This window comes from Doryrhamphus excisus, linkage group LG10 (assembly GCF_037039965.1).
Source record: "Doryrhamphus excisus strain RoL-2023G ecotype Guam linkage group LG10, RoL_Dexc_Guam_v1.1, whole genome shotgun sequence".
NCBI lineage: Eukaryota > Metazoa > Chordata > Actinopteri > Syngnathiformes > Syngnathidae > Doryrhamphus > Doryrhamphus excisus.
In genome coordinates this window covers 9,928,220-10,071,997 of record NC_136366.1, presented here as the reverse complement: position 1 = coordinate 10,071,997, position 143,778 = coordinate 9,928,220, and the positions used below count along the sequence as shown (strand labels likewise).

The 143,778-nt window shown below is 42.6% G+C and overlaps 1 protein-coding gene across 3 annotated transcripts; it reads right to left on the bottom strand.

Annotated features, from left to right (window-relative positions):
- Window positions 1-34,334: 34,334 nt before the first annotated feature.
- fibcd1b (fibrinogen C domain containing 1b) lies at window positions 34,335-132,211 on the bottom strand. 3 transcript variants are annotated; one of them, XM_058054082.2, is made up of 8 exons: window positions 131,717-132,211; window positions 104,483-104,566; window positions 98,704-99,183; window positions 88,752-88,911; window positions 83,914-84,050; window positions 68,293-68,389; window positions 38,338-38,517; window positions 34,335-36,804 (listed from the first exon to the last, which is right to left on the bottom strand). In XM_058054082.2, the coding sequence occupies exons 1-8, from the start codon at window positions 131,762-131,764 to the stop codon at window positions 36,539-36,541; spliced, it is 1,452 nt and encodes a 483-aa protein (XP_057910065.2). In that variant the 5' UTR covers window positions 131,765-132,211; the 3' UTR covers window positions 34,335-36,538. The 3 variants fall into 3 exon arrangements, with proteins under 3 accessions (XP_057910065.2, XP_057910066.2, XP_078650167.1); XM_058054083.2 differs by lacking the exon at window positions 104,483-104,566 and having other exon boundaries at window positions 131,717-132,210; XM_078794041.1 differs by lacking the exon at window positions 131,717-132,211 and having other exon boundaries at window positions 104,483-106,083.
- Window positions 132,212-143,778: the final 11,567 nt, after the last annotated feature.

Here is a 143,778-nt window from a genome sequence, read left to right as displayed (position 1 = left end):
AAAACGTGATTAGCAGGGCATCTTTTTTCCTGACTCAATGCGCCAACCAAGCCATCCTCATGTCTGTGGTGATTACGCATTAACACAAACGCTAATCCACCGCTTGACTCCCCTCCCCATTCATCTTGGTTTCCATGGTAACCCCAGGTACTGCAGGCTATAATGACATGTTTGTCTGTCAGCGAAGGAATGAGCGGTGAGCTTAGTTACGTCATGGGATTCAAACCCATGACGCGGATGATGGATTGACCTTGTCTCCTTGTGTTCTATGGTTACCATCACACTTTTCCAGTCTGTTGTATCACAGAAAAAGACTCAAAACAAAGCACATATAGATTCTGAAAAAAACTATAAATGTGTCTTTATTACATTTTCACAAATAGAATCAAGGGATCACAAATTAGAATCATGGTTTTAATGAACCTCCAGGGTTTGTGGCATAACCGAGTCTAGGTTTTCGAACTGAACCAGGTTTAATGTCGTGTAGATACTGAAAAACATATGAATGTACCTTTATTGCATTTTCACAAAGGTGGCACAAATCAGAAAACATGTTTTCTGAACCTTTAGGGTCTGTAGATTCATCCAGTCCAGATTTAAGTAGTCTTGGTTGAGTGGGTTCTGAACCTGACTAGGTCCAATGCGGTCTAGAGGCTGAAAACATATATCAATGTGTCCTTATTGCATTTTTATAAATAGAATAAAGTTTTCACACAAACAACAGTGGGTATCAGGCAAAGTTAATATATTACCTAAAATGTTTTCACATCGATAAGTGTAAAAAAAACAGCCAGTCGCTCTGGATATTAATTTAATTCCAACTTCCGCAATCAGTTGTCCTTCTCAGAACGTCCACAAGGGGGAGCTGTGGCTCCATGTCTCTTTTCGATGCTCCTTGAGGTTTTTCAATGGAGGAAAAAAGGTGAATTGTTCATTTAGTAGGTGGAGAAAAAAGTACAATAAAACGCATCGACTGAAATGAAATGTAAATGATCCAACGCTTCGAAATGCATGACTCATCCTGCTCTCTCCTTCATTCCTTTGCTTCGACCTAAGTCTTGCACCCTGTGAACCAGCAGGGGGGCAGAGAGTCGGCAGTAGGGGGGCGCCACATGCATCCCAGCCTCCGCAAAAGACCGAGTTAGATCACATTAGCACTTGTGAGAGGCCATTGGAGGTCTGACAACTCTCATTTCATCTGAAGGAACTCCTGTTTGTTAGATGTGAGAAACATTTTCAAGTCGTGCATAATGAGGCGATACAGTCCACCAAGGCAACGAGCAACAGGTGGCCTCTTCTCCAATATTCAGAAGCTAATTTATCTCCTCCTGATTTTCATTTGCTAGCTTGGCCAGAAGACTCGGGAAGAAGATGTCATTAATCTCAGTTAGGGCGTTTAATCCGAGACTGGGTTCGTGCGAACGACGACCAAAAAGGTTCTCATAAGAGTCGACTTCAAACCAGAACTGCTTGGCTCCACGGGCGACTTTTGGAGGTAATATTTTCACAACAAGAGTCTGGTTGTGCCGTGATGCTTGAAATGGGAGAATCTGAAATCAATCCTGACACCGGGTAGTCACTCAGCAAGTATGATTGATGTGTTTAAACGTATCACGATGTGGGAACTAGCCTCTATGACAGTTTTAGTTACCTTCCATGCCTTAGTTCCTGTTTCCATGCCCTTATTTTGTAGCCGCTTCCTTTGTTGTTCCGTTCTGTTTGTTCCCGCCTTTACTTGTTTCACGCACCTGCCACTAATTTTCTGTTGCCTATTTAATTCAGGTGCGCTTCTCTCCTTCTTGATTCATTGTGATTTGTTTGTTTGGTGTGGCTGGTTGCTGTTTTCCTGCTGTTTATCTGTCTGCAATTATTATTCAAAAGAAAGACGTTTACTTTCTACTTTAGCTAACCTTCACTGAATGCTTTTTTTCCTTCATAAGTTGTCAACAAACATGAATTCCCAACCGACTAGAGGTTTTACAAATCAACATGGAACTGTGCACATCAAAAAATTTGCAGCTGTTAAAGGGACCACCCGTTAATGTGTCATTAACGCGTTAACTTTGACAGCCCAATTTATTATCAACTCCTATGCCGACAAAATTAGAAAGTGGGGTTCGGCAGTAGTCTGGAAGTCTTCGGGGACCAATCACAGCGGATTGGCTGCCCGCCTCCTAGCCTGTGGGTGAAAGAAACTTAAAACAGACCGTTATGGAAATCCAAGGAAATACATCTGGAATAGGTGCAGATTCTGGAAGATCTAGAAAGTTTTCTGTGAGGGTTATTGTGTGTAGCTGCTCTATAGGAATCCACAACTCAATACGCTGAAAATGAGCACAATAGGTCCCTTTTAAGGAATCCTACTTTGTGGAAATTCACATATCGCAGTCTGGTCTTGAACCGATTAACCTAAATAAATGAACCAACAATAACCGCAACGTACACGGTTTTGCAGTCTTCAGTCAACACGCTACCAACGGAGCATACGTGTTTCTGTATCGTGGGAGAAAGTGAAAGTAGCTCAAGCATGCAGACTCCATTCACAGCAGGACAAACGCTGGGAACGCATTTCAGCGAATTGGAACTCCGCCCTTCCATCAGTATGCTTTGCCCCCGCTCTTGGCATGTAATTTCCAAACATCCCAGCAGCCCATAATGCAGCGCTTAGAGGTCGCACTTAAGACTTGAGTGATGCACACGAGCCGGCAAACAGAGGTCAGGCAGAGTGGAAGCACCCAGGGGCTCGCTCCGCTTGCATGGTCTCGAGGAGCTCACTTTGAAGGCAAGACGGAAGGAAAGCTGGGAAGGAAAGTTGGGACAATCCAAGTCACTCTCGGGTCACATAAAGTCTTGAAGACGACGCTTCTGAGGATGTGATTACCTTTAAAGAGAGAGAATGGGCCTCCCAAAGAGGTTCATTAAAGAAGTCATGGTGCTGGATGGAACATCTGATGACCCCCACTCTGTCCTCCTGGACATACACTTCACTCCATCACAGCTGGTGCCGCCGACATCTCACAGAGTCCTGACAAGAAGAAATGAGAGCAGGAAAAAAAAAAGCCAAGACCTGCCTGCCAAAGTCCCTGGAGTAATGAAACCTCTCCCCTCTCAGGGATCAGACAAACACCATATCTTGTCATCTTCCCTGCGTCTCCACCTCCTTTTTTCTTTGTTTTGCCCTCAAAGTCACAACAAGAGCAGCACACGAGGCCATTTATCACAAAACTGACTCGCTGTTTATTCCTCCCTGGGAAAAAAAAAAAAAAAGTATTTACGTTGGCTTAGCAACCACAGTCGCAGTGTTCATATCCAAAAACCGCGGGTAAGCGTTTAAGCCTTTCTCCTGCCAGGAGGGAAAGAAAAAAAAAAAAAACCTAGAGGAGCATCGCCTTCCTGACAACAGCTTGAAAGAGAAAGAAAAAAATCCTCCAGCAATCCTCACGGACAAAAAGATGGGGTTTCATCCCCTTTGCTTAAGAGTTCCTGGAAGCCAGCGGAAAAGGCGTGATGGCGTGGAACATGCAAACAAAAACATAGACGTCACACTCTGCTCTTTTTTCCTCCCTTAACACTTTTGATGTTTCTCTTAAAAATGTCCCCAAATCTTTACACTTTCTTCTGAAATAATTATTTTTCGGAAATTTTCTTCTGATGATTCCAGTTTCACCGACTCCCGGGTACTCGACAATATCCACGTATACATGGACCCAAATATTCCAGCTGCATTCGGTTTATTTGCTGAAACGGAAAGAATGTAACCTTTGTATTCACCTCATTCCCAAAGAAAAGGGCCAATCCGAATGAACATATAATCGGATTCACAGGGGTGGAATATTCCTTTCCCCAATCCGATTGAGGTATCTTGTACCCGCTCAAACGGAAAGTTGTCAGGGTGCATTCTTCTTCTTCTTCTGTTGTTTATTGGCGGTTGGCAAGCAGCTTTCGGTGTGCATTAGCGCCATCTGCGGAACAGAATCTAAACTCTTCTATACGCCATTCACAAGTCCAGTTTTTATTAAAAAAAGAAAATATATATCTATATAAAACATATCCCGACTTTAATTGTAAATTATTAGCACGATTGAATTAGATTTTTTCCTGTTTAAATTCATCCTGGGTGCGTTCTTTCAGCGCATGCTCAGATATGACGTAACATAACGTAAAAATGGAGGTGAGCAATCAGCACTGGACTGCTGCGAAAAGTTAGTTTTTGATCCAAATTAAATTTCAAGGCTGGACGGACGAAAAACTCGCAATACGGAATTGTTCCAACAAGTGAAAGAAAAACTCGGGGAAAAGTTGGTATCACGTGATGTTGATGTTTACGTTTTACTGCACATGCCACATTGACTATTCCGTTTGATTATAATCCTATTTGATTATAGCGGCGCATGTAGACAAGAGATTGGAATATTCCTTCCCCCGTGTATGCAATTGTTTTCGGAAATGTCATTCGGAAAGATTCCATTCGGAAAGAGGAAAAACTCCTCATGTAAACATGGCTAATGACTCAAGTTACGCTAACTTACGGGTGCTTGTTTCTGCGCAGGCGTTTCATGATGACGGACTCGAATGGACTTCCTGATCCACTTCAGTGACTGATCAGAACTCAGTAAATGGAATCGATTTTCACTACAGCACACAACTACTGTGTGGGGCGTTCAAGGACAGCGTTAAAGTTGATGAAAAACATTATCAGTGACAAAACGGCATCAAATTCAAAATGGTATTATCCCGTTTTTATGATTTATGAATGAGAAAGAGATGTGATTTTGGCAGGGAAGTAAAAATTCCAGCCAAAAATCCTTCAGTTTGCGAGGACAGTGGACGCTGAATCACATATTTTTAAGCTTGTTTTATCGATTCAACGTCCAATAAAAATTGTTATTCTTGTTCAGGTGCGAAACCCTGTCACTTTTTTTCAGGTGCGATCGAGAAGAGCGTTATGTGTTTGTTGCTGGAACGTGGGGAAACTGGCAAGGATTGTGCTAAAAACAGTCCGCCGGGGGGGGTGCTGGAGGCATTGAGCACCTCCGCTGTTTACTTGATATCATCCCTTCTACTTTCCTCCATGAATGAATAGTTTCCCACCCGGGCCTGCTGGAGATGCCCTTATTATTCCCATCTTCACTGCCAAGGCAGCTGATAACCTCCAGCTGCTGCCAACAATTAACAAGAGCTTAACCACCAAGAAGTCCTTTCAAAGCCGAGGAGGAAGGACGGCGATGGAGAGAACAAGAGGGAATATATATATTTTTAAAAAAAAACAGTTTTTGATCCATAATGCGCAGCAATAAGAACCACCTAGAGAGATTTAGGTCTGCTTGTGTGCTATAGGCGGACCTGATAAGAACGCTAGTCAATATCCAGAGTGGCGCAATGATCAGGCCGCTTAGGTGACTCACATGTAGCCAATATGGATTATACGATAATCTATAATGGGATGGAACTTCATGTAAACACGAGTGCTTATTGATGGGAAAAAAAAAACAGCTTTAGATCCAACAAGTTTAAAATCACTTCTGTCCTTTAGGGTGCGTTCAATTCAAATTCACATACAATAGTTTCCTGTTGTATGCATCAGAGCAGTCGTACACATGAGCACCGTTTTTTTTTTTTTTCTAGAACCATCCATAGGTGCCATAAAAGGGAAGTTTTTTTTAAGCAAATGTTGCAGGAATTTCCCTGAAGAATTGTAGTGGGAAGGTGTGTTAAAATGCTACAAATGAACAGTACCCCCCCCCCCCCCCCCCCACAGGTTTTGCAGGTTGCACAATTAAACATATTTGCTCTATCCTGTGCGGGTATCTTTTGGCCTCCGCTCCACAGTAAGCCCAGTCGGTGGGGGTGGGGGGGGGGGGGGGGTTACTCGGGATAACAATAGAACCAGGAGTCTCCGAGATCAAACGATTTTATTTCGGTTGTAACCAGAAGAAGAGAGGGGGAGGAGGGATGCGAGCGTTTCTCTTCTGGGACCGCTGCTCCAGATTCCTGATATCCTCTTTTGTTTTCTCTCTTGGCCCTTCGAAATATTTAGTACGGATTCTCGACTAACGCGTTTGCGCTCGCCATGTTCCCCGCAGGCATCCGTCAGCCGTCATACACTTAGCATCTGGACGAGGACATCCGCTCCCCATGGACGCTTCCATTCACGGCGTAGTAGCAAGCCCCTTCCCCAGTGGCTGCTGTCTTTCTTCGCTGCCCCTACTTTTGTGCACCCTCCCTGGTGCCTCACAATACCTGACATCCCTTGCTAGCATTGCTTTGGCTAGCGTGAGTGCACTAATTCGCACCCTTAAAGCATAGTAAATCTATTTAAATACAGTTTTTAACATTATTAGAGCTGTCTTGACATGAAAATACACCTCAATAATCACCTTTACCCTCCTATTACCCAATATAGTAAACAATAAGACCCAACATAGACTCATATGTACTTCCTGCAGTGGCTAGTGCCTCATTACTGACACCTAGTGACCACCGGTGAATATTCTGATTGTCTTATGTTTGTATTTTATTTCATTAAGCCATTTTCATGCTCAAAGATGCTTAATTTAATTAATAATTTTAACATGATTTTGCAGTTTTGCATGTAAATTTGAAACTTATACACAAAATGATGATAGTTTGAACTTGGACTTTTTGATCATATTCTTCCAAAAAATGTATGTCAAGTACGGCATACATTATGGGATATGTTATGCCTGCTTTGGCATTTTGAAGGTCCATAATGATAACGGTTTCACCTGCGTTTTTAGACGTGTGCTTGCCATGTAAGACCACCATCACTGAATGGAAACCATGACAAGCACTAAGCTAGCGTGCTGTCGATGCTGTGCTACTGGTGAACACGCATGAAAGTCAAGGTTAAGCCGATGCAAAACGGACATAATACTATGCAACCCAGCCATGACCCTTTACCTCCTGCAGAGGCGAAAAGAATCCGCGCCCCGCATGCGGTGCGCCCCCACCTTGTCAGGGCACCGGCACCATACGAGGCCTGTTGTATTAGCGATGCTAATGTGTGCCCTCTTATCCATGTAGATGAGAGCGGGAATAAGTCCGACAGATGGCCAGGGAACGCCGGAGTCACCTACCACAAAATTAACACCCCCCTCCACAACCGCCCTTTCACATTTCCTTTGGGAAGCGAAGATTCACAACAGTAAAAATGTCACCGATTCTTCTCCGCAACGTGTTGGCAAGGCGCCAGGCGGGGCCGTTGGGTGTAAAAGTTACAAGGAGGGGAATTAATCTCACCTCCCCTTTTCCTGCTGTTTGTGGTTTTTTTTCCAAGCGGGCCCTCGGTTATCTCCAGGTGTGAGAGGCAATCGATAGTCTTTCACAGCGAGGTGTTGGTTTTCTTCACACAAGCACGCAAAACAAACCAACCAATCACATCACAGGAGGCATGTCAGGCGTCACGTTCCCAAAGAGTCGTGAATCTTCATTTGAATACAAAACATTAGATGAGACTCGCTCACTTTTTCATCGATCAGGGAGGAACAGAGTGGAAAAAAATAACCTTAAAAGGTTTTTTTTCCATTTGTCACGCTAACCAAAAAGGGGAAGATAACACAAAACAGACACCTGGAATGTTAGCTTAATTGTCCACAGAAAAGCCGACATTACTGTGTTGAACTGAATTACCGGGGCACTGACTCGGCCAAAACATGCTAACTGTTAGTTTGTGTGTTGCACGATAACGATAACGCCGCTCTTCCACGACCACTTGATGTTTATGTTTCGTAGTTTGGTCCACAAGGCTTTAACGATGCTAACTGTCACACAACCGTTTGTATTGAAATGACCTGTGAGGCCAGTAGAGGTTGGCAAAAATGGCGAGCATACTCCTTGAGTAAAGAAGTACCCGCAGCCCCGCGTACAGCGTTATGATTCATGTGTTTGGCCTACTGCAAAGTCCACAGGGACGGCCGCCAGAAGGCCATTAGTTTGCTTGTCATTGCTAACTGTATTACGTCGGAGACTTTGCAACATCCAGAGATATTGCTCTTTTATTGCTTTTGTTGAATTCCATGCAAGTTTGCGATGCACGATGAGCCCATTGATTTCCACTCCGTGCTGAAAATAAATCAGACTTTAAAGGACAGATTGCAGACGGGATGGAGGGCGGGTTTGTTTTCCTGCCATGGTGTCAGTCAGCGGCTCGTTCTCATCACTTGTCAGAGATGCTTTGCTGACCTTAAGCCTCCTGGTAATAACTGCCGTGGGACTGTATTGTTGATAATAACATGGCACCGCTTCCAAATCAGCTGTGTGAGTGTTAAAATCAATATTTGGACTGATGATAGAAACTGCTGCCACTCCAAGCACTCAAATAACTCTGAGGCCGGATTTACGCTACGTGCTTCCAAATGGCAATATCACTTTTTTTTCTGGGTATCCTTTGACTAGGAAAAAAAAGGCATGGAATCGAAAATGAGATCTGCATCACACACACACACACACACACACAACATTGAGTAGCAGCTACTTGAGGGTCTACTGAAAAACAAATTGCCGTAAAAAACACACATAACATGATGAAACAACCACAATGCTACTTTGAGTGACTGCTATCGAGTCTCCTAGAACAAAAATTACCTTTAAAAAACGCACAACATTGTAGTGCTGCAACATAAGTGTCTACTGGAACACATACAACATTCTCTAGTGATCACATTAGAGTCTACTTGAACACAAATTGCTTTAAAAGACACACAATATTATGGAGCAGCCACGTTAGACTCTACTGGAGTACTGATGTCTCTAGAAGACATTCACATTGTGAAGTGACCAAAATAGAGTCTACTGGCACACAAATTGTTGTGAACACACACACACAACATTGTGGGGCGACCTTAGAGTTTACCAGAACAACAATTGCTGTAAAAAAAAACAACAAACAATCACAACATTGTGGAGTGACAACCGTAGTCTACCAACCGTAGTCTACCAAAACTCTAATTCACAACATTGTGGAGTGACTATAATAGTCTCCTGGAACATGAATTGCCATAACACACACACACACACACAACATTGTGAGGCAGCTACATTAGAGTCTACCAAAACACAAATTGATGTAAAAGACACACACAACAAATTGCCATAACACACACACACACCACACTGTGGGGCGACCTTAGAGTTTACCGGAACAACAATTGCTGTAAAAAAAAAACAATCACAACATTGTGGAGTGACAACCATAGTCTCCTGGAGCATTCATTGCCATAACACACACACACACAACATTGTGAGGCGGCCACATTAGAGTCTACCAAAACTCAAATTCACAACATTGTGGAGTGACTACAATAGTTTCCTGGAGCATGAATTGCCATAACACACACACACACTGCATTGTGAAGCGACCACATTAGAGTCTACCAAATCAGAAATAGCTTTAGCAACCAAAATAGGCTCTACTGGCATGCAAATTGCTGTAAAACACACAACATTGTGGAGTGATGATTTTAGAGTTTACTGGAATAACAATTGCTGTAAAAAACATTCACAACATTGTGGAGTGACTACAATAGTGTCCTAGAACATTAACTGCCATAAAATATATGCACATACACACAACATTGTGGAGTGACTACAATAGTGTCCTAGAGCATTAACTGCCATAACACACATGCATATACACACAACATTGTGGAGTGACTACAATAGTGTCCTAGAGCATTAACTGCCATAACACACATGCATATACACACAACATTGTGGAGTGACTACAATAGTGTCCTAGAGCATTAACTGCCATAAAATATATGCACATACACACAACATTGTGGAGTGACTACAATAGTGTCCTAGAGCATTAACTGCCATAACACACAACATTGTGCAGCGGCCACTTTAGAGTATACCAACATACTAATTGGTATAACAGACAAATCCAAAACACTGTGGAGCGGCCACAAAGTCTCCTTGTCCTTGTTAGGGTCTCCATCGATAATTTAGATGTTTTTGGGGGGGGGGGGTCAATAGTAACCATGACTAGTTACTATATGAAAGTAAATAATTACCCATCGCTACTGGCAAACAGAGAGACAGGAACCTTTAAAGTCGAGAGTCCAAGCAGAAACTAAGGCTGGTACCAGCTACCCCCCCTACCCCCAACCTCCCTAACAAGATTTCGATGTGCCGTGGTGTGGAAAAAAAGAGAACCAAGAGGAGAAATTACAAAGAGCCTTCGAGGAGCTGTCGAGTTATTATTAGTTTTTAGATGGAAAACACAAACGCTACCTGGAAGGCACACGCTTGACATTTGAAGTAGGGGACAAGCCGACAAATTAACTACAACATGAATAAAATACGTTGGCGAGGAGAGACAACGCTTTGCATCATTTGGGATGTACTCTGCTTCTCTCTGCAGGAACCTTATTGATTGCGTGCAATCTCTGCTCCAAGACTTTATAGGTTGAATAATAAAGGCTTGGGTTTGATCCCGGGCTGTCTGGAGTTTGTGTGTACAGGCTGATTGGGAGAGAAAAACGGATCATTACATGTCTTCAGCGGTTAAACATTTCCTCCCATTGCAATTATCCCCACTGCCAATCACCCGCGTCCTCACAGCCGACGTCAGACTGAAGTTTGGTGCTTGTGCACAAGTCCAGAAAAGATACTCAGGAGCTCGGAGGAAGACAGCAGCGCTGATAAATAAACAATAGAGGGTCCTGATATCTGGCCTGAAAACCTGCTTGGTCCTGTCAGCGGAGGAGGCGCTTGCATCAGTCTTGGCTCTACCTGGAATGCTGAGGAGAGGATTAGAGGCCGGCGGGGGGGGGAAAAAAACAACAGCTATTCCTCAGTAATCCACCTCCACATCTTCACGGGGAATTAAAAGAAGCTAAATCCTGTTTGCTTCGGTCAATAATGACTGTAATCTAGGGGTCAAACTGGGTTGATCAGTTTATCCATGCACGGTCTGAAAAACATCAGTTAAACGCTGCTTAGAATGCCAGTCGATAAACTGCACGGCTGTGTTTATGAACAGATCTGATCCCAGAACATACACTAAACAGGGATGCACACGACGTTGTGGAGGAGCTGCATTAGTGGAACACAAATAATTAAAATGCAGTGTCAATAATAATAATAATAATAATAATAATAATGGATTCAATTTATAATGCACTTTCCATTCTTTGGAATCACAAAGTGCTACACAGGAAAAACAAATAAAAAAGAAAAAAAAACACAAGTATAATTTCCCTCTGATGTACTCGTTCCTGATCCTATCCATCCTGGTCACTCCCAATGAAAACCTCAGCATCCTCATCTCTGCTACCTCCAGTTCTGCGTCGTGTCTTTTCTCAGTGGATGTTATGTTATTATGTCATGCCTAATCATGGTTAAAAATTTTATTTAGTAAGTCATAAACAGGTATTCTATGCTCTAACTATGAAAATACTGTAATCCACTATATTAATGCCGAGACAACTCATTGAAATTCAACTAAACTAAACTATGTGTGTAAAAGTTTACAATCAACAAACACTTTTCATGAAAGATGAAAGAACCGACAAAAGCTCCTCAAAATCCTGACTAAAAATCCAGAAATCTGGACTGATAATGTACTTGTGTGAAGTGCGAAGGAAACCATTGTGCAGAAATAAACACTAGCAGCTTTACAAGGTGAGGAAGTTTGTTAATTAACAGATGCTCATGTGGAAACTAAAACAAGATCTTTCCATGCATATGGTCTAGAGGTGTGATGGCACATTTATTTGTAATTGGATTTTTTGGTACCGTAATAGGGAGTGTTAGCGAGGCAGTTTTTTTTTTCCCCTTACTGTATCCAAAACGCACCGAACCGTGACCTTCGCCCTTAATATCACATAGTAACGCTTTCATTTGTTGCTACTGCTTTGAGCTAAGGTATATTTTTAGGCATTCCAGTTAGAAGAATCTTGAAAAATAAACATTTTCAGGGTAGATGTAACATTTCAATATTCTAAAAAGAAAGGTAGCCACTGTACAATAAAACTAGAATAAAGTAAAATTCTTCCCCCTGGAGAGCGATACTGTCACCTGGTGGCCTTTTATATGTATTTCCACAGGCCTTGTATGTGTATTACAGCGTTCGTGCACATTTTTACAGTCACACACACAAATTTCCGGGTCGTAAACCACTTTTGTCTGGCAGCAAAACTTACACGTCCAGGTCGTCGGCGTGACAGTTCGTCACGGCAAAGGCATCAGCGGTCACGCCGAGATCGTGCCTCTTCATTTACATGGCTGTCGACATCGGCGGGAAGACTGAGGGCACTTAAGCGTTTCCTTTGAGCACGCCGCATCCCGGGCCAGGCGGCGTGTAACGTTGCCACCTATGATGGATGTTGCACGGCGGCACATGACACAGAGGAAGGGGATGAGATAGATTGAAAGTGGCGGAAGAAAACAACAGCAGAAAAGTCGAGGACAAGGGATGCTGTTTGGGAGAGATATTGTAACTCGAGAGGCGAGGTCCTATCCCGGCTTATTTACTCTTAGTTTGACTACTCCACTGGGTCAATGGCTAAATGTAAACAAACACAGTAGTGTGGGAGACGGAGGATGTTTACAGTGATTATAGCCAACATTTGAGCCATGTGTATGTACATCTTTGAGAGGGAAGAAACATTTGGAGATGAAATAGACAACATGGACTTAAGCCAGAAAAAAATAGGATGGAGATTGTTTGCCTTGAATAGACAGAATGGTAAATGTAAATTATTCTATAGTTGCTTATCCTTAAATTTTTTGTTTTAAATCAGCTTCTTAATGAGCGTTAAGGGATTTTTATAGCCTGTTAATTTTAATTATTTTAATTGTAGCCACACGTCGAGGATGTATGTTCGCTGTTGTTGCCACCGCTCCCTGCCCCCACAGTAAACATATCGCTGTTTACATAATATGTATAATGCTTTACAGTCTTGTCGCAATCATGGAAAAATGGTCACCCTGTGCTCTGCTTTTATCTTAAACCTTCGTCTTTTGGAACAGGAAACAAACTTACAGTATCAATTGAATACTGTGAACATCCAGCAGCAACACAACGTCATGACGTCACTTATGGAAATGAGGTTAAGTTGTAAGCTAGTTTGTGACAATTTGGAGTGACCAATTAACCTAGCATGTTTTTGGAATGTGGGAGGAAACCGGAGTACCCGGAGAAAACCCACGCATGCACGGGGAGAACATGCAAACTCCACACAGAGATGGCCGAGGGTGGGATTGAACTCGGGTCTCCTACCATGCAGCCCTGTGAAATACGAATCAAAGTAATTCCAAAGTCAACCAGTTAAATTTTATAGCAATGTTTTTGTATAGTATTTCTCAAAGTATACAGTGACGAGATCCTTTTGTTGCCATTCATCCACGACCATCACATTTTGGGGGTTTTGGGACCCCTCGGGTCTGCCAAAAAACCCACTTCCAAAGATGGAAGAATGTCCAAATATCTGTAAAAAAGCAACCGTAATTTCCATATGTCCTATTCTACACTTTCACAGCGATGTATGTTCGCTGATGTTGCCACCGCTCCCTGCCCCCACAGTAAACATATGGCTGTTTACATAACATGTATAATGCTTTACAGTCTTGTCGCAATCATGGAAAAATGGTCACTCTGCGCTCTGTTTTTATCTTCTGTTTTAACCTTCGTCTTTTGGAACAGGAAACAAACTTACAGTATCAATTGAATACTGTGAACATCCAGCAGCAACACGACATCATGACGTCACTTATGGAAATGAGTTGTAAGCTAGTTTGACAGCTGGTGCCATGAAATATTAAGGTTATTTATACGTATAATATATTCATTTATAGTAAAAAAACAAACAAAAAATTGTGCTATGAACCAGTCATTGGCTTTATCATTGATTATTTACTATTTGGAGTAGTTTGCCATGAAAATTCTCACAAGCCACCTGTTGGAGACCCAACATGCTAACCACAAGGCCTCCATAGCAGCCATCTTTCATATCAATTAAAATCTAAAAATATAAAGAGCGTAATTCACTAAGGCCCGACTTTCTACTACTACTTCTGGCCTCTCAGCACGGATATTTGGATGAACACTTCAGCGGTGTAAAGTGGACAGATGAGACAGTGTTTGCAATCTTTTTCAGCCTGGGCGGGCAAAACACTATTGATTTTTTCCCAACTTCTGCAGGTGGATTGAGAAACAAGTTGGACCTGGGGATGGCTAAATATGAAATGGCCGTGTGTGACATTTGGCTGGGTGTTCCTCTGACATTTATTTCCACAGTCCAACAAACACGGGACAATTTGTCAGGAGCCAAAGACACATGACAACATAGAAAACACATCCATCCGTTTGGACCCAATTGGAGAGTGTTAATCTACCAAAATATATACTTCTATACTGTGGTTATAATACAGTGCAACTTCTATTGCTGACAACAAACTGTTCTGGAAGCTCGTAGACGTCTGATACGTCAGGCTCTCAAAGCGATATTTACTGCAAGAAAAAGAGATGCTGCATTTCCTCAAATTCTGCCTGAAACTCTCGACCAGGGAGGGGTGCTCACACTCTTTCAGCCTGCGAGCTACTTTTAAAGTGACCAAGTCCCGAAGATGACCATAGAGAATATTTATACAGTTTATTTTCTATATTTATAGTAAATCTGAGTATTTATGTATGTTTAATGTATGTCAGGGGTGCACAGACTTTTTCAGCATGCAAGTTATAAGTTGACCTGGTTTATCTATTACAATAAAATATACATAAAATTTAACTGGTTGCTTTTTTTTCACATATCTGGACATTCTTCCATCTTTGGAAGTGGCGGTTTTTGGCGGACCCCAGGGGTCCCAAAACCCCCAAAAGGTGATGGTTGTGGATGAATGGTAACACAAGGATCTTGTCATGGTATACTTTGAAAACTGTGACTGTGAAATACTATTCATTCATTCATTTTCTACCACTTATCCTCACAAGGGTCGAGGGCGTTCTGGAGCCTATCCCAGCTGTCTTCGGGCAAGAGGCGGGGTACACCCTGGGCTGGTGGCCAGCCAATCACAGGGCACATATAGACAAACAACCATTCACACTCACATTCATACCTATGGACAATTTGGAGTGGCCAATTAACCTAGCATGTTTTTGGAATGTGGGAGGAAACCGGAGTACCCGGAGAAAACCCACGCATGCACGGGGAGAACATGCAAACTCCACACAGAGATGGCCGAGGGTGGGATTGAACTCGGGTCTCCTACCATGCAGCCCTGTGAAATACGAATCAAAGTAATTCCAAAGTCAACCAGTTAAATTTTATATCAATGTTTTTGTATAGTATTTCTCAAAGTATACAGTGACGAGATCCTTTTGTTGCCATTCATCCACGACCATCACATTTTGGGGGTTTTGGGACCCCTCGGGTCTGCCAAAAAACCCACTTCCAAAGATGGAAGAATGTCCAAATATGTGTAAAAAAGCAAGCATAATTTCCATATGTCCTGTTCTACACATTCACATCCCTCCTATTTTCCCTTCCTTCCTGTATCTGCAACTCTCGGCCAACATGTTATGCGCCTTCACAGGAAGCTGACAGCAGCTCAGTGGGTGCCTCAACGACCCCCTCTAGATGCTGCAACAATCCGTGATAATCTATGTAAGATATTTTAGTCTGACAGAAAAAAATGTTTGTGTTAAGAAACATTCCTCGTGGTGTACCCTGCATGGCCCGGCGGTGACAGTCGAGACAAATCCCGTCTGACTGCTCGTACCCGCCTCTCCAGCGGTGCCGTCTTTTTTTTACCTGCTATGTCGAAGCAAAAGGTAAAGACCCTTTTTTCTTCCCGACGTTCCGATGCTATCAGTTCTGTGCTGATGCTCACATAAACTGACACACGACCTCGCTTTGCGTTGCTCGATAACCGCGAAGGGCAGCGTGAGCAAAAGGGGTCGGAAAAAACACCAAATCACATTCCGCTAATATTTACAGAGTCGACAGCTTCTGTCGTGGTTCCAAATACCATCGCTTCTCCTTCTCGCGGAGGTCTGCGACTTTTTCCTGAAGCATCCAGTTGAGTTTGTGCTCGGGTAAACAAAGGAAATGTCAAGGAAAGCATCTTTCAGAAAAACAAGGCACAGAAAAGCTGAGAGTTGTATGGACGACGTCTGTCAAGGAATGAAGACAGTTCTTGGAGTCTCGCTTCAGGTGGCCACAGAAACTTTAGCTCAGGGGTCTCAAACTCAATTTACTTGGGAGCCACTGGAGCTCGGGTCTGGGTGAGACTGGGCCGCATCAGGTTTTCAAAAAAAAAAAAGAAAAAAATGCATTTATTAAAAACTATTTTAAAAAAAAAACTTTGCTTTGGTTCCAATTTTCTACAAGAAAAGCTCTGATAAAACATTCCACTGTTCTGTTTATTTTTCTACACAAAATAAGGTGAAAAATAAATAAACAAATCAAGAATAAAGAAAATCAATCAATCAGTAATAAATAAATAAATATAATAATAACAATAAAACGGCAAATAATAAAAACTTAAGAAACCACATATAGTTGGTGGGTAGACAAATTATTTTTTTCAGATTAAAATGAACAAAGCATTATTAGAGCCCTGTAGACATGACAAAACACGACTATAGTCACATTTATACTCTTTTTATTTACAACATATTGCACAACTGCAGGGTCTTGAGACACATGCTAACTCGCAAACTTGAGACCTAGCAACCTAAACGGTAGCCTTCAAGTTATTTCCTTTAAACTTAAATAGCCAAAAACTTACCACTTCCACACGGATAGGGAGGATAACTATTAACAGTTATTTAACCTTTAACATGAACATTAATCAAACGTAATAATTTTTTCTGGGTACATGATACCATACAGCATCCATATCAAACTTGCGCACTAACATTAAACTTTCATATCAAGGCGGGGGCCTCAAAGTAGTGTCGCATGTTTGAGACCCCTGCTTTAGCTGGTCTTTGAAACACTTTGATTGGAGGCCGTGGACTAAATGGAGACATAACAATGGTCCGATACCGATCTGGAGCACCCCGAATAAGATATTAGGAGGGATGACTGTTGCCAGAAGCAGAACACATTTAGAAAACAGATTGTTTCCCAACAGTTTATTTGCTGAAAGATAAAACAAATGAACAGAACAACAGATACAGCCATGACAGCTGGCTAGTAGCTTTGAATTGCCACCAAGTATTATCAGGAGGCGGCACTTCCTGCAAAGGGGAAGTCGCCCCTGCCTTCTTTAAACGACTGCCCTCAAAGCTGCGCTCGCCAACAGCGTGCAAACATGCCAAAGCCTCATTCGAGCAACACGCCAACTGTCTCTGATGGCATGTCAGGCTCGTGTTTTTTTGGCAGGCGACACCGGCAGAGTGTTATCAAATCATATGTGCCGCACTGACCCTCGTCTTCTCCGGGTGGGACGCCAGTTTTTTTTTTCTCCCATAGGAAGAGCCCGCGAGGCGTGCGTGTTGAAGCGCAGGTTTACTCTGAGGAGAGCGGCGGGCGTCAGATTGATGGCGTGGGAGGTGACTGGTGTCATGTTTTGTCAAGATAGGAGCGTGCTGGCTGTGGTGGCTCTCACCTTCTGCTCAGTGGGTGTTTTGGATGCCGCTGCCTGACTGGGAGGATGCACACAGGCAGCGTGGCTGCTCACACAGCCAGAACTGTATAATCAGACAATTATTAGCTTCCGTTCTGCTTCAGAGGGCTGGATATGATGTCACCAGCGCGACTAATAGTGCTTCATAATGATGGAGCACTGCTATTATGAAAATGGACACAGGCGGTCTTCGGGTTACTAACAGGTTCCGTTCCTATAATGGACTGAAGTCCCTCACACTGTAAACACAGCAAATGAAGGACATCCAATACAGTAATAGAAACACATGCTGCTTTATCGATTATTATGCCGTATCCCCAATCACTGGGATACAACATTGGTTCTGGTCTTCACTATGCTGCTTTCATAGGAAGATCCTTTGATATGTTCAAGGATACAACCTTTATCCTTACGATGGTGTCATACCGGTGGGAGTTTCTTCTCTCTTTGTTCATTTTCACTTCCAGGGTGATGGCTTTCCTTTTCCTTGGCGCACTGCCACCAGAAGACAAAATGACAAATTTTCCTCATACAATTTTTTCGCTTTTGATGCGATTCCAAAATGTTGCAGCCTTGAATGTGGGCTGATACTGATGTCGACCGGATATCAGTATTACACATACATGCTTTTTTACTTATTTTCTAGTGTGGAATGTTAGAAAATGTTTGGTTAAGGGATGTTCCTCAATCAGAGAGCAATAGCCAGCAACAGTAGGTATGAGAAAAACTGACCCGTTTACTTTTTTATGCACGTGCGATATCATTTTATTGACAATGTAGTGGCAGATAGACATAATACAACAAAGTTTGAATTTTTTATATGGATCTAAGACATACGGGATGAGTGTTATTGCGTATGCGACTCTTTTTGCTTTTGTTCTTTCTGGAACAAGATGCAGTCCAGGTTAACCACAGGTTTTGAGGGCGTCTCTCAGGTGCTTATGCTCTTTCTCTTTGGCCTGTGAGCTGGTGGGAACTGGTGGTCCCACACTATTTTTGTATTTTTCAGATCAAAGTCACAAGTTAAATCCAATAAAATGTGCAGGATGATAGTCTGGTACCGCAGAATTGTGATTGATCTGTAATTGCAAACAGAACAGTTTTCGGCTGATTCGCCACGTTGTTCTGTCCTGACAACAACTTCCCCGGGGGGGTGGGGGGGTTCGCATCCCTGCTTGCATCCTGTGTTGACGTTTTCAGTGAAATGTCACATCTGAGGGACGGGTTGCCATCAAATGTGGCACCGATGTTCCCGTTCCTCTTCGGCTTTTGTCAGTCGGTCTCCCAGCTGACTGCATCATGCACGGATGTCAAAAATCAAAAGACGGAGAAAGGAGGCGGGGCGGGCGGGGCAAAGACATGAAGAAAGCTCAGCAACACGAACATGAGGGCACCTGCTGTTGTCTTCACACAAAGACACGCCACGGCTGATCTCAGGTGCCAACCTCCCGAGACTTTATTGTGCAAAATGTTAATATCGTGTTGGATTTTCACACCAGGCAAAATGTGCCGTGGGTGTCATGCTGAGTTTTTTAGATCTTACATATTACAGGAGGAAAACACACACTCGCACACGCATAGAAATCAACTCTCAGATTGAAGAAGCCTTTCACATGGTTTCAATCACGGAACGTGGCGTGTCTGCTGGTGCTTATGTTCCGCCAGGCTTTCAGCATAACTCATTTATGAAAGCAAACGCCCGATGCCCCGCCGTGCCGTCGATTGGCTTACTTTTGTGTTTGTTTCTTTGACGCATTAATATCACTTCACAGGCTCGCTTGCTCGAGAGCAGCCGGCCTGAATTTACTGCAGCTGTAATGCTGTTTTCCCCCGGAAAGGTGACCTCCACTCCGGGTGTGATGAATCTGTCGCAACTTCTTTCTTGCCACCTCCGCTCCTCCCGGCCCGCTTGCTGTGTGACGGCTTTTTGCTAACTGTGGAAGTGAGTTAATGAAGCCTATAAATAGTGAATGAATGGCAAAGCCAGAGCAAAACATTGGAGTATGAAGTGAGCATACGCGGGCTTTAAAGCGCTCTTCATTCTGGAGGCAAACTTGGAAATATGAAATGCCTGACTTTGACGATGACTTGACTAAACTATGGATTGGACGTGTAACTCATCTGGTCTGAGTTACTGGCGCTGAAGGAGAATTGAAGACGCTAGCCATCGAGCTAAAAGACTGTCAACTCGACATCTCGGCTTTGATATTTTGTCAGAAAAATAGGAACTTTGCGATTTTTTTTCCAAATTTTTGTCTTGTTGCACCCAGTTATGTTCCCAATAATTCAACTTTAAATAATTGTCATCATTTTTCTTCTCATAATATTGTGACTTTATGTCCATAATACTTAATAATAATAATAATAATTAACAATATTTTTCACTAACCTAGGTTCCCAAAAATTTTCAGCAAAAGCTTCCTATCATGTAAATGTCTTTTCACCTCTATGCTACTAAAATTACATTTAATTTTTTTTCCTTATCATGTTAAAAGTTTATGTACAACAGTACATTTATTTCTTGTTGCACCATTTTTCTCTTAATATTGTCTCTTCATTTTTATAAAAATACAACTTTGTTGCATTTCTGCTGTTTAGTTTTTATATTTTTATTTATGTTTTTATTTTCAAACTTTATCACAACTTTATTGCCATATTCTGCCATTTGACATTTTTGATTAACTTTTCAAAAATGTAAATTTTATTCATTGTTTTTTTTTTAATATTACAACTTGTAAAAAAATTACAATAATTAGTATTTTAATTTAGGTATGTTTATGTTTTTCTCTGCAACATTTGCAGCCATAAAAAGTGTCTCGTCACTTGTATGACGAAGGAAGCTAGGATGCTAAAGAGTTAACGGGTCTATTGGTTGGTCAAAGGAAAACATTGCCCCAAGTGTTTTGGCTGGGAATTTTAGACCACGTGCTCCAACTCGATGCCAACCTCAACAGCGATCTACTCGTAAAATCTAGTCTGTCCATTCTTTTCCGGGTGTAGAACTCAAATTATTTTCTCAAAAATACATTCAGTGTTGAGTGGAAATGTTCCTAGAATGAATTTGTGGTGGGACGGACGTGGGGTGGGTGGCGTCGGTAGAGGAGGCCACGCTATGTAAAACTCTGCACTGCATTAATATCACGAGAGTCATAAAGCTGTCACCGCCACTCCACCATCTTCTGGCATAAAGGTGATTTGTGACGGTGGGGGCTTCCATTTCCCTAATGACGGCCAGATCCATCAGCCTCATTTGGTCAAAGCTGAAAGGAAAGCAAAGACGACGGATGAGGCCATTGTGCGTCTCAGCGGTCTCTTCATAAAGTCACCATGCCGCCACCCGTCCTGTTCCCGATGACATGTGGATGATAATCATCATCATCATCAGCTAACCACCTCCATCAAAGTGCTTCTTTTTTAATCAGGAAACTGACTCGTTCTAATCACAATACAACATCATCCATTCTTCAAAAAGCATGAAAATTACAATGAGTCAGACTTTCATCACCTTGGATAAAACAAATACAGACTGAAGTAAAACAAAAAAATTCAAAGTCAGCTACATAGTATACAGTGCGTATAAATATGCTATCTAAGTAGCATCCAGTGTTTTAACGTCTAGGAGCAGCGACAAGAACACGCAGGAGGATTTGAGAGAAACGAGACGGGTCGGTAAATCTCCAAAGCAGACGGCGTTACACATCTACTGTCAAATATCCGTCACAAACGCAAAAAAGACTTTACGGGTCCTCATCAACACTCGCCAAGGACGAGTCATCTTTGGCTTAGCCTCCAAAATGTTGTTTTGTGAAAGCTTTTCAAAAATGAACAGTTTGCAGACTTTTGACGGACAGACGCAATTTTAAAGGCCTTCAGTCAAATCAGGAAACAGTCGATTACTCACGCTCGTGCGTCGGCTCCGCTGCAGTAAGTGCAGAAGGAGCGGTCCAGCCATCAGGTTAAGACCAAGTTGAAGGACGTGTGATCTTAAAGCCTTAGGTTGTTGACGGGAGGAAGTTTGTATTCTTGGTTGGACTATAAATAGCAGGGTTACATTTTATGCATCTATTATTGTACGGTAGTAAAGGCTGTAATTATATCAGGGGTTATGGGATAATGTCCTCCTCCATTACCTCCATACACCTCTTTGGTCTTCCTCTACGCCTCCTACCAGCTCCCTTCTACCAATATATTCACTATCTTTCCTCTCGACATGTCCCAACCATCTCAGCCTCTAACATGTAATGTCCCTATGATGTACTCGTTCCTGATCCTATCCATCCTGGTCACTCCCAGTGAGAACCTCAGCAACCTCTTCTCTGCATCCTCTCCGATATCCAATGTTCGAACCATCTCAGTTTGGCCTCGCTGACTTTATCTCCAAGGCCTATAACATGTAATGTCCCTATGATGTACTCGTTCCTGATCCTATCCATCCTGGTCACTCCCAGTGAGAACCTCAGCATCCTCATCTCTGTTACCTCCAGTTCTTCCCCCATTGAAAATGAGTGGGGAATTTATTTCCATTACTGTAACATTCCCGCTTACAAGACTCAGGTGGTTGTCATCTCCCAAACGAATGGTTGCTGGTTCGATCCTTTTTACTTTTCATAACAATTAGCAAGAAGATTATCTTGACAGATTATTTTGTGGTGAGATTTCTTCCCCTAACCCCACCCCCGGATTTTCTGAATATTTATCAGACTTTTAAAATAGACACTGACTGGGATGGTAAAAAGCAAGCTTCCACCCTGCATTTGCAGCAATAAAGAAATAGATAAATAAATTTCCAAAAAAGCCTCTCTGGGAGCGAGCTGCCCATCAGCCTCCATTCCGCTTCCCTGCAGCCTGACCCAGTTGTTTAGCATCCATCTGAAGCAGAACCGCATCAAAACCTGACACGCCGCGTCTGCGACCGGGCGGCTGATGTCATCAGACGTGAAACCTCATTTGGCGACCCCAGCGAAGCCCGCCCGCTGCTGACAGCTCTTATAAGTGAACGCTGGGAAGAGAAGGAAAGAGTCGAAATTGTGTGGAACGCCAGCAACCCGGAGGTGAAGGGAATGATGCTGGTGTTGCAAACAGCTCAGGTGTGACAGCAAGTAGAAGAAGACTGTCGTGGCACTTGGGGTCACACCATGATTAAAAGGGTCATTAGGGCGGAGCATGCCTATTAGAATGTTGCTCTATCGTAAATATATCACAGGAATTATTGTTTTTAAAAGGATGCTTCATTGATGCTGACTTGGTATTGAATGCTTGTTTGTCTATATGTGCCCTGCGATTGGCTGATCACCAGTCCAGGGTGTACTCCATGACCCTTATGAGGATAAGTGGCATAGAAAATGAATGAATGGGATCATTTCTGCTTTGTGGTAGACTATGGTCTATATTGGAATATGAGCGCCATATGGTATTCAGGTGATAAGATGGTAGTAATGACATTATGTTACTTTACTTTAATACTGCATAGTGTCATGTCCCACATGATGGAGTTAAAAAACGTTCTCCTCCCATTCCGTGTGGAAGTGGAATTTTTTTTTTGCTTCCTTGCTTCTTCACTTGCTTGCTAGTTCGCGCCCGTCTCGAATGTGGTGTAAACAATGAACTATGGAAGTGTAAAAGTGATTGTAGGGGTGCTATATCATGTCTACAGGTCTCCAATAGTGATAAAAACTGTATTTAGAAAGTCATAAACAGGTTTTTATCAACAGGGATTTCCACATTTTTTTTGGACAGGACCAAATCTTGTGCATCGTCTCGTCTTGTGAGAGGGATGTCACATGACATCACTCTATTTGATGTCCTTCACAGTCTAGGAACGGAACTTCAACATAAGGCGAGGACCCCCTGTCCTATGATTTAAATAAATGCAGGCTATACCGTAGATGAATATCCATCCTGAGTAGTACATTGATGCCGATGTACCGTACGTATATGCTGGGCTAGAATTCACTGGCTTACCTCTCTCTCTAGTAGTGTCCATATACGCGTGAAAACACCAGGCAGCAGGGTCTGCGACCTCTCCGCAGTACGAGACTTCATCGTACATTAGCGCCTTGATGGAACTGGTGTACGGAAGGTCCCAGTGGAGCCCGCTGGGAGAGCTGGGTCTGATATTGCCGCTGACAGACACCGGCGGAGGTAATGCGGGAGCCTGATTATTACCGCTGACACTTTGCAAATATGGAGCATACAGGCGAGTGTGCGCCTCCCTGAGAGACACTGGGAGGGGGAAAATGGAGGTTTGGGCAAACAGGGCTTTATTGAAATTACCCCAAAAGGCTGTTCGGCATACAAAAGATGAAGGGCAGCCCCGTGCCTGTCTGTGTTTACACTTGGAAAAAGTACATATTGACATGAGTCACATCATAAGAGAGAGCTGCAGGAGACCTTTTCATTCAGGAGATCATGTGACTGCTAGTCCAAGCCCTGCAGGGACAATGATACCACTTTATAGAACCAAGTTATTCAGAAAAACATTTAAAAATTCAAATAAACGAGATAGACGTCAACTTCATGTCTATTTTTACATCATGGCCTCATCTTCCCGGAGCTTGAAAGTGGTCGTTCCCCAATCCCATTCCCAGCCATGCCTGAATAGGTCGGATATTCCCTATTCTCTCCTGAGTGACCTTTCCCTGCTCCTTTTGTGCTAAATGTGTGGCATCTGATGAGGATGTGTTCCCTAAAGCCTCCCCGTGGAGGTTATTCTGGGCACGTCTGACCAGCAGCAGCCACCCCCGGAAAGAACACTCAGCATAGGCAGTCTGTGCCTGACTGCGCCAGGCAGCTTTGGGATCCCTGGGAGGGATGGTCGGACATCTTAGTTCTGGAGAACGCGAATTATAGCAGGAGGATCGCGACAGTACTCCCCCCATGCAAGTGTATGCAGGGTACTTGTCAATACTCGCTTATTACTCACACTTACTGGGTGCAAAATGATGAGTCAAATGATTTTTACAAGAAAATTGTGTGGCGGCTCACTTATAGTCATTAATTAGACATTTTCAAGCACAAAAATGTCGAAATGATCTAACTAAATGAACTAGAATACCGGGCAGAAAAAGCATTGTAATTGTGAATGAAGTATCTGACACTGGCCACTAGGTTTCACGCTCCTCACCTTTCAAACCTTTTACAGTCGTGTACCCCTTCAGACATTTGATGTAAAGCCATGTACCCCCCTACATAGTAGTAATCATTCTACATATCTTTTGCATATGAATTTAATACCAAAGTGTAGGGGAGGGTTGAACAATCAACGACAGATTCCCAGTTTTCCCGAAATCCAAAGAAATACAGCTGAATAGGTGCAGATTCCGGAAGATCTATAATGCTTTGTGTGCTGGTTATCATGTGGAGCTGCTCTATAGGAGTCCACTCAATACAAAGGGCCGGAAAACGAGCATAATAGGTCCGGTTTAAACACTGTAAATGCAGAAAATCCTAATCAAACCTATTTATTTGTTCCTACGCCTCATGCTGTGTCTCCTTTCTGCTCCGTTCTCCTTGCGTCATGAGGCATTCAGGTGTGAGTGTTAGGCGGTAATTGTTTTTCATTTTTATTTGCGTACCGGCTATATGTATCCCCCTATGACTTTGGGATTCTAGGCCCAATGGACCGGGATATACGGGTAATTACTGTATTTGTTTATCTAAAAAGGAATGGCAGACACCTTAAATCCGGTGTGTGCTGCATTTGTGTACCGTATATGCAAGTATCGGGGGAGCGTTCTGCACACCAGCAGGCGTGCTGCTGGGAAGTAATTACACAACGTTTACTCGGCGCTGGGAATGTTACAAGAAGAAAAGGAGTGATATTAGAATATCATCAGTAAAAATGCCTTCTTTTAAATAAAAAGACTTTCCTCCCACTGAAAGTACACCTGTGGCCTTTTTAAAATGATGAAATTCCAATTTATGTTCCGTCCTGCTCCTGGCTTCCACTCAGGACAAAGCAGAATGGGTCGTGGAGAAATGAGTCAAAAGCAAGAAGTCTTAATACCTCCCTATTGCCCTGCTCTAACGGCGGTGGAGGCTGATGAGGTCTGACCGAGATGGAGACCACGAGTGGACTTTAAATGTAGCACAGAGAATTAAATTACATCAGTTCACTTTCTCCCCATTATGGAATATCAAGTCATTAAGGCTGCCGTTGCACTGGAACTTCATGAATTCTAACACAGCCACTTTTTCAAGCATGAGGGATGACCCGTGCTGTTCCCTCTCCATTACATGTCTCGTCAAAGAAGTACTTTTACTTTATTTTACTTGGATTAGACAAGTGTACTTAATAAACATAACAGTTGGAGGCCAAAACAAACAAAGTGACTTTTCCAAAGTGAAAAGCTGTGTATTTTATGTTCTGCATCTGTTCCTCAATTAGTGTATTTACTCCGGAAAGCATCAGTACAGGCTACGAGGAAATGTGCAAATGTGCTACCTCCAATATGTTTGAATTCCCGGGAATCAAACACTCTCCATTAACGGCACTTTCCAAGTAGAGAGAAAGATTTTTTTTTTTGTTCATTTCTTTTTTTTTCAACCCGCTGAGATACGATCCGTCTCCGCTGCAGATTACTGCTCCCCTCCCTCATCATTTGCATAGCCTTCGCCTGCTCGCGTATGACCGGAATAAATAAAGGGGAGCTCGTCTTTAGCTGCACGCCCCACTCATCATTTATTAATCAAACCAATACTCTGCTGCTGTTGGCGATGATGATGATGATGATGATGAGTCCCAGAATCCCCCCATACACCCCCCCATGTTGAAACTACACACATCCCTGAAGTTAATCCAGTCAATATCGATACATTCATTCATTTTCTACTGCTTATCCTTCACGGGGGTGCTGGAGCCTATCCCAGCTGTCTTGGGGCGAGAGGCGGGGTACACCCTGGACTGGTGGCCAGCCAATCACAGGGCACATATAGACAAACAACCATTCACATTCATACCTAAAACCCACGCATGCACGGGGAGAACATGCAAACTCCACACAGAGATGGCTGAGGGTGGAATTGAACTCGAGTCTCCTAGCTGTGAGGCCTGCGTTCTAGCCACTCGCCACCGTGCAATATTGATACACTCTTGATCAAAATTTGAAGAACATTTGAAAAATTGCACTGCTGGATTTTAAGGAGGTTCAAAGTAAAGCTTCAAAATGGGGAAAAAATGGGACAAAAAAACAATTTATTTCCAAGAAGCATTGAAGTGAAATCAAATGTTGGTAAAAATGTGTATTGGATGTGATTTAGTGTCATGATCTCTGGATGGCAAAGGCAAAAAGAAGCTTGCCCTCTTTGCAGGCGGTGGGATTGTTGAGCTGCATAAGCGAGGTCTCTCGCAGCGTGCCATGGACGCAGTGAGCGGTAATTGGCTGTTTGTCACGACACCATCCTCGGCCCAACTGAATGTTGTTACTGGTGCCCAGTTCAGTCCAGTAACCATCAGACACCAATTGCCAGAGAAGGATCTTCAGAACAAAAAAAAACAACCAAAAACCTTCAACGCCACAAAATGGCCTGTTTAGAATTTGCAGGAGCAAGCCAGTTGAGATTCAGGTTGTGCAGGAGTGTCAAACGGCAGTCTGTACTTCATGAATTCCAGAGGAATAAGCTGACTCTTTTGGACCATCCTGCGTGTCTCCCTCGTCTAAATCCAATTTGGGGATGGATGGCAAGGACGTTTACAAAAATAGACCTCAGTTCCAGACAGCGGATGCCCTCTGTGAAGCCATTTTCACCACCTGGAGCAACATTCCTACTGGTGTCCTGGAAACGCTGGAATCAAGCATGCCTGAAGCCATTTTTCTGATGAACAACAACAGTGCAGCTACTCATCATGACTCCTTTTTTCAACATTTGATTTCTACTTTAGGGGGGGTTCCACCCTTTAGGGGTGGTTCCACCCAGACGTATAGAGAGCGATAAGCGGTGAGTCCTGCTTGGTGTTGTGCTCTAACCTGATTGCCGTCTTTATTGGGGAGCTCCGCTGTAGAAGTAACCTCATTTTGCCTGGTGGAATACAGACTCAGCTATTTGTCAGGCTGCATGCAACACCCCCTCGGCATTTTCCCTTTATATCCGTGTCCCCAATACACACACCTACAGATGATTTAGTGTTGGCTGTGCATGTATGCTGCTATGTTGCTATACCACTTCCTCCTCCGGTAATGGCTGAAGCTTACTGGTGGAAGGAAGTAACCAACATGTGGTAAAGCTCACTTTAATCCACTCAACATTTTACTGGAGTGGATTTCTTCTCTTTTACCATCACGTAGTGTGGCCAGATGCGAGTGGAAGTGCTTTTTTATTAGAGGAATGAGGACCTTTCAGCTGGAAGCGACACATATGTTGCTTTAGTAATATTGGGGAAATATATTTTGAAGAAAAGTCTTTCGTTTTGAAGGATTCTGGAATAATATATGTTGTGAATATGATAAGAAACGATACAAGCAGTTGATGTTTGCTAAATACAAGGATGAAGAGTCTTGAACCAGTCATGATGTGCTATATATATCACTATATTGACACTTACTATGGTACACATTATGGCATTGGATGCTCATATCACCTTGTACTTCGGTACAGGGTACATTATTTAAAAAAAACTAAAAAAAAAAATTAAACTGTATTATGGAAAGCAGGAAGTGAACAAATGTAACAGTTAGTGATCGTAAAAGTACCAGATGGAGGGGTAGGATTTAATAAGCTTTGCTTCTTCCTACTCCTTTTGGACATGTGGAACTGGGAACTTATTATGGGATGCACTCAATTGTAATCTGATGCATGTTCAAATGAAATTAAACCATTACCATTACCATAATGGGAGGAGAACTTTATCCCCCCGATTTCACTTTACTGTTAAAACATAAATAAATGTACATACACACATACAAAATAAATTAAACCATAACCACAAGAACAACAAGAAGGGGCTACTGCGCTAGTCATAATCCAGCTAAAACCCAACTCTGAACCCCTGACGTCACTTCCTGTCCACACATCCGCAAGACATTTATTGCAACACACACGAGAATGAGTTTTATTTATGTTTTAAATGGCTTATTTTGTCTGAACAAAAGTAAAAAAAAATAAAAAACTTAAACCATATTAAGAAAGCGAACAAATGTAACAGTTACTGATTGTAAAAGTACCAGATGGAGGGGTAGGATTTAATAAGCTTTGCTTCTTCCTACTCCTTTTGGACATGTGGAACTGGAAACTGATTATGGGATGCACTCAATTGTAATCTGATGCATGTTTCAAATGAAATTAAACCATTACCATTACCATAATGAAATATTGGTTAGCTTGAGTTTGCATTGAAAGGTTTGCATTTGAGGATACCTGTATGTGTGAATACAAAGCGATTTAAGGCTATGTGTCTATTTTACATATTAAACATGCCGACTTTTGTCGAAAGGCAGCAGAATGAATGAAGCAAAAGGTCATTGCACAGATAGCAACACTGCATCCTTCTTTCTACAAGGATAGCGAGGAGATGAGTACACAGGCCTATAGATGGTAAGATGATGGCTCGGGGAGGGAGATTTCAAATTAAATGTACATTTCTCCGCACTATCAGTAGTTGGACAAAAAAAAAAAAAAAAGAAGAAACTATTCTCCTCCAGATTGGAAGCATAAAGGCGAGGCGCGGAGCACAAAAGGCGGCGTGCATAGATCAATACGCGCGGATCCAATGTGGAAGATTAGCATCAGTACATTTGCAGCTTCAATGTTATCGCGGATAAAGTTACACAAGGCCCCTTTTTTGCTTGACGCCCTGGGAAAAGATACGGCATTGCATCTTTTAGCCTCTTTGCTGTCAAATAGCAACTTGCTGCTAACACACACTGATTTCCTTGCATGGAACAGAAGAAACCATTGATCATGTTCTTTCTTGCTTTTCCGAAGCCATCACGTGGATTAGTGGACCAAAGTGGTACTGCAGGCTGTGATGACCTTGCAGAACTAAATACCTGACAGTAGCTGATAACCGGAGAACCCCAAGGGGGACCAGGGAGGGGGAATGTCAAGTCGACATCTCTCCAGGCTGAAAGTACTTCCTAGCGTTTATAACCTGCAGCCATGTTGACTTTGAACTGGAAAACTCAGACTTTGCTCTTCACTGGCATCCATTGGCCCGGACATCTGGGAAACTGGAAGTTTTGTGGGAAAAAAAATACCTCAAAAGTCCAAGTAATACATAAGTTCCTGTATGACAGATAACACTGTTCAATTCAATTGTGACCTTTTAAAAGTACCCCCCCCCCCCCCCCGACAGGGCTTGTGTCTGTGTTTCTATGCTAACTTTAACATAGGTCAAATTAGGTTTGGAAAATATGAATAATAAAACACAAATACATAAAATAAAGTCATAATATTACAAAAATAAAAATGACAATGATTATTTAAAGTGAAAGTTTGACAGTTCAAAAAACAACACAAAAAATGGAAACATCAGCAATAATTTCCCAAGAATAAAGTGAAATTAGTAAGAGACAAAAGGTAATCCTATGAGAAAGAGTCAGAATTTTACAAGTTTTTTTTTTTTTTTAAAGTTGTAATATTATGCGAAACAAACAAAAAAAGGAATAATATTTTTGGAAAATTAGATTCCAATAAAAATTCTAATGTTAAAATAAATGTAGTGTAAATGAAGTCAATTTACAAGAAAAGAATTTAAATAGTTAGAAAAATTTAATTTTAAGGCAAAAAGAGGGGACAAAGTCACAATTTTCTAAGTATACATATTATTATGATGATATTATTATGAGGCCGTTATCATCAGGCAGGGGAAAAAAGGAGCGTTTGATTTGCTCCCCTGCAAGACAGTTTTTTTTTTATTATTGGTTATTTTTAATGTCATCATATTGATTGGTATGACGTCATAATTCCCTCATGGATCTGAGACTGATGGTGCACCCCTAATATAAACACATCTACAGTAACCATGACTGCAGGTGTTGTTCATTTATGGGTCACTTAAGAGGTCAAACGTTGCCTTTAGGGTCGCAGGTTGACCCTGGGTGAATGACAGCTTAGCTTCCAAATATGAAGGAGGATTGTCCCGAGCTTCTAACTTTGCAACAGCTCTTCTACTATGATGTGTAGTTGGTGTTTAAGCCACACCCCTCCCAGTCACTGCTGCTCAACATCCAATCAAAGACAAGAGGATGATGATTTTTGACTCTCTCTGCCACGCACGCCACTGCAATACCATTTTTACACAGCCCCCCCCCAACACACCATCCATGCTGATAAATACTTAAAGTCCATTCTCCAGCAGGAACGCACTGACAGTGACCAAAAAGCAAACAGTCACATGCGTTTCATTCTCAGCTCTCCGCCAACTGGGCTCCACATCAAACTTTGATGAGAACAAATGTTCTCGCGGTTCCATTTTACATTCCAATCTCTGCTGGAAGCTTCAGGCTGTCGTGTCCGAGTGAAGACGAGGCCAGGCGGGGAGATCGCATCCCATCCCCTCGGGTGTTCACGCGGCACAGCCATGGCAACAACAAGACCGCCGCCACCGCTGCTATCAGCGTCAAAGCCGGCAGGCGAATACACCGTATCAGATCAAGAAACAAAATGGACAGAATTTAATGCTCGGATGCACCGATATGAGGATATAGCAACACCTTCTTGCTGCTCCATCTTAATCCAGCTGGCAACACTGCACAGTCAAGACAGGAATGCTAATGAGGGGCTAAGTCAGGGGTGTCCAAACTTCTATTTATCCATCTATATTATAGTGTATATAATATTACAACGTATAATAATATATTCATTAGCAGGAGATACCGCATTTTACACATATCGGTATCGATATCCAAAGCTTTTTGGGATTATCTTACGACTTTTTTTTCGTAATTTTTTTTACTTTATTCTTGGAAAATTCCAGCAGTTTTTTTTGTTTCGCTATTTTTTTTCATTTTCCAACTGTTTTAACTTTCTTTTTTCCCTATAGTATTTAATATATTAGAAAAAAAAATTAAAAAAAATAAAAAAAAAATATATATATATATATATTGGCCTGGGGTAATTACTTTGTTTTGTTTTCATAGTATTATGACTTGAAAAATGTTTTTTAATATTTTAACTAAAAAAATGACATTTTTTGTCATAATATGACAAGTTATTGTTGTAAAATTACGTTTTTTCATTGTTAGAACAATCCTAATTGTTTACTTAATTGTTTTTTAACAAAAATTTTTGTTTTCATTTTTCAACATTCTTTTTGTAAATTTTCTTCTAGTGATTGTAATATTTTGACTTTATTCTGGTAACATTATATATTTTTCCTCAACCCAACATTTCAACGTTGTGCAACTAAAATGACATTTTTCCTCATGAAATACATTATTCCAAGTTTTTCTTGTAAAACTACCGCTTTTTGACTCGGGAAGGTTTACCACTTCCGCATGGGATAGGAGAATCCTAAAGAACTCACCCTTTTGACACCCCTGCACTAAACTCCTTGTGGTTCATTTCCCAAGTCCAGATCTTATTCCAGTTGGAAGTACGATGCATCATCCATAAATCTTTGGCTGATCTGGAGTCAGGGTGCTCAGGAAAAAAAACAGCACTGTACTTTACGCCTCTCCAGAATAAGGCAATTTATGTCGGCTGCCAATGTTTCTCCTGGACAGAATGAATCGCCCCCCCCCCCCCCCCCCGACACACGGCGGATTATTGGCGGTCCATTTATTGAAGATCACACGTCCTCTTCAATGCACCAGCGCCATTGTGCGCTGACTCACACTCCTTCCATGCAATTAACGCTGGCCCGCTTTTTAGGCCTCGTGCTGACACTCTGGTTGGAACGAGTGGCGCTCTTCGGCGGAAGAGAGCTCTCTCGTGCAGCTGACAAAACAAACAACAGTCAACTTCAGGTGGGATGAGACCAGGAGGGGATAGAAACAAGCACACTCACCAGACTCTTCATTAGGCACACCTGCACAATCTAATGACATGGAACGCAACGCTGCCTTTTAGCCACCTGGAAGTGCAAACACACCTTTAAGTTGCTGACACTGAGCCTGGATGCCAGGTTGGTGGTAGAGTATGGTGTACTACCCAGTCAAGACACATTGAAATACAAGTCGTAGTATTCTGGCCACTAGGGGGCAGTAAAGACATCACATATTCAGACTTGACCTTAACTCTGCAGGAAGTCAGCCATGGAATGTCACATATGATAGAGAGAAAGAAGGTTCTCCTCTCATCCTGTGTGGAAGTGGTTAGGCAGATGTCTTGAGACCCTGCAGCTTAATTTTGACATTTTATCTCATAATTATGACTTTTTAGGTCATGATTTTGACTATTGAGATGATAATTTTGATGTTTTTCTTCAGAATTATGACTTTTTAGCTCATAATTGGGACTTTTATATCAGAATTCCGACGTTTTAGCGTGTCATTTTACCTTACGTTTATGTATAACAATTCAAATTGTTCAAATGTGACATTAAACAGTGCCTGTACACTTTTACAGCTTTAACGATGGCCACAGTTTGAAGCTGGAACAGATAATTTCTTTTTCCATGGTTTTCTAAGGTAGAATCAGAGTAAAAAAAAAAAGTTGGACCTGGAGAGCTTTCAGCTTTGCTATATAAGCAAGACAAAAAAAAAGAGTACCTTGAGTACCTCCGCCATTTATAAAATGTGAACGTTTATTAAATGCTGACAAGAACATTAAAACACAGAATCAGGATTCAGCCAAGTAACAATCTTCACAGGAAACCAAGGGGAAAAAAAAGAAGAGCTAGTTAGCGCCGCGCTGCTCGGACCACTGAAAAAAGCTGAGAGATAGTAACGAGAAGGGAAGGAAGGAAGGGAGAAAGGAAGGAAGGAAGGTTTATGAGTGGAGCAACGAGGCAAGTAAATAAGGGTGCAGAGGAAGAAAGCTACGTGGGGGCTATCATGGCGGCGGTCTGCTTGGTAATGAGCAGGATGAAGGTTATCAATCAGCCAATAACTCAATTCAACAAAAGTGTGTGTGTGTGGGGGGGGTCAGGCTCGAACATTTAGCTAACAAAGCAGCAACAAGAAGCACAACTTGGGGTGGGGGGTGGAGGTCTTGGGGGGGTATCTGGGGTGCAAGCGCAGTTCAACACAGTACCAGTAGGTGGCATCCACTCCATTGGCTTCACGATCACGATAAGTAAAAGCTCGTCTAACTACGGAGAAATCCTTCAACACAAAGAGCGGTGGAGGGGGCGGGGCTAATTGTACGGAAGCATCACATGACTCGGACACGTAACATACGGACTGAGGCCACGCCCACACGTACACGGGTTGGTTTAAAAAACAAATCCTTGCTAGGCTAACAAAATAAAGAAATAATATATTTAATGTATTATGTAACATTCCAATCTGATCCACTTCACTTTGGCGCATTTTATAAACATTCCCGAGGTGTTAAATAATAATAAAAAAGTAAATTTAAATGAATATAATGAAAACTAGTCAATCAAAGGAAATACAACAATGAATAATAAAAATTGGAATGCACCATTAGGATTTTATGCTGCCGATTCTGATACCGATCATCCATTAGTGATATTTTCTGATATCGATCACATGGATTAACTGTACATTTTACACCCGAGTTTAATGTGGTGCATGTTTTGAAGTCATGGAAAAGAAATGATTGATAATATGCTAAGATAACTAATATGGAAAATAAATCATAGTAGGAATCTGTTCTTTTAACTCAACAGAGAATAAACTTTCCTCACTGTTAGAGCTGTCAACTATTTGTCTTTTATTTACGACTGGCAACATTTCAAATGTACACGACTTTATTTATAAAAACAAATCAACAAAAGCAAACAATAAAGGATGCAAAAGGATCACATGGCTTTCTCCGAGGGTTTCGCCCCCTCCTGGTTGAAAATGATAAATGTCATAACTCCCTTACATGTGATCCGATCGTCCCGAATTGTGACTGTGTTTATACATACTCTATAGTGCCACCAACTGGTGGAAAAGTATATCTGCCGTAACTTCCTTCTATGTTGTCCGATCGTCACAAATTTTTTTATGGTTGGTTGGGACATCAGACAGGACATGAACACGTACCCACCGTGGCACCAGTGTCGCCCCCTTCTGGTTGAAAATGATAAATGTCATAAGTCCCTTACATGTGATCCGATCATCACAAATTTTTTCATGCCAGGTTGGGGCGTGACCGCGTACCCGCTTTGGAACCGGTGTCACCCCCTCTTGGTTGAAAATGATAAGTGTCGTAACTTCCTTAAGCCTTATCGGATCACCCCGTTTTTTTTTTTTACGGCGGGTCCGCACGCCCCCCCGACTTGTGATTATTATTACTATTCCAATCCAGGGTGTACCTCACCTCTCGCCCGAAGTCAGCTGGGATAGGCTCCAGCACAGATTATTGCCTGTGCCTATTCTTCCTGCTTCTGATTGGCTAACACCTGACGGGGGGAAATGCTGTAAAAAAAAATAATACCCATGTACGTGTGGAAGAAGCCTTTGTCTTCCTCTGTCACACGTTTGCACACACACACACAAACACGCACAGTCCAGCTGCTGCCTCTCGAGCGGCTTTGTGTTGATGTTTGTTGCATCCTCGCGCCATAAAAACATCAGCCAAGTGGGGGTGTGTTTGTGCGGGGTGGGGGGGGGGCATGTGCGTGTGTTTTCATTTGGGACACACCTCTGTGCTTTGCGAAGGGGTGGGAGTTGGGGGGGTAGGAGGGGAGGTTTACAGCGAAGAAAGACCGCAAGGAATGAGTACAAGTCATTGCTCTGTGCTACACTCCAGCTGGCCACTAGGTGGAGGCTTTGAGCAGGAGTCCAGCCATGCAGAGTCTTTTACGAAAAACGCTTTATTCTTTATTCATAGTCCGGTGTTTGTTCGTTGTCGTTTCGAGGACAAAATCCAGCAAGCTCCAGCAAGTTATTCCTCTTCTCTTTGTCTTCTGTCCTGTCGCTTTATCTGGATAGTTTTTTTTCTTGCATGTGTCGTAGCATTGTAAGAAAACATAGTGACATGCTCTAAAAGTCATACGCTGTACAGGGAAATCTACATTTCTTGTTTTTTTTTTGGTTTTTTTTTTAAATCGTCTGGTACATCCAAAGAAATTATTCACCAACAGAAATAAAAAGACGTAAAAATCTTCAATTTTTGAAGTTTTTTCTATATATAACGTTTTCTTCTTTTTTATATATACATATATATGTATGTATATATATATATATATTTATTTATTCATAGTTTTTTGTCTGTGTGCTTTATGCACACATGGTAGGATTCTACCCGGGGAGACGACTTCATTTGCATTGACAGCCATAAAAGGAAAACAAGATGAGATGTACAGTATACATATTGATAGCATGTAACACACAGAGAAAGGCTGTTTTTTTGTCTGTAAACAAAGTTTTGGTTCACGTGCGCGCACACACACACACACACACACACACAGTGCTGGGTTACCATCTGTGCACACCGCAACGTTTGGCTGCAAGTCAGCTGGCAGGCAGTTCAGACAAAGCGACCAATGTGCTCCCTCGTGGCCCAACTTGGAGCAATGAGATCCTCCATTGTCTCCTCCTCATCATCTTCTCCTTGGCGTCCTCTCACCTCATTCACCTCCACTTCCTGTCATTCTTGTGCTCATTCTCAAAGGCCAAAGCCGCCCCCCGTCGTTGCGACTGAAAGCTCGTCGAGGAGCTCAGCAAAGGAAAACCCGAACTTGCTGGTTAAACTGAAAGTGAGTGTGAGAAGTCAGGGTGAGAATGGTGCCGCTTTCTTTCCCAAAAAACAAACATGAGACTTTTTTTGCTGTGATGATGATGAAGAAGGAACGGAGACGTCAAGAGGCAAAAAAAAAAAAAAGCAGAAAAAAAGTCCTTCAAACTCGCCGGCGTCTTGCAAAATGTCCTCTCCTGCTCGGCCTTCATTTGCTCTCCAGGTCACGCGTGGGGCGGATCTTCATTTCGGAGAACTTGAGCGAGTATTGCCAGCCCGTCCACGAGGACCACTCGATGCCGTCTGCATAGGACGTGTGCTGTCCGCGCAGGTACTGCCCGTTCAGGTTGGACGTGTGGCAGTTGCGGTACCACCAGGCGCCGTGGTAGAAGGAGGCGCAGTTGTTCTCCGAGTGGTCGTTGTCGCGGTCCTTGGTGGTGAACTTCATGCCGTTGTGCTTCAGGAGGGAGTCGCCTGTGGTGATTGGAGATGGAAAGATGAAAAATATACAAGATTCCCTCATTTAAACATACTTTCATAGTTCGAGCATAAAAAACTGGGTTATTAACACAATTAGAGCTCTCTAGACATGAACTAACACCCCTATAGTCACCTTTACACTTCTATTACTCAATAAAGTAGACATAAGAGATCTAATGGGGAGGAGGAGCGGCGAGGAAGTGATGTCAGGGATTCAAAGTTGAGTTCTAGAGTTTATTATAAATTAATTTAGGAATAATTCCACTTTGAAAAAAGTGACTTCTGAGGTTTGTTGGATATTACATATGACATATCTTTGAAAGATACTGGCCATGAAGTTGTCGTGTTCTCTCCTCCACTCCGCTTCTTCCTCACACTCCATCCTTTCTTCTCTTTGGCCGGTGTCACGCTGTGACCTTGAAAGCGGCATGAAGGGCGCCACTGAGCGCTGAATAAAAAGGCAGACTCGCCGGCTGTTGGGTGATGGCTAATAGCTCGCGAGGACATCCGGTGACCTTTAACTCATTCAATCCCCAGACAGCCCCTTTGGTACGGGCCACTTTAGATGATTTTGACAGATCTTTCAAGGCACACAGAATATTGTGTTCTACGGCTTTATAAGGATGGAACCTACCACAGAAAGAAAGATTACACTCCCGTCTTTCAGCAGAAAAAAAAAGTTTGTTTCAAACTTTTTCCGTTCTTTAGTAATCAGCAGTAGAGCATAGGGAAGTTTCAGGAAAATGTCAGTTCCCAACTAAAATGAAGTATATGAAAAAAACGTCATTTATATGATATATGAGGAACAATTAGGTTGTTTTCATTGCATTTAGTTGATTTGGCAGCCATTATTTTTTTACTCCCATATGGTCCTGCATTTCCAAGGATGCGTCTTGTGTGAGTCTTTCACATCCTGTGGAGTGACTTTGATTCCAGGACACTTAAAAAGTAACAACCCCCCCCCCCCCCCCCACGATTTGGAACAAAAACAATGACAACGCTTTGGTTGTTTAACTGCAGGACGCTGACAGTAGATGACACATTTTTCCTTAGCTCATTTGTTTCCTTCTCGTTTCCTTTCATACCTGTCTCTTACTTCCAGTCACCTACTTTCCTCCTGTGGTCCATCCCTCACATCTGCCCCCATTCTCTCCACAAAGACGCCCCCCTCCTCCCCAAAGGTTCTGTAAATTGCTTTTTATCCCCAACCTTCTCCTCATTAGGGTTTGTTTATGTTGCACAGGTCAATTAACTGCAGTAATTTAGTCATGGTGATAAGGAGGTGGGTGGGATGGGGGGTTGGGGGCGGCTCCCAGCTTACATGCATTAAAGATGCTAAACCTAATCCAAAATGCTAAGCCAAACATCAGCATGTTTGTTTTGTGTCGCTGGAGTGGATGCTCCAGATGAACTTTCTTACCCATGTCCGCTTCCCCTAGATTGAAAATGGCCCCACGGCTGAACTTTGGGAACACCCTGCACTACGGGATCCACATCAAGTACAGCAGCCTTTAAGTGTCAAAGTACCTGCATTGCCTGAATAGTCCCCCACGGTCAACGGGTAGCCGTCCTCATCCGGGTCCACCGAGAAAAGCCCCACGCCAAAGGTGGTGTACTGGGCGTACGCCGTGCCGTTCTCAAAGTCCTCCAAATCGATACGCAATTCGTAGTTACCCTGGATGGACAAGGCGTGGATCTGCTTGAGGCCTGCATCGGGTACAAAAGAGATAATTACCAGAAATGTCAGAAATAAGGGTAAAGTAGGAGACTTGGCTCGGTCCCCCTGGGTGCAATCTACACTCAAGTGTCCCAATTGCCAAATTAATGGACTTTAAACTAACTTTTCCAAGGGCCGGGAAGTTGGAGCCTATTAAAGTTAAGCATCAAGGGTAAAAAGGTGCACAAATGTGACAATTATGTACCTTGATCCAAGACTGCGGGGTAGTAGTCTGGCTCTCCTGGTACGATTTAGAATAATGGGCTAATTAACGGACTCCAAGCTAACATTTCCAAAACCAAAATGTACGATACACTACAAGAAGGCCGGAAAACACAATGGGAATTGTATGTGATCTACCAGTTGATCTAGGTTCCTACACTTAACTTGTGGTCATGAGCTTTGGCTACTGACCCCTGGGACAAGATCGCTAGGAAGGTCTAGAAACCCCTGATCCTTCGTACTGATCGAGGATGGTCAGGATGACTCCTGAACGCCTCGGGATCTGCTGGGAGGAACCGGATATAGTAACCGGGGAGGCATAGGCTGCCCCCCCCAGGACCCGACTTGATTGTTTACCGTCCATGAACACGTCTTTAAGGGACAGACAACCTTGAACCATCATCCAAAGGAACACTGTGCTTATTTCGTGTTCTAGGACACTAGATGAATTCGGAATATTTAGGAATATTTTCCTTACATTCCCAAACTTTAAAGTTCAAGCATCACAAGATAGTTTCAAGAACAATTAACCTGTTAATTGGCCACTCCAAATTGTCCATAGGTATGAATGTGAGTGTGAATGGTTGTTTGTCTATATGTGCTCTGTGATTGGCTGGCCACCAGTCCAGGGTGTATCCCGCCTCTCGCCCAAAGACAGCTGGGATAGGCTCCAGCACCCCCTGCCACCCTCGTGAGGATAAGCGATAGAAAATGGATGGATGGATTCACGTTGTATTTAACCAAGCTTCTTGCTTGGTAGCTGACGTGTGTTAGAAGCAAAACAGAAGGCGTTCAAGGTGCTTCCTGCTCTAATTAACGTATGTGATGGTCACGGGGTTTCTAAAGTACCTGTAGTTTTGTGTAGCAAATCACAACTTCACGACTTCAATCACGTCCTTTTTCTCCCCGAAGACTAGAATTAAATCATCATTCAATAAAAAAAAAAAATCCAAACAAGAGGCAAGATTCATTGAATCAGTCTCCATGGTAACTCTTGGTACTTTTTCTCGGGGCAAAAAGTCAAGGTTAGAAAAACAGAAGCTTGGAGGGAATTGATCCAAAGACAAAGCAAAAGCCACACGAGGACACCAAAGTAAGCACACTACCTTTTCTAAAAAAAGGTGACAATCACTAAAGCACAAGTGTCGTTAAGATGGGTTGACGCCCCTGCACCAATTGGTAGAGTTGGTAGGAAAAAAGCATCAACTCGATGCTGATGTTAACATCCCTTGTAGATGGAGGCTGACTGTCTTGCACGTCAAACCATTTTTGTAATCATTTTTCAATCCTAAAAAGACAAAAAAAAAGAGAGGGTTTTTTTTGTGTGCTGCCTCCTCGAGCACCCGCTGTGGCGGAGTCACGCTTCCCAGGGCGGGTTCACTTCTCCTGGGTTGATCAAAGACGTCAGAGGAACTCAACCCCAGGTTCCTCAAACGCAACATCCAAGGCAGGAAGACAAACAACAGAGAACTCAACCCTGAGAGAAAAAAAAACACTTCCTTGTGATAGTGCATCAAGAGTTTGTTTGGTTGCCTCAGCTGCAATCTGACAGCTTCTTGCAAGAGCCGTTTCATGATGATGAGAGCCCCGCTTTACGTTCCAGACCACCTGCGAATAGTGGAACATTTAGTGGAAATGTCTTGTTTTTGACACTATAATAAAACCTGCATTATGCTGCTGCCACCATACACTACGTTGATGGCATTTTCTGCCAATTTTGGTTCAACATTTGCAATTAAAGTGATAATTTTTACTGCTGAGGGACATATTCCTGATATATTCATTCATTCATTTTCTCACGAGGGTCGCGGGGCTGCTGGAGCCTATCCCAGCTGTCCCATCCTGGACTGGTGGCCAGCCAATCACAGGGCACATATAGACAAACAACCATTCACACTCACATTCATACCTATGGACTATTTGGAGTGGCTAATTAACCTAGCATGTTTTTGGAATGTGGGAGGAAACTGGAGTACCTGGAGAAAACCCACGCATGCACGGGGAGAACATGCAAACTCCACACAGAGATGGCCGACGGTGTGTGTGTGGCCTGCACGCTAACCACTCGATATATTATTATTATTATTATTACAATAATATAGTAGGAAAGGATATTTTTTTTGTTTTTTCAAAGGCTGCAAGAAACTTCAGCAACCATAACTCCACAGTGGAGGACTCGCGACAAACCTGCTCGCATTTAAAACGCCACAAATAACAAAAGGAACGGAAATAGTTTTGGTGCCGTTCCCCTTTGAAAGAAAGTCTAAGCAGACTAACACTAACACCTAAGGGAGCGCCACCCCGTGGAGTTATTTGACAAACTTCAAAAGACTTGTGGCGTTTTCAGTTTCAGGAAAAAAAAAAAAAGAAGAAGAAAGATGGAACATAACACACACACACGGCACTATTTATAAAACCGTGCAACTGTATTTACATAACTTTAATTCAGTCTCTAATTAAAGCCCCGGAGAATCTCTACTCCAGTCTAATTTGGAATAATTAAAGAGCAACACAAGTGAAATAAGAGCAGATCAACAATCCTAAACGCTCAGGTGTACCTCCTTGTTAATTAAATGCTATTGTTGAAAAGCGGGCCCTCCCTCCTACAAGGAGGATTTTGAGGTGTTTTGCCAGAGAATTAACACACTGGAAGTTGATTGCTCCGCTGGGGGACGCTCAGGATTTGCTTTTTAGCAACGCCTGGCAGGAAGTGGAATAAACAGCATGTTGTATAGCGTCCTCACACTTCATGGTCCTTATACTAATTAGTTTGGAACGTCCAGAAATATGACTTGTTTGTTTAGACGCACCGTTTTAACATCTTGGATGATCATCTTACTTTCTGATATATATATATATATATATATATATATATATATATATATATATATATATATATATATAATAAGATAAATACTAAAAAGTTTCTTGTGTTGTTGCTCTGCCACTCCTGAGTTCACACCTGAGTTCAATCATCCATTGACGACTTAAGCCTTGCTCACAGCTGTGCTAATTGCCAGATTGTCCCTGACGCTTCCACGGTCCTTGTCTGCTGCTTGTCTTCCTCCATGCGCCTCTTGTTGCCTTGCTTTCTGGCTTATCTGGTCTTTGTACTTGCCTGTCCGTTTATGCCACCATATTTTTTTGTATTGTTTGCATTTTTGCCAGCTGACCTTTTTCCTCTTATTTTTTTTATCGTTATCGTGCTGACCATAGTGCTTAAGAGAATTTGCTGCCTTTATTTTGTACTCTTTCCTGTGCTAGATCTTTTGTTGAATAAACATTTTTTGTTCACGTCTTGCCTCCGCATCTTGGGTTTCGGATCAGTTTACTAGTTCCTGACATTAATATTTCACCACTTTGCAAAAACAAAATGAATTCCAGACAATTCCAGACAAAAAAAATAGGCACTATTATTTGTTTTCTGGTTTGACTTTTTGTGTAAAAACCTCACAATAACTCTCTCGTCTGCGGGGAAATCAGCACAATCATCCATAAAGATATTTGTAATTGATACCCTGCATTTCAATGTTACAGAAGCCTTCATAATGAATGAAACGTCAACTAAAATAACACGCAAACAAATGAATGTGTTGGTGAAATCTCCCTCAGAGTCAAATAAATGCGACGGTAGCAACGTGTGCAATCTGGCAACCAGTCGACGTAAAAAGGTAGAAAATATTAGATTAAAGATGATGAGAAATCGTGCTGATGAGAAGACAAAGACTGTGCCCCGCTATTAAATTTAGCAGCCATCCACGTGGGAGCAAAAGCATTGTTCCATCCATAAAAGATGATATATATCTGCAATTACCTCATTAAACTGGGTCACGCTGATCCATAACTCATTTTCCACAGGTGAGCTTTCACAGGAGGAAGGACAAATTTGCCTTGTGTGAGAGTCATTGTCATTCGTACCTTCATAGTAGATGTGAATGCCGGGAGGCAAAGGTCACGACTGTCTTGAATGATGCTGATTATTAGCTGACATTCCGAGTTAATAAAAAAAAAGCTGATGGACAAGACCACTGACATGAATGGTTTGATCCGAGATGATCACAACGGGAGATTGACATAAAAATGTAATTTCGAAAATGTAAAAATTCAGAATAAAACATTATTTAAAACATAAAAAGCCCGATATATATAATTTAGAAATTATATAGAAATTCTTAAAATAATCAAATGAATAAATAAAGATACAAAAAAAATACAATTTATATCTATATTTTTGAATAATAATAATTGAATAATTTGACTACTTCTAAAGCCACAGTAATATGATATTAATAATAATAATAATAATAATAATAATATATAAATAAAATAATAATAATAAACGCACAATATCATCTTAATATTTGACTAACTTCATTCATTAAAAGTGATTGTTTCCCTTTAATTAAGATTAAAAATAGGCGAGTGGTTAGCGCGCAGACCTCACAGCTAGGAGACCAGGGTTCAATTCCACCCTCTGCCATCTCTGTGTGGAGTTTGCATGTTCTCCCTGTGCATGCGTGGGTTTTCTCCGAGTATTCCGGTTTCCTCCCACATTCCAAAAACATGCTAGGTTAATTGGCCAGTCCAAATTGTCCATAGGTATGAATGTGAGTGTGAATGGTTGTTTGTCTATATGTGCCCTGTGATTGGCTGGTGACCAGTCCAGGGTGTACCCCGCCTCTTGCCCAAAGAGAGCTGGGATAGGCTCCAGCACCCCCCTCCTCCCCCAAAACCCTTGTGAGGAAAAAGCGGTAGAAAATGAATGAATAGCATTAAAAAAATAACCCACTTGAAAAGATCTTTATTTCCTTGTCAGTGGCTGGCAACATAACCACTTAGCCAATCACAAACCAGAGGAAAACAATTTCCGGAATATTCCCGAATGGACAATTAGCGGCGTGAAAAGCATTGCTTGTTGGTGAATGATAATGAATATATCTACATATTGATTTGAGTAAATGTAAAATACATTATTGACAATAAAAGGGAGGTGTTTAAAAGTGAGTGCGCTATTGTGGACACGGACTAAGTAATGGCTAAATATATGTCCATTTTCTAATTACTCTGTGTAATACTACTAATGTCCACAGAGGATGGGCTGACTAGCAATGATTTATTTACCTTTACTGGAGAGTGGGACATGTACAGGAGGTTTTTAGGGTTGCAGCGCTGCAGGCTACAGAGCATCGAGGGACGGGAATAAAAGTTTTTTTTTTTTTGAAAGGAAGATGCCTAAATCCACCGGAGGAATGATTACACTTTTCTATGCCGCTCGTGACATTTCTCAGAGTTAATTATTCATCATGCTTTTCTCCCTCAGTTGCTGGGGGGCAGCTCCTGAGACAGCCCAACAGGAGACAAGAAGCCTCCATAAGTCAACCCCTTCGTCAGTGTTTTCGATCCCCCACCCTCCCTGCTTTCACTTCCATCCTTTTACCACATCTTCCTGTCATACTCTGCAGAGATTGCATAGGGAGGACTTACAAGTAATTCTTTTAGCCACTAGGACAGTCGTCTTATAGCGTTTGGTTCTGGCGTTTGTTGCGGTGGACATCATCGCCTCTTGAGGGGGTTACGGAAAAGGTTTCCCATTGTCGTCGACATCAAAAGACGGAATAAAAAAAAAAAAGGACAGAGGCAGGTGTACTCACAAGTGTGACACCCTACCCTCCCCGCGCTCCCCGCCCTCATCACGCTCCCGGAAAGCGGCGGTGACATTTGGTGGGACAAAGAAGCAAGAAGCTGTCAACTCTTCTTTTATGTTTAAGCTCCTTCTTGCAAAGACCGACCCCGCTCCCCAAGACCGCTATCCCCCTTTTCAGAAGATTTCCTTTAAAATCCTGTCTCGGGGCGTTTCATGTTGACAGGAGGAAGGGTATAAGGCAGTGCTTTGCAAATAGTGAGGCGTAGTCCAGGAAATTTCTCTTCTTTTCGCTCAGCTCTCTTAAAAGAGACAACTCTTTCGGCTCCTCAGATTTTTGTTGTTGTTGGTTAATCATTTCTTATCGAAACACTTGTGTGCATTATTTGTAAACACACATTTTTACTAATCACATACTTTGACCAATTACATGCTTTATTTTAACAGAAAAATAAATCGAGGAATAAGACTCGTCCATTTCAAAGAGCCAGCTCTAAGAGTCTTTTCGTTCACAAATGTCCCATCGCTAGTCTTTCTTCATCTTTGAACAATGCTGGTGCCAGCAACTAATACAGTGGTTTGTACAAATACATACATATCAGGTTGTCATCACTATTTCAAACCGGGGGTTTAGAGGTGTGAGAAATTTCAAGCCAATCCCACTCATGGGTCTCAATGACAGTGCCAGCATACGGTGTATTTGTCAGAAATATACATAAAAGCACCTAAAATTCTATTAACTGAATGCATTCTATTTGCTCAGTCTAATAGCTTAACGATTAGCATGTTAGCTATTTTGCTCATGGAGGAGGAATGTAGGAACGTTAGAGAACTGCCTTGGCACTTTCACTACTTAGTTACATTGTTAGCGTGTTAGCATTTTAACTATATTTCTCCATCTGTCAGCAAATACATACATGGCATGATTTACGGACACCATAGATCAGGGGTCGGGAACCTTTTTGGCGAAGAGAGCCATGAAGGCCAGATATTTTAAAATGTGTATCTGTGAGAGCCATATACATTTTTTTAAAAACATTGAATGCAATAAAATGTGTGCATTTTTATGTAAGACCAACAGTTTTAGATAATGGGCTCTAATTACGTAGACCAGGCACACTACCCCACGCCAATGGGGTGTGGCCAGCACACTTTCGTGAGCAGCGCAGTGTCTAATAATAAATCAAATACTTGTTGCCATTAATACAACTTCTGCTGCTGCATAGTTTTGCACCGTACTCCGTAGACGTATTTCATTCTTTTGGCCATCTTCGTCAGAAGGCTTGGTTCTGCAGCTTTAGCTATTTGACTAAAGGAGGAAAGTTTACATTTACATGTTTTTTGACATCTCAATGACCGAGGTAGACTACAGCATTACCCAGTAATAATCAAGTTTTGGTGTTTGACCTGGAAAATATCAGGAAAGATAGATATGGTCGGCTGTATTGCAGTAGAAAATAGATGGACGAATTAAAATGCACAAGAAAGTTGTTGATTTTTATTATTATTTTTAACAGTCATTTTTGTGATGGTTTACTTTAAAATGTTAACAAAAATCCATTTTTATTGTGGTAAGAAATACTTGAGAGCCAGATACAGTCATCAAAAGAGCCCTACCTGGCTCCCGAGCCATAGGTTCCCTACCTCTGCCATAGAGCCACCTTGGCACTTTTGGTACTTTGGCGTTAGCATGCTAGCATCTGATCTATTTTACATATATCTAAATGCACATACAGATATGACATGATGCTGGGACACTACAATACTTTTGATACTTAGTAGTAGCTTTCTAGGTGCTAAGTATTAGAATGTTAGCATTTTAGGTATTTTACTCATGTCCAAACGTACATATCATGATGTAGCGATACTACAGAACTACTTTGGCACTTTTGGTACTTAGTGCTATCTTGCTACGTCCGAGCATGCTGACTGTTAGCATGTTAGCATTTTAGATGATTTCTCATGTCTACAGCAAATGCATGTACACACAGGGCACGGTGTAGGGACAATATAGAACTACCTTGGCACTTTCAGTACTTACTCATCTTGTTAGGTGCTAGCATGCTAACTGTTAGCATGATAGGTCTTTTCTTATTTTAATGATGTCAAAATGCAAATATAGTATATATGTGGCATAATGTCGAACTGTTAGCTCGTTTACACATAGCAACCTTGTATTTATTTACATTTAAAACTGTGTGATAATTGACTACTTCCAGGAAGAAAGGCTGAAGAGAAGCAATAACCTTTGCTTTTATGTGCAGCGGTTTAGCAGAAAAGTTAGCTTAAACTAATGTCGTCATGTGACTGTCGTATTATTTGTATTGTGCCGCACTGGCATTCTTGTCTGGTCTTGAGTTCAGCAGTGTTACTGTAATACAACTATATTCATATGGCAGTATATAGATATGGAAGTATACACTTGAGGTATACTTTAGATCTACCTACTGGTTTTTTTAGTTTGAATTGTGTGTTTTGGTGGAGTGTGTTTTTATTATTCACACAAACCAGCACCATAAACTTGACTGATAGATGCGCACAAGTGCAAAAACAGCCCGAATGTTCCCATCACGGTGGATGGCGTTTGACGGAGAACGCCGGAGAGACGTGACGCGCCAAACGTCGTCTCTCCCACGTGGAATCTATGCCGACTTCTCCCCCGGCTGCGGGGAATAAAAACATTCCTCTTTATTCATTCAGCGGCGGTGGCAGACGAAGCGGCTCGGTCCCCAGGCTGAGTCTAACTTGGGAATAATTATCATGGGAATGTTTGTTCACTTCGCTAAAAGCGCTCTCATTACGCCTCTCAGGAGCGATATTGCGTTATCTTTGAAGACGCCCGCATTATTAATACATGCTGCTCGTCTGAGGCTGTCACCATTTTTCAGTAAATTAGCACTGAGTTGTTGGTGGGGGGTCGGGGGGTGGTGCACCTCGCTGTGACTGACAATGTCAACATAATGATGGATTGTGTAAATAATGTCACTACCACAGTGATTTTAATTCAACAAAGGGGTCAAAGGTGTGCAAGGGGGCCTTTCAAAGGAGCGGTGACGCTGCTATGTTGGAACCCAAAGAGCAAATTAGTCCCAGATAATCACCCTTTGCTTTGTATTGAGTTATAATGGCGATGCTGCAAGCTGAATAAAAGCATGTCAAATGTTAACCTGCTAATGGTAGCAGGTAGACAATGCACTCCCATCAATTATTAACACTACAAAAAGAACAGGAAGTACTTATTTGTGGACGTAGACGGAAAAATATGTACTGATTTTATATTGAGTTGTAGACTCCTGTAGAGCGGCTGAACACGATTTCTAGATCTTCCAGACTTTACACCTCTTCCTGCAGTGTTTCCATGGATTTCCTGACTCGAAAACGATCTCTTTATTCTACTCCACGCCCCGGCCCTCCTAGGCATGCCTCCTGCTGAACCCACTCCGCTGTGATTGGTCACACTCCCAAGTGCTCCCAAGGACTTCCGGACAGCTGCCGAAACCCTTTTGCTCAATTACTTACACAAAATACACACAGTCAGGACACTAATGAATTGTTACTTACAGCTTGCTTTTCGGACACTTCAAAACGATCAGTAACGTTGGAAAAGCATGATGATGAGAAACTCCAACAATTTCTGCCTGATGCTCGCCAGTGCTAAAAAAAATTAGCTCAGCGTCACACTGGGAAAAAAATATTCCTCGGTAGCCATTACTCAACTGGGCATGCCCATATTAGGACGTCCGGTTTGTAGTCACATCCATTTACTTCGGTTTTTTGTTTTCTTGGTATGGTATGCTGATGTCAAACGTTTGTGTAACTTAAGAGACATTGGTTCAATTCCACATTGTACAACCTCAGGTGAGCGGAGAGACCAGGATGGAGGTTGAGTGTGGCTTTCTAGAGAGAGCGAGTCATGTGGACTGAGGCGCTGAAACCACAACACCCCCCCCCCCCCCCGGCTCCCTCTGACGTGCCAAGGCCGCTTCGTTTAAAGCTGAACTCGACTCGACTCCCTCCCGACGGCGAGCGCTCCACCGACTCCCTCCTCCGCCAGCTGTCACTCCGCTCCGCGTTCCGTCCCAGCACTCATTGGAAATGAATGAACGCCGGCGCGCTCGGCTGCTTGTTGACGCCGTCGGTGTGAGCTCAGAGCGAGCTACAAGCCGTGGAGCAATAGAGGCGGCATGTCGCTTAGGACGACGCTTTAATGGCGAGCTGGAAGCTGAGGCAGCAAAATGGAGTCATCATTCACCAGATTCTCATGTGTTCTCTCGTCTGGGGAGGTGGGAGAGGTGGGTGTAATGCTAATTGTCAGGTGCTGGTGATTTAGCACTAATAGCAAACACACACACACACTGGTGCAGCAGACTTCAACTTCATCACTGACTCGCCCACACAATTATTTCCTCCTCTCGGCGATGATGATGATGTGTCGCCGCCTCCACGTGCACGTTACGATATGTTATGCATAAAACATCACAGCCGCGCCTGCTGGAATAATTCATGCAGACGTCATTTAGCTCAGAAGCGGCAGTAAAAATGTTTGCCGTGATGACGCAGTTCACGCTAAGGACTTACAGGGAGGTCCTCCAGCAACGAGGCTCCGTTATGGTTTTTATGTATAATTCGGAATATACAATAGAACCTCTAAAGCGGTACAAATTCTTGCTGATGGACCAAAATAGTCTTGTCATCGACTAATGCTGTTTGTCTTGCTTGGCCTTCTCCAATCCTTTTTAACGTTACAAAGTGGAAAACATAGAATTAGCGGCATCGAATCCAGATGAGAAAAAACAGAAAGAAGCCAACAAGCCATCACATCCGATTAGCGTCAGGAATGAACCTTGTCTGTGTAAAAAAAGCGAGTCCGGTTCGGAGCCAGGTGAACAAAGAAGAGAGGCGAATTGCTGTGGGAGTTGGCATGAGGATGCATGATGAGGCTGCAATGCCAGTGAGCACGGAGGAGCACATTACTATTTAGGGGGGGGGGGGCCTCACAGGTAGAACAAAACGAGGAGACCAGCAGAGGCAACCTGGCAACAGACGGGACACAACGATCCTCTGAGTGATGCCGCAGCTTGACTCAAGTTTGGCTGGCGTCTGCTGGTATTGGCTCGGAGTCACTTCAGTACCCCCCCCCCATGAGGTATACACTTGGATGCGATCCAAAGCCACCTTGTTGTGGAAGACTTTTTGGTCGGGTTACAAATGAACCATCCCTTGGAGGTGGGAATGTGATGAACTAAGCTGTTAGATCCTATGGTGGCCAAATTGACTTTTCAACGTATGGCAACATACCCGACAGGACCCCCCCACCACTTGCACATGAACCTGGCTGCATTTAAAGCCTCTTTCCCGTGTCGAATCGGAGTGGTCTATCATTGTTTGATGACGCAAAGCAACCGCAGATGTTTAGAGTGCTCCACAAAAAAATAGCGCAGACAGTATATCCACGTCGTAGTTTACAATCATTACGTTTGCCCTTGCAATTAACTGGTACAGTATAAGATGAATGAAACATTTCGAAAAGTTAAACCGTTTGTGTTGCAGCTCAGAGACAGCAACCGCATCAGTCCTTGGAAGCTAGGCGCACAGAGGACACGCGCGTCTATTTTTTCCCTGCGGGCTGACCTTGCTTTCAAGAGTCATGTATGAAAATATTGCAGAAAATGTAGAATACAGATGAGACCCACTGTGGCGGACGGAAGCAACTGAGTGGAGTCCAATGTCGAAATGTCACGTGGACTTTGACAACAGGACAGAAATGAGGCCATTAAGGCCAGCTGGATGTTCTTCCCTTTTAAATTTCATTTCAGATTGCAGTCAGGCTGTAATGAGAGCGTCCAAAGGGAGCGTGCAGCTTCAGACCCTCCAGCAGTGTTTGCTTGTTATGACACTGCTGTGGGTTCATCACTAATTAAGCACCAGCCATCATTAAAATCACGGCATTCTATGATTTTCACTCAGATTTCAACATTACCGGTAAAATTATTTTATTTAGTTTTCATCTCCCAACTGTGTATTTGAATAAAAATCACAACTAATTGGCTGTAATGACACTAAAACAGCAAAAGTAACTGAGGTTAAAGTAGGGCCGTATGAGTGCGAGGCATACACAAGACAACAAGCATGAAGTCATGATTAAGACATGAACATGTCTTAGGAGGAGCTCTGAAAAGGAGTAAAATACTGTATGCAGGGTGTTGGATAAATATTTCATTATACAGGAGAAACATTCACCTTATCCTGCACTTAATCTCCCTTGCAGGGGAAGAACGACCAGTCAGGACGCTAAAGCCTGCACAGAAACATAGCTGAACCTCGGAAAAGAACGATTCCGACCAGCATTACATTTTTATCATCTGTAGGGCGGCTGTCAAAGTGGGGCAAATGCAAGCATTGCAACATATTAGCATTAAAAACTGGAAGTATATATGTATATTATTTTTGACCTTGCAAATATCTCCGTGCACCAAAATGCCAACAAAAAATTCACATTTATTCCCTGTAAAAGAGGTGTGTGGGTAATTTAGCGGGGTAATTTTCGGGAAGGCAGAAGAAAGTCACTCAAGGAAGAGGCAAAATAATAATCAAAATAATTAAACTAGCTTAATTAAATAGCTTAATAATTAAATAGCTTTGGACTCTTGAATATAACCCCAAAATATATACATTTTATGCATATATGCTGTTCTAAAAGATTTTATGAATGTAAAAGAATGAAATAAATTAGAAATAAATGGAAAAAATTACTATAATGAATCAATAATATGGATATATAATATAATAAATGTACTAATACAGTATATAATACATTATAAATAGCGAGTATATTATATCAGGTCACATTTACTATATACTGATCATGACAGTAAAATATAACTATTCCTCCCAAAATTCTGTACATTGACCGTGCAATAAACCATGCAATAAAATGTGCAATAAACTTGTGGCTTTATCAACATGCGCGCACAGAGTTGCCAAAAAGGATAATCGAACCCAAGTCTTTCCGGTCTCCTGACTGTGTGGCCTACATGCTAACCACACATCCACCATGCGGCCGATAATAAAGACATATCACAATAAAATAATAATAATATAAATCCTATAAGTCTAAATGACTAACAATGTTAATCTATTGGAATATGTCATGAATACGACATTGTGACTTTTGATTGACTGTGGAGCTGGCGTCCAGACTTTTTCCCGGATTCTCCCACCGTGTGCTTTTTGTGTCAATAAAAAAGGAATGTACGTAGATTCTCCGCAAATCCCGGACAAAACCGTCATGCCCGTGCTTGTGTTGAAGAAAAACAGTGGCCATGAAATTCCAACGGCTTTATTAGCAAGCAGCAATCACAACAAGTTGGGAACGCAACACTCAAAACAGCCTGAGGCCCCGTCCACAAGGAAACGTTCCTGGCATTTTTACTCGCGTCTCCAGTTACCCTTGGCCATTTTTATGCGGTGATGGCTTAATTTGTGGACATGCGGCCTTTTTCAGGGCAGTAGCTGCACCTGGTGTTCAAACTAAGAAGTAGAAAACATTGAAGTACACGTTTTACACCCCTGGTTTACATGTTTTTCCGTGTTTGCTAAGTAAAAGTACTGTATTTACTGGACTATAAGTCGCTCCCGAGTATAAGTCGCACAAGGCAAAAAATGCATAATTAAGTAGAGTATAAGTAGCATTTTTTGCGGGTAATTTATTTTATAAACTACTTGACCAAAACAGACATTACGTCCTCTTGGAAGGCAAATTCTAACAATGCACACACAATGGTTATTCAGCTACACCATCCAGTGTTTATGTTTTTTCATTTATAAGTCGCAGGAACAGCCAACCTATGAAAAAAAAAATGTGATGGACAATACGGTACTAAAATGCATCATTTGTTGCCATTATGTTGACCTATCTACTAGTAATATCTAATAATGTACCTCATTAATCAATTCATAATATGCCGAGGGCTGATTAAAAAACAAGCCATGGCCCAAACATAGCCCCCGGGCCACACTTTGGGTCTAATAATGAACTGACAAAGTAACCAAACATGAATAAAAAAGCTCTTAGAATTTGACTTAATTGACCGTGAGCCATTTCGGGGTTGAGAGGTTTTGTTTTAGAAGCAGATGAAATGTAAACAATAGACATTGTTTGTTGGTTTGGCCTGCTTTTTGTGTCTATTTGAAGTCAGGGCAGACGCTTGGATGCTGGCGTTAGCTCTCATTAGCAGCCTAATCATCTAATCTTTAATTGCCCATATCAACTCATTCTGTTCGGAGTCGACTCTGCTTTATTTCTTATTTATTTATTTATTTATTCTGTGTCTTTACACGTCTGAATCAAGCCAGGCTTTTACTCCGGTAGCTCCAGTGGAGGTGTGTGTGTTGCGTAGGATTGGGGTGGGGGTGGGGGTGGGGGTGGGGGGGGGGGATGGTGATGAGAGGTATCAAATAAAGCACTCAGGCTTTGTGGAGAGGGGCCGCACATTTCTCTGGTCTTCATACATATCGAAATTACTGGCGAATTGCAGCAAATTGCGGCTATCTCCAGTCCAGCGATGCAATCTCGAGCAGATGGAGTGTCTGCCCGCCGTAGCACCACCGCACCAATCGAGGTGAGGAGTGGACCCCTCCTGGAGGGGGCTCGGGCAGCAGCCAGAGCTGTCAGCACGGCGGCTGGCTGATTGGCAGGGCCTCAGCTAGCAGGATGACCGGCTGGACTGGACCCCCCCCCCCTTCCCCCGTAACTTGGTGCCAGTCACTGAGGAGGAATGGCTCTCTTGAATAATTGATTGGATTGGACTATGTGGATTGCAGGAGCCTTAACTGAAAACACTTAGGTGTGCTCTAAATAATAGATTGCAAGGGATTGTAGTTTATACTTTTCTTTGTCATGCAGGATACCATATCATATCACACTTCCTGTCATTCAATCCTCTCACTTCTACTGCTGACCTAACATATAACCAATACTGTATGTGTATAAAATAGCAGTTATTTTTTCAATGATACTATACAGCCAAGCCTTTGAGGGTGAATGCTTTGTTCATTCATTCATTCATTCATTTTCTACCGCTTATCCTCACGAGGGTCGCAGGGGGTGCTGGAGCCTATCCCAGCTGTGGGGTACAGCCTGCACTGGTGGCCAGCCAATCCCAGGGCACATATAGACAAACAACCATTCACACTCACATTCGTACCTATGGACAATTTGGAGTGGCCAATTAACCTAGCATGTTTTTGGAATGTGGGAGGAAACCGGAGTACCCGGAGAAAAGCCACGCATGCACGGGGACAACATGCAAACTCGGGTCTCGTAGCCACTAGCGGTCAGTCATGTTACTGACAACATCCCTACCACAAGCAACTGTTGGAAAAAAAAACAACTCAACTCTTCCTGTCCGCCCTCCACTTGGCTCCCCTCAACCACAGCAATTTATGTCTTATTTCTCTTCTTATGTCTACGATTTTGGGTGTAACGGTTACTATAGGGGTGTTATCTCATATCTGGAGGGCTCTAATAATATTCAACATCACATCTCCTAGCTGTGAGGCCTGCGTTCCAACCACTAGTTAGAATGGTTTGTTTGTCGAGTAATTCTGAGAAAGAAAAAAAAATGCCAGAAGCCAAACTGTGGCACGCATGCACCTCAACCCACAAGACAGCAAGACTCCTGAGACCCCATTTTGCTGACACACACAGGAGAGACCATCCAGCTAAAGGACCGCCTTCCTCCCTATTAGAAGTCCAAAAACCACCGGCCGGCTGTCAGTCTAGCAGTAAACAACAGGCCGCTATGAACTTGAAATGTTTGACATGAAACAACAAAATGATGATCCAAACGGCAACACGGGATGAGGCGGCCGGTACGTTGTTCTTTGGCTTTTTGAGTAGATTTTCAGTCATGGAAAATGAAAACCTAAAACTGGATCTGGATCGGTTCGCAGCAGAGTGTAACGTGGCTGGGATGAGAATCAACACCTCCAGGTCCGAGTGTAGGCGTTTAAGTACCCATGAACGAGGATGGAACGTGAGATCCTCTGGCAGATTGCCGACACACAGCTGCAGATATCTGCTGGACAACAACGCATATCACGCTGTGTTGACAACACTCCTTTAAATTAAAGATATATGACAACTTTGAGGTAAAAAATTGCCTGCAATCAGAACTGTGATGTGGCCTACGATGACAACCATTTTGACGCCCCTGCCCAAATTGCCCATGTGGCTCATAACTATGCTTAAAGATGACTTTTACTGTATTTATTAACCAATAACCAATTTAGCCACTCAATAGACAACTTGGGTTCTCCAATGACCACTACTGACTAGTCCGTGGCACACAGCAACCATTCAACAGAAAGCCAACATACCGTCATGGAATTCTATGTTTGTATGCCAGATATGACGACATTTTCGAGTAAATTTCGTTTTTCTGAGAGGTAAAGGTCATCCTTTGATTGCATGAAGGAGGACAAATGAACATGAAGGTGTCAAGAGGGTTCTGAAGCATTTCTGGAAATGACATGCAAAGCACGGCCACCTCATTATCTTCAAGGCAAGTACTGCATGAAGTATGCCTCGGCCCCCAAAGACTTGGACCCCACTTATCTGGTGCATGCAAACACGGTGCATGCTGTGCGTCTCTCATCAAGAAGCGACTCAGTTGCAAGCGTCTAAAAGTCTCCTTTCAGACGGTAACTGCAGCCCGGGAGCAAACGCTCTCACTGCGAAACACTTAAAAGCGGCACTCTGGGTTGAAGCGAGGAATTAAACAGCCGCCGTGGTGGTTTGTAATTACGGGCTAGCGGCAGGGAAGCTTCTGGGTGAGAAGCCAAAAGGAAAATGAGACGCATGGACGGAGTGGGTGGGCAGAAAGCGACTCTGGGAAGAGTTTTTACTGACTCCGGGGTCAACCACGAATGAAAACAGGGTTGGGGATGTTTGAGGAAAAGTGTCTGGAATGACTCTTGATATTCTGAATAATAATACTACCACTACTACTCAGTTGGGGTTGCTTGAGCAGATTCGTCGTTGCATCATGCCCCGAGTCGCCTATCTATCTATCCATTCATGCATCCGTCAATCAGCTCCACGGATATCGAATGTAATAGATGCCATATATCCCATAAAACTGGACTGGAAGCGAAGAACACAAACATTAGCAACCTAGCATAGCTATGGGAGCTAAAATGCGAACATTGCACTCATATTTTAACCGCAACAACATTCTAAGTTAGCATATTGGCTAAAGTTGGGTTGATAAAAGCTCCAGGTGTCATTTTAAGACGTGTAGTGAAGCCTGATTTCTTTCTAGCAGCCGGTCAGAGGCTGTATCATGTCCTTATCATGTATCATGTCCTTATCATGTATCATGTCCTTACATGTCCATAAGGAAGATTTTTACTTCAAGAAGTCTCGATTTAAAAAAAATCCATCCATTTTCAATGCCGCTTATCCTCATTAGTGTCACTGGGTATGCTGGAGCCTATCCTAGCTGACTTTGGACTGGTCGCCAGCCAATCGCAGGGCACATATGAACAAATATCCATTGGTCGGTCATAATTATGAGATACAGAGTCATAATTATGACATACAAAGTCATAATTATGACATACATGCTGCCACCATTTTCATGCAATGGAACCTTGGCGCAATTTGTATCTGATAATTTTGATGTTTCATCTCATAATTAGGACTTTCCTATGTCATAGTTAGCAGTTTTTGTCTTGTAATTTTGACTTTTTATCTCATAAATATGACATTCTTGTGGTTTTTTTTACTTCTAATTCTGACTTTTGCTTGTTAAATATTGAATTATTTATTTTATTTTTTTTCATTTTATAAAAGCAAACCCTTTTCTCTAACAATTCAAGTGAGGGAGATGATAGATTTGTCTTCCCTTTTCTAACATCATAAATAGGCCCGAGGGACCAGCATTAAACATCCACTTCTGCAAAATAAGGGACCTTTGAAAGGAGGATGTCATGTGTCTCGTTCCCAATTGACATTCTGTCACACAAGTAGAAACAAAAGTCAACGTCTTTCTGGAAGATGTCAACATTTTGTCAATATGTTTACGGTAGATGCAGGTAAATCACCTCGCTCCCCAAAAGCCTCAATTATAACCGGCGCTTTCACAATGCGGCAAAAAAATCCATAAGCTGTTAAAGAAAGGACATTTTTGTTTCCATTCTGCATCATCCGAAGAGAAAAGACTGTGTTTTATCACCACAATAACTTAAATATGGACGCCAATTCATCCGGGGGCTATTGCGAGAAAGACGAGCAAAAAAAAGGGAGTGTTTTTCTCTCATTTTTGTGAGACAATAGAAGTGGCACACAGGGATGGATGGCGAGGACCTGTGAGAGTAATGGTGTTATTTACTCCCCCTAACAGTAACAGAGAGGGATCAGGCTGGGGGGATGGGGCGATGGGGGTTTGGGGGGTGCACGGGACCATCTGGAGAGTTTCTTCAACCTGTGACCTTCCTGCAAGGTTGCCGCTTTAATTGACAGAAGAGCAGTCAGCCAAACCCCCGGTGCACACGGTGGCTTCACGTGTGCACCGCAATCAAGTGCAATCATCATGTACATGCATGTGCATGCTGCATCGTGACACGGAAGATGGAAACACAAGTGATTTATTTCTTCTGCTTCCTCCGCCGCGGCTCTATTTTTCAGCAAATTACCTTCAGCAGGCCAATCTTCTGCAGCACCTCAAAGACTATTCCACTCTCATCACTGCTACTTTTTTTTTGTCTGCATCACAAACATTCACAGCCGGATGTGCAGCTGAGTCCCGTCCACCGAGGAGCGGCGAAATCGATCCGCAGACATCTTTTCACCTTTCCTACGCAGAACCTGCGACCTTGATAGCCACCTTTAGCTCGGAGACGTCAGTGTTTGGAGTGTTTGACGGAAGAGTCGTTACGAGGAACCTGGAGTTTAACCACAAATTTCAGGAAAATATGCTCCGAGCCTCACTGGGAGGTACACTCCAAAGACGGGACCGCCCATAGCCAGACAATCTGCTGTAGGCTGTCCAGAGCAATGAGGAATGCATAGATTCCGACATCGGGGCCACTGAGCAGGATCATGTCACACCACAGATGAGAATACAGAGAATACAGATGGTTTGAAAGAGGAGAGAAGGTAGCCATCTTTGAACAGAGGAGATCTACAACACCACCTTTCTTCCACGTGCAATGGTTTCCTTTCAACACTTCCTTAAAGATTCAATCATTTAGTTTCAGGTGGCATCTATTGATAGAAACGGTTCCTACTTCACATAATGCTGCTCCCTAGATGGAAATCGACCTCCATATGTGCTGCTGTTTTGGCTAGCAACAGCTCTTAATGTAATTGTTTATGAACGCAATTACATCAGAGTTAAGTTCCATTTGAGGGAATGTGTAGGAGCTATTTAGTAGTGTGTTCCTAGTCTCCTATCTATCTATCCATTCATGCATCCATCCATCAGCTCCACGGAATTTAATAGATGCCATATATCCTATAAAACTGGACTGGGAGCGAAGAACACAAACATTAGCAACCTAGCATAGCTATGTGAGCTAAAATGCTAACATTGTACTCATATTTTAACAGCAACAACATTCCAAGTTAGCATATTGGCTAAAGTTGGGTTGATAAACACTGCAGGTGTCATTTTAAGACATGTAGTGAAGCCTGATTTCATTGTTTTAAGTGATTTGTCTTTCTAGCAGCCGGTCAGAGGCTGTATCATGTCCTTATCATGTATCATGTATCATGTCCTTATCATGTATCATGTATCATGTCCTTATCATGTATCATGTCCTTACATGTTCATAAGATAGATTTTTACTTCAAGAAGTCTTGATTTAAAAAAATCCATCCATTTTCAATGCCGCTTATCCTCATTAGTGTCACTGGGTATGCTGGAGCCTATCCTAGCTGACTTTGGACTGGTCGCCAGCCAATCGCAGGGCACATATGAACAAATATCCATTGGTCGGTCATAATTATGAGATGCAAAGTCATAATTATGACAAACATGCTGCACTTGTGCCACCATTTTCATGCAATGGAACCTTGGCGCAATTTGTATCTGATAATTTTGATGTGTAGTGAAGCCTGATTTCATTGTTTAAGTGACTTATCTTTCTAGCAGCCGGTCAGAGGCTGTATCATGTCCTTATCATGTATCATGTATCATGTCCTTACATGTCCATAAGGAAGATTTTTAATTCAAGAAGTCTCAATTTAAAAAAAGGATGGAAGCCACATCCATCCATCTTCGATGCCGCTTATCCTCATTAGTGTCGCTGGGTATGCTGGACCCTATCCTAGCTGACTTTGGACTGGTCGCCAGCCATTCGCAGGGCACATAGTATAAACTCTTAATGTAATGTCTTTGTTTATGAACGGAATTACATCAGAGTTAAGTTCCATTTGAGGGAATGTGTAGGAGCTATTTAGTAGTGTGTTCCTAGGTTTCTAATATCTGTTGATTTATTTTTTGTTGTTTTGTTTGGATTACTTGATAATATTTTCTTGTTAGTTATTTATTTGTTTATTTACCATATTTTGTTGGGGTTAATTTGTGGGTTTATTTCATTGGATAACACCCTGGGCACCTGCAATCTATTTAAGTAGGCAGTGCTCACAGGACCAGCATGCACCGGGATGGGCCTATGGTTTTTGTACCAGAGCAAGAGAGGTGTACAACCCCTGGTGCATCAATGGCCTTTTGATTATAGTTTAGATTAAGTTAATTTTTGGAAGGACAAATAGCCACTAGAGAATGGATTCAAGCAGATAGGAGGACGATCATCCCGGGATAAATCTTAAAGGGGTCCACTGCACTGTGGTTGTTTTAGTGTCCGTTCAGCCGCTGTTGCCTTTTCCGCTTGGCAGCTGCAAGTTCAACATTAAAGACCGACACGTTCTTTCTGCTCGCCTGGCCTGCTTGCTGCCACTGCACAAAAAAGCACATGTCCACAGGCCAAAATAACGTGACATGTTCACGCACAAGCCGGCAAGTCGCCCTTGCAGGAATTGTGCTTTCTCCAGTAGATACAGTCTGTTTTGAATATTCCACAGAGTGGCAAGAGCATAAATAGAAGCCCCGGGATGCTGCTGCGTTGTGGCGGAGGATGAATGCGTGCGCATGGGTGTGTTTATGTGCATCGGCCCATGGAGAAGGAAAAATGATTAACTGAACCAAAAAAAAAAGTGGTTGTTGCATAAGGTAAACAACATATTTTTTATGCCGTCGCGTCTATTCTGCAGCCAACTAAATCGATTTGGTGATGTGCGTGTCCCCTTTTGGTCTATTTGATAAGGCGAGCATGCACAACGGCTCGCTGCAGTGACTTATGCTTTATTTTTGCAAGTCATTATTGAAGTAAAAACTGCGGCATACAACAAAACTAAAATGCGTCATGCTTTGGTGTGCGGACATAAAGGTACAGGAGGGACTCAGTCAGGCTTATTATGTCTTTGCACATACGTACGTCACAGTCTCTACCCTACATTATAAGTCCATGTTTAATGTCTTACCAACAGTAGTATCGTGTCGAGACCCAGCAGGGGGATTTTGAGTGGTTTTTAACTCGCCCCTCCTTCCATCACAAGTACGTGGAGTCTGCAAGGAGGCGCTCACCCACCAACCGCGTCCGGACTGTGTGTTCTTTATGGACATGAGATGAATGAGCCACGCCACCCGCCACGTGCGTGGGAGAGATCGGGGGAGTTGATTGTCACCGATTCTGTCGAGTACAGCGGGTCCCTGCTATCCACAGGTGTTACGCTCATAGATCACCCGTGAATGGTACGGTAATCCCTCACCAGGTTTGCAGTAATATGACTCAAAAGCAAATTGTACTGATTTGTTGTCGAAATTAAGCATTTTCAATAACAATGGCTACATGAAGTAAAATACAAATATAAGGGCATTAACATGACGCATTCAAAGACGCAGCCATGATGTGTATTCTACACCGGTCACTAGGTGTCAGTCATGTTACTGACACACAAGCACCAGACTTCATCATGTTTCCTTTATAGCAGTTATTTGCTTCCAGAGATTTAATTACTGCAATATAGAATTCGATGTTAATGAATTGAATATTTTTGTAGAAAACATGTTTCTTTTTTAAACATTATTAGAACCCTGGAGACATGAAATAACACCCCTGTACTCCTTTTATTCACTGTTTATACCACATTGCGCAATTCTGCCAGCTAGCGATCAAACAAGCTAGCAGACCAGTTAGCCTCAAAGCCGACAACCTACCACTCCCACACGACATGGGAGGAGAACTGTTTTATTTCCACCTTATCATGTGGGACATGCCATGGCAGACATGCAGTGTTAAGGTGTCGTTAATGCCACCTAGTGACCACAATACTACTACTAATAACACAACTATACTTGTACTGTAATATGTTTGGACTAATCATAATAGTCTACCACCAAATAGCCATCATTTATTCATGAATGAATTGATGAAAAAACCCATTAGAGAGCGAGAGCAATAATCAAAATCGACGACTTCTACCATAACATATTCTGTTTTTGTAATGAATAATGTCTTGGATGACAACAAGCGCATTAATCGAGGAATCCGATGCAAAGGAAGACTTTCACTGACGTCAGACTCCATGCCATTCAGCTGTGGACATAAAGATGTCACAAGAGTCCAGGGGTCACAACCAAAAGGGGAAAGTGTTCCATGAAAGGGGCTCGCAATGCATCGGCTTTTATGAGGGCTTTGAAGGACGCGTCGGCAGACTTTGTTCCAAAGAGCGAAGAGGCCCATTGGCCGTGTAAGGGAGAAGGTCAGCAATATAATATAGTTGAGAGTTTGACCATGCAATGCTACAAAGGGGAGGGCTGCTCGTTTAAAGTGCAGGCTGGATTTTTACTGGAAGCTGGTGCGTGGTGTGAGAGGAAATCTATCTGTGTAAAGTTGGGCTGGGCCACATAGTGAAATATCAAAAGATATTTTCATATCCTGCAAAGCAACACATGAAGATATGCCAACAATATATATATATTTTTTAAATGCATCTCAGCTTTGTGATATAGGTAAAAAAAAAAAGCTTATTATTAGTGTGAAATTCTGTCCTTGCTCTTAAATAATTTTTGTACATTTCTATTAGAACCTTAAACAACCCAATTACGAGTTCATTTTCATAAAATTACATATTTTAGAATATAATTTTCTTCTAATATTTACACCTCATTATTGTAATTTCATCTGTTTTTTCCAAATTTCTTCTGGTAAATCTTCTTCTCGTGATTATCAGCATAATATTTTGACTTTATTCTCGTAATATTTTAATGTTTTATTCAACCTAATTTTACAAAAAATGTTTACCTGTTTGTTTAACTTAAACTATATTAGGAAAGCAGGAAGTGAACAAATGTAACAGTTAGTGATTGTAAAAGTACCAGATGGAGGGGTAGGATTTAATAAGCTTTGCTTCTTCCTACTCCTTTTGGACATGTGGAACTGGGAACTGATTATGGGATGCACTCAATTGTAATCTGATGCATGTTCAAATGAAATTAAACCATTATCATTACCATAAAATATGATTCCAATATGGAGATTTTGTTTCATTGTCATCATTGGCTTGGTTTTTATAAATAGTCCTAAAACCAAACACAGTTTTGCTTTATTTTCAATAAACGGTCTACGAAAACAGACCCCACTATGTCTATTTGACCCATTTTTGCTTATTTTTTGGCATATATTATTTCCACAATGTGCCACGGACCAATAAAAGCATGAATACCAGGCCAGTAAACCCATTATCCAGGTTTCAGAGACTGAACTCGAAAGTGAAAGCGGTGAAATGCAACACAACACGGACAAGCGTATTCAAAGGTCAAAAAATGTGCCAAGGTTGAGGTGGGTGTCTTTTCCACAGTCAGGTACAGTAAATATTTCCTCTGCCTTGTGGACGTGTGTTGGTTTGGTCTTTGCAGATATGACTTGCGTGCATCTCACGTCCTCAGGCGAAAAGCTGTTGTGTATAAAACACATTTTATTAGGTCTCGGTTCATGCTTTATACAGCTGGCTCATTAAACACTCGAGTAGCCACATTAGCATTTTTTGTTTTTGGGGAAGGATAATGACAATCCATAAGGACTACATGTGTTTTATTTGTCAGTGAACGAAGCAGATTTGTCTCGATTATAGCCATTAATATAACTTATTACGCCTCTTGATGATTTCCCCGCTGCAGCAGTGTTGCATTCACTGGGCTGCCTTCCATTTGGGACATAGGCTTAGTAATGGTCTTTGAACGCATCCTCTGAAGGATGCAGGACTACGGTTTGGGGCTACACAAATTAGGCTGTGTTGTTCAGGAAGTAAGCTTCTGCTGCATTGCTACAGTTCAGGGGGGTCGTTTAGGACCACATAGTGATAAAGGAAAGGATGCAACTTTGTGAAGCAAAATATGGAGGTTTTTGCCAGTCTGGGCCAATCACACAGGCCAAGAAAAGATCAGAAGGTCTAGACCTTTGGAGGAGGGCCAGTAATCCTCAAAACACTGCGGTATAAGCTTCCTGCACACGCTCTGACAATCCACCCTCTGCGTTTTGATAGATTCTGTGTGTTCTTCTGTGTGTTATCTGGTCAGCCAAGCACAGCCTCTTTTACCTCATCCAAGCCTGACTGGGGATGTAAATACTTGGCAAGAATAAATGAGAATAAATGCAGACGCTGAATAAAAAAGCCAGGGCGTTAATGGAAGGAGCTCAAAGACGAGCAAAACAGATTTTCTTTAAAACTGTGACATCAATAGCACCCCCAACCCTCCCCACCCCGCCAACCTTCAAGCGCTTTCTGCCTCCGCTAATTCCCCTGATTGTCCGCCCGTTCCTCTGTGGGGCGAGGGTGGGGATGGAGGCGGGAGGAGTCAAACTGTTATTGTGCACCATGCACAATAAATTCACCTTGCACAGCGGAGAGATAAAAGAAAGGTTGTGTTGCAAATAGTTCAACACCAGGTTCTGCGGTATAAGAGCTATTCACATCGTTCGTGGTTCGTGGTCGCCGCGTTCCAGCAATAAATCCACAGACGTTCTCATCCATCACACTTTGGCCACAGATTTGTCGAGCTGAACTTTAGTCAGCTTTGTGTAAAAAGCTGTCAGTCAAATCCTTGCGTGAACACATTCAAGTCAGACTTCTCCGTGTGTGTGTGTGGGGGGGGTAGTAATGTAGTAGCGGGGATAAAACACAGTACAGTCATGTCTCCGATAAATGAATCCCTGCTATCTAAATAGAAATCCAACTACAACATTATTAGAGCCCTGTATACATACATAACACCCCTATAGTCACATTTACACTTTTATTCTTAGTTTACAAAACATTACAACTCTTGCGGACTCCTGACAGCTGCAAGCTAACACTTAGCCAATAACTTTTCACTTCCACACTGGATGGGAGGAGAACTTTTTTTTTTACTCTATCATGTGGGACATGCCATGGTTGACATCATGACTTCACGTCATGTCATTACTGCCACCTAGTGACCAGAACACTACATATCACTTGCATTTCAATATATTTGGACTAATAACAGACCATAGCAATTTTGTCAAGCTGTAGTAATTCCACACTTAAGTTTTGTCAGAGATCACATGATACTAGCGTCCACGTCACTACTTCCTGAAGCTACACTTGAAAAGGTCAGGCCGAGTTTGAAACCCCTGCTTTACATCTTTGCTGCTAATAAAAGAAATCAGACCAACGCAAGCAAAGAAGAATGTCCCAGCTTGGTTTAATTGCTTGGTGATAAAACCACAGCACTGCAAAGGCAAGACTCCACCATCTTACAAGATAGCAGCAACATTTCCTCTTAAAAAGAACACAGCAAATTGTCGCAATCATCACACCATTACAAGAGCAATATGTAGAGCACAGAGGGGAGAAAAAAAAAAGGATGGCATCTTCAGAAATGGTGGTTAACACTGCTGAGCAATATTAGTCTGGAGGCGGTAGCCGCACGCAATAAGTTTCTCTGCAGACTGCAGGCGAGCGTGACTCCATTTTTCATTTTTGCCCAGAGGGCAATCGATGATGGGGGTGACGACACAATAGCAAGCCCTGAGTGAGCAACAAAAGCTGTGAAAAAGGAAAGCAGCCTACAAAAAGGTCTGGTTTTTGTTTGCACAACAACTTCCCGCACAGATCTGGCTGGATACTTTGGGTTCCATCGGATCCTCCATGGCCTCGGATCTGCAAAGGAATGCTTTTGGAGGCTTTACTAGTTTATGGTGCACGGTGTCTCGGATTCCTGATTGACATGTTTCTGTTTTGTCATTTGGATGTTTTAGAATTAGCCGTGGTTAAGTAGCTGCATCTGTCCGTTGGGGTGAAGATGGCACTCAGCTCTCAGGTTACCAGTCGAAATATACGTATTACGACCTCCGCATTTGGTCATGAGCTTTGGGTAGTGACTGAAAAGACAATATTGCGTGTGCTTTCCCGTACACTAAAGATCACTGGGATGCCCCTTGGTTGCCCCTTGGAGGCCTCCCTGGGGCACGTCCAACCGGGAGAAGGCCTTGGGGAAGACCTACGATGCCTCGGGATCCGCCTAGAAGAGCTGGAGCTTAGGCTTAATACATCGTCAGTTATTCATTCATTCATTCATTCATTTTCTACCGCTTATCCTCACTGTCTTCGAGCTAGAGGCCGACTACACCGTGAAATGGTGGCCAGCCAATCACAGGGCACATATAGACAAACAACCATTCACACTCACATTCATACCTATGGACAATTTGGAGTGGCTAATTAACCTAGCATGTTTTTGGAATGTGGGAGGAAACCGGAGTACCCGGAGAAAACCCACGCATGCACGGGGAGAACATGCAAACTCCACACAGAGATGACCGAGGATGGAACTGAACTCGGGTCTCGTAGTCACTAGGGGTCAGTCATGTTACTGACACACAAGCACCAGACTTGATCGGCGGAACAACATCCCTACCACAAGCAACTGTTGAAAAAAACAAAGCTCAACTCTTCCTGTCCGCCCTTCACTCGGCTCCCCTCAACCACAGCAATTTATGTCTTATTTCTCTTCTCATGTCTACGATATTGGGTGTAACAGTCACTATAGGGGTGTTATCTCATATGTGGCGGACTCTAATAATGTTCAACATCATATTTAGAAGGTTGTGAATGGATTGCTATGTTCTAACTACAAAAATATTCATTCATTCATTCCTTTTCTACTGCTTATCCTCACGGGGGTCACAGGGGGTGCTGGAGCCTATCCCAGCTGTCTTTGGGCGAGAGGCGGGGTACACCCTGGACTGGTGGCCAGCCAATCACAGGGCACATATAGACAAACAACCATTCACACTCACATTCATACCTATGGACAATTTGGAGTCGCTAATTAACCTAGCATGTTTTTGGAATGTGGGAGGAAACCGGAGTACCCGGAGAAAACCCACGCAGAGATAGCTGAGGGTGGAATCGAACTCGAGGCCTGCGCGCTAACCACTAGCTAAGAGTTAATGACATTTCCATTGTTTCCGATGGCTTCCGACTCAAAATGATTCGCGTTCTTGCTCTTGACGAGGTGCCGTTATCTCAACCGTTATCTCTCGTGGCACACACTCGCTTCCAAACATTAGCCCACTCTGCATAGCAAGATGAACTCCCCGCAGGCACATTTTGCGAGTGCTTTTCATCTCAAGTACAGATTGGAGAGGACATCTTCTGTCCGAGACCTTGACCGTGACCAAGCATGTGTGCTGCATTGAAACAAACGTCTTCAGGCTCCATTTAGTCCAGCAGACTGATGTGGCGCTGAGATGAGAGCTTTCAAAGACACACACACACACACTTCTACACACTTACAACTGTGAAAGCTCATTAAAACGCTGATGCCGAAGCCAAATTTCCTGAGGAAACAACATCTCTGCGAAAGCTTAGCTGTTTTGGATGGCTGTTTTTTGAGTCAGAATTACCACTTTGGCACTAACCGAGGTTTTCTCATGAGGGACTGTGAAGTTTGTAGAAGGTATGATGTTTTTTTTTTTTATTTATAGCCCAACCTTGTCTGAAAGGCATTTGGCCAACTTTGAGGAAAGTCACAGGTTGAACTCCACTTTAACCTCTCATCGCAGAGTCAGTGTTCAAAGACGATGTTCTAGTTCTACCAGTGGTGCTTTGGACTTTTTCAGGTTTCTTTTCCAGAGACATATACCTGACAAGACAGCAAGAGGTGTCTCTGATCCCAAATACAACTTAAGTCGTGTAACATTGGTACACCTCATACTAGGAGTCCGCTGGGTCGACGCCAGTTGGTGCCAGTTGGTGTCACAGCGAGCCACTACGTGCCAATCACATAATCTTTGGCGCAAACTGGCGCCAACTGACGCCGGCCCAGTGGACTCCTAGCATCATTGGCGCAACTTGGCTCGTGCCATTACATTCCAGTGGATTCCAATAGGCGGATTGTTTGTGACATTTGGTTCCACTTGGTGGACACTTCACGCCAATTGCTTGATGCAAGTGCCGCGACGAAGATTTTAAACATTTTGAAATTTTCTTACCGCCAAACTCAATTTTTGCCGCCGTTACGGGCCACTACAAGCCATTTGGGAGGCAGTTTGAGCCACTGCACGCCACTAGGCACCTTATTGGTGACACTCGGCGCCACAACAAATCGCATTGCAGTGAACTGGCACCAACTGGCGCTAGCCCAGTGGACTCCTAGCATCATTGCCACAACTTGGCTCGTGCCATTACATTCCAGTGGATTCCAATAGGTGGATTGTTTGCGACATTTGGTTCCACTTGATGGACACTTCACACCGATTGCTTGATGCAAGTGCCACGATTTTAAACATTTAGAAATTTTCTTACCACCAAACTAAATTTTTGCCGCCGTTACGAGCCACCACAAGCCAGTTGGGAGGCAGTTTGAGCCACTGCACGCCACTAGGCACCTTATTGGTGACACTCGGCGCCACAACAAATCGCATTGCAGTGAACTGGCACCAACTGGCGCCAGCCCAGTGGACTCCTAGCATCATTGCCGCAACTTGGCTCGTGCCATTACATTCCAGTGGATTCCAATAGGCGGATTGTTTGCGACATTTGGTTCCACTTGATGGACACTTCACACCGATTGCTTGATGCAAGTGCCACGATTTTAAACATTTAGAAATTTTCTTACCACCAAACTAAATTTTTGCCACCGTTACGAGCCACCACAAGCCAGTTGGGAGGCAGTTTGAGCCACTGCATGCCACTAGGCACCTTATTGGCGACACTAGGCGCCACAGCAAATCGCATTGCAGTGAACTGGCACCAACTGGCCAGTGGACTCTTAGCATCACAGTTGCACTGGATATTGAGGTGACATTCTGGGTTTTTTAGCTGAACGGCTAGGACACTCAACTGCCTCTCAATTCTGCGGACCTTGGTTCGAGCCCAATGCATCGCTGGCTGAATCAGGTTCTCAGAAACGTCCATCAGCCTAATGCCTCAGATTGTTGTTAGACCAAACTAGACTACACACTTGGTAGTAATGTTTTCTAGTATAGTTCCAGTCATCCATGTAACAATTGGCACCAGTGGGGGTGCTACTGATTCAGTTGCAACCAAAAATAATCCATCCATCCTCTTTTCCGTCAATTTTTCCTCTTGGACATGTAAAAAACCAAAACAGCACTGCAGGGCAGGTTGCCAGTTGGATCCGCCGTCCTCCTTGGGCAAGATACTGAACCCCCAGTTGATACTTAACCCTACCGATGCTGCGTCATCAGTAGCTAAATGTGCTTGGAAACTTGGAATGTGGAACAGCACTATAGAAATGAAAGACCATGTGACCATGTGTCATTTACCATAAACGCCACTTACCGAGCCAGTGTTCACCGGTGATCTTCCCGAATCCCTCACGGTAGGACTCCCATCCCCTGAAGAAGTTAACCGAGCCATCCTCCCGCCGCTGGATCACCTACAAGCGGGACAGGAGGTCAGCATCAGATGGCAATCCAGCATTTCATTCTCCTCTGTGATGACTCTTTCAAAGCCGCCGCCGCCGCTGTTGGCCGGCGACTGGACCGAATGAAGCCAGCAAATGAAGAGCTAACTAAAAAAGGTATTGCTCAAAAGAGCAATTTGTCAAAAGTGACTAAAAAGGGATGTAATTAAATCTGGATTGAATTGGACTAAGTTCACAGTGGAACCTTCACAATAATTCTCCATGCCTGAAGAGAGCAGCGCTTTGTAATCGCTCAGTGAGTTCTATCAGGCTTTTGGGGGAATTATTTGCATGTGACAAGCGTAATACTCCACTCATCCATTCCCAGTGATGATATTCAGGCTGAATGTGAAGTGTGTGTTTGAATGCGGATGGATAACCGTCACAGACTCATGCTTGGAAGGCTGTGTTAAAGTGGGAAAGATACCCGGAGACGGTTTATGATCCGTATTAATAATCCCTTAAAATAGCATAAGGTAGCAGACGGCATGTTTGCTTTTGCAACATCTGCTCCGATGAACGGCAAATCCTGAGGAGAAACGGCGCGGCTCTAATCCAATCATCACCATCGTGCGCGTCCTAACGATCGTTACCGTGCCATTATCGCTTAGAAGACATCTGGAGATTTCCGTCTTATCTTTGCCGACTCTTCCCCGCCGCCAGTCCTCTAATGTCTTCTGTCAAGCTGTCATTGTGTTGTAAAAATCTCCCTCAGATGGAATTGGCTCCAAATTGAATTCCCTTGTCAATTTCAAGTGATGGAGCAACAATCGACAACAAATACATCACAGCGCCGCCGGTGCTTATGTGGTCTCTCAGCGCATGTTTCATTTGTGCGTTTACTCGTCTGCAAAGACACGTGCGCTGGCTGAAAGACTGGCCGCGGGTCACGTAGAGTCGCCAGTCAACTAACCCAGCCTTTCAGTCCAAATGGGGGTTAAAGGGTGCTCGACAGGCCGTGCCCTCCGTCAATGTCCGGCATCCCGATGTGACCGCAGAGCTCTTCTCTGTGCTTTAATTGCACATTGACCTCAGGGGGGCCAGGATGGGAGTGTTTCCACCAGTGGACCATCACTGTCCTCCGAAAGACGCCTGCCTAGTGGATCCATTGTTTTTTCCTATAATGGTCCATTCCAGTCACAATATTTGCATGAAGTATTTACGACTGTTGCACTTGTGCCCGGCCATGCAGACACGAGTGGGCTTTTGGACACGCCTAATTGTCATGAGGGCAGTTGCTGTGGAAGCCGGCTCAGCAAAATGTCACTGATGAGGTATTCAATGAAGAGCGGACTAATGATCCTGATGCCGTTAAGTAAAATTTAGAGATTATGGACTCCAGCATCACTTCACACATTCTTACTTGTTATCAAAGGTAGCGTAGACTGTTGTATTATTTTTACATTTTACTGTTAAAGGGGCCTATTTTACTCATTTTAAGGACTTTATATTGTGAACTCCTATAGAGCAACTACACACAATAACCCGCACAGAAAGCTTTCTGGATCTTCCAGAATCCTTTTGTTTAGTTTTCGTGGATTCTCTGCCTCTCTCACAGAAAGGCGGTGTACTTTACTCCACTCCGGACTCTCCTCCCTGGGTGGAGCGCTCTAACCCAAGCGCTCCCGAGGACTTCCGCAAAGGATTTTCATGTTTACCGAGTGCAGGCAATCAGTCGCCCATATAAGGAATTCTGGGAAAACAACTCTGTTGTGCAGAGCCATCCAAAACAGCATTTATAGGTCAGAAAAGAGGCAAAGCATAACAGGTCCCCTTTAAAGGAAAACTGCCCTTTTTTGTAATTTTGCCCATCATTCACAACTCTTATGCTTCTCTCTTTTCTGTGCGTTCTAAACAGTTAAAAAGAGGCGACTAAGAATGCACATAATGGGAAGCACCTACTGAAATAAGCGCCAGTAATGCTCCATTACCATAATGTTACCTATAGATTAACTAAGCTACAGCACCATTGAATGTCCCTGTTACCATATGCTCACAGCATAAATATAAAATCATAATATTGAAGGTGTTTTAATAGCAGGCTTCCACTATGTGCATTCATTGGCGGCCTCTTTTTTATCTGTTTGTTTATCTTTATAAACTTCTATAATTTGTATTTATATTTATGTATTATGTATTTATAATGTATATGTATTTATAATTGTATATATATTTTATATATTTATTTATTTTATGGACCCACTTAGTTGAGAACCACTGGTAAACAAACTTTTGCAGCATTTAGAAGGATGTAAACAGGCTTTCTATTCTCTAACTGTGAAAGTATTCCATGCTACTTTGCGGAAATTCACTTATCACGGTTGGGGATGGAACCAGCTAACCGTGGTAAATGAGGGATGGCCGTAATGAAGTGCTGGAGAATTTTGAGGAAAAAAATATATCTCTAATTACAGGGAATAAAACACAACATTTTGTAAAGATACAGTAGATCTCTTGTGTGAACTTCTCTCAGCACGTCAAGCCCCTCCAGCCGAGTACATCTGCTGTTGACACATTTTACAAAACTCTACAACCTGGCATAAACGCCGGGTTGACACCAAGCTGAAATATTTGCGCTGCAGCGAGTCTTAAGACATCAAAACATGACCCCCACCTGCCACTCACAGACTCCCGAGTCCTCACATCCCGAGTTTAGCTGAGGGGCAACAGGTGATCAAAGTTCTATCAAATGTCATATTAGGTTGGGAGTGGGGATGGTGGGGAGGGGCGGATGTTGGCATGTTTACAGTAAATACTGACAAACGCTGGCTCAGGCGGTGTAAAGCATAACAAAAGTATTTGTATTGTCATGGATGAACAAAGTCTGATTCTGTCCCACTGCAGAATAAATAATAATAATAATAATAATAAAATGAATCTAGGACAGTCAGCCTCCTTTCATATTGCGTCTGTTGCCTTCACATCCATTTTGCAGTTCTCTCTCTCTCTTTCTGCAGGTCCTCGCTGTTAAATTCTTTATACACGCTGTTCTACATGCCCCCACAAAGCCTAAACAACCCACTTTTCCCCCAGAATTACCTCTCTTTTTGTCTACTCTTCCTATTCCAGGACTGTCAGTATAGATGAGTGGAGGTATACAGTGGAATACAAAGGGTGCAAAGAGGAACATATTCACTCTTAAATGCACCAGATAAAGGAACTCCAGCTGACACATGTTGAAGAACTGACACACCGACTTAGCAAGCCTGTGGAGCCTCACTTCCATTTTCGCTTTCCACCTTCAAACTCCTCTCTCTACTTCCTGTCTGGGTTTGAATTGGATCCTCTCAATAAAAGTTGGACGGGGCTGGAATTGACAAAGTAACTTTTGAAGCCTGGGGGAACCTCGCTCCATTGACTTCCAATCCAACTTTATTTGCAAAGCACTTTGAAACAACCACATTGGGCCAAGGTGCTGTCCAGAATAATATATTAAAGACATCATAAATAAAAGCATGGGAACTCGCATTGTTGCATTGTGAATATTTTTGGATGGGCAAGTACACCGGTACCTCTATCCGGATCTGTTCACCCGTCCAAATTATCTCTATCTGTACTGCGAGTGGGCGTGGTTTAAACGGAAACGTGTGTGTCTTACGTATGTTCAGTCCCAAAACATCGGCCACTACTTCACGTCTTGACTTCTAAAGCGGCAAGACATTGCTTCCGATTGAATTGTTGTTTACTTCCAAGACATTAAAGCTCCTTGACATCCATGCAAAATGGATGAAATTCCTCCTGATGGACAAAAATCTTCACAATCAAAAACCAACAAATCGCTTCATCACGCCTCCGCTCTGAATCGGGCTCATTTTGGAGAAAGCACGAATCTTGACGTATGTTCTCGTGTATTAGCGCTTTCATACATCCTGCCCCCATTATTATGCTCCATCCCCTCCGTCACACCTAATTCCTTAAAGCTTCTCCTTCCTTTTGATGTGCCGTGAAGTGACAGAGCAGAACTATCTCAGCGCTCTGGTCTGGTTAGTCTTGTGGAAGCTAGACGCCGAGTCTCGACTTGTAATCCAGGAGGTGTTGGAAAGGTTTATCCTGCTGGAGAGGTATGTCAATCCTCAGCTAAGACAGACATTGACAAGCGGAGGGAAGCCTTGGAGGAGGGTTTGCTCTGTCAAAGTCTTTAAATAACGGGTTTATCTGGAGGCTAATGTACTGACTGTTAAAGCAGTCGTACTGTAGGTGCTAACGGCTGTGGCCAGCATCACTAGGAGTCAAGAAGGATATTGGCTGTTCTTGTGTGATAAAGTTTGGTGCTTACGTATCCATGTGTATGCACCATGTGGGTCTTGACAAGTTATTGGCAGGAAGAGAGTTCACTCATTGGTTCAGCTCCTACAAACTCCATAGAACAACGGTGAACAGAGTGAGTCACTAGGGATCAGTCATGTTACTGACACACAAGCACCAGACTTGATCGGCGTAACAACATCCCTACCACAAGCAACTGTTGAAAAAAAACAAAGCTCAACTCTTCCTGTCCGCCCTCCACTCGGCTCCCCTCAACCTTAGCAATTTATGTCTTATTTCTCTTCTTATGTCTACGATATTGGGTGTAAAGGTCACTATAGGGGTGTTATCTCATATCTGGAGGGCTCTATTAATGTTCAACATCATATTTAGAAGGTTGTGAATAGGATTGCTATGCTCTAACTACAAAAATATTCATTCCTTCATTCATTTTCTACCGCTTTTTCCTCACGAGGGTCGCGGGGGTGCTGGAGCCTATCCCAGCTGTCTTTGGGCGAGAGGCGGGGTACACCCTGGACTGGTGGCCAGCCAATCACAGGGCACATATAGACAAACAACCATTCACACTCACATTCATCTATGGACAATTTGGAGTGGCTGATTAATCTAGCATGTTTTTGGAATGTGGGAAGAAACCGGAGTACCCGGAGAAAATCCACGCATGCACGGGGAGAACATGCACACAGAGATGACCGAGTTTGGAATCGAACTCGGGTCTCCTAGCTGTGAGGCCTGCACGCTAATCACTTTACACCATGCAGTCGATATATCAACATATTTCTGCAAATCCACACTGACTGGCATCCATTACTGGATGCAATGCCTGATGTTTATCCCTGGAATATCCTGCCCCAGTGATAGTACTTCCTTTGTCCTTAATTGTTTGACCTTGATGAAAACTTGACGACATAACACTGTCGGGGCAGACAGGCAATAAAGAAAAGTACCTTTCAATGGAGAGTTCATCAAGAGTTCACTTGAAGTTCTTAAGAGTGCAACAAGAGGTCTTAGAAAGGTCCAATTCCTCAGAGAGGCCATCCAACGCTCTCCGAATGAGGAGTTTAGGACTTTAAAACAATTAGGACAGGAGTGACAAGCGCGATGGCCAAATGTCATTAAGCATGGGCTCGCCGGTCCTGAAAGCAACATCTCGCCCCAACGCTCGCCCAAGTCCCGTTGGATTTGCATGATCATATTAACCTCCCTGTAATCTCGGCAGTAGATGAAGGCTACTTAACAACCCGCCTTAAGCACTTCAGCGGGATTTCTGTCAAATGGCGGGGGAGCCCACTGCGAACGCGCAGACGGACGCGCTGACAGACCGACCGCAACACGGGAAAAGAATCAACATAAGCTCTCGGAGGCTGATTGGAGGAGATTTACAATCTGGCACGTGACCGTGGGGGAAGCGAGGAAGTCTGCCAGCGGCTTGTTAGCTGCTTGTGAGCACACCATTCCACGTTTGTAGCTGGAGCAGATGCTGGGACTCCATACCAAATTGTAATTGCTAACAACTTCAGATAGTGATTAGTGTACTCGCCATTAAAGAGAAACACGGTTTTGATGAGGAAAAAAATGGTTTGATTGCATTGTCATGCATTATCAGGACTATGGTGCTTTGACAAATCCTTGCAAATCTGCGTCAGTCTGCAGAAGTACTATCTTCAAAAATGAGAAGCAAACATATGCCGGTGAATGTTTTATAATCCTATTAGAGAGACAGATGTGCCGTGAATACTGCGGCAACAGGCGGGAACAGACGGAGAAACACAATCATCCTCCAGCACTCCGTCTTTCACAGACACACACACACACACATACACACACACCCCACACACACACTTGCATGCACGTGTATTTAGGTGAAAACTAATTCTTGGCTGTCTGCAGGACCGTGATTGAACATCACACAAACAGGAAACTTGGTTTAGGAGGAAGCCAGTTAACGCAGGGATGCATGGAAAAGGATTGGAAAGATTTTGTTCCGGACGAAGTTGAGCTCAAATATATTTGAAATGATTTTATATAATATACACCAGGGGTGTCTAGCTGGGACCTACATTTTCCAAAAGTCATTAAGTCATGACCCACTTTTATTCGCGTCACTTTTATTTATTTGTATTACTTTCTGTGTTGCTATGGGCAAAAATACCCGTAAGCTAAGACCCCGATTTCTCCAATAGGAGCCAACTTGCAAGGCTCCCAGTTCATTTTAGATGTCACTTTAAGGTTCTGCTTATTGGACCCTATGCTCCGTCTGGAAACATACGATCACAACACGCCTGTCTTTTGACAATCGAAAGAAGTATGTGGGGTCTAGAGCCTTTTCTATTGGGGATCCAACGTTGTGGAATGCCCTACCTGTTAATATTAGAGCTGCTACCTCAGAAGAAATGTTCAAGTCCCAACATAAGACTTATTTCTACCCTTTAGCGTTTAGTTAAAAATATTCCATGCCTGTTTGACTGCCGCTCCTTCTCTATATCTTCCCTCTATATCACCTCTCCTGATGGCATTACATCTTGGACCTGGACCTTGGACCTAATTGTCACATGTTACCCTCCCAACATCCATTGCAGCCTGGTCATCCTAGAAAGGGGGATTCGCCCATCTGCGGTCTCTTCTCACGGTCCCTTCTCACGGTTTCTTTTTCACCTAATGGGTTTTGAGTTTTTTCTTGCCCTGGGGGTTCAGATCAGGGGCTGTCATCTATCATCTATCGCAAGTTAACAAATTTGTCCGGGGGGCCAGAACATATATTTAACGCACACACACACTACTTTACAAGACATCTGACTTGCAAGTCATGTTGCCAGTTTGTATGTTAAAAGTTGAAATACTTAGAAAGCAACTGGCGGGCCAGATTCAAACGCCTGGTGGGCCACATGTGGCCCCCGGGCTGTAGTTTGCCCACCCCTGGTCTATTGTCTATTGTCTATCATCTACTGTTGTCTACTGTTGCCTCCTTGTTAAGCTCTTTGAGGCTGTTTTGTGATTAAGAGCTATATGACTTGACTTGACTTGACTTGACTTGACTTGACTTGACTTGACTTGACTTGACTTGACTTGACTTGACTTGACTTGACTTGACTTGACCCTGAGAGCCTTCTTTCCATCATGGACAACCAGCATCCCCACAGAAGAGAAGTTTCAGTGGCAGATTACTATCACTGCCCTGCTTTTCAACACAACAATAAAAACATTATGTATTATTCTTTTTATGTATTTTTTATGTATTACTGCACTGCAAATTTGACGTGATTTATTACTACATTCTCACAAACCATAAAACTTTTTTGGTGTTTTTTTTTTTTAGAGGGCTTTATAGTCGAGTTTATATCTTTAGAACACATAGATCGTTCATGTGTCACACAAGGATTGTGGATGAAGGGCAAATTTCCATAAAAAGTGCCCTCTTCCTTTAATGTGCTATTTGAAACCGGGAGAAGCAAAGTCCTTCCCGCAGAGCGTGCGTAATACTTTATGACAGTCGACTGTTCCGTCATGGTTTTTTTTTTTTTTTTGTACTCAAATTTTCAATCAAGAGGGACCAATGTGGTGTTTCATGTCTTCCATGTTGAGTTGTTTGGTTCTGCCGCCTGTCACTACGAGTGACAGTTTGATATATCAAATTATGCTGAGTTTCGTGCGGCGGGAACAGAAGTCAGCAGGACAGAAAGTATTTGTGTTTAACCAGCACCAATTTTGTGTTTAGATGTTCCGTTTGATGGCCGACCTTGATTTTTATTTCATTTGTTTGAAAATAATGGCGGAAAATACAAAGTGGGCGTACGGGAGTATCAATAACATCCAGTCATGTGACACAAGACGCATCCAAGGTCTTTTTCTCTCTTTCACCATTGTTTTGATTGACACTTAAAGTATCCGTGATTAAAAACAAGCTGCATGCAAAGCACTGCAGCCCCCCCCCCCACTCCATGCGACACAGACGCCACATGGGACCAGAGTTCCACCAAAGCCGGCACTCCGCTCAACTTTTCAAGGTTTGCTGCCTTACAAAACATTTATGAATAGGACACGAGCGGCCAAAACATTCGTGCCGCTTTTTATTTTCATCTTTTTTTCCAAACCAATAAACTAACAAATGAAATATTGAAGGGCCTGCAAGGCAGTTAGAGATGGTGAAAAGCCCCCCCCCCCGATCATTCATTCCGGAACACTCAAAAGGCACTCTTCTAAAGGCGGCGGGCGGCGCACAATCGTACATGCCGGATGAAACTTTTACATTTCACTTCTTAGCTGAATGCTAGATTTGCGCTACTTCTGATAAAAGCCCCCCTCTCCTTTGATAATGCAGCGCCGTGCTCATTCATTAAATTATGTATAGCGTGCTTATTTTTATACTGTACCTTTTAACAGATAGAAGGGAAACAAGTTCTAATAGAAGACATTAGCTTGGATTCCAAAGCTATCTTAGCTCTCCTTGAAGGATTTTAGCAGATACATCTTTTAGTATTTGCGCCACTGGGGGGGGGGGGGGGGCACATGTGGGTTTTAATACTTGAAGCACGGTACGCTCACTTGATGGCACGGTCCAAGCGGGGGCTGAACTTAGTTATTCCGCACACACTTGGTGACCAAATGTCCTGTTTTGCCAGGACACTCCCTGATTCCACATCTTGTCCTGACCTATTGTCTGGGTTATGTTGGGACCAAGTTGTTCCAGACACGCTTGGTGACCAAATAACCACTTTTCCCAGGACACGGCCTGATTCCACATCTTGTCCTGACCCATTGTCTGGGTTGTTTTGGGACCAAGTTGTTCTACACACACTTGGTGACCAAATGTCCTGTTTTACCAGGACATTCCCTGATTCCACGTTTTGTCCTGACCCATTGTCTGGGTTATGTTGGGATCAAATTGTTCTGCACACTAGGTGACCAAATGTCCTCTTTTCCCAGGACATTCCCTGATTTCACATCTTGACCTGACCCATTGTCTGGATTATGTTGGGACCAAGTTGTTCCGCACACACTAGGTGACCAAATGTCCTGTTTTACCAGGACATGCCACGTCTTGTCCTGATCATTCTGTTTGTTCATTTACATTTTCATGTACATTTGTTGAAGTAATGTCTGTATTATCCAGCATAGAAAATGGATAGATGGATGTCTGTATTATTTACATCAATTAACAAATTCCATCCATCTATTTTCTATGCCGCTTATCCTCACTGGGGTCGCGGGCATGCTGGAACCAATCCCAGCTGTCTTTGGGTACACCCTGGACTGGTCACCAGCCAATCGCAAGGAACATATACACAAACAAATCACACCTATTGACAATCATTGCATTTTGGAATGTGGGAGGAAACCGGAGTACCAGGAGAAAACCCACATATGCACGGTGGAGAACATGCAAACTCCACACAAAGATGCTTAAACGGAGAATCAAACGCCATCTACAGTCATTTCCATTGCATTCTGCATGTAAAACTCTAATTATTTACAGGATTCCCAATGGAAAAAAATGGCACTGGATTTTGTATGTTTCAGTTTTCGTCGGACCTTTTGGAACTAATGAATCCCAAAAGCCAAAGTAGGGCTGTATTTCCTGTGGTAGAAATTGAAACCAACATGTACACCTGACATGATGCCAATAACTAGGAATATCGGTGAAATAAAAGACAAAAAAAAGATATATATTTATATAATTTGTAGCGTGAGTCATGATGCCTCGGAGGATGTTCTCCGTGTTCGTCTATGATGTCAGCGATACTCTTTCATTCCGCCTTTTGTAGCTATATGGCCAAAAATACTTGGAAGCTTTAAGCGTCACTGCCTGCTTTGTCATCCATGCCTCACGGCTACAAAAGAAAAAGAAAAAAAACACTAAACTTTAATACTTCAATAGTTTCACTGCATCACTCTCACACCTTTTTTTTTCGTTGCTAAATCCATTTCTACTCTCTCGCTCGTCTCTGAACGAACGTCACAGGTGGGAGAATGGGTCATTTTCCCGCTAGCACCCAGGTAGAAGCTCCGGAGAGAGAGAGATTGATGAGCCAATACCGTATAGTGTGGGAGATGGCTGTTTTGGGATGCCGTTAATATTTAGAGGAGAATGGAATTAGAAATAATCTTTTCCAGGGAGATCCTAGCACTTTTATTAGAACGTACAGGTAATGTTTGAAGTCACATTTCAACATTCCGAGTGTCAAATTCCGAATGAATGAATAAAACATTCTGTTCCATGCTTGAATAGTCCAGAAAATATGAACATTGTCAAATTTTGCCGGAGCCTATCCCAGCTGTCTTGGGGTGAGAGGTGGGGTACACCCTGGACTGGTGGCCAGCCAATCCCAGGACACATATAGACAAACAACCATTCACACTCACATTCATACCTATGGATAATTTGGAGTTGCTAATTAACCTAGCATGTTTTTGGAATGGGAGAGGAAACCGGAGTACCCGGAGAAAACCCACACATTCACAGGCCGAGGGTGGAATTGAACTTGGGTCCCGTAGCTGTGTGGCCTGCGCACTAACCATGCAAACACCGCGCAGCCCCAGTTTTAATATATTACATACACTGTGTTGGAATCCGCATACTAACTACTAGATACTTCCATGCCCGTACTATCCACACTCTATACTGCATACCCAATCCATCAGACAGTATGCAAAGCGTTTACACTACAGCGTACTACATGATAACCCACAATGCATTGCGCTCCCACCCGAGCCGAAATCGACAGGCTGAAGCTGATTTCATTTTCGCTCTAAACTCTTTAAATACATCACGTTATTGAGATTTTTTATTAAATCAGGCGAGAAAGTATCCGGTTAGATCCTGAGTGCCATTTATTTGTCCAAATACCAACCATTTACAATTTCGTTCAGACAAATTTGACAAAATTTAAGCTAGCCGAAGTGAGCAACGCACTTTCGGTTATTTTCACAAAATAAAACACCCCGTTACTTTTCTCATACAAAAAAACATTGTGATAAATCACTGCTTTTACTTTGAAAACAAGTAGCGAACCAACTTGCAATACATCCTGCTTGACACCACCGTTTGTTCCATTCTGCTGCTCAGTGTTCAGCCACCGTTTTTTTTTCCTGCGGTGATGCCACGTCACATTGCATCCTGGGTAATTTGAGTGCGAGTAGTAAGCTGACGATACATACTCAACATTTCTGGCAAATGCAGTATGCATCCGGCAACTTCTCGCATACTAAAAAATGGCATACTGCCAGTGTAGACATACTGCATACTCAAGGAGTTAGTATGAGTACTCGGTAAGTATTCATTTTCTACCGCTTTTCCTCACAAGGGTCGCGGGGGTGCTGGAGCCTATCCCAGCTGTCTTCGGGCGAGAGGCGGGGTCCACCCTGGACTGGTCGCCAGCCAATCACAGGGCACATATAGACAAACAACCATTCACACTCACATTCATACCTATGGACAATTTGGAGTGGCCAATTAACCTAGCATGTTTTTGGAATGTGGGAGGAAACCGGAGTACCCGGAGAAAACCCACGCATGCACGGGGAGAACATGCAAACTCCACACAGAGATGGCCGAGGGTGGAATTGAACCCTGGTCTCCTAGCTGTGAGTTCTGCATGCTAACCACTTGACCGCCGTGCCACCCCCGTAATCATATTATTTTCTATATTTTTATATACGGATGCATATAGATGGACGTATCGCCCGTCCCTACCAAACAACACGACTGGAATAACTTCCTTCTCAGATTTTTATTCTCCTTCGTTTTCCCTCCTTCCTCCTCCAGCTAACCTGTTCATCCCTCAAGTCAGTCTTCCTCCGCCTTCGTGTGACGACATGTCAAAGTATGCAAATGAGGCTGCGGCATATGGCTCATTCCTTATTTAAGCTCTGCTGACAAAAAGACAGACAGGCGGGCAGACAGACAGCACCCTGGTCGAGTCCTCGCCTTCCCGCCTGGTTGGATGGCGGCCGGCGTTGATCTCCTAATGAGGATCAAGCATGATGGCAATCAGCTCAGCACACCAGGAAGGATCAGCAGCTGCTATCATTCCGGCATCGGAGGAGCACATCCTATTAGAAGACGGCGTGCAAAAGGTGCCGTGAAGCATCGGTGCCGGCTGCCTGGTTTTAAAGTCGGCGCACAAATCACACGCGACGTTGACATGCCATGGCGCAGGCTGACTGACTGACAGGCCGCCATGCAGCTCTATTCCGTCATGCTGCGCTAAGCACTCTGTCACTACGACAGTCCGCCTTTTATTTGATGATTGGAGGCTACGACCTTTCCCGTCTCGCAAATTCACTGTCACGTAGACGAGACGCGTGTACGGCGCTGAGGAAAACGCTTTCAGTCATTTCTTCCGCAGACGAAACGCTGAGATCCTTACTATAAATTATGAAATTACAGATAATTGCAGGTAAATCCAGGTAGCATTGAAAGGCTTTTAAAGTAGTGATGCTTTTTTTTTTATGTAAAAATGTAAAATGTATGTAAAAAAAAAAAATGTTGGTTCTTTTAAGGGAGTCGGTTCTCTCGGCTCGACTCACCAAAAATTTGTGAAATAATTCTCATTATAGTCAATATTTATTATATACACATACTTTATTGGTTAATAGGAGTGTAAAGGTGACTATAGGGGTGTTATTACAAGTCTCAAGAGCTCTAAATGTTAAAAGCTCTATTTAGAAGGATGAAAATATTTCCAGTTATAAATGAATAAACTTTTTGCTAGTCTTTATGAACGATTGGCATTGAGGAACACAAAGTGCCTCAGCTTTTGTTTGCAACTTGTCGTCTCACTTTATGGAGCAACTTTCTTTCAGTTTTCTCTCGTCTCCCTCCGTTCCGTGTGTGCGCTCAAGGCCGTGCTGTGTGTGAGACCCCTCCCTCACCCTCTTTTCTCAGTGTCGACACATCCAGTATGGATGGCACTACACGTTTCCACCAATCACGGGCGGCTTGAGGGAGATGATATGTCGTATGGCTCAAAATTACAATTTTTGAAACCCAAAAATTCAAAAACAGCACCACTGGATCGCATATAACACTTGAGCTTGATAAACTATGAATCAGGAGGTTGCCCACAGCCGCAAAATGTTTTTTTGTGTTTTTTTACACATACAATGCGTATAGAATATTTACATCTGTAACAAAGATGAAGATTTTCTGTCATGTGAATCTGAGATGATACATTTGCATGAGATTGTTGTCGAAACGTGTGAGAGTTGACGCGCTCAGCTGAAGAATTCTTCAAAACGAACTTTCAAATGGCCTTCAATGGTGAGACGACGGCGGCGGAAATTAGCTTTATTAAAATGTAAATGCAGCAGATTCATTTATTCCCTTTAAAGCGCACACGCGGCCCGTTTCCATGCACTGGTTGGCAGACATGAAAGGAAGCAATTATTTCTATCAAGTTCTTAGTGAGGAGCAATGATTTACAGTATATGAGTGGGTTTTTTGTGTGTGTGTGTGTGTGTGTGTGTGTGTTTGCGTGTGTATGTGTCCATATCCTTGATTTGTGGTTTGGGCAGATTCCAAAAAAATCAGCCTTGGAACACACTCCTGAAAAGTGTCGCAATTCAAATACATAAAGATGTTGCAGGGAGTCAGCTAGCGTCCCCCCTGAGGACGTCTACACTTCAGAACAAACTGAAATAAATGCCTCCAAGCAACATGCCTTTGTGTGTGTGTGTGTGCACGGTGAAATACATTAAAGCCACACTTCCAAATATAACTTGAAACCGTGTCAATGTTTGTTCACCTCGTCGGCTCCAGCACAGCCACAACAACAAAAGTGTGTTTGCACTCCAGCAAGGCCGCAGAGCTGCCAGATGTTTGAACAGGTCGCTAGCGTGCTCCTAAACAAATGAAAATATCTTCTTCCTGTGCAACGCAATCCGACAAAAAACCTCTCTTCTAGCAAGAGATAGCGTGTGAAGACACCTGAATGCAGACGTTGCAGCATTTAAGGGAATGACTGGAAGGACGGGCGTTCCTGGAGTGGAGCTTTTTATGTTCATGTTTTCATGTTATAGTCATTAGCCACGTATACATGGACCCAAATATTCCAATTGCATTTGGTTTATTGAAAGAATTTAACCTTTGTATAAACCTTATTCCGAAAGAAAAGTGCCCATGTGAATGAACATATAATGGGAATATTCCTTTCCCCAATCCGATTGAGGTATCTTGTACCCGGAAGATACGGAAACGGAAAGTTGTCATGGTGCGTTCTTCTTCGTCGTGTTTTTCTTCTTCTGTTGTTTATTGGCGGCTGGCAAGCGGCTTTCGTGTGCTTTACCACCATCTGTGGAACAGAATCTATATACTTTATTCATAAGTCCAGTTTTATTAAAACAAGAAAATATATATCCATATAAAACATGTCCTGACTTTAATTATAGAATATTAGTAAGATTGAATTTTATCTTTCCTGTTTAAATTTATCCCGAGCCCGTTCTTTCAGCGCATGCTCAGATATGACGTAACACGCAGCTCGAGATGTTCTTCAGTTTTAAAAATGGAGGCGAGCAATCGGCACTGGACTCCTGCAGAAAGTTTGTTTTTGATCCAAACTAAAGTTCAACGTTCAAGACAAAAACTCGCAATGCAAAGGTATTCCAACTAGTGAAAGAAAAACTCAGACTATTCCGTTTGATTATAGCGGTGCATGTATACAGGATATTGGAATATTCCTTTCCATGTATACCATTGTTTTCAGAAAGGTCATTCGGAAAGATTCCATTCGGAATGTAAATGAGGCTAATGAGTTGGTCGCAGCAAATGCAACACACAAACTAACCAAATTCCACTCTATTTCAGAATTCAATCCAATCCATTTTTTGCATAATTTTCTTAATATCTTTAGCACACGTGGTCATGTATCAAATAAGGATTTAGTTTTGCAGTTTCCCTTTAAGTAAGTTTGATCAAGTGTAAAATGACTCCGGTTTCTGTTTGGACTGCTCGTACCGCCAAACATCCATGATCACCAATGGGTCTCGAAAGGCTGGATGAAGAGCATAAAGTGACTCTGAGAACAACAACGGCAGACAGAGAGAGAGGCTGACAACATGTGTGATGATAAGGATGTTCAATTGTGATCCTGAAGAAGACCACTTTAGTGGTTTAGTGTTTTTTCCTCCTCCCGCTGTGACAGCTGTGAATGACTTTTCCAGTGGGCTACTCTTGTATTAGTTATATTACATTCAAACGTTTCAAAAATCTTTCTGTGTAAAAGTCCACTCACCGTCCAGCCGCCTCCGTCTGTGGTCATGTCGCAGTAGACTTGGAATCCCGTGGGATGGTGGATGGGAAAGACAGAGTAGATACCGTCCTCTCTTTGGCCGCTGGCGTACAGGTCGCCGCAGTCACGAGGACGCGAGCCTACAAGAGACGACGTATGGGTGAGTGAAAAAGTCTCTCGACAGTTCCGTCTCAGCTAGTTTGCTAACCGCCAGTGAATTAATTTCCATGCTTATTACGAGTTAGACGGCTGGAGATATAGAAATGAAGGACAAAAGAAACACGAGTATCTTAATTAGGATATATCCGCATGAAAAAAAACACCAAGGGAATTCTCTCTGCGGTGGACTTTCATCCAGGCATAACGGAACAGAAACCCTCTTGGACATGACAATTCCACACAGGGGACTCGGGATCTATTCCCCCAGAAAGCCGTGGAGGAGCTTAGCAATGACGACAGTGTCACAGGTTTTTCACGCGAGCTGCTTGTCGGGTCAACTCTTGAGAATTTTTTTTTTTAACGCAAGGTTCCGTCACCTCCCTGCATATTTTCCAAGCAGTCGTATTCCCTAAAGATTTGCTATAAGGCTCAGATGAACTCATCGGAGGACACGAACAAGTTTTTCTCTTCATTAGAAAGAAAATTAAGCTTTCCAAGTTCCATTTGGTACTTTTTACTGAAGAGATGCTGGCTCCTCGCTAACAGTTTAGCAGGAACGTGTCCCTGCAATCCCACCTGAGTAAGTTGCATCACACTTTACCTTTAAAGGGATTATTGCAACTGTTTGAAGCCGATCCATCGAGTTTTGTCAGGGATGGGTGGAAGAGTGTTCACAAACAAGCTGCGTCCATGTTGAAACGTTGTAACAGTGGGAACCGTGACCCAAAGAAAGGTTCGTCATGTTCCGTCAGAGGGGTCGTACTCTACCTTTACATAAGTGATGTGTTTTTGGGGAAATAAAGTTGGGTAAAAGTGATAATCTTATGATAGTAAAGTCAAAATATTCAGAAAATACAGACATAATAAGACAACGTTTAAATTTTTCCTCTTAATATTTTGACTTTATTTTTTGTAAAATTGCAGCAAGAGGATACATTTTACGTGTTTGTTTTTTTGGGAAATGAAGTTGGGTGAGAGTGATAATATTATGATAATAAAGTCAAAATATTCAGAAAATACAGACATAATAAGATAACAATTCTTCTCTTAATATTTTGACAATTTATTGTAAATTGATGCTTTTTACTTTCCCCAACTATTTCAACGTTTTTCTTGTCAGTTTACTTCTATTATGACTTCCACGTGTTGACTTTAATCCCCGAATATGTCCATCTTTCCCCAACCTAACTTTATTTAAATTGTTTTTTTAATAACATCTTTTTCTTTAATATTTCAACTTTATGCTTCTAAAAGGGCATTTTTTCCTCTTAATATTATGAGTTCATTCTTGTAAAACAGCAGCTTTTTTCTCATATAGTTTTTTCTCGCATATTTTGACTTTAATCTTTTATAATTTTATATAAAAAAACAATTCTAGCAAATTTTATATTCCCATAATATTTTGACCTTAATTCCATATTATAACTTTTTCCTCAAAATTTATTTCCAAAAAGTACAAGTTATATTTTTTGTTTGTTTAGTTGTAAAATTACATATTTTTTTCTTTAGATGACAACTTTTTTCTCTTAAGATTTTTGACTTCATATTTGTAAAATGAATGCAGATTGTAACATTTTTGCTTTTTTGTTGTTTTTTTTTAAATTAAAAAAAAACAAACAAACATGGGCCCCATATGGCCCCCCAGGTAGCACATTGGATTCTGCAAAACCTGCGACAATGATTCCAAGAAAACCTGATGGAAGAGTTGGCAGATAGAGACCAAGAAAGTAAACATCTCACATGTGAGCGTTTTGTTGACGGCTATAACTCAGTTCGGGATTGCATGATGCAGAAAAAGTTCTCTTGCTTATGCCTTAAACCTCATTCATGTTTGGTGTAAAATCGTCAAGGTAAAAAAAAAAAAAAAACAGGTAAAGATTATTTTGAGCGTCACATGTTTCATTGTGGCGACACATGTCAGAAACCTCCAAGCTGCTCCATCTGTGACAGCCAGGAAGACGTGTTGTTTTGTGCTGTCGGTCCGAAGGCGAGTCGACCTTAACGAGGCCGTTATTACCTTCCTCGTTGCCGGCGGAGCAGTCGGGTGTATGGAAAAACACATCAGCGATATGCGCGAGGAGAATTGGCTGCTGCTGACTGCTACTTTCCAGTTTCTTGAATCATCCCCATGCTGACTTTAATTGACTGCATCGTTCGTCAAGGTGACACCTGTATTCTTGCCTGCGTATTATTACAGCCATTGTAGAGGTTAGCCATTAACTAACTACTATACAGCATATAACCTTGTACGCTTTGCTTTCAATGCGCACAAACAGTATGTCGCCATTAAGCGCGCTTTTGTGATACAGGCGTGCGAGTAGGCGTGAGTGGCTGCCGTGGTGGTGGGGGTGCCGCTCTGAAAGATGACCTATAAGCCCTGACAGACAGCTGAGTGAACAGGACACCTGCAGCCGCAAGGCTTTGTCGAAAATAATGAGAACACGGTCAGTTTCTGAGACATATTCCTCTGACAAGGCAAGCATCGCCAGCGGCCACGGCGGAGCTGACGTGGCCACCAGCGCCGGCTTGACACGGCAAACGCCCTCGTAGCCATACAGACTTTGCTTAATTTATTTTTAGTTCTTTTAAAGTTGAGAAAAATGGGGCTAGTATCACACTTGGCATCGTTCTGTTGGGGTACCAATTTGGCGTTTTTATGACGGTAAGTCAAGCATATCCTAAAAAACATCATAAAAAACGGCAAAAGCAACTGAAATACAAACAAGGCATTCAGAAGATGCATTTAAAGATGCTGTAGTATTCTATATTGGTCACTAGGGGTCAGTCATGGTACTGACTTGATTGGCGCAACAACATCCCTACCACAAGCAACTGTTCAAAAAACAAAGCTCAACTCTTCCTGTCCGCCCTCCACTCAGCTCCCCTCAACCACAGCAATTTTTGTCTTATTTCTCTTCTTATGTCTACAATATTGGGTAATATGAGTGTAAAGGTGACTATAGGGGTGTTATCTCATGTATAGAGGGCTCCAATAATGTTCAACATCATATTTAGAAGGTTGTGAATAGGATTTCTATGCTCAAACTACAAAAATATTCATTCATTCATTCATTTTCTACCGCTTATTTTGCGGCGGTGCTGGAGCCTATCCCAGCTGTCTTCGGGTGAGAGGCGGGGTACACCCTGGACTGGTGGCCAGCCAATCACAGGGCACATATAGACAAACAATCATTCACACTCACGTTCATACCTATGGACAATTTGGAGTGGCCAATTAACCTAGCATGTTTTTGGAATGTGGGAGGAAACCGGAGTACCCGGAAAAAACCCACGCATGCACGGGGAGAACTTGCAAACTCCAGAGATGGCCGAGGGTGGAATTGAACTCGGGTCTCCTAGCTGTGTGGCCTGCACACTAACCACTCTTCCCAAAAATATTCAATTTATAAATAAAGATTCCTTCGTATTGAGTTAACAACTTTGAGTTAATAACTTTATCCGTTATTATTGTGAGAATGATAAATAATGTGTAAAATATGGAGTTAATTGATGACTCCATATGATGATGTCACAGGCTAAGCCTATCGATGGCAGCGTGTGTGATCGCTTTCCTTTCAATCTCATTGGCGTTGGACATGGTTTGTTTACACATTGTCATGATTCACTCTGCTTGGTCCGCTGCTGTCTACTTGCAGTTCTGCTCTGGACCCCCCCGCTCATCTGGTCCAGCACACCTGGAGCCAATCTTCAACTAGTCCTTCTTATGCCATGCGGCCTAGCAAGCCTCTGTCAGATTGAAGGTGATAGAGTGAACAAGTGTGTCTCCTCCAAGGTGTCTAACTTTCTGGTCAATTCCACGCCCAATAGAGTTAAGGCAGTGCTACATAACAATGGCGCTCTCACGAAATAAAAGAAGTGTATTCAGACTACTGGCGTGTTGACTTATTTTCGGTGGAAGCTGTACAAAGGCTACTCTAAAGTATTGTAAGCTTGACAAGATATAATAAAACGCTTGTTGAAAAGTGAAGGCTGCACTCTAAACAGGCGGGATACTGTATGTTGTAAATAATTCCAGGCAAACCTTCAGCACCATGGACAGCACCTCCAGCCACACCACAAGAAAACCTGTTACTTTCCCTCCCGTCTCTATTCCATAAATATCACTTTCCTTATCTTTCTCTCCATGTGCAGCATCACTGAGCCTTCGCTGCTCAAATCAAATTGGTCCAAAATGTCAGCAGGTTGAAAAATATAATTATATTTCAAGTGAAAATATGAGTCATATTTAGTATTTCTGTTCTTTACTGCAAGAGTAAAATAAATGTGTGTTAGAGTATAGCACATTTTATGTCTGCAAGCTGATTTTTTTTGTCGGTTTCTCCTCTCACACACCATTTGACTCATCGTGTGGTTCTTGTGATATGGTGCACACTTCTTTAGCTGCTGGATGTAATAAAGATGCTGCAGATCTTCTTCTCTGTCAAGCGCACCCTCCCAGTGGTGTTCCAGTCATTTCTTTGCTACAATAACAACAAATCTACCAAGGCTTCTGGTCAACAAGGACGAGCTCAACGAGAGACGAGCGCCTCCACGCCACAATGGAATTTCATTTCCCGGAATAATGGAGCGGAGGCCAGCGAGAAGGCAGCAGCGGGGAAAGTCGAGCTGCACGCTCAGATCAATTTGCAGACACGTAGGGATTAAATGTGTTCCTTCCTTACCGTTGGAGCAGCCTTTGAAGCGGGCGCCCCTCGCCGGCGCCCTCTGCAGGTCGGCCTTGGTGCGAGCCTTCAGGCCCACGTTCTCCTTCTGCATGGCGTTCAGAGCGTCGCTCACCGAATTGACCACCTTCACCATGTTGATCTGGCTGTCCGACAGCAGCTAAGACACACATGGAGAAATAGTTGGTGTTGGAGGATTGTTTGGAGTACATTTTTAGATATTACTCTTGCTTATAAGCAATAGTGTGTAGTCAGTCGAGGCCAGCAAAGTCTTCTCTGCTGGCCTAAAAAAACACTGACTTCATTTACAACATTAATTCTAGTATTTGTTCCATGCAATTGTATCTATGAACTCCCAACAGTCTACACTGCTTCCAGTGTGTGTAGGTATACTTATTTCCTTTATCCAATCATAGTTCAGCTTCTGTGTGTTGCTATGTCGATGTAATGTCCCCAGGGCCTTCAGAATCAGGAGTGCTGGTCCTTGTCACTTAAACACTGTTAGTAATGGTGCAGTTTGTTTAGTAATGGTGCAGTTTGTTCGTGTCACAGGGCCAGCTAGCAGGCGTACAGTCAAGTCCATCCTGTGATTGGTCGACGTCTGATGCTTAAATTTACCAGTTTGCTTGAACGCATCACCACCCGTAAGCAAACTACAAAACAAACAGCCAAACTGAAAAAAAACAGCATTAATTTTTCAAAAATAAAGTCAAAATATTGAAATGAATTGTGTTCAACCTTCCAGGTTCCTTCATATTTGACATTGCCATCAACGACACTTGCGCAGACCTTAACCGGTTTTCAGCTGAGCAAGATTGAATAATTAACCATCACCAGAGACCAAGGCATTAATCTGATCCTTGCATCCTTGAACACACAGGAAGGGCAGGAAAAGGTGACTTTGACAAGAAATGGGGAAAAACACATCCAGTGTTCCCTCGCGGTTCACCTTTCATGGCTTTGCTGTTTCACTATTTGCTGTTTCAATTTTAGTGTTTTTGAAGAATTGCATTAAGGGAAGTTGGGTGTTGCACCGCCTATTGTCTTCTGTGTCCTGATTGGCTGTAGACCATTATCAATTAATCAATTTCCTTTTGTGCCGTCTCGTGTTGTGGTCATGGCTTCCTACTAGCTAAACTAGCTAATTGCTAACCACCAATACTGTAAACAATAGAAGAAAGACTGTGTGTGGAAAATACAATGACAGGAGCAATATGAACTACAAGCATACAAAAACGCTACAGCTGAATGGTGACATGATGACGGTCATACGCCGGAGTCACTTCATAATTTCTCTTGTCCAACCTAGCATGTTGATCATTAAAATTCGAATGGTATTCACTTATTGGGGGCTATTTTGGGAGCCTATCCCCCGTCATTTTTCAAGCCTATAATACATACAGTATTTTTGGCTAATTCTTTGAATGAAATGCACAGTCTGTTGTTTCATCCTGACAAAAAAGAGCCAGCCATCCCATAATGCCAAGAGCCCTGCGGGAAGGCCAGTGATGAATGTGTTCCAGAACGAGTGACACCCCTGTGACTGTCTGTGGTCACCTCCGTTGGCGAGCGGGGTGGGGGCGTGGGGTTCGTTTGGACACGCCACCCCAGTTGGCCGTCGGCCATGCTCTGCCAGGTGTTTGGCGTTGTGCACACGTTTGCAGGTTTGTTACGTGTTCTTCCTCATTCTTTGCCACACAAAGCCACGGTCAGATACAGTGAAGAAAATAAGTATTTGAACACCCTGCTATTTTGCTATTTCTCCCACTTAGAAATCATGGAGGGGTCTGAAATTTTCATCGTAGGTGCATGTCCACTGTGAGAGAGATAAACTAAAAAGAAAAATCCAGAAATCACAATGCATGATTTTTTAACAATTTATTTGTGTGATACAGCTGCAAATAAGTATTTGAACACCTGTGTATCATCTAGAATTCTGACCCTGAAAGACCTGTTAGTCTGCCCATTAGAAGTCCACCTGCACTCCATGTATCATCCTGAATCAGATGCACCTGTTTGAGGTCGTTAGCTGCATAAAGACACCTGTCCACCCCATACAATCAGTAAGACTTTAACTTGTAACATGGCGAAGACCAAAGAGCTGTCCAAAGACACCAGAGACAAAATTGTACACCTCCACAAGGCTGGAAAGGGCTACGGAGCAATTACCAAGCAGCTTGGTGAAAAAAGGTCCACTGTTGGAGCTATCATTAGAAAATGGAAGAAGCTAAACATGACGGTCAATCTCAATCGGAGTGGAGCCCCATGCAAGATATCACCTCGTGGGGTCTCAATGATTCTAAGAAAGGTGAGGAATCAGCCCAGAACTACAGGACAGGACTTGGTCAATGACCTGAAAAGAGCTGGGACCACCGTTTCCAAGGTTACTGTAGGTAATACACTAAGACGTCATGATGTGAAATCATGCATGGCACGAAAGGTTCCCCTGCTTAAACCAGCACATGTCAAGGCCCGTCTTAAGTTTGCATATGACCATTTGGATGATACAGAGGAGTCATGGGAGAAAGTTTTATGGTCAGATGAGACCAAAATAGAACTTTTTGGTCATAATTCCAATAAGCGTGTTTGGAGGAAGAAGAATGAAGAGTACAATCCGAAGAACACCATCCCTACTGTGAAGCATGGGGGTGGTAGCATCATGCTTTGGGGGTGTTTTTCTGCACATGGGACAGGACGAGTGCACTGCATTAAAGAGAGGATGACTGGGGCCGTGTATTGTGAGATTTTGGGGAACAACCTCCTTCCCTCTGTCAGAGCATTGAAGATGGGTCGTGGCTGGGTCTTCCAACACGACAACGACCCGAAGCACACAGCCAGGAAAACCAAGGAGTGGCTCCGTAAGAAGCATATCAAGGTTCTAGCATGGCCCAGCCAGTCTCCAGACCTGAACCCAATCGAAAATCTTTGGAGGGAGCTCAAACTCCGTGTTTCTCAGCGACAGCCCAGAAACCTGACTGATCTAGAGAAGATCTGTGTGGAGGAGTGGGCCAAGATCCCTCCTGCAGTGTGTGCAAACCTGGTGAAAAACTACAGGAAACGTTTGACCTCTGTAATAGCAAACAAAGGCTACTGTACCAAATATTAACATTCATTTTCTCAGGTGTTCAAATACTTATTAGCAGCTGTATCACACAAATAAATTGTTAAAAAATCATGCATTGTGATTTCTGGATTTTTCTTTTTAGTTTATCTCTCTCACAGTGGACATGCACCTACGATGAAAATTTCAGACCCCTCCATGATTTCTAAGTGGGAGAAATAGCAAAATAGCAGGGTGTTCAAATACTTATTTTCTTCACTGTACAAGAGCTTTTCCATCCGGTCGACGTCTGTCTGCTCAAACTGTATCAGATAGAAGCGCCCTGCCTCAATAACTAGGCAACGCACCTGAGGCGCAGCAGGCTGCACTGCAATCATATTAGCGCCACACAAAGACATCAACAGCGGCAGCAGCGCTGACGTATTGAACAGCCTTCACACGCACACACGGAGAAGCATGCAGACAAATAAATGTCCCTGCATTGAATTCAAAAGTGGCCTGTTCTGCATGCCAGCGTGGGCAAAAGAACACAATGTTTCCTGCTACCTGCCTGCCAGAAGCATTTTTATTTATTAAAAAAAATAACAATAATAGATAGCGACAGGGAAATTACATCACTGGGCCACGTTTTGATTAAAGAAAGCAGGACAGCTATTTACAATAAAACTATAAAACTTTTAACTGCCTTGCAGGGACGGCAACGAATGAACAGAATTGCTGGAATTATATTTGCAGGTCACATCACACCTGCACAACCGCGTGTAATACTTGCTGAGCATGTTTAAACAGCAAAAAGTCCATAATATACTTCATTAGGGATGCAACTAATGATTTGTTTTTCATTGATTCATCTGAGACTTTATAACAAATATATTTTAACTTTCTTAAAAAATCTTAAATTTTATTGTCATTAGAATACAATTTTTTACTTCATTGTCATAAAATCAGAACAAAGTTTCTTCTGGGTTTTATAAATAAACATTTCCAAATGCATGTTTGCTCCATAGAACAACAACATAAATGGAATAAGCACCTTTGTGTTAGTGGGTGGAGGCGGGGCCGCGAGCATACACACAGAGTGAGCGCAGAGTGAGCGCAGTAAAACAATAGGATATTGCAATATATTGTCATACATATGTTTTTCATTGTACTTTTCTTAAAAATAATGTTCAATTGGCATTTCGTCCTTTAGACCCAATCTATCGGATCTATCTCACCTCGTAAAATGATACTTTTTCTTCATGGTTTACAACTTTTTTTCTCTTAATTGTAAAATTACTGCAGATTTTGCTGTTGTTGTTGTTTTTTGTTCAATTATATTTATATAAAATTATATTTCCGTCAAAAAAAAAGCCATAGGGCACAGTAGGTATAAGAAATGAATTGGATTTATTTTATTTTCTATGGGAAAATATGCTTTGGTTAGACTCTAGACTCTTTTGGTTTGAGTTTGATGTTAACCAAGGCAATTTAATTTATTCCTTTAATACTACATAAAGTTTTATTTTCACTCCTATTGGCTTCTTGATTTTTTTAGACACCATCCTTTCATCCAAGAAGTGGAACACACATGTACAGGACAAATGTCGGAAAGTGAAATATTGCAATGTTGTGAATGAATTTTCGGAAATTTATCGGACATGGGAAAGGGGTAAACTCTGCTTCTTCCTACTCCTTTTCAGATATGTTGAACTGTGCGAATGTAACCGTGTGATATCCCCTCACAAATAAAAATACCATACCACTGTATTTGTATTTCATTTAGCCTTTTTTATGCTTGAAAATCTTTAGTTTAGTTACAAAAAGACATAAAAATGCATATTTTTAGACTAATAATAGGACACAAAACAGCATGACTATATTGACTGTATTCCTTGGCTTATAATGTTTGCTATTCTTACTGGAGTTGCTTTTGGGTGATTTAATCTCACAACACAATAACACTATCATGCACATTGCAAACTTGGGATTAGAGCACTCAGCCGTGGGCAAAATTGACACACCCGACGGAAATCACTCCAAGAATCAACACGATAAAAGGTTATGCGACACGTTGAGCTTGTTAATGGATTACTATTAAATATTGATTACGTACCGCAATCCCTTGTTGTTCATTCAAAATGACGCTCGGTAGTTATTGTTCCGTTTGAAACTTCTCGTGCCCTATAGCTTAACATGTCTGCCATCTTATCGCGTGGCGTCTGGAGCGGCTCATCAATTAGGATCATGATGTAATTAGTTCTCATTAGACAGCCTTCACACTGGCTGGCGGAATAAAGTCAGCAGATTCAGCCATTATCAGGTCATTAAACGCTCGTTATCAGTCGTGAATGGGAGCATATGTTTGGGGTATTGCTGGGGGTCCTACTGTACCTACTGTAGGACATGCGTCCTCATTCACGGGTGATCGAAAAGTCATGGCTCTGTCTGCTTGGAAGTACATTTCAGAGTCCTTTTGTATTCCACCCCAATCCATTTGATGAACTAAATCTTCCAGGCTGCCCATTTGCTTAATTGACTTGGGTTTTAATATATGATGTGACTTTTATCGTTATCCGCCAATGATCCAATTATCATTAGCCATCGTTATCTCATTGAGCTTTCAAAGTTAATTGCAGTCGCAGTCTTGGCTGGACCTCCGCGACAAGCTTTTCCTGCTCATTATGTCTCCTCAAAGGACCTTGTGTCAGGACCAATAAACATCTTGAGGACGATTGTATTGTACTTCCACTCACTTCATCCAGCACGACGCGTATCGGCGCCCGTGACCTTAATGTTCGTTCATTTCCGTCTGGGGTGTCAAACTCAATCGCACGGGGGGCCAAAACTCCAAGGCGACTTAAGTTTGCCAGCCAAACAAACATTTAGTAGCATTTAATATGGTTCGGCTTCTCATCCGACCAGCTTTTCCTGTCCTGAAATTGATCCTGAAATCTAAATATTGATACTTTTGATACCTCCATTCATTTGAGGTCATGTTTGTTGAAATGCTGAGCGATATAACGCCCTGATATGGGCATGCTCTGGTACAAGTGGTTAGCTGTACTATGAGTGGGAATAAATTAAAACATTAAGGAAATGTAGCTGAAATGGGTGCAGATTCTGGAAGATCTACAAAGCTTTCCACAACTCATTACAAAGGGCTGAAAATGAGAAAAGAAGAGGAGGTTCATGCTTCCATTCGTGATGGTGGGTATACGCTATACACCAGACGCTAGCCTGCTAATAACCAGACGGAATGTTTAGATGTGGACCAGCAGCCCTGATTATCATTTATTGAACGTCTTGCTCACTATTTGCCTGCATATATACTCACCTCTGTGAAAATTCAGCTTCTGGCCTCAGTTTGGCCAGGGACGTTCCTGCATGTAATTAAGATGATTCATTCCGAGGCCACATTTTTGAGTGAGTGTTTTTTGTATGGATTTGAGTGGGTGGAAATTACACAGAAAAAGTGATTTTAAAAAAACAATCAAAGAAGCTTCAACCTTTGGGGAATTCAATTATTGATATCCCAGATCTTTTTTTTTAAGAAATCGAAAGGATGCTGGTAGCTAATAGAAAGTATTCGTATCAACTTCAGTTCAGTCATTAATTTTGGCCTAAATTAAGCATTTTTTATCATAAAAATGTCCAAATGAACTCAAATATAAATAAATATGGCATTCATTATCTCCCAACAGAAGAACGGTTTCAGTGGCAGATTACTACCACTGCCTTGCAGCACTGAAAGACCGAGCAAGTCAATCCTCCCCCCAAGCCATGCGGCTTTTGTGACAAAGTTCATTATGATATTTTTGCAGAGCTGCTGGGAGAGTGGATTTCTTTTGGGGATGAATAAATTATCTATTGTACTTATCAATGTTGATAATTTTAGCATTGTAGAATAGTCATTGGGTGTCAGTAATGTTACTACATTGATAAGACAATAGCCACCGCAAGAAGTTGTTTACAGAAAAATCAATGAAATAGATCAGTGATAACGATGGTGATGATTGGACACCGCAGGATTTTTGGATATCAATACCTACTGTATTTTCTGGACTATAAGCCGCTCCGGAGGATCAGTCGTAAAAGGCCAAAAATGCATACCGTATTTTCTGGACTATAAGTCGCACAAGGCCAAAAATGCATAATTAGGTAGAAAAAAACATACAGTCCAGAAAAAATACATAAGTCGCACTGGATTATAAGTTGCATTTTTTGCGGGTAATTTATTTTACAAACTACTTGACCAAAACAGACATTACATCCTCTTGGAAGGCAAGTTCTAACATTAATAAAAGAATAGAGAACAGGCCGAATAAATAAGTAAGATATGCTAACACAATGGTTATTCAGCTACACAAAAAACAAACACATCTAGGGTTTATGTAATATAAACAGTTTTTTTTTCATTTATAAGTCGCTCTGGAGTATAAGTCGCAGGAACAGCCAACCTATGACAAAAAGTGTGACTTATAGTCTGGAAAATACGGTAATTAACCTAAGAACATAATTTAGCTTAGTAGCTGATGTATTGTTAGAAGCAAAAACAGCAGTCGTAATTAACACGCGTGATAGCGGCGGACACGAAAGGTAACACGTTATTGTATTTTCAGTGTTCCTGTACTTTGTCAGTATTATCTGTGTGCGTTTTCTGCAAAAACAGCGCATCAATAATAGCTTCCGCTGCAAATCGTAATATGGCAGGATGCAATTACGGTTCATATCTGAGCCACTCGATAAAACCAGAATGTCTGTGACACCTTCTTGGACACCGTTCTTTGTTTACCATCCAATATTAATTTTCCCATCACTGTACCTCAATAATGTAACCCACGACAAAACAAAGTTAGAGGATGTTTGCAAAGATGGCTGCAGGGTTCGTAGCTTTTGTTTAGCAGCAAACGTTTCTTAGAGAAAGTTGCTGGTCTGCCGTGGCACGGCGCTGTGTGACACACACACACAAGTGAGTCATTACCAACGCTGGCACAGTCAGCATGAGTGTCATTGTGTAAATCAGAATCCTGGCCACAGGTGGCTCATAGATCATACAGTCACACCACAGCGCCTGGCAGGAACAGCGGATGTGCTTCGCCTCACAAGACGTAATCAATCATCTGGATTGTCTGGACCGCCACCCCCTCCTCCTCCTCCTCCTCCTCCTCCCGGCCGAGGTTGCCCACTCTGCCGTGCCACCTCGGCCACATTAGCGTCAACGGAGGGACTGAGACCTCGTTTTGTTTCCGCTGTTCTACCAGTGGATGCTCGGAGCCCTCTGAGGCAAAGCACATCCATTCACATCAATTCCACGACGTTCTAGATGACGTGTAAACAATACGGCAGCCTGAGCTAAAGCGGCCTAGCTTGGAGGGAGGATTGGCGAGGAGCACATTCAGCTGCGTGTTTTGTACGTTTGACTTGTTTAAGCTTCCTGACTGTCAGCTATGAAATCTAGTTAGTGCTGAATTGAGAGGCTGCAGCCGATTTGACACGCTTATTTAGGAAAGGCGTCATCAATAAATCAATGTGGACAGTGTGAAACTAAAAGGCTTTTCATTATCTTTTCATCCAGTCTCGGAGCCGTGCACGTCTCCACTAACTGTGTGTTATCTTGCAAAATTTATGTGCAAATCATGAATGTATTGAATAGTGGGTAGGATATTCCTCCCCGCTACATCGCCACCCATGCGATTCCATCTTCAATCAGTCGACTGAAGAAGCTATACTCCCTGGAAAGCTCTAGTTGGAATGTACGGATGCCAGTCCCGGGCTTGCACATGCCGCAAATTAGCACGGTTGACTTGACATTGAGAAATAAGATGACAAAATACATCAAAATCACTGAAAACTAAAACAATCTAATGAGCCACCAGACATTTGGAGGCTCTGCACGATCAATTCACATTGATAGTTTGTTTCCATGCAACATTGGAGTTGGAACAGTTGGAAAGTTACTTCTCCAGAGCCGAATGTCGGAGGCACAGGGGGAATGCCGAAGCAGGTAAATCGTTTGCTACAGACATGCTGCGGATATCAAAGCAACACAGAAAGGCCAATGTGTTCCTGCGAGTGGTAATGGGCACTCAAATCGATGCCCCTTATCAAGAACCTTGGAAAACTAACTAAAATAAATGAAATGGCTGAAGAGCGCTTCATTTTCAGATTCTGCATCGGCCTGTTGTGGCGAGGCCAAACGCAAAGCTCGAACTTTGCTACTACCCTCACTTATGATCTTGAGCTTTGAGGAGTGATGCAAAGGATGAGGTGGAAGTGGTCAAAATTAGTCAACATCGGGTAGCTGGGTCCACAGTCCAATCCAGGAGAAACCTTGAATAGGTGCTCAACACAACACACACATACCATATAAGTATACAGGTTGTGGTCTATGAAGACCCAGAACACGTTGGCGAGACTATGTCTCTCAACTGATCCTCGGGATCCGCCAGGCAGCTTAGGTTGTTTCCTCTGCTACCCGACCTCGGATAAGTGGGAAGCATAACATGTTTGCGGTTTGCTTCCAGTTTACCACCAGTTTAGGAATATCTGGGGAGCCTCTGAGCTGCCTTGAACACCAAGATCAGGATATTTAAGTCCATGGTAGGCCTGTAGAACAGTGGTCACCATCCACCGTCCTTTACCAGGAGAACCTAAGAGTACAATGGCTGAACGCCATCAGTAACGTGGAGCTTTGGCAGCAAACAGGACGGATGAGAAGAACGGAGGAAGTAAAAGGAGCAAGCCAATGGTTTGGCCTGAGACCTGGATCCAAATGTGAAGGTCTGGCCCAAGACGGTCTTCAAAGAAAGAAAGCTTTTTTGCCTCTGCCATCAAGATTGATTCATTCAATCCACATTTTTGCCAAGATTCTGTGATCTTAAACATTTTATGAGTAAATGGAAAACGTACCTGTATGAGGCGCCCCTGCTCGGTCTGCAGGGTGTTGAGGTCTTGGCCCAGGCTGCCTTGCCCCCTACGCAGAGACTCGTAGTCCATCTTCAGCTGTCCGGCATGAGCAGACAGCTTGGCCACCTCCTCGGCCAGATTGACCAGAAGTGCCCGGTCCTGACCTTTCACCGACTTCAGATCCGAGTCGTGGTCGGTGAGCGAGTGCAGCAGGGAGGTCTGCACCCCTTCCAGGCGCAAAAAGTTGCTACTGTAGTCGGGACAGTTGGGGTCAATGAAGATGTTGATGCGGGAGCCGTCGCCTCGCTCCACCGTCACCAGCGCGTTGGCTTCGTCCTGGTTGGTGGAAATGTGCGGGATGCCGTCCGACATGGGGGGCGCCTGATTGTGGTTCATGAAGAGGATGGTGCCGGTCACGGTGACGGCCAGCAGGACGGCCACGAAGAGTAGGATGGTGCAGAGCAGGTAGCTGCAGCTCATCCTCTGTGGAGAGGAAGCGAGGAGACAAGACGTGAGGAAGAAGGAAAAGTAGTTCCTATTTTTTTGGACAATAAAATCAATGGCCGTTTGTGCCCTGAACTCCATTATGGAAATGTGTTTTTCTACACATACTTGTTATTGTTGATGTTATTTTATCATGTATTGAATAAAAGCTCCTTGTGGCTTAATTAGTTCATGTGTTGACTTGACTTCGGCTGTATTTTCATTTTGATTATTCTTTTCATGTACTTACTATATACATACATATATTGGATTTGTATATTAATTATATTGAATTATATGAGAATTATTTATTTTAGTTTTTGGGTTTTTTTAAACGTGAAATTTTCTTTTTTAATCTGACAAATATCGAACCGTGACTCTATAGTATCAAATCAAACCAAACTGTACATTTTTCTGTATTGTTGCACCACTAAAATACACTACTGTGTGTAATATATACCCCTATATTGAATATGACCTATTATTAATTAAAAAATATGCATTTTTAGGCAAATGTTACTTATTTTTGTTGCCTAATTCAAGTATAAATGCATTCAGAAGATGAAGACGGTGATGAAAAAGCTGAAACTCAAAGCACTCAAGATCACTTCCTGTCTTCCTGCCTCCCCTCAGGAACACATTTATAGTAACACACGGCTCTTACTTATTTTCTCTTATTATGTCTGCTATATTGGGTAGTATGAGTGTAAAGGTGAATATAGGGGTGTTATTTCACGTCTGGAGGACTCCAATATTGTAACAAATAAGTATTTAGAAGGTAGTAAGCATATCTTCTAAGTATGAAAAGATTCCATTTATGAATGAGGAATTCTCTTTCATCGGTTGAGGCTGAAACCAATTAAAATAAAAGAAAGATGTTATTGCTGTTGTTTTAACATCGCCATCACAGTGCCAATTGGGGGCCTCTGGTCTATAGGATGCCATGACATATCATTCATAAAAAGAAAAAAAATTGATCCTTTTGGTCAGTTAAACCCCAACAGGACGCCAGCGTGCGGCACCTTATGAACCAGCGTAACCAAGGCACAGTAAGGAAAAAGATTGACAAAAAACAACATTAAAAGTACGCAAGATAGGGTCCGCGTGGGTGAAATCGAATCATTGTGCCAAGAATGCAATGAGCAAAAAAAGGAGACGTGTTCTGGAAACGTGGTGTCCATTAACAAACACATAAAGATGGCCGCATGTTTGACCATTTGTGACTCCATTGGAGCCACGACAGACGTGCGACGAACGTGGGAGAGCAATACACGCCGGCGTGTATTCGACGTGATTACAAACTCCTCGCTTTGCCGGAATGAATCAGCCTATGATTTCTTATTATTGTGTCGTCCACACAGGAGGATGCAATCTTCGCAAGAAGGGACTGTTCAATGTTTGTATGTGCCAGCGTGAGCCAGCACCAGCTTATTAATATGTAAATAAGCAGCCCGCGCGCAGGCCAGCGAGCTTGCAGACAGCTGACAGTAAATGCTTTACGAGGGAGAGCTTTATGGTTTCTTTAATGTGGAGGAAATCAATTGGCTTGGAAAGAAGGAAACGACCCAGTGAGCCGCGTGCGGGTGACAAAAAAGCAGCACTAATAAGTTCAAAAGCAGCGAACCCTTGATTGCTTCCCCGATCTATATGTCCTCATATGACGTTGCTTGTTTACACCAATTTTGGCTCAAATGCAATACATAACTGTGTGGACATAACAAGCAACAGCAACTTAGTTACTGTACGTATTTGCTACTTAGCTCATTCAACTGACCGTGGCTGTGTGGAAATATCATCTAACAACAGCAAAAATGGAATATCAAAATATTAAGGAAAAAGTTGTAATATAACAAGAAAAAAATAGTAGCATAAAGATGAACTACTGAAAAAAATATTTTTTTAAACGTTGTAATAAAGACAACAAATTCATGTTAGGTTGCAGAAAAAGTTATAATTATGTGAGAATATTAAAACGAAAAAACAACATTAAGTAATAAGTGTAAATATAAATTTTACACACTATAAATATCAAACAATGTATAGTATTTTCTGAAGAATTATGCTGCAGAAAATGTCATAATGTTACGAGAATAAAGTGAAAATATGCAGGGAATAAAGTCATAATTAGGATAAATTATACAACATGAAAATTTAAATACAATATGGAAATAAAAAAACATATATATTTCTGAGAATAATGTCAAAGTATTAAAAGAAAAAACTTGTACTTGTTCAAAAAAATCACAATTTTACGAGGAAGAATAATCCAATTTAAGTAGAATAGAGTGGAAACATTAAAGTTAAAAAATACAGAATACAAATACAAAACAATAACCAAGTCGTATAAATATTATGAGAAACAAAACAAAATAAATTGTATGTTTTGGGAAAAAGTTTGGGAAAGGTATGAAATTATGGGTATAAAGTCAAAATATGGCAATTAAGTTATTATTTATTTATTTATTTATTTATTTATTTATTTATTTATTTATTTATTTATTTATTTATTTATTTATTTATTTATTTATTTATTTATTATTTTCATATTATGAAAAAAAAACTTACAAAGATTATTTAAGAAGAAAATTTTAATATTTGTGGGCAAAAAAAGTTTCAAAAAAGAGCAAAGTAATATGCTTTTTCAACTATATCCCAAAGCTGTATTTTTTCCTACTTCTTAGCGTATCTACGTGTTGCTTTACAGTACATCAAAGTAGCAAAGTTGCAACCTTTGGTTTTTATCTGGTTCTACCTGAAAAAGGTCGGCACGGTGCTGCTGTAATGTCAAAGGACTTGAAACTACTCCAATCCAGGTACAGCAACTTCCCATTCACTGCACTCTCGTCTGGCATGCACATTTGGCCGCATAATGCCCTCGCCACTGCCACTGCAGCGTAGCGTCACCGTAGCGATAGCAGAGTTTTCCTGAGCTTTATCACCGACGTGCCGAGGCCATCAGCCGAGCAGCACCGCAGTAAACATTCATTGCCTGCTTCCCGGGCCGTTACGCTAACACGGGAGAGATATACAGCGACTGGGTCGGCAGTGCGACGCATGTGCCGGGACAGATGCGAACATAAGTAGCTTTGTGATAATCTAATCACACAGTGAAAGCACAGCCATGTAAGGCAGAGATGGCTGATTATACTTGCACTCGTACTTGACTTTAATCCTGGCAAAACTAAAAGATTGATTATCACAGACTGCGGTGAAAGGGCGTGTCGGGAACCCGGGAGGAAAGAACCCGGGAACCCGTGAGGAAAGAAGCATGCGTTGTGGTGCAGATGTGTTTTTGGTATAAGCTGACACAGGCTTCTAAGGTGCAAGGTGACTGAATGGCAGTCGAAATGAAGCTAATCAGTGCCCATAAAAGTGCAAGCCCTAGCTCAACATTATTGAAGGTCAGGCCCATCATGGCGGCGCGGGACAGGGTTTTTTTCCCCTCGGCTCATGTCGCTATCGAGTCATTTCCCAGAAAAAATAGGTGCATGTTTTGTATAAGTCGCCAGAGTGGAAATTCTGTCAGGGGGTAAAGGCTAAACTACTAAACCCTTGGCTGAGCCGTCGAAGTGCCTTTTGGTTTCTCCGCCGAGGGATCCCACTTCTGACACCATGTTTGTAGTGGAAATTTTCTCTTACTGCCGAGATGAATACGAAATATAGCCTGCTGTCTTTTGCCGGTTTTATTCAAAAGCAAGCAGTTGGGTCCAGCTGCTATTTTATACTATATATTATACTATATATTTCACCAATATTAACCACAATCACCCTCACAATGGCAGCTGGTCCTTTTGTGGTAGGGCTGAAATGCAGTGGAAACGTTTTTTGGGTGGGGGATTAAGTAATTTTTGAGTTGCCATTCATTTTATCACTCTCTATCACTTCATAACATTCTGGAGTACATCCATCACAATATCGCAGTTCGATTATCATTCCCTTGCTATATTGATTAATGGATGTTTGTTGGTAGACTGTGTTCTATCAAAACATAATGAATACACGTTATATAGTATGGAGTATATGATGTAGTATTCTGGTCACTGGGTGGCAGTAATGACACAAAACATTGAGACACTCCTCCCATTCCATGTGGAAGTGGTAAATCTTTGGCTTCTAATTCAAGGCTAGCGTCGTCTCAGGTTGCTGCAACTTAAAATATGCCCAGTGTGGTGTAAACAAAGAATAAAAGGAGTGTAAAGGTGACTATAGGGGTGTTATATCATGTCAACAGGGCTCTAATAATGATTAAAAAACATATTTAGAACGTCTTAAACAGGTTTTCTATGCCCCGACTATTCAATTTATTTATTCCAAAATGTATTTTGGATCCCTATGAACTTTATGCAAATTTCCATCATAAAAACTGAGGCAGCAGACTTTATGAAAATGATGTGTCATTGTCAAAACGTTTGGCCATGACTGTAACGCGGCGACCACTCGCTATAATGTGGAATTATACGAGCTGGGCAACCGGTACGTCCAAGGACATCAATATTGTACATTCAAATGAAATGTGGCCATTAAACCTGCACCCTTTCCCACTCTCAGGCCTGGAAGGGAGGAAGGGCCCCCCAGCCTTGGTCTTGTGAAGCAACATTGCACCAGCACTTTGAGCACCTGATGGGCGGAAAGACGGCGTGTTAATGGAGCTCATTTTGCATTGAGCAGCAGTCTGTTCATATAAATGATACGTTTACCCAGCGCATAAATAACCTAGCGGCCTAAAGCTAACTAAGGAATATAAGCGGCGTAAAGATGTGACATCATTTGATTGCTAACTTCTCCATTGAACTTTTCTCCAAGGTGCCTGCGGTAACTTTGGCGCCGCTGATGGAAAAATGACAACATGTTAACATTTTCTTTTCTTTTTGTAAATGAATCTCTCAATCTTGTCAGCAGGAGCCCAGTCTGTCAACGGCAGCTGAGCTCTTTAGAACCGCTCCCGCCTGTGCTGGCGCCATGCGGCGGGATTTAACAGGACCACAGGGGAATATGAGTGGATGGCTCGCAAAGGGGAATGAGAGGCGGGCTCTCCAGGGGATGTCGTCGTCCGCGTCTCGGACGGTAGGCCAATTAGATGACTGGAATCGTGGCAGGCTTCCAGGCGGGTTCGCAGCGTGACGCTTTCATCTTCATGGTAACTCGATCCGTTAATTCCAGCATGCAAATGAAGAGAATGTTCAAAGCTATCGCTATCAATCAATACGATTTCAATCTGTACATCGGGGAATAATGGCAGGAGCGCCTGCTCCCAAAGTGGTACGACGGCGGCCGGGTTGTGGTGGGGTGAGGGCCTTACCTTGGCCGGAGTCTCCCTGGTACTTTCAGAGTCGGACCAGCGATGTTTGAGCTGCGAGGACCCGGGGACGCACTCGCAGAACGTCTGCATGGACAAACACACAAGGCCAGCAGTGTTGTTGTGTGCTTTGTTTTTTTCTTTTTTTACCCATTTTTTTGTGGGGGGGCTCAGCATTCACGCATGGCGGCACAGACAGTATATACACATGCAAGATCCATACGTGTGTCTTTTGCTATTTTCCAGTTTCCTGCGTTTCAACTTTGCCATATCGGTATTAGTGTCATGTTGGTGTCAACTTTTTTCACATTTTTGCAGTTTTTTTCTTTAGTTTGTAAATGAATTTTAAAAATGATCTTCATAAATGTTGTTCTCGTAATATAACATTTTTAAATTATAACCTTTTCCGTAACAAATTTTTAAAGTTATGTTATTTTATTTGGATTTCATTAAAAGTTATGTTACGTTATTTTTTTTTCTTATAATAAGACTTTATTCTCGTAAAATTCTGACTTTTTCTCGTGAAATTACAACCTTTTTTTCTGTTACTATTGTCACATTTTTTTTACTGGCTCTGCTTTTAACTTTAATAATCTTCCAAAATCTGTTTTTGTAATTTTTGGGGAATTTAATTTCTGTCTTTCTTCACTTTCCCCACCAATCTAATATTCCAAATATTTCAAATTAATAGATTTGTTTCACATAATTTTGCAACTTTTAAATTAAGAAATAACTTTTGAAATTTCGCCTCTATGCTACTAAAATTACATTCCCGCAAAAAATGTTTCTCTTTAGAATACAACTTTTTTGTCTTAATATTTTGATTTTATTCTAGTTATTTTTTTTTCAATTTCTGCTGCTGTAATTTTACAACTACTTCAACTTTTTCAGAATTCTGAATTTTTCCCATAATATTTTGAATTTATGTACTTTCTTTACTGGTCAATTTTTCTTTTTTTCCTGCTGTTTTTTATGTTAAATTACATTTATTGACACTTTGGACACCGCCGGTCCACTATCTCCTCTGATTTATGTTGACTCAAAGGCTGACAGAGACGGCAAACACCCAAAATGCATTCAAACAAGTAGCTAATAATCGCCACCCTACAGGCTAATAATGGAAATGCAGATGCTTGGACTTTTTTTCCATATTTAGAGCTCCTAATTAAGTATGCAGACATTCTAAGGATGTCATCCGGCACTTTTATTCAGAAAAGCCACAGGAACATTTTATTTACACGTCCTTGCGGCATTGTCATTGAGATTGGACGAGCCCAGAATGAAAAGAAAGTGAATGAATGAAGCCTTTTAATGCCAGCGCAGGCCCAGTACGGCGTGTGCATACAGGCGAGCGATTAGTGGGTGTTCAAAAAAAGTGTGAGCACCTCAAGAGTGTTTTTGCTTTTACAAATAAAGCTGCCACAATTATAAAAGTGTTTGTGGGAGGATAGCGCAGGATTGCACTGCTCGGGAGAGCACCTTGTTCCCTGACCTTAAAAGCAGATGCACCCGCGGTGAAATTGCTCAATTAGCCCAGGGAGATAATGCACACACGCACGCACGCACACACACACACACACACACACAACGCCCATGCACACGTTTATCTTCAACGTGCACACTGAGACCGCATGGCTCCAGTGAAAGGTATTTTAAAGGTATCAATGGTACCAGCAAAAAAGTTTGATCGTAATAATAATAATAATAATAATGATAAATTTCGATTGCAATAGGGCTTTCGCACTAATCAGTGCTCGAGCCCGAATAATACACTTTTCAAGATGCTTGAATTTCAAATTCATAGTCTTCTCACTCTTTTTTAATATTTTTATCTTGCATAGACATAGCAATTTTATTTCCGATATTTTTTATATTATTTGTTGTATTTTTAATGATTTTTTATTATTTATTAAAATTTATAGTATTCTGATATTTTAAAAAATCTTCCTTGAAGGTAGAAATTTTGTTCCAATATTTTTATATTATTTGATGTATTTCTTTAAATTTATAGATCAGATTATTTTTTTATTTATTGGAATTTTTAAGCGGTAGAAAATGAATGAATGAATTAATTTATATTTTTCTTTAAATCTTGTATACCCATTAATTTTGTTGGAATATCTGTTATACTATTTCTTCTGTGTTTACATTTATTGCATTGTGCGGTGGGCGAGTGATTAGTATGTTGGCCACTCAGTCAGGAGATTGGGTTCGATTCTCCGCTCGGGCATCTCTGTTGCGGAGTTGGCATGTTCTCCCCGTGCGTGTGTGGGTTTTGGGTTGTTTATATGTGGCCTGTGATTGGCTGGCGACCAATCCAGAGTGTACCAAAGCTAGCTGGGATAGGCTCCAGCATAGAAGGCTTAGTTTTCTGAGTGAAACAAAAGTCTTGTGCTGTCACAAGCAAAGCAAGCTGAGTCTTCCCGACTAAAAAGTGAAGTTCTTTCTGATTTATGCAGACATCTTTAGTTGTGCATCCATACGCATGTTGTTGTGTATACTTTGTGTATACTTTATAATACCAAGCCTTGTGTTGTTAAGCTAACATGCTCCATGCTGTACCAGCATGGTGAAACCCCCTCATTTTAGCCCCTAATTTGCTCTCCCACAAGACGAGTGTTTTTGCTTTTTGTGCTGTGTGCTGCTGGCACTCACACACACACACACAAACACAAACACACACAGCTAGAGAGCATTGGACACATTTATTAGTATTTTGGTGGTGTTGCGGGAGCAACAGCTATCTAATGAGACAAAATGGGAGGGTGTCTGTATATGCTGATAGTGTGTCATCCCTGGCAAGGTTGCATTCAAATAAAAAGGAATGTCCATCGTCATGTTTTATCCACAGACAACAAGTGTAATATGAATGTCTGGCCACTAGTTGGTGACATCACAAACGATGATCAACTACACACTGTTGCAGTACGTGTATATAGGATAGTTTTTTATACTATATATAGGGATAGTTTTTTTTATAAGTAAATTGCATTTAGAGGTGAAAACAACATGAAAAAAATACATATTCATAGAATAGTCAAAAATAAAAACCAACAAATGACCCCCGGGCTTCACTTTGGACCCTAAGGGTTGAAGGTTGCAGAGGAAGTGTGTGTAGTCATTGTGTAGTCACTGGCTCCGCAGCTGCTTGTATGTTCCGCCATGTCGTGCCAAAGTGTGTTAAACGGCGCCCGTGCAGGCAGTCAGTGTTTGCTTGTGTGAAGGCGGGATGGTTGCGAGTGGGAAACTTAAAGGGGAGGAGGGTAATTCAGACTTGGAGGCAGATCAGGACGAGGTGCGGAATTCTAATGGGCGGCCATAGACATTGTCCCTGTGTGTGTGTGTGTGTGTGTGTGTGTGTGTGTAGTTCAAAGACAAACATCGCAGCTGGCAGTGCTACAGAGGTGCTACATAAACAAAAGACGCGACAGCGATGCGGCGACACCAACCAACGAGTGAGCCGGCGACGCTTCAAGAAGAAAAGAAGACGCCTGAGCGAGGAGGGGCGGGGGGGAAATGTCTCCTTACAAGGGGGCACTGTGAGCAATCACGCTTCCTGTGATGCTGAGCGACACTTCAGCAGCTTCTCGGGGTTCTGTCACACGCAGGTGCTTATCTTTTCTACACCAATCAACACTGATGAATGAAAAACAAACGCATATTACAAGAAAAGAGGCAGACAGGATGGAACTCATCTCTCTTCCCCGGAACGTAAACATGGTCGTACACAACGTTGTGGGGCGACTTCGACACTAATGACAATGTCTTGTTTACAACCACGCCTTGCCCTCAAAAGACAGCTTCATTAAGTTGATCCGGCTATTTTTCTACTATCTACTATCAGAGGCAGGTCTGTGCCTGTGTGAAAGGGTCCATCCACATCAGGGGGGTTCCAGTTTGGACCACATGGTGAAAAATGTATAAGTATACAACTTCAGTGAAAAAGCATATCAACTTTTCTCTATTTTTGCTATTTTTTTATTATTTTTCCAAATATTTCAACATTCTTCTTAAATTTTCTTTGTTTTGAACTCACATTTTTAACTCAAAGTGTAACCCATGTCATGGCGCGACACTAACGAGGAGCGGTCATATGACTTAGTCAGCTGACGTGAAGTCCCCTCCTGATTGGCTGTCGTTGCTGCAAGGAAACACTGAAGTGCCAGCAGGTGCAGGCAATCAGCAGCTCCTGCTGTGGTGGGTCACAACAAGCGGCACGCTCACAACAAGCAGCACGCTGACAACCCTTTTGGAAATCAACCTCAAGAAAACAACTTTGCGCTTAACCTTTCCCTCTCACCGCCATGTCTGCGGCCGCTACGTAGGTATGTTAATCGTTGAAAATTGTTGCTAGCTCCGATCGCGCTGTTAATGCTGAACTCCATTGGGGAAATGCATGTTTTTTGGGTTGCTAGATTAACTTTATGGCCATCTTGAACTAAAAATGTAATTGTTTGGAATGTGTTTATGGTAAATTTTGACTGACATGTTGATGCCTGTTTCTGGCCTGTACAGGTCAGGTTTTTATTGACGGCTTTGGTTCTGCACCAAGCAAGGAGGCACTTCAGAAGTGGCAGCGAACTGGTAGGACTGTCTTTCCTTTTGGCTCTGTGGATAGTGGACTAAATGATGGAGGACCAGGATGCTTTTTCCACTTTTCTGACCTATAAATATCGTTGGAATGTTGTATTCTTGTGTTAAATGACGCCAAAGTTTCAGATAATGAGGTTTCTGCATTTGGAAGTGAGCCCTGAAAGAAGTTTAAGGTGGCTCAAAATGCTCTGTTTTAAAAGGCGTGGTTAAAACTGCCTCTTTGTGACATCTGAGAGGAGCAGACTTCCTTATATGGGCGTGGTTGTAAGCCAGATAAGTTCTCATCTTCCCAGCAAGAGAAATATATTTGCATATATTTTTTCTTTAATGTTTCAACTCTATGCTACTAAAAGGATATTATTTTTCCTGACATGCAAAAGTAGTTTATTCTCATGCTTCATCCCTCAGACTTTTTCTCTGAATATTTTTCAAACTTTTTCTTGTAAAATTAGAACTTTTTTCCCTTCATAGTTTGACTTTATTCTTATTAAATTAGGCTACCATTACTCAATAGGTGCTGCTGTTTTGGGTAGCAACAGGGACTGATTACAGTTTGATTCCCTGAGGAGCTAAAGAAGGCGCCTGGTGGCATCCAGAAGAGGAACTGCAGCATTCCCAACCTGACTCCTCCGCCAGCGAAGGGGATTTCAACTTAATAGAAAAATGTGCAATGTTTGTCGCGTTGTTGCTGAATTTAAAGCAGCGCAGCAGCAAAGGAGGACAAAGGAGGCTCAGGTTCACCGCAGCCGTGACTGAACGAGTACGTGCTCACTTTCTGAATGAACGAGCGCATGTTTGGACACAAATCCTCACAGCAGAAACACTGCCTCGGAAAAAGCGCGATTGCTTTTATGTGTTGTCCTTGGACTTCAAGTGTGTGTGTGTGTGTGTGTGTAAGAAACGTTTGCTAGGTGCGTTTAATCCGACTGCTCGCTAAGCTGATGGAGTGGGGGAGGCTTTGCATACGTTAACTGGTGGGCCGACTAATCATTTAACGCAGCGGGCTGCGAGCATACAGCCTCAGTGGTGCCACATACGGTAAAGTGTGACTCGCTTCCACCATTGTCCTCAACCGTACACGTCGTGACTAGTCATGCATGCTTGAAGACCACCGCAGTGGAGCCCAGGAGGACCCTGAACTGTACGAGCTAAGGGAAATCAATTAAGCTAGCTGTGACTAGCGCTGCAAACCCAAAACCAAATGACTATAATTGGCGATAAATACAGTAATCCCTCGTTTATCACAGTGAATTGGTTCCAAACCCGACTGTGTTTGAGCATAGACCTTCTAAATATGTTTTTAACATTATTAGAGCCCTGTACACATGAAATAACACCCCTATAGTCACTTTAAAAACACCTATTGCACAATAGAGTAGGCTGCAGTAGACTGTAGAATGCATCTTCTGAATGTCTTACTTTGGCATTTTATAACATTGAGCCATTTTGAATAAAAACACTTAATTTTGGCAAAAAAAATCCATACAATTTGCTTAAATATGCATTACAAAAAAATATAGGCCATAGTCAAACACCAAATAGTGATGATTTAGTCATACCATATTTTTGAAAAAAATTGGAAGGTCGAGGGATAACAGTATGTATGACACTTAAAAATGTTAACTTTAATAATAACTTGGAGGCCATGAGAAAGTGCAACGGAAAGTTTCTTGCAAGACACAGCAGCAACAGAACCGATGTTGTAATAGCGTAAACCCACTTTTCAAAACATTTTAAAATATTCACTTTAAAATTCATTTGGACTACATGAGAAAGTGACATTTGAAAAGTAGCTCTCTTTGACCGCATTTATGAAGAAGTGTATTGCACAACGCAGCAGCCACAGAACCAATGTTGGATAAACCCATTATTGATAACATTTACAATCCTAACATTCATTATAACATGGAGTGGAACAGAAATGTAGCTCTTTTTCACCACCTTTATTAAAAATATATATTGCAAAACACAGTAGAAACTGAACCAATGTTGTAATAGTGTATACCCACTATTTACAATATTCAAAAAATAATTTGGAATGCATGAGAAAATGCAGCTCTCGTTGACCACATTTAAGAACAAGTACATTGCACAATGTAGTAGCATCACAACCAATGTTGTAATCGCGTAAACCCACTATTTACAACACGTAAATAATAACTTGGAGTCCATGAGAAAGTGGAAAAGCTGTCTTTTGAACACATTTATGTACAAGTATACTGCACAAACCAGCAGCCACAGAACCAATATTGTAATTGTGTGAACCCACTATGTTATATTTAAAATGTTAGCTTTAATAAGAACATGGAGCGCATGAGGAAAGGAAAACGTAGCTGAGCTTGCCCATATTTATGAACAGCGCAGCAGCAATAGAAAATAGAACCGATGTTGGAACAGCGTTAAGGAGCAAACTGCTGAGTCAGCATGAATAGCGCTCATGAGTTGACTGTAAACGACATCACGGCAAGTGGAACCCGGCTTGGGTAGCGCAACTGACACTTTGAAGTGCATGCAGAGCTAGCTCATGATACTTAGACTGCAGCTACTGCCATCTAGTGGCGTTAATATTAAAGCAACACGAGAGGTCGCCTGCAGCCACAGCTGTTTTTTGATCCGGTGCTAATTAGAGACCCTGCGGTCACTTCCTGTTTGTCCACCATGCAGCAGACCTGGCGGTTAATTGAAGCATACGACCACAACAATGACCAAATGAACAAATAATACCAATGAAAAGTGAGCATTATTGTGTTTATAAATGCACCGCCTATTGCGTAGCCGGTGATGGGGTGGCTGAATGTCAACAGGCATATTTAGTTGCGTCGATGAGGGTGCACCAGATGTGTCCGTTTAAACACAAACATCAAACCCAGCAGTCAACCGCGTGGGCTAAGGAGGCGTGCATGCAAACAGCTGGAGAAATGCTCTTTACCTTCAAAATAAGACGGCGTGCAGAGAGGAGGAGGAAGAGGAGGACGAAGGAGAGGAAAGGGAGGAGGTATGAGACAAATCACCTGCTCAACTCTACTGCCTGTCCTTGGAGCTCATTGTGCAATCACACACACACAAGTGAGTCACCCACCGTCCCTGACATTCACATCCATGCAGTGGAATGCAAGCACATGGTGGGCTTGCTAGCTGCTGTTATAAAGGAGGGGGGGGGGGGGGGGGGCAGAGTAGCTGCTTTCTGAGCAGCGATTGAAATCAAGCTTTCAATTTGATACGGCTTTCATTCAAGGGCCTTCTGTTCTGTTCTGTTCTGTATGCCTCCCCCGCGAGCGCTCATCGATTAGCGGCCGAACGTGCTGTCTCGCCATCTTCACCCTGTGAATTCGAGATGTTTACGCCACAAAAATCAGCGCTCTTCCACTGCGGTGGCTTCCGTGAGATGACGGCTTGACTTTCGCCGACTTGAGATTAAACTTTCATAGTTAAGATGCGGCGCGAAAAGAACAACAAAAATAGAGAGCCGGGAGTGAGAAATGAAGTCAAGATGCATAAAATGTAGAAACGCATTCACATCAGCATGGGGGGGTTGGAACCTTTGGAAAAACATGGCTGCCTTGCAGCTCCACCATTCACAACCATGCAGCATTTATGACCTATTATATTATGTAGGATACTAGTACAACGGTGTTCCATAGAAAAGTGAGCGGAGTGAGACCTCTTGTCTGTCATACAGTTGCTTTGTTTAGAGTGTAGCTTTGTGAGGAGCAATGAAAGGTAACATAGTAGAATTAAGATGGGGAAAACATGCTTGTGAAGCCAAATGCCACAGCCAACATGTGCGAATATTAACAATCAACACGAAACGAGAATGCTGTCCTTTCTTCCCTGCCTATAAGATTCAATCATTTAGCCTCTAACTAATAAACAAGGAACAGCCATCTTGGTTTTAGGTGGCTCTCATTTGTACATTTATAGGTACTTTTCAGCCATGATCCCATCTTTGGACATTTAATAGTTTTACAAGACAATATATTGGGATTTATTTCATAGCAACCAAGCCATTTTTAATGTTTTGAAAAGGGTTGGTCATTTTATTTGCACATTTCAGTGTTTTACTGGACAATATCATAACATTTCAGTCTCTAACAACTGTCATCCAATCTGTTTTGATTACTTACTGTACAGCTTTAAGAGGCAATATATGAATATCCATCACACCATTACTTGGATATACAAATAATCATTTATTACCAATAAAATATTTTACTGCAAATATAAATTCTATTGAACCTCACATGACTTGGAAGCATGAATTGATGTCCACACTCTTTAAGGGGACACCAAAAAACACGTAGATGGATCCCTATGTTGGGAGACGCTTTTTGTTACTGGCGCCTTAACGCATCGTATGCACACGTGTAGGCGTTAAGAATGTCACTTTGCAGCCTACTCGGCTGATGATTGTGGTGTAAGAAGATCTATTGGTCTTTGTCTATACTGTCTCTCTGGAGTGTGTATTTGTGTGCTTGACAACTGTTGACAGCGTGACCTTGACAAAGAGACCCAATTTTTGACACTGATGGCATGAAACAATCATGGTGTCTGCTCTTTTACTGCTCATGGTGTGGATGTGCTTGCCTTTCTGCACTTCACTGGGAAGACAAGTCTCTTTGTGGGGACATTTTGGAAACCTCTAGAGTAGTCTGTGTGTGTGTGTGTGTGTGTGTGTGTCCCAGTGCGTGACTTGCTGGCTGAGCGCTATCGGGTGGTAAGTGCTGCATGTTCGTCGGCTCCGCCCGCTCCCAGCCCCATGGGGAGGTCTTGCAGCATTGGAGTCCTCTAAGGGGCCAAACTTTTCCTGTGAAGGCTGCACATTGCGACATCCCAAATAAACAGGGGCTGCAGAGGCAGAGGCGGCCATGACACAGGATTACCACCGCCGGGTACCGCCCAGACTGCATCGATTGTTTTCATCCTACTTTTGAGTGAGGCTGGACTTGACGCTTGGACTCTATCATGGCCACAGTCAGATTTGAAATACACATCTGTTGGCAGATGTTTTGAATTTTGTGTATGAGGTGCGGTGCAGTTTGTACACCACTGCAAATAACCTCTCAGCCAGGGGATCGAACCAGCAACCATTAAGTTAGAAAATGACCATTTGATAATCTGAGCAACACCACAGAATAAGCACAATGTAATGCAATTCATGTAATTCATTTGAAATGTAAAATAGGGGAAAACTGAAATTGGATATTAATCTTAATAGGGAAAATGTCACTGTCATTATGGAAAATGTGGGAATTTCGGGAAAAGTCCATATGAGTATTAAAACACGAACGCTAGCTTAAACTGCTGCTACGACTTTTAGTGTCACAGAACGACGTCAACAGCACATCAAAGTCGAGCAGTTACCCGTAGCAACATGGCGGCCACGCCCCGTGGGGAGACACAGTCAAGCTTTAACGCTACATTTCCCAACAACAAGCCGCCGTCGCATCCTCGGAGGAGCGGCGAGGTGAAACAAATCATAACAACGCTAAATGAGAATCTCGGATACGAGACACGGAGTCGCTAAGGGGCGCCGCTCTGGAGAGGAGCCACCCAAATTTACCGCATTCCATCTGCTGTTCCTGATGTCTGCAATCATTCAAAAGAAGGAGTTCCATTGGCGCGTCCTGGCTATAAATCTTACAGCCGGGAGACGCGTTTTATTAGCATCTTGTTGATAATCTGCAAGAGCTGGCTAAACACATCAATAAATGTCGCTTTTCTTCGGTGAAAGAGAACCAGTGTTACATATTAATGGCCAGGGTATTCTAAGAGGTATACTTTTTCGGCTTAAAGGTCAATACAGGACATTTTGAAGTGTTACATCGACTCACTTTTGGTGGAATCATCCTGATTTGAGGAGCCAAAGAGGAGAAAACAAGCTAAAAGTTGGCATCCGACGGCAATAAAATTCCTCTCTAATGCTTCCTCAGACCGGGGACTTGAAAACAAAGACATAGCGGGAGCCACTTAGTGCATTTCCTACTGCTGCGTCTTGTGGAGTTGTGAGATAAAGCCACTTAAATCAGGACAGGATGCGCAGGCAGAGCTTGGCGTGCGTTGGGCCGGGCAAAGAATGAACGTGTGCTTTGTTAGCGTGTGAAAAGGCAAAGCTTTCAAGCGCCAATTAAGACTCAGTGAGAATATAATTATTTACCTAGAGTGCCTGCGGGTTCTGTGAACGTGGCGAGTGACAATCTACCGGCCGCTGCTTATTTAAGAGGCGCACGATTGACTGATTGACTGCAAACATAACATCTTTCATTTGTTTTGCCACATGATAAAGACACCACGAGACATGAGAACATACTGTACATGTCAGATCTCTGCTAAATGATGGCCGACACCAAACCTACCAATAACAGGCGTCCTATAGAGGCTCAGCCTGGCAACTATGACATAAATTTGTCGTTTACATATCTAGTAAGACCACATATCCGTATGCTGTAAGACCAGGGACTTCCAAAAACAACCTAAGACCAGAGATCCATAAACGACCCATTATGAGAAAAGAAACACACAACAGACTACGGACCAATATACACGCAGAGACCAGTCTCAGGGCCAGAGACTCATGCAAGATCAAAAACACATATAACACCAGATACCAGAACCCCATGCAGAATCCGATTAGAATCCTATATAACAACACAAGACTGGAGACCCATACCTAACCAATCAAATCAGAGATCCATCTAAGGCCTGGGTCACATGAACATCATGCCCGAAAAAGCCACACGGGATCTCCCCCTCATAGACCCACCACCTACGGGGTCCGGTGCATCGTGTGTTGGGTGGCGGTCAAGGGCGGGTGCCTGGGCGACCTGGTCTTCGGTGGCCAAATCTGGTTCTTGGGACATGGTGGGGAAAGAACCTGAACTTGTGCAAGAGGTTGAGACATTCCGACTACATATAGTCGGAATCACTTCGACCAACAGTTTGGGTTCTGGAACCAAACCTCTCAAGAGGGGCTGAACTTTGTTCAACCTATACAGCACCAATACCGGTATATAGACCTATGCATAACCCATAGACCAGAAAACCTGTTAAAGACCAGAGATTTACACAATAGGTTCCCATAAAAGACCAGAGACTGATACATAATTCATGTCCTCGTATAAGACCAGGACACTCGTATAAGGCAGGAATCCATACATAACCCACACAAAACAAGAGACCCACATAAGATCTGTATAAAGCTTATATACAGTACAGTAATCCTAAGACCAGAGACCCAATCATAGACCCTACAGGGCAGAAAGGATAAACCACTTTGCACCTTGTAGCTGCTTTTCCCAGGACGCTGCCGTGAACTCTAAGTCTATGAGAAATTCATTGCTTTGTGTAGCATCCCCGCAGGGAGAGTAGGAACACAAGCTATTGGCGTGAGGAGATGGACAGCGACCAGGCCTCTCTTTCAAGAGGACCGCCTTGCCAGTGTGGCTGAAGGCAGGGTGCAAATGTTCATGGGACTTTATTCTGATGAATTAAACGGGGTGGGCGGGAGATGAGAGAGTTGAATTGTGACAGGGCACATATGGTTGATAATTACTGGGAGTAATCTGATGCAGCGGTGACGGCCCTTGATGTACCCCCCCTCTCTTTGACGTTCGGCTCTGCCTTTGGAGACTGTTCGCCCTCTTGGAGATCTTAAGGATTAGCAGAGTACATTATCACTTTAATCTCCACTTTAACCCCTTCAATCAGCATCCGAGCCCATGCCGCAAGACTCCCCTAAGCCACATATGGCCGCTAATGTATCGGAGGGGGGGGGCATTATATAAACATGGCATTTTATTGGATTTTGTGCTGTTGTCCTCTCTCGGTAATCCACTGCAATCCTCATCACCATCAGCTTGATGTCTCGAAGTGTTGTCACCAAGTCGACCGCGGTCCATCGTCTTTGTAACAAACCTTCACAAACATTCAAAATATTGAGAGTAGATTTGGGTATCATTTATGTATGGTATTATCCCAAATTGGTGCTGAAAGCCGATGTGCCTCATTGGTGTGTTTTTTCAAACATTACCAGTAATCTTTATGATTCATTTCAATGCTACTGTTTTAAATGGTAAGCACAAATTCAATGCAGAAATGAGGCATCAAGACCTACTTCGTTTTTTGGTCTGGTTACGATGTTTTTATGTTGGAATTTTGGTTTAAGTGAAGAATGGTTTCAGAGCTTTGGTTTATATTAGTGGTGTCTCAACTTTCTCCATCGAGTGCCGCATACGGAAAAATGAGTCCATGGTTCTCACCCGGAAAAGTGTGGAGTGGATCGGGAATGAGATCCTGCCCCAAGTGGAGGAGTTTAATTACCTCAGGGTGCTCTAACATGGAACGCCAGATGGACAGGTGAATTGGTGGGGAATTGGTCTGCAGTGATGCGAGCTACGCATCAGTCCATTGTGGCAAAGAGCAAGTTGAGCAGCATTTACTCGTGGATCCACGTTCCTACCCTCACTTATGCTCGTGAGCTTTGGGTAGTGACCAAAAGGACAAGATCGAGGATACAAGCGGCCGAAATTACTGTATTTTCCTGGCGATAAGTCGCTCCGCAGTACAAGTCACACAAGGCCAAAAATGCATAATTAGGTAGAAAAAAACAAAAAACAAGTCGCATTTTTTGTGGTAATTTATTTTATAAACTACTTGACCAAAACAGACATTACGTCATCTTGGAAGGGAAGTTCTAACAATAAAAGAACAGCGAACAGGCTGACTAGATAAGTAAGATATGCTAACACAATGCTTATTCAGCTACACCAAAAATAAACATGAACAGAAAAGTTGTCCAGTGTTTATACAACATAAACAGTTTTAAGAACAGTAACTGTTTTGTTTTCTTCACCGCAGTAATAGTAGCCTCCGCTTTATGCTAGTCCTTAACAAGTTTCTCACAAATTATATATATTTTTTTTATTTATAAGTCGCTCTGGAGTATAAGTTGCAGGAACAGCCAACCTATGAAAAAAGTGCGACTTATAGTCCGGAAAATAGGTAATTTCCTCTTTCAGGTGGCTGGGCTCTCCCTCAGAGAGAAGGTGAGAAGTAGAAAAGCTGCTCCTCCATGCTGAGAGGAGCCAGATGAGGTGGTTTGTGCATCTGGTGGGGTGGGGTTCAGGGCACGTCCGACCGGGGGGAGCTGTTTAGGCTGCTGCCCCCATGATCCGACCTCGGATAAGCAGTAGAAGATGGATGCATGGATGGCATTTGATCATAATTTACAGGTCAGGATTGTCGGGAAAACAAGGCTCTGGAATTACACAAAAGTTCAACCATTTGAAAATGAGAGACGTGGGGTACTTGTTTATTTTTTGGAGCACAGCTGTGCACGTTGCCTTGTGAAGTTTAGCGCCCAAAAGGAATGAGACTTTGACCTTTTTTGCTTCAGGCTGACAGCAGCGACCAAACAGAAACTCCACACACAGCAAACATCTCAAAAATCAAATACAACAAACAAAAAAACACCCTCATCATTTTTTTTTCTTTGCCGACTCTTCCCCCGCCCCCTGACCTCTGGCCTCTGAGCTGCCATCTCCCCTTCCTCTCCCCATCGCAGCACGAAAGAGTCGCTCTTCATCTCCACCTTGCAATAAATCAATAGGAGCTGAAGGGCTGCAGGAATCGTGTGAATCTGATTGATTTCTTGTGTTACCACATTACAGTAGGCTGGGAAGACAACTTCCCTTTCCCAAGCGAGCGAGAGACTGGCTGGGAATTCAGAAAAATATATTTAAAAAAAGAGACTGAACGCAATTAAATGACAATTAGTCCCTCCATCTCACAACCACTGATGCTGCTTGGGAGCAAGCGGGAATTGCTTACACTTGCGGACATCAAACGCCGTTGCCTGGCACTCTCTGCCGCTGATCCCCAGCCTTCCTTTCTTTCCCCGCACCTCTTCATGCATTAGTCATGACATCTGTAAAGGGAGATTTGACTCGGTCTGGCAGACAAATGGCTCGAGAGGGAAACCAGAGATGCCTGAGACGGCCTTTTAAAAAATAATCAAGACTAGACCTAAATGATTGACAACTTGGCTGGAAAAAAGTCTGAATGGGAATGGTTGATTAGACATTCAAAGGAACAGGATACATCTTAACATCCCAGACTACATTTCCTGTCCCATGTTCCCTGAAGTCACATGATTTGGAATTCAACTAATACATTTTTTGGAATTTTGGCAAGACTTCAGCTGAGTGAGCAGCTAAAGGATGACCGTCATAAGAGGATGATGATAACCATAGACCCAGAAGTGATCACTGTTGTAGTCTTAGTCGACAACAAAAGGGACTATTCTAAGCTCATGCTACTATCTGACGCCATGCTGGACATCACGTTGAAAGCACAGGCTTTTAGCTCAACGGCTCAACTCTTTTTTCCGTCCACGGGACACGAGCCAAAGCAGAGCTGTCATCCTTCACGTCATGTGGCTGGCAAAAAAGACAATATCAGATTACCCATCAAGTGCACCTTTTATTGCTGTTGCTTATTTTCTGCAACCCACTGCATCTTAGGGGGTAGCATGTGCGTGCGTGTGTGTGTGTGTCAGGTTTCACGTGTCAGCGCGCACAGTTTCCTCCGAGGACGCCGTCCCGTTTGCCACGGCATCAGCAGAAAGTACTGGTCTGTGCCGCTCTACATTTCCATATCCAATTTCATTGCCATGGCGGACGAGTGCAACATTTCACCAGAGGAAACAAGGAAAATAGTAAATATGAGCTTGTTTTCAGCCATCGCTGGAGGGAGGCCTCCGGAAGTATATGCTCGTCAAAAATGTGCAGGAAACGTTTTCCAGTCTTGCTAATGAAAAACAAGCCCGACGGTGCAAAACAGCCACTCTTCTGCTAGTGTAGCAAATTAAAGATGAGTTTTAGAGTCATTTAGTTGTACTGATCGCTGTTTTTACGCCACTGCTTTAAACCAATTTTTATGACTCTGCCTTTTGAAGCATCAAAATCCATAATCGAACCAGAATCAAAATGAGGAGAATCAGAACCGGAATCGTACTTAAAAAATTAAGTACCGTGAGATTTGGTGTTGGTTGTGTGATCCGTACACAACTTTACTAACATCTAGTGGTTGGCAAAACCGTTCATTTCAGTGAACCGGATCATTCCGGTTCATTCAGTAAAAAGATCTGTTCATTTTGGTCATTTCAGTCAATTGGTCGGTCATTTCAGTGAACTGGATCATTCCGGTTCATTCAGTTAAAAGATCTGTTCATTTTGGTCATTTGGGTCATTTCGGACAATTGGTCGTTCATTTCAGTGAACTGGATCATTCCGGTTCATTCTGTAAAAAGATCTGTTCATTTTGGTCATTTCGGTCATTTGGGTCATTTCAGTCATTTGGGTCATTTCGGACAATTGGTCGTTTATTTCAGTGAACTTGATCATTCCGGTTCATTCAGTAAAAAGATCTGTTCATTTCGGTCATTTGGTCGTTAGCCTGTGATCTCCCCCTGTGCATAGACCCGGTCAGCCGTGCCGAGTCAGTCCGTTCCGACTCAACAGCGCAATAACATGTGATTACGTACCTCGAAATCTGAAGTATTACCTAGAAATCCGGCGTTACGACCCGGTCAATCTCTCGGTCTTCCAGTCAGTTAACCCCACCCACCCAAAGAGCGAGGCGCGACAATAGCATAAGACAGGCAAGCACGTAGATAGTCCCGCCCTGCAAAAGGAACAGTGAACTGACTCTCCAGCTAATAAAAAAAAAAAAGCATTTGCAACGGAACGGACTGAACGGGTGGGCGGTGACCTCGTTCATTCCGTTCACAAAAAAGAACTAGTTCTTTTGACCCGTTCGTTTATGACCGCCACACCACTACTAACAACACAAGAGCCAACATACCAAATATAACAGTTATTCAATATAACCACTGGAGGTTCTACTGCATGAATGTGCTGAACTCCTGTTTCCACGGCAGTGTTGCATCGCTGACGTTGCTTCATGCGTGGTCCCTTGATGATGCTGTCAGTTATCTGCTCAGCTTCCAGCAATCATGAGATTCTGGACCAAGTAAAGCGCAAGGCGGCTCAATCAGACGCCCCTCTTGCCAGCGATGAAAAGCGCGTCTATTCAGCATCTCCAGGGCCAATGCCAAACTCATAACATCAACAGCTGCTCTGGACCAATGCCTGCTATTCAACTCCACAACGCTTTGTCCCGATCCCAGGTCAGTCCCGCTGTGTTCTTCCTGTGCTTCGGATCCTGTTCCAGACTGACAATTGCCTGCCTGAAGTGACCTTGGGTGATTGACTGGATCTGGGAGTCTAATTCACACCCTTATTGATCACCGCTCTGGTCTGAAGCCTGGGTGAAGTCGGTGCTTGTGATTAGTTGGGCCTTTAATGGAGACTATCAAAGTAAAGGTTGGAAAAGTTCTATTTTGGAATAAATGGAGGATCCCTTTTTAGATCTTCCTGGACACATCAGTTGATACATTCTGCAGTCTATTATTTCCCCTCACATCCTCATAGTTTGGTGATGATTTTAGGGTAGTCACCCTCCCCCCATTCCCCAACAGAGGAATTTTTTCCAAAAAATTGGATTTTATTCCTGTCATATTTTGACTTTATTCTTGTAAAATTATAACTTTTTCCACAACTGTCTTTGGTTTTCATATTGTGACTTTAAAATGCATTAAAAAAATATATTTCACCTATATGCCACAAAAATTATGTTTTTTCCCCTCATAATATTACAACTTTTCTCGTAAAAGGTCTAATATTGGAGTCAATATGACAAGTGGTCTTTATTTTACTTTGCTTACCCAAGCAACACTTGCTTTATTAAAACAAAATATCAGCTCCATCCTTGAAGATCGTGCAAAACGGAACATAAAAACATGCTTTCTTTGTGGTTTGTCGGCATACTGGTACTGCGATACGGTTATATCAATAAGTACGGTCAATAATAGTCCTTTTTTAGTGAGCCCACCATGATGTAAATGTTGCACTATTCCGTAATCTCTAAGCGAGCCTCGCCTTTGTTCAGCGCTCATCCTTGGAACCATCCTTCCAACCCCGTCAAGCCCTTCCTGCACTCTTGCAGCTGACACTAGCGTCTCTCTAATCAGCCTCCCGCTTTCATCCGTGTCCTTCCTTGTCCTCCTCTCAGGGCCGTCATCTTTTATTGAAATCCTCCTTCACCCCCGTGCGCTACAGATTGAGAGCAGGGAACATGTGAAAGAAACAAGGCTGTAAAAGGTCACATGATCAAAAGAGAACGAGGCGGGAAGGACACAAATGGAGTTTACGGTCAAATAATGGAGCCAAAATGATATCTATCTGTCAGGGCGGCGTATGACTTGCAGTGTAAAGCATCCCGGGCTTATGTAAGCAATTGACGGTAATGGCTCATTATCGCTTTGATCCACCGACACACACTCCTCTCACACGTTCAGGCTAACAATATCACACTCTCTCAACCACTTTGGATCCCACTGCTCAACTACCACCAACCTGCGACTCGCTTCCAAAATGGAATGCCCACTTTATACAGGGTCAGGCGAAATCATCTGACGCATTTGGAGCTTAAATAAAAGGCAAATAAAGTCAAGAAACAAAAAAGTCTTTATTTTCGAAAAGTACATATAATGCCATTTAGCTTTGTGTCTTTATAATGTCATTGTTTTTCGTTTCTTTTTCAGTTGCTGCCATAAATTGGACTGGTGAGCATCGCGCTTTCACTGTGGAAACGTTTATCAAAACCGAACGTGCACCGCCAGAAGTGATTCATTCATTCATTCATTTTCTACCGCTTATCCTCACGAGGGTCGCGGGGGGTGCTGGAGCCTATCCCAGCTGTCTTCGGGCGAGAGGCGGGGTACACCCTGGACTGGTCGCCAGCCAATCACAGGGCACATATAGACAAACAACCATTCACACTCACATTCATACCTATGGACAATTTGGAGTGGCCAATTAACCTAGCATGTTTTTGGAATGTGGGAGGAAACCGGAGTACCCGGAGAAAACCCACGCATGCACGGGGAGAACATGCAAACTCCACACAGAGATGGCAGAGGGTGGAATTGAACCCCGGTCTCCTAGCTGTGAGGTCTGCGCGCTACCCACTCTACCACTGTGCCGCCACCAGAAGTGATTTCATTTTTAAAACATAATGAAACATAATGGCATTATATGTACTTTTCAAAAATAAAAACGGTGTGTTTTGCTTTTTCTTTGGCATTTTCCAGTGGTCTTTTATTATGGCCAGCCTGGGCAAATCTCACGCCGTTGAATCAGCATCTTGACTTCACAATCTGCCTCCCTAGCTTTATTTACAGTAAGTAAAAAAAAAGACATGGTGTTTTTTTTAATAAAAAGATCGTCATAACACATTAGCTTGTGCTGAAAAATCATGTAGGCGTTTGATGCCACCACCCCCCCCACACCCCATCCCAAACACAATTACTTGCAATTTTAATGATTCATTAAAATCACATTGTCTTAACGAGGCTCGGCTCAGCTCGACTGCAAGGCGTTGATTTTCCGCAGCCGTAATGAGAAACGTGCCCGGTAAATATTACAGTCTAAGTCGACACTCATCAACGTCACTTTGACACGGCTTTAAAAAAAAATAAATAACAACAACCCACAATTAACAATCTGTCACCGGCCCCGCACGACTTCATCCAGAATTGAAGAAAGATGAGATTGAAGTCTGGCAGATGCGTGTGTGTGATGTTAGTGTTAGGGATGAGGAAACGCAGTTCCTTTTTAACGACCTTGCTTCTGAGGAGTCGTTCAGCCGAAGAGAATCGGGTGCTCGATTCACTAGATAGAGTCCCTCGTCGAAACAAAAGCAGGGGTGTCTAAACTTTACCCCCCCCCCCCCCCCCGCCCCCCTCTGTTGTTTTTTTTTCCCATCCATCCGTTTTGCGGGGGTATGCTGGAACCTACGCCAGCAATCTTTATATTCTTGTGACAATACAACTTTTTTTCCTCTTAATGTTTTCACTTTATTCACGTAATGTTTTTTCATATTCAACATGAAATCTATATTTCAACTATCTAATTGTAAATTTTATGCTCATCGTTTTCAAAATGGGAATATAATAATAATAATACTCCCATAATATCATGGTTTTATTTCCGTAATATTAAATTTTTTTCAAAAATTGTAACTTTGGTTGTTGTTTAGTTTGTTTCTCATTTCAAAAAAATACTCTTAGTATTTCAACTTTATTTTTTTCTTATAATATTATTTTATTCTCCTAAAATTATGACTTTTTCTTACAAGATTGCAACTTTTTCTCTTCGTATTTTGATATGATTCCTGTAAAATATTTTGAAAAAATTCCATATTTGCTGTTGTTTCAGTATTGGGATTGTATTAGTATTTTTCGTAAGAATACTACTACTACTAATACTTTTGACTTGTCGTAATGATGTCATTTTATCATCATAATAACATTTTAATATCATAATTTTGACTGAGGAAAAAGCGGTAAAAATGAATGAATGAATGAATGAATTTTGACTTTTTATCTCATACTTACTTTCCAAGACACTTTAGCTCACAATTATGACTTTCACCTCAAAATGATTATGATTATGACTATAATCCCAACTATAAATATGACTTACCATCGGGGCTTCCACATGAAGGCCCATAGTGGGATACAACTTTTTTTTATTGTATTGAATTAAAATGTATATAGAAAAATATTCCTACATTATTTTTAATAGCATATTTCATGAAGGCTTTTTCCTTCCAATGCTAACGACCCCTCCCCCCCCCCCACCATAAATAGAATGCTAATGCTAACAGCTGGCGTGTATGCCAGAGACATTAGCGTGTACATTATATGAGCGGCTCGACTATGCCGCGTGCAGATGCTGGATGATCCTCGGCCGTGCATCACGCCTCAAACAGACGTTTCCCAGATTGCCCATTGTGTCGACATGTCAACATCGAGTGGCTGAAAGCTGGCGAGGAGTCGCAAGCAAGCGTAGACGCCACTGTGATCGTTCTGCGGCATGAGAACTGGGGAGGGGGAAGTGACTTCTTGGCAAAGTTGGTGACATCCTGCGTCTGCCGGTTAAACTTAATTTGCATTTCGTGGAATATTCAACGAGAGCAGATGACGAACGGCGTGCTCTCTTCCCGGAGCTGAGGAAAAGAAATAAATAAGTGAATACATAATGTCGGACTAAATTCATTATCTGCCTCAGAGGATTTCTACATGTCTTGGAAACACATCTGGGGGGCATCTTTAATGAAAAATAAACAGCGCTCTGATGTGTGTGGGCCGTGTGTGGAGGGGGGGGTCTGCACTTGACATGAAGTCAGCAATCTGTGCAGGATGCCTGCTTGCATCACAGCACAAGCAACAAACTTGTTTTTGTGTCGCCTTGCAGCTTAACTTTGTCAAATCGTCAAATATTGACGAGTGTTAGCTTCTGCAATCATCGCCGTAGCAACGTAATTACAGATGGCCAACCGGTGCTCTCCACAGCTCCCTCTGTCAGGAGTCAAGCACTGGAACCGAGCAAACAGGAAGTAGAGGGAAAATTACTGAAAACATTTAAAAACTAAACTTCAGTTTTTTCACGGCTGGTTTTAAAAGATTTGTTTTCAAAACCTCACATTTTCTATGCTGGTCATTAGCCGGCATGCTAATTTTCAACTCCCCCACGGTTAGTTTGACTTCTGAAGCAAATTTTCCCCCCAGGTTCTTAACTTGGACTTCCAAATTGCGGTATTTGACTTTGGAATTTGCCACATGTGCGGTTATGTGCGTTCAAGATTAAGATATGCCTTTATTCGTCCCTCAGTGGGGAAATTTCAAGCGAGCTAATACATCCGGATAGAGTTGTTATGTGTTGCAAAGCGATCATGTTCTGATACATAACTCGCGAGGCGAGTCAGCGTCGTGTGGATTGATGCCGGCCTTGAGTGTCATCGAAGTGTCGTCTTTGTAAAGTTCGGTGACGGAAGGTGCCCCAGTCGTATCAATACATTACACAGTGACATCATTTGATGACGCTCCTGACCTTCAAACAGGAACACAACATTGCATCGCAACAGCGTGCTAGTCACTTCATTAAATACAAGGTAAAGAGGCCCGACTAGGAACTCACACTTGTGTGTCTGTAGCTTTAATGCTAATGATATGTTTATCCACCTCCCTATTGACATACTGTACACACAACACAATAGACGTCATACACAATCTCAGGATACTTTGATATTTTACATTGGGTAAACCAACTCATGAGGACATGCTAACATCCTTCGCTATATTGTAGATTCCCAATTTCCCATTAATTCATTAATGATAGGTAGTGGTAGGTGGGTGCTGGTATTATTAGTCAAAACAGATTGAAATACAAATGATATGTAGTATTCTGGTCACCAGGGGGCAGTAATGACACAAAACATTGAGACATGAGCTTACATGACATTACCTTAACACTGCATAAAGTCAGCCATGGCATGTCCCACATGATAGAGTGAAAAAAAAGTTCCCCTCTCATTACGTGTGGAAGTGGTATGTTCTGGGCTTCCTAAGTTTAGAAGAAATTAATCGCAGGATAGCTGCACGGCGACCAAGTGGTTAGCGCGCAGGTTAGCCTTATAGCTAGAAGTTTGCAAGTTCTCCCCGTGCACACGTGGGTTTTCTCCGGGTACTCCGGTTTCCCCCCACATTCCAAAAACATGCTAGGTTAATTGGCCACTCCAAATTGTCCATAGGTATGAATGTGAGTGTGAATGGTTGTTTGTCTATATGTGCCCTGTGATTGTCTGGCCACTAGTCCAGGGTGTACCCCGCCTCTCTCCCGAAGACAGCTGGGATAGGCTCCAGCACCCCCGCGACCCTTGTGAGGATAAGCCGTAGAAAATGAATGAATGAATAAATCATTCCAGGACAAGCAGTTAGCTCACTAGCTTGTGAGCTGTGTATCCGTGTAAACAATGGACAATAGGCATGTAAAGGTGAATATAGGGGTGTTATTTCATGTCGACAGGGCTTTAACGATGTTAAAGAAACTTATTTACAAAGTTTTCTATTCTCGAAGTACAAAAATATTCCTTTTTATAACATTGAATCCTCCAGTATATCACGGGAATTCACTTAATGCTGTCCAGTCTGGAACCAATTTTAAAAAGTCAATTTTGCAATATGTTTATTATTGTGGTTGTACTTTGCAACAGGGTAGCTATCAGCGTGATGCAGTGGTGTTTCAGGCAGCGATGCTTTGGAACGGTGGGACTTCTTCAGAGTGCTATTGATTCCTTCGAAACTGATGGGCAATCCCACTGAGAATCACTTACTTCTCAACAATACAGTGTGTGTGTGCGTGTGTGTGTGTGTGATCACTGATAGCCAGGAAACAAGCATCACTAACAGCCTTCTCAGGGAACTCTGCAGTATTCTTTTACAAGTCTTTCCCAGCTGCCCTCTTCTTTTGTTTAGTTTCTTCCTACTTGTGTAGGTTGGGTTCTTAATATGCATCATCATTTTACAGCCTTGTCATTTTATTGGTTTGTTTTTTTTTGCTAAATTATATGAAGTACACCCTCGTTTATCGCGGTTATTTGGTTCCAGACCCGGTTGTGATAAGTGAAATAAATAGAATATTTTTATTCCGAGCATAGAAAGCCTGTTTGAATACAGTTTAAATGATTAGAGCCCTCTAGACATGACATAACACCCCTATAGTTACCTTTGGACTTGTATTACCTAATAGAGAAGACATAATAAGACATAATAATGTGTTCCATAGGGAAACCAAGAAGAAATGGCACCGCATGTTCAAATCTGCAATCAGCCTGTTTGTGCGTCTGTGTCGCTCACAACATTACTGACACCTAGTGACCAGTGTAGAACACTACATATCAAGAGCAGCTTCTGAATTCCTTATACCAGTATTTTAAGATTGTAAAAATGCTCAATTTAAGCAAAAAAAAACACAAGATTTGCTTGAATATGCATTTGTATGACTAATATGCCAATTTCAACAACTAACAGCATGATTTATTGATAAATATGTTTGTGAAAAAAGTGTGACAACACCGTATTTCCAAGTTTTCTGGAGTGCAGCATCATTCCGAGGCTAATAGAATTATTTACAAGCACTCTTGGGCTGCTGAGTGATCACTCCCGAGTTCCCTCCCTTGTTTCCGTGTGGGCCGCGTTCCATCAACACCTGCCCTGACAGCACCGGGGGGAAGGAGCCATTTTGTTTCTTTTTAGTTTGGACACAATTAAGAGCTTATCTGACCACACAGGCGCCGTCTACTCCACTCAAGACGCAGACTTTTACGTCGTGCTTTCCTCTAATTGGCCTCCATCTGTTGGTAAAGGGCGCGGGGGTGACAGCTCACCTCCAGCAACAAATCAAATATGCAGAGTTCCGACAGGCCAGGAGGCATCCAAACAAAGACCACCAAAAGATCTCCATTAATCCTCCTCCCCACCCCCGACCCCACCGGGGGCTGAAATGAACGTGTCAATAACCCAAAAGCCGCAGATGAAGCCTCGCTATCACAAGGCGCCATTACACTGGGAGTATTTATGTAAAATTAGCACAAGAGGGAGGAGAGGACAGAAAGCAGCATTAGTCTCCCACCATTCCCACATCCACTCATCTCTCAGCATTCCCTAACGCCGTGTGATCCACGCAGAGTGTTTGGGGGTTGTGGGACGTGTTTCGCCTTTTCATCCTCGTGCTCTCACCACTCAAAGTATTAAAGTCTCATTTAGTCATTCACTCGTGCGCTTCATCTTGCCGCCGATGTTTTTTTTTTTTATTCCCACACAATATCAATCAGCAGCGCGTAAGGAAAAGGAAGGCCACCTTGGATGCTACACCTTGACCAATTGTAACATTTTTAATACATTTATTTCATGTACATGCTGAAAAACAACACATTCCACAAATATGGGGGACATAAAACACAAAGACAAACATATTGTGCCAAAAAAATGCCCCATTCTGCTGTAATTTCTCAGCGTACCGTGCAATTTTCCAGCAACGCGGGTGTCGCAGTACAAGCAGCAACACACTCTCCAAAAATGGCTGACATGCCGAGTTAAAAACCTTCACGATTTGCCGCAAAATGCTCTACTTTGCCGGGAAAATGTCACAATTTAGGGTTATTTTCGAGCCACACGGGCGTCGGAGCCTACAGCAACATGTTTCACAAAAATGGCTGCCATGCTGCGCAAAAGCTAAGAAAATGCAAAACACAAAGTTTGGGATGCATTGTAGCTATATATCTTGCAGCAGTGCCTGTGGTAGCGTACCACGGAAAAATACGGATTCTGGCAGGGAAATGTTAGGATTTGGGCTAAAAGCTGGGCTAAAAGTTATCAGGGACAGCACATTCCACAAAAATGGCCGACTTGCTGTGGTAAGAACCTGTCAAATTTGCTAGAAAAAACTGTACCTTGCCAGGGATATGTTTCATTCTAATTTCCAATAACTGCGTCATTTTCTAGCATAGCCACTGCAAACAGCAAAAACGTTCCACAAAAATGGCTGAAATTGTTTGACTATTATATACTGTAGTTACTATAGGGGTGTTATTTCATGTGTAGAGGGCTCTATTAATGTAAAAAAAGACTGTTTAGAAGGTTGTAAACAGGTGTTCTTTGCTCTTTATCTATGAAAATATTTAATTTCTAAATCAGGAATCCTACTTCACTGAAATTCACTTGTCACTGTCGTTTCTGGAACAAATTAACTGCCATAAACGAGGGATCATTGTGTATAATTTCATGTAATACTGGAGCTGCATTGTAGCTCATAGAACCATCAGCATCACAGTACCATCACGCTACAAAAAAATCAACACATTCCACAAAGATGTCTGTCAAAGCCAGAAAATGTCACAGTTTACTATAAATTCTAAGAGTTTAGACAACACTGGCGGCAGCAACACAAAAATGGCAACCATGTCACGTCAAAAACCTCCAGAGTGTGTATTTTAGGGCTGAAGCTAACGGTTATTCTTAGTCGATTAATCTGAAGCATGTTCTGATTAATTGAGTAACCGGTTCGGCCCCACACGGACCACAGCAATATGAACCAAACGTATCAGAAAATGGGCAAAAATGCAGATCAAAAACAATTGACAGTTGTCGATTAATTGGATAATCGATTAATTCATTGATTAATCCACTAAGAAAACCATTTTGAGTTGCAGCCCTTCTGTAGATATGCTATTTTCCAGTGACAAGGGTATCATAGCATCTGGTGTGATACATTCCAGATGCATGCAACATATTCCACAAATATGGCTGCCACGTCATGCTACAAATCCTACATTTTGCTGCAATTTCCAGTAGGAGTCATACTGCGCTACTTCCCAGCGACATGCCTGACATCCTCTTGCTCCCAAACACAACATTTGACCTTAACTTCAAAGGAGTTCGGGCAAGCTCTCAGTTCCCGCGACATGCGAGAAGACGCCTGATATAAAACGCCTGCGTCGTCACATCCTGTGAGTCATCGATCGCTCGTCTCCTGAGAAGTATCGGTGTTACAGAGGACATCACATATGAGAAATTATCTCTTAAGTATTAATCAATATTAATGGAGCGGCTCAGGATGCATGCCACCATGCAAATGACTCACTGCCAGCTTTGAGGAGGAGTGAGGAGTGAGGAGTGAGGAGTGAGGAGTGAGGAGTGAGGAGTGAGCATATCATCATAAAAGCTGTCAGTCTGTGCAAATGTTGGGGGGTGTCAAAGGACGCAGAAGGCCGCTCCACAACTACACGCTGGAGAGCCGCAGACAACATGCAGCAGGCAATGCCATGCACAGATGCCCCCTAGTGGCTGAGAGCAGTAATTGGAAGTGCTATGATTTTACTTGTACGCATGAGCCTACCTTTGATCCTCTTGCAGGAAATATTCCAGACAGATTAATATTACATTAGCGCGCTAAATGAGATGCACGATACACTGACTGAGTAAGAGTTCATAAAGCACCCTGAGGCAGAATATTAATTAGGGAAGGAAATATTGAACACAACAGACAAGAAGGCGTGTGAGTCGGAGCGGTCGACACCTTGGAATAAAGTGGGAAGATGCGTCCCCAGTCCCCAGTCATGGTTGGATGTGTTCCGAATAACAACGTGAATCACTGCACCCGCTTGGAATCGGATACAGCGTTCCAGGCAGCACATCACCTCCTGACATGATGACCTTCTGGCAAAACTTGCTCACTAAAATGTGAAAAATCAACCCCCAAAATATGTATTTTTAAAACGCCCACTGTTGTCTGAATGCATTACGGCAGCACTGAGGAATATTAATTCATATTTAGCAACACTTCCAGTGATGCGCAGCCATATTGCCAAAAGAAACATCATGTTGGGTAAATGGACATTATTCTGAGGTAAAATGTGTTTATTCATGTTGGCTCCCCCTGGGGGAGGTAACAGCAGCGAGGGGTGAGACGAGATGATGACCGGGGTTGGTTGACACCAAGGCGGGAAAGACAAGTGCCATGGCCCGGGAGGAGGGGAGCCCGGGGGAAGGAGACAGGATGGAGGCTGCTGGGTCGGGGATGGTACCCCATTCCCACCCTAGCCCACTTACCACAAACCCCCCCCCAAAAAACGTCACACTGCGCCAACACGCACACGCATGCACGTGAAGCTGGCACCACGCACCTGGTTTTTGTGGCGAGTCCCGTCTTCGAGTTCGGAAGAGGTGTTCATGGTTCCCCCATCGGCCGGTCAGCGTCCCACGGAGAATCTGCGCATTACATCCACCTGCGAGCTCCGGACCGAAGCGAACACATCCACCGTGCGAGTCCGCAGCCTACTCCATAGGAAGAGAATGACGCTAGAACTTCTGCGGAATAGAACTTAATTTCCTGGATGGGTTATTCCGTGGTGTTCTGGTGCTGAATTCCAGCCAAATAACACCCGATCCAAAAGTCCTTTTACTCCATTCCAAAAAAAAAATCAGTCTTTTGCTCCTCACTTCACTTCCACAAGACGGACAAAAACGGTTCCGGTAGAAAACCCACAGGACGACCACGACCTCCTCCTCCCTTCCTTCCTTCCTTCGTCTTGCAGCGGGCGGAGAGGCTGTGCTTCGGAGGAGAGAGTTGCGCTCCTCCGCTGTGGCGCACAGTACAGCCGCTTGTCTCCAGCTGTCAATCAACGCTTACTCACTCCCCCCTCCCGCATTCTAACTCCCGCCCTCGGCTGGACCACAAACACAGAAGCAGACCCCACTCGTGTGAATGACGCCCCCCCGAACAAAAACAGTGAGACTATTAATAAGCATGATGAGGAGTTGCCATACTTTACTGAGATACTTTTACTAAGGGGGGGGGGGGGGGGTGTTTAATGTACCCGCTAGCAAAAACAAAGACCCTCATTCATTGTGCAGCCATCACAGGTGTGGCTGAGCTGCTACGTCACAACGAAAAGTAGAAATCAGTGCTGGAATATTGGAAAGGTTTTTGTCCATCTCGATGGACTGATGATTCCCAGTTAAGTCGGTGAGAATCTGTTGGGAAGAACCTGGATGAAACGCTAATGTTTGGCTTTTTCATCAGAAATAATGAGATGTTTCAGGCATGTTTGGTGCTCCGAACCACTAGAGGGCGGACTTGCACATGCTGTAGCTGTAAAGGTGGTCAATAGCGCAATCAGTAGCGCATAGAGTTGGCTACTTGTGACAATTCACCATTTCCATGTTTATTTCTACACCTGTTTCTACCTTCAAGGTACTGAAAGTCACACGTTTGCCCGCTGAGGGGTTTAAGCATCTTACCCGAGACAAGGGCAATGTCACTGGAGGACGGAGGATCGAACCAGCAGCCTTCGGATTAAGAGAAAACCACTCTAATCACTGTTACAATATAGCAATGTTACATTGATGAGACAATATCCATCACAGGAAGTACTGTACAGATCAAAAAGTGTGTAAAAAAAAAAAGACAACAAACCCTTGCAATGCTAACTTGTCAGTCTATTAATATATTATGTCATTTATATCTTGACTACATTGGGTAATAGAAGTGTTCATGTTACTATAGGGGTGTTATTTCATGTATAGAGGGCTCTAACAATGTTTGAAATAGTAATTAGAAGGTTGCAAACATTTTTTTTCAATGCTCAAACTACAAAAAATGGATTTATAACTCAGGAACCCTGCGTACTTTTCGCTTATCATGTTCAATTAAACAAGGGATTATTATATTTGTAGAATGTACCGTTTAATTAGTTTTAAATTCAAAGAACTTAGAAGTCAATCAGTCCTCACATTACATTCCCATTCTTCCTGTTGTTGCTTTTGCAACTTCCTTCTCACCAATGACTATCTTGGCCCTTTAGGGAGGGCGAGCCGCCACTCCAAGTGTGAGATGCTAAAATCCCAGCCAAAGGCAGCTACTGGCCCCAATGCCAATCACACGCAGACAGTGAAAGGTTGGTTTGTTTTTAAGGCGACAAAGCCACTGCATTGTGGAGGCTAATTGTGGAGATAAACAGCTCCTCCTCGGAGACTCCCGCCTTTATTTCACCCGATTGTCTGCGGCTGAGCGCCTTTTCGATGACATTCGGAGATGATGCCAGAGGTGGGCACGCACCAGATGAATGCACGCCGGCCGCACACGTTATCAGGCGACGTGGAGGCGTGAAGGAAGCCGCTGCTGACCCGCCGTGAGCTCGGCTGTTTATACTTCCTGCCTGTCAAATTATGGCGAAAGGGGGTCCATCATGTTATTATTCATTCATTTTCTACCGCTTATCCTCACGAGGGTCCTAGGGGGTGCTGGAGCCCATCCCAGCTGTCTTCGGGCGAGAAGCGGGGTCCACCCTGGACTGGTGGCCAGCCAATCACAGGGCACATATAGACAAACAACCATTCACACTCACATTCATACCTATGGACAATTTGGAGTGGCCAATTAACCTAGCATGTTTTTGGAATGTGGGAGGAAACTGGAGTACCTGGAGAAAACCCACGCGTGCACAGGGAGAACATGCAAACTCCACACAGAGATGGCCGAGGGTGGAATCCTAGCTGTAAGGCTAATCTGCGCGCTAACCACTCGGTCGCCGTGCAGCCATCCTGCGATTAATTTCTTCTAAACTTAGGAAGCCCATAACTTACCACTTCCACACATAATGAGAGGGGAACTTTTTTTTCCACTCTGTCATATGGGACATGCCATGGCTGACTTTATGCAGTGTTAAGGTAATGTCATGTCTAATGTCTCAATGTTTTGTGCCATTACTGACACCTAGAGGCCAGAATACTACATATCATTTGGATATCAATATGTTTTGACTATTAATACCAGCCACCACCTACCACTAGCTAACCTAGCATGTTTTTGGAATGTGGGAGGAAACCGGAGTACCCGGAGAAAACCCACGCATGCATGGGGAGAACATGCAAACTCCACACAGAGATGGCCGAGGGTGGAATTGAACTCGGGTCTCCTAGCTGTGTGAGAGGCCACGTGCGAACCACTCGATCGCCATGCAGGCTCGTGTTATTATTAAAAATGATAAATACACATGCCAAACTGAACAGCTGAGCCGTTTGTCAGCCATTGTGTTGCATTTCCACTTCCCCCCCCTCCTCCCCTACTCAGCCACGACCTCGGGCCTGAAAAGAAATTTGGCGTTAAATGCCTTTTGTTTAACTCGGTCGATGCACGTTACGTTTACAAACGACGCAAAGCCGACTTGTTTTTCATCTTAAAAGCTTGAATGTCTTATTTTAATTCAATAATGCTGCGATCAATAATCACATTTGCACCTTGAATAGGTCAAAATAGAACAATAAAAGCAAAAAAAAGGTGATAGACATTTACTTTGACTCATGTCAGATATTATGTTGGCTTTTTAGCACTTTTGGTCATGTGACAGAGACATGGCAGTGGCGGGGACTTCATCGTTATTAGATAGTATGGTTTGCCTGTCCACACTGGAAGCCATTTCCATAAAATAACATTTCAGGACGTGAACCCAAGTATGTTCCTGTATGGAGTTAGCAAGCAATACAATTAACCTAACATGCATGTTAAAACATGCCGACTCATCACTAACCCAGAAAGCAGATCACGTGACTGTGAGGCCGTCGAGCAAACCACCAAGCCACCGTGTAAATAAGAGCTTCCATGTGCTGCCGTTTCACTCAGCATTGAGCACATACACCTCAGATGACCCGCAGTATCGAGACGACATTTGCTAACGGGCGGCGGGAATCCAACATAAATCAGCGAGATGGCGTTACACCGGGGATAGGGGCACTATGACAAAAAGCTTGGGATGGTAATGACGAGCTATCAAACACTTTACGAGCTGCTCCAACATTGTCTTCATGACTGTCTGCTAGCAGTTAAATGTCCATTATGAGCCGGACTGATAGTTCGAGTCCGCTGTAGTCAGTCAGTGATGGCTTTGCCGGCTTCTCCGGCATTTAATAACTCAAGCGCTCTGTGTTTAGATGTTTGCCTCCTGGCTCGCCATCTTTGCGTCTGCAGGCCTTCCAGTCTGTTCTGTGCAATTATCCCCGGGCATCCCCTGGGGTGGCACATTCAAGAAACCGCAAAAAAAACCCAGAAAAAAACGTGAACCTTAAAGTGTCGTAACTCTTCCTGCCTAGCTCACCTCTCACTTCCTGCCTTTTGCTCCCACTTAAACAAGATTACTTCTAATGGGATCCTGGTGGCCTCTCAAGGAGCATAAGTCTCCGTAATGCTCTTTTTTATGTCCCATCCACACCTCTTTAGCGGATTGGGAATTAGGCGCTAGGTAATCCAAGTATGCCGATTCTTGTGACGTCAAAGTCGAGTCCTCGCCCGTTCTGCTCGTCATCCCGATAGAGGAAGTGTAGACCTCCGCCATCATCTTCAGCAGCTTGTTCTTGCATATATTTAAATAAGGGCACCTCATTTCCATCATGTGATGACAGCTTGAGGCTATTTACATCTCGGAAAGATTGGAAAACGCCTTGTTTAGCGACACAGTGCAGGAAGAAGTCAGACAGAGGGTCACAGAGTGAGTGGAACCATTAAAAAAGCTGAAAACAGAATATTATATATATATCAACAATTGCTCATTCATTCATTCATTTTCTACCGCTTATCCTCACAAGGGTCACGGGGTGCTGGAGCCTATCCCAGCTGCCTTCAGGGCAAGAGGCGGCGTACACCCTGGACTGGTGGCCAGCCAATCACAGGGCACATATAGACAAACAACGATTCACACTAAAAAAAAAAATTCTCTTCTCTTATTTCTCTTCTTATGTCTACGATATTGGGTAATATGTGTGTAAAGGTGACTATAGGGGTGTTATCTCATGTATAGAGGGCTCTAATAATGTTCAACATCATATTTAGAAGGTTGTAAATAGGATTTCTATGCTCCAACTACAAAAATATTCATTAATTCATTCATTTTCTACCACTTATTTCGAGGCGGTGATGGAGTTTATCCCAGCTGTCTTGGGGCGAGAGGCGAGGGTGGCCAGCCAATCACAGGGCACATATAGACAAACAACCATTCACACTCACATTCATACCTATGGACAATTTGGAGTGGCCAATTAACCTAGCAAGTTTTTGGAATGTGGGAGGAAACCGGAGTACCCGGAGAAAACCCACACATGCACGGGGAGAACATGCAAACTCCACACAGAGATAGCCAAGAGTGGAATTGAACTCGAAACTCCTAGCTGTGAAGCCTGCGTGCTAACCATAAACAAATGTATTTTACAAAATAATAGTACTTTGTCTTCTATTAGCGATAAAGTTTTCCAGGAAATTGGCAACCTAATGCAATGTTCCAAAAAACACGATTCACTCATTCTTCTCCTCAGGTCACGCTCACGGCCTGCAATCTAAGCACCAATAATAAGCTCTGAAGGAGTAAAGAAGACGTGTTTGATTTCCACCATCTACATTTCAAGTCTGCAATCAATTCACAGCATTTTTGTGCCGCAGCCAACCCCATGACCCCAAGAGCTTTACTCAAATGAGCCTGGCAGTGCAGTGCTTTTGCGTAAAACGTACGAGAACTCCAAAGACCAGGGATGAAAATGGACCACTTCACCTGGTTTGCTCCCATATCCAGCCACCGAGAGGGCATGGAAATGACGCACTGGGGGGGAAAAAAACCAAGAACGCAATCAGTTCAAGTAGACGTTCTGAAGAAAAGAAGGTGAGAAGGATCACTAGCAACCAATTTCATGTAAAATCCAGCAAATTAGATATTTACTTTAAGTAAAACACAGCGCGACCTTGGTTAGCATCGTTAATCTGTTCCGAAAGGTCCGCCTCCAACTGAAACCGACCTAACTGATTCGTTTCCGGTTTGAAATTTCCAGTTCCAGTCACAATTAACAACACAGCGAGACATCCGGAATATTGTTTCTGGGTATATTCCAGATTACCATAATATTGCAAGTAAATTGTCACCGAGATGCTAAGTTTGAGCGTCATTTGGTGTCAGTTTGTTTGCCCTGCTGGAAAAACCAGCATAGACCAGCACGAAAACACAATGTATGCTGGTCTATGCTGGTAGCTGGTCTATCCTGGTGTTTACCAGCAATGGTGGCTCACTAGTATTTAGAGATGCTATCATGGATCTTTTAGCTGGGAGACATCCTGCTGCATGGGGGGAAGGAGGACTTCCACCTGGCTGACAGTGAATCACAAACAAGTCAATTGATCTGCGACCGGCGTCGACGGAGCGAGAAGAAGTCAGATTGTTGCCCTGTTTTGTTTTTTTGACAGCTATATCATAAATATTCAACTAGATGCAAGGAATTTGGACGTGAAAACTGATTTCTTAGATGTATTCCTTTTTTTTCTTGTGTTAACTCGCTCCTAATATGACTTGAAGAAGGTGCAGCTAAGTGATCAGAGAGAGAAATAACAAAGAAGTTCTAATATTAGATGTGTTATCACAGTTTCCAGAAAGTGTCGGGTAGATTATTACCAAACTTTGTCGCGCACGTGTTGCGACAGGCGGCACCAGAATCTCGTGTCTTGCACCGTCGTCTCAGCCATTTTTGAACTAATTTGTGTAAAATAAATGGGTGACACATCTGCAGTGTCAGTAATGAGCTGCGTTAACCCTGACGGAAACATGGCCGTCAAATCGTCAACTTTAGTCAACAACAAGCCCAGGAGAGGCACGACTTTCATCACAACGGCAACATTTCTTGCCAAACGAGCACTAAGGTCCCGCGAGGAAGGCTGTCTGAATTCCACGAGGAGACGGCTAAACATAGCGGCAAAATGGGAACGCTCCAGGGAAAGAGCAAATAGAGAACCTTCAAAGTGACCAAAATCTCCCACGAAAGAAACGAAACACACTGTCAAAATGGCTGACAAAATGTCTCCCAGGACCGGGATTGAATTTAAACGAGAAATTATCAAGTTCCCAGTTGGACATTGCTATGCTAACGTATGCTTTTTAGACAAACGTCATTCTTGACTGATTGACAAAAACGTATTGTGTTTTGTGTCATATGTCATACTACACAACACCAAAGCTACGCTATTCCATGCTACGTTGGCTAACTTAATACTTTAATTGATTGTGTTGTAGCACATAAATTATCTTTAACTGATTGTGATTTTAATATTTCAATCATACGACACTAAAGCTACACCATTTGATGCGATGTAGACTCATTAAATTTATAGTGTTTTATGCTATGTTGACAAACGCTAGTCCTCAACTGGTTTTGTTATATTTCATGCTACACATCGACGCATCATGCTCCACTAAAATAAAGCTTCGCTATTCTGTGCTACGTCGGCTAACTTATTCATTTAATTTTCTTTGAGCATATGTTATTGAGTTGTTATGTTATTCTTTCTAATGCTTTTTAGATTCATCATAGATTCATTAGCTTCATCGATTGTGTTTTCTATCAAGACTACCTAAATCCTTTATTAGATTACGTTGTAGCATATTTCATGTTACATCTTCTGCTATTTTACTAGCATAATTATTCAACTGATTGCATTTCGTCACATTTCATGCTATAAAAACTGAATCTCACATACTGTATAGCAAAGTTATGCTAGCTTATGCTTTTTAGACTAGCATAATTATTTAATCAATTGTGTTTTGTCATATTTCATCCTACACAACACCACACCTTCTATGCTATGTAAGCTAAATTAGTGCAATTCAATGACTTCATGTTCCATCTAGCAAAGTTATGCTAACTTGTGCTTTTTGGATGAGCGTAATTCTTTACCGTGGATGCGAGTGTCGTTTCTTCACCAAAAATATTCTAGTAAGCTAATGTAATTGATTGGGTTGTAGCATATTTCGTGTTACATTTATCAAAATTATGCTGGTTTAGGACCTTAAACAGTTCTATCATGTTAATTAGGATAGCATAACATGTAAATTGATTGTTTGCTTCATTTCATGGGGGCTAACTGACCTTCCAAGTTCTCTAAATAAGATACATTTCACTTTTTTTGGATTGTGCAGAGCTAATTCTGTAAATGAAATCAGCCTTTTTTATTTTAATTTAAAAGGAATGCTGTAGAAATAATATTTCATGGCTTTTATTGCATTGTAGAGTGTATAATCTAATTTCCAGCACATGAATACACAAGAGGCATTTGGGGAAATAAGGGCACTTAATTGGCGAAAACAGTTGATGATGTCGGGAGCATCGAGGTATAACATGCTCAGGTACGAGAAACAACCCAAACGTATCTTGGTAATGGCGAGTGTTGCCACAGCGGACGCTGAATCACATCATCAAATCTAACTGGAGCAAAAACAAAAACAGCAGTCACCCCAACGAGCCGGCCAGCGACTAAACGAGCGAGACGCATGCAATGAGCTTCCTAGAGACGGTGCTAATCAATTAAGTGGGGCGTCCGTCGGGGAGCCGGGGGTGGATGTTTGCTGTTCCTTCTCGATAAGGAATATTTCTGCGCTTGATTGGGTTATGCCAAGAGAAGATTACCGCCGAGCAGGAGTGCCACGCAGTCTTAGTCATTAAGTGGTGGGGTTTTTGCCAGTTCTCCACACCAGAGCCAATGTTTTAGTACGTCGGAGGACTGTCGGCCTTGTTGACTTCTGCAAAATTGTATTACCATTTTGTGTTCGGAGGATTAGCGACTGAAGCCATCCCTCCTTGGTGCCTCTGAATCAGACGCTTGTTCAAGGTATCGGTTTGACAAGTTCATGTACACAGCAGTCGGTTTTGTCCTTCTTCTTGTTTTTGCCTTCAATTTCCTCTTTAACCAAGATGGCGATCTCAGGACTTTTGTGTCTGGATCCACAGATGAAGCGCCCGGTCAAACCGAGAGCTGTCACGCAATTTAATGTGATAATTGGTCCCGTGTGAAGTCGCCGCAGCTTTGCCCGTCAATTGCATTGTTGAATTCCTTTGAATCCTTGAGACTGCAACTCAGTCTGGAATTGCAGTTTTCACACGTAAGATTTAGCATTTAGTTGGCTATGCATTTCACACAGAACCCAGTGAAGCGGGGTATTGCTTTAATTGCATTTTACACTCCTGTTATTCTTTACTTGCATCACATTGGTCAAGCTACGTTATCACTGAAGGGACATGAAGAGTAGCCGCGAGCATGACAAGCTAGCTCCAATTTACTTATTGTAAACTTAAGGAAGTGTTTCAGCCGGAGTGGGGAAGAAGGACCAAAAAAATAAGACAACAAATTACCACTTCCACACAGCATGAGAGGAGAACCTTTTTTCCATTCGATCTCTTCTGCGCAGGTACTGCCTGTGTATTTGTGTTCCGTTCGTGTGTTTCTGACTTGACTGAAAATGGTTGAGAGCTGCTATTTTGCATGAAAAGAACTCCAATTAAGAGTATATTTCGGGTTAAAAAGGTAAATAAGGTGGAATGTTTCTACGTATGCAGCAAGGTGGTCCGCCGGTGAACATATTTAGCAGACAGGCTTGAAATGACGACGCGACGGCTACCCCCTCTCCCGCCCCACGCAATGAAAAAGCCTGTCATGTGTAATTGGTGTGTGCAGCATTGTGCCGAGCCACTGGGACCCCGGCGGAGTAAATATAACCTGACATGTGGAAAAAAGGCAGAGAAAAGGCTCTTTTGATCCCTTATTCATCTCGCTCCTGTCAATGATAAGGCTGCTGAGGTCGGACGACCGAGGGAAGAATCTCCCAGAGGAGCCACGAGAGGCGAGACCGTACTGTCACAATGTGGACCAAGACTGATCTAAAGGTGGCATCATCTTAGCAATGCTGGGGAAAAAAAATATCTACAGAAATATCTCCTCTTTTATTCCTTATGTAATAGCCTGCACGCTTCTAATGTAGCATATTTAGACCCTATTTCATGCTCAATGCTTTCATTGTAGTCTGGATTTAGCACAGGCGTTTTTAGAATCCATAGTGCATGTACACTGTATATATGTACGTATGTACAGTACTATAAATACAGTCATGTAAAAAAATATGGACACAACATTGAATAATTTTACTTCTACTACATGTACCGAAAGTTGAAATAGTCTGAAAAACAAATAGAAATTGGGTGATAAAAAACAAAAAAAAAAATTCAACAAAAACTGTAAAATCAGCAGGAATTTTACAAATATAAAGTCAAAATATTAAGAAGAAAAAGTTGTAATTTGATGAGAAACAAAAGTCATTTTTGGAACATTCAGCTGCGGAAAAAGTAAAAATATGATGGTGATAAAGTCATAATGACAATAAGAACATTTACAAAATAAAGTTGAGGGGAAAAAACAGAACTGGAAAAATTGGAAAATTGCCGAAAACATTGAGACAAAAAAGGGGCATTGTCATGAGAAAAAAAGTTGCAATTTTACGAGAACAAAATTGACTGAATCACATTTTATTGGCATACAGTTGAAATATGAGAATATTGTCAGAAGAAAATTTTATTTTTGGAAAGTTATAATATATATATTAACACGATGAGAATAAAGTCATGTTATTACAAAATTAAAATTACGAAGATTAGTTAAGAGGAAAGTTGAAATAAAAATTGGGAAAAAAAACTAATTATTCATAAGTCATTGATGACTTGAGGATCAATATATGTATTTATATCCGTGTTACATGCCAGCATATCTTCCCAAACACAACCCATTGGGAATGGGACACCACAGGTTATCTTTTTATGATTTTTTTCATGACCCCGTCATGACCCCGTCAGTCATCCATCTGCTTGCCGTGATGACGAAATACCACACTTGGCGTTTATTCATCATCTCCAGTTATGTCATAATAAGCGCTCAGCGTGGTGCAAATGGCACATAACCTGTTTTCTGCTCAGCAGCAGCAGCTGTAAATCAAATGTATACACACCATGTCATTCGTCTCATTCGATTGTGCGGCCAATAAATGTACCTTGGAGGTAAATTTGTGAAGAACCTCTACGGCATTAGCATAAAATGAAGGCATCTTCCTCCCGGTTGGTTGAGTGCCTGGACGGCAGCTCTTTGGGGAAGACAAAGGAAAGACAAGAGTGTGTGTGCGTTCAAGGGAGGGCGGCACGTACGCTCGGGCGTGATTCCATTACAGACGCTGGATGCTGCGAGGAGGATCCATTAGAGGTGTAAAAGGGATGGATGGATGGAGCGGGATGAGGGCAGGGATGATGAACAAGGGGGGAGCTATGATGACACGTGATTGAGCCGTCACCTTTGACCTGTATACCAGAGAGGGGAGAAAAATGGGATCGCTGTCACTGATGTCATCCACAGTCACTCAGCATCCTACACATCGCCTTCCTTGCTCTCATCTCCCATCTGCCTCATCCTGATACCCTAGAGAAGATGCACCGACAAGTACGACTGTTAGGGTTAGACTGGGGGTGTCCTTACGGGAGCAACCATGTACAGTCAATGGGGTTCCATAATTCCCCCCCCCCCCATGCGTGGTGGTGAAAATGCATCCAGGTATCCTAAAGTTTTGGAAAAATGGTGTGGTGATTCTGCAAAAGGCGCTAAAGTTCCAGTGGGTGTTTTGTTTGTTGCTTTGGGATTTAATAAGAGTGCCGCCATGGGGTGTATTCGTCACACAAATAATAGCACAGGCAACACAGCAGGGGTGCATGTTTTGACAAATTTCTACCCTTTTGTGTGCAGCAGTTGAGGAGTAGAAGAGCTACACCATGGGGTGTCGTCATTGTTCCGCATGACTGTAAATGCGTCATTTCCAAAGTGTTGTCCACGGCTTTCCACTCCCTTTTAGATGAGGAGGTCGCAAACACGTCCATGGTGATCTATAGTAGGTTCCATACATAAGTATCCTTTAGCATAAATGACCCCTTAGTTGTGTTCAAGTGTTGGAGTTGACCTTTGGGAGAGTTTACACTCCACCGTGTGATGTTCTAGTTTCTCTTTGTCGGTTCAGTGTCAGACTCGGGTCAGCCCCGCCCCTTCCTTGTTCTCGTTAGCGGCACACACACACCTTCATCTTCAGACTCCTGTTATCTCCTTGTTTATTCCCATTCATTTCATCTGCAGTGTTTGTTCTATTTGACGTTTTCCGAGCAAATTCATCTCCGCTCCTCGTCCCCCCCACCCCTCCCCACCCAAAAGTGTTTTCCTCCAAATGTCTGAAGGTATCCTCAGTTATTAGGGCTTGTTTTTGCTTTAATGAACCTTGTCATCTTGCAGCATCTTCCTCTTGTTTTTACATCTAAACAAACACGCTGAACAAAATTGGTTCCTTGAAAAGTTATTTCCAGCAGG

Coding starts and splice junctions, on each gene's coding strand:
- fibcd1b (XM_078794041.1), bottom strand. CDS start 104,656: ATGCTGAGCCCCCCCACAAAAAAATGGGTAAAAAAAGAAAAAAACAAA. Junction 88,912..98,703: donor AGCAGGGGCGCCTCATACAG/GTACGTTTTCCA, acceptor TGTGTGTCTTAG/CTGCTGTCGGACAGCCAGAT. Junction 38,518..68,292: donor CACCGGTGAACACTGGCTCG/GTAAGTGGCGTT, acceptor TACCCGATGCAG/GCCTCAAGCAGATCCACGCC.